The sequence below is a fragment of the Hibiscus syriacus genome, unplaced genomic scaffold, assembly GCF_006381635.1.
Source record: "Hibiscus syriacus cultivar Baekdansim isolate YM2019G1 unplaced genomic scaffold, ASM638163v2 tig00112501_pilon, whole genome shotgun sequence".
In the NCBI taxonomy this organism is placed as follows: Eukaryota; Viridiplantae; Streptophyta; class Magnoliopsida; order Malvales; family Malvaceae; genus Hibiscus; species Hibiscus syriacus.
This window is the reverse complement of record NW_024063348.1, coordinates 588,269-732,447: the sequence shown is the minus strand read 5'-3', so window position 1 is coordinate 732,447 and position 144,179 is coordinate 588,269. Positions and strand designations below refer to the sequence as shown.

The window sequence follows — 144,179 nt, the reverse complement described above, 5'->3', positions numbered from 1 at the left end:
TTTTGTTTAATTGTATATATAAAATTTTAATTTAAATACACACATTTAAAAAAGTAAATGTGTTCATTTATAATAAAATCATCTTTTTACATTTTGGTAGAAGTAAAATGGTTCATCTATTAAAATGTTCATATGCTTATTTAGTTAAATGTTGATGTAAAATTTTAATATATTTTTAGATAATTTATGTAAAATTTATTACTAATTAAAATTAAAATAATACATGATTTATTTACTCTTTTATTCTATCCATTTATCTTTTAAATTTTATAAAAAAATTATATATAAATTTTATTAAAAAGTATAAATATTAAAAATAATAAAGTATTATATTCTCGATGAATTTTATATAAATGTATTCATTTAAATATTTAGAATTTCATTTGTTAAAAAATATAGAACAAAGACAATTTCGTAAAATATACATTTCAGTAATCTTTTATTCCTTCAACCAAACACTATAATCTTACATTCCTACCAAACAAACCAAACACAGTAATGTAACATTCCCAGTAATGTGTTAGGTAATGTTACATTCCGGTAATACTATTCTCAAAGGTAATTTTACATTCCGTGAATCAAACGCACTCTAAATATATCAATTAAAAAATCCAAGCAGTAGGAAGCCCACTAAAGCTATAGTAGAAGGTGGAAGCAAAATACAGAGATATATTGAAGGTTTTAAAAGTATATGTACCACATAAAAGATTTCGTTGAAGTATAGGAGGGGCAACAATATCATTATCCCATTCTAAAAGGTAACTTTCTTTAATAGTAAAACTGTCTTTCGGGTCGACCAAAGTCTAACCCCAACTTTATCTTTGAACAGTATGTCTATAATGAACATTGGTGGGGGAAATGTCTTTTTGTATGTTGTATTCCTCTTTCATCATTTTGTTCCTCTTTAGATAATGCTGTCTTATGCTTAAAGAATAAGCTTGTTACTTTGAATGTCAACATGGAAAGGAATGCTTAATGAATTCAAATGGGCAATGTTCAATGATCCTAATCATTATATCTCATTTTACACCATCATTTAATTAGGGAACCATCCCTTTTTACATGTTGGATTCTTGTTGGAGTAGAAATTTGCGAATATTTAGTTTTTTTAATATATAACTTTTTCTTTCTTTTTCTTTTATATATATTATTGACAATATCAACTTGAAAGCGATCTGTTGAAATTGTTGTTGTTTTTTTTTGTATTTCTTTAATTTTCCATATTTTTATAGAAAAAAAGTATTCATATTATCATGGGATTTATGAAATTTTTCACACATTAACATAAATAATTATTTTGTTATTGCTTTTTATAATAAAAAAGAGAGTAAAGGAATAATTTCGAGGTCATATCAGATTTTCTAGAGGATAAATTCAGGCTCAGTTCGATTTTAGGGTAAAAAATACTCGATTCGACCTAAAAATTATAATTATACCTTATATTTAGGAATAATTACAATAACATTCATCTTCATATTATTATTTTTTCCAATTAACTCCATATTTTATTGAATAAAATTAATAATTTTATCTTATTTCGGGTCGGGTTGGCTGAAAACCTAATCCAACCCGACCCATATCCATCCCTAATTAAATTATTTTAATTTAAATTATTATAAAACAATCGCTTGAGTTTTCGAAAGTTACAAAATGATTATTACTAATTAAAGTTTATACAGTTATAAATAGGTCTGTAAACGAACCAAACGAAAACGAATGGGGTATGTTCATGTTCGTTCGTTTAACTTTAACCGAACAAATGAACGAACACGAACATAAACGAACAAAAAATTTCTTGTTCGTGTTCATTCATTTAAATGATAAATGAACATAAATGAACAGATGTAAACGAACATAAACGAACACAATAAATGAATGTAAAAGAACACAAACGAACGAACGTAAACGAACACAATAAATGAACATAAACAAACGTAAACGAACATAAATAAAAATATATATTTTTATTTCCTAACAATTTTTAGGATTATATTATATTTAATTGTTTGGGCTTTTTTTATTTGTATTTAAATTTAATTGAATTTTAAAATATTTATGAGTATCAGATTAAAATATATTGGGCTTTAATATTTTAAATAGGTCTAGAGAGATTGGGCTAAACATAAATGAACACACATAAACGAACGAACATAAATGAACGAACATAAATTTACATAAATGAACGAACATAAGTTTACATAAATGAACGAACATAAATTTACATAAATGAACGAACATATTATCAAACGTTCACGAACGTAAATGAATGAACAAGCCCTCTGTTCATGTTCGTTCATTTAATTAAATGAACACAAAATCGTGTTCATTTTTGTTTAATAAATAAACAAACATAAACGAATTTTCCGCTGAACGATTCACTGAACGTTCGATTCATTTATAGGCGTAGTTATAAATTTTAAAAATATTCATAGTCATCATCAACTCTTGTTTCTCTCTTTTTCTTCTTTTCCTTTTCTCTGTCTCCCCTTGCTCTTTTTCTTTTCCTTCGTTGTTTGATGTTACCTACAACAAAAAATACTTAAAAATAATAATACCTAACCATTAAGCTTAAAAAAATTAGAAAAATTAATAGTTCATACATGATTGATGGATTTTGTCCAAAATGTTTTGGAGTTTTGTCCTAATTAGTTTAGATTAACTCATGTCGTACATTTGATTTTAACATATGAACTTTTTGATAAAAATTTTATACACACAATAACTCAAATTCAAAACATGCTTAAATGATACCAAATTATTTATCACCTTAACCACCCTTATCTATCAAAACTTTTTGCTTTTAATCATATATAAACATAAAAGAAAAATCCTTACCAAAGCAAATGCACTACAAAAAGAAACAAAATATAAAAGAAGACCGCCCAATGATCATCATCAATGTAAATGATCTGTCATCATCGGGAACAAAGTAATGAGTAATGACGGACAATAAGACAACGACCATTAATTAATTAGGTAAGTATAGATTAAATTATAAATATTTTATTGTTAGAAGTTATTTTTTAAAAAGTAGGATTAAATTAGAGTAATGTATAAATGTTGAAGACTAATTTTTTTATTATGCTAGTTTTATTAATGTTTATTTCAACTTTCGTTTAAATTTGATGCTTGGTAATTATTTTTGTAACATTGGATAACTCAAGTGATCAGTTTATATTATTTTAAACTCCGGTAACATAACCATAAACATACTAATAGATGAGTGACTATGTAAGTAATTTACCCTGATATTTTTTTATATGTACACGCGTGTTCTTAATGTACTTTTAACTTCTTCTTTTTAATTACAGTTGGCGATCAAATTCAATAAATTTTCGGTATTGTTAGTTCGAAATGTTGTTGGGATGACTTTTTTTTGTACCGAAAAGTTTAGTTAAGGGATAATTTTTTCAGTCTAGGGTCAGGGCTATTTAAGGTCCAATTGAGATTTATATAAGAATTTATAGATTGCTTAGCAAGAGTAACGATAGTAGAATTCGAATTTAACCTTACAAATTTAAATTTTTAAATATCAATTATTAGTACCAACACTCGTGGGCGAAGACACATAAATATTATATTATATTATATTATATTAGTAGTGTCGATTCTGTTGAACGTTTAAAAAGTAAGATAGAGAGCTCAGGGGTATTGTCATTTAGTAACATAAAAGAAGAGATGAGAGAATAGGAATAATGTTGCTTCTTATGTGCATAAAACCATGAGAAAAAGTTAAAAATCCAATGGAAATATTATATGTATAACAGAGCCTGGATAAAGTCAAAGGAAATAACTGGGAAAGGGAAAGCCTGCAAACCAAAGGGAGCTTGCTTTCATTTGCTAATTTTAGCTACTGTTTTTATATATAAATTTATAAGAATTACTGTTTATTTTTAAAATATGTATTTTAGTTTTTATAGAATTTAAAACATGTATGTATATGACTTGTGTACCTGCCACTAAATATTATTCATATTAAAAATAGAAAAAAGTAATGGTATTTAATTACTGAGTGAAAAATGAATTTTGAGAGCGTGGGAATCCTTGTGTCAGTTCAGCTTCTTCCTTTTGGAGACATTTCCTTTGTTTCTTTCTCTCTATACATTCTCTGTTCTGTTTTCTTCTTGGGTTTCCCAAGCGCACTCATATTTCTTCTCTCTTTTCTAATTTAAAAAATTTAATAAAAAAAATTATTCAAATTATATAGTAAATTAACTTTAGATATTTAAAGTTTTTATTAAAAGTATGTGCATAAAGTTTTCAAATGACATTTTAGGTGTTTGAACATTAATAGTTGTTAAATTTGATCGTTAAGTGGCGTGTATCAATTTTATAAAATTTTAAAAATTTTATTTTTAAATATAAAAATTAAAATTAAATTTATTTTTAAAAACATAATTTTTTAAAATAAAAAACTTAAACTTAAATTCGCCCGCCGAACACTCCATTTAACCGGATTCCAAAGCAGGGCGAGAGGAATCGTTGCTTGAATCATCATAATCGTTGCATGTTGTTGAAATTATATAACCACTACAATCACCAATTTTATGTTGCAATCATCGCGTAAAGAATGTGGGTTTGGACGGTGGAGGTTTGGGTAGTCGCAAGCCATTAGAGTTTCGATCGATTGTCGATATTGATGGCGGCCGATGGTGATAAGGGATTGAAATTAATGTTTTTTTTTTCTTCAGATTCTTAGGGATTATTTTTAAAAATAACAATTTAAAGCATTTTTCAAATACTATTCTATACGTCTTACACATGTCACTTAACATTAGGAACCTAAACGATTGTAATGTTAGGAACCTAAAGTATAATATTAGAAACATTAGATACATGTTTTTAACAAAAAAAAATGTTTAGACACCTAAAGTTAACTTTGAATATAATTTGAGAATTTATTTTTATATTAAGCTAATTTAAAATGTAAATATTTGTTTAAGTAATACTCAAATATTCATCCATTAAATTAAGGATTGTTTGTTTATTATTTTTTGGGATTAATTATAAAACAAGTACTTAGATTAATTTTTTAACTGATTTTAGGTATTTATATTTTGGGTAAACTATGTCTTTAGTTAGTCCACCTGTTATTATGATTCTATTTTGATCACTCAACTATTTATTTTTCAAAATCATATCTAAATTACGTTTTAATTTGGTAAAAAAACTTGCGATGATTTTAATAACTATAGAAACTCAATAAAAACAGGAACGTGAATAGAAGATTAAAATTTAAGAATAAAAAACAAAAATATAAAAAAAATACATACTTTTCGATTGGTAGAGATAATGAATTAAAATTTAGAAGAAAAGAAGAAGAAGAAGAAGAAGAAAGAAAACGTTTAGATCTAATGAAGGAGATGGTGCGTTTTACATTTAAAAAGGGGAAAAGAAATAGATAATTAATTTGTATCGTTGTTTTGTTTATAGGTTATAAATTTTATTAAATTGAACTCATTTATCATTTTATATAATGTGAGTGCAAGAAATTGGGTAGCAAAATAACATGGAATATAATTCCAAAAACCTAAAAAGAAAAACATAGTGTCAAATGAGGATCTCAGTTCATGGACCAGCAAATAGCAATATAGAAAACTGATGCCATTAAAGGTATAATAATTATATTTTTATTAAAAGAATAAAAAGATGATAAATTATTTTATATGTTTTGCTTTTCCTTTTCAAATTTTAATTTAATAAAAAGGAGAGAGAAAGAGAGGAATCCAAGTATTTCCAACAACTTTAAGACAAAATGAGGCTCAGAATTGAAAAGCAACCTTTGCTTTAAGACCTTGAAAAAGGAGATTTAGCTTAGGAATTTGCTTACCCACCATTCCTCTTTTTAATCCCCCCCTTTTTTTTTATCTTTTCAACATTATCATATCAAGATTTAAATTACTATCTATCTTTTAATAGACTTATAATTTTACAAGCTGCGTAGCTTTTTCTTAGAATACCTTGATTTAGAATTAACATAATATGAAGAGTCCCTCCCTCTTTGCTTTTGGTGTCTATATTTAGGGGGCAAAGGTTGGGGAGGGTTCATCTTCAACCCCAAATCTTCCTTCTTTCCCTCCCTAAAGGAAAAAGAAGGGTAACCCACAAATTTTAGGTCACCCCCTCCCCTTTGCCCTAGCTTTTCAGCCACCTTTTCTTCATTGTTTTATGCCAATTCAAAGGATTTTATTTGAAAATATTTGAAGGGAAAAAAAAAAGAAAAGAAAACCCACCATTTCTTTCCCTGCTATTTGATAATTACATTGAACCACGTTTTTTGGCTTGAGATTTCCCCATAAATACCTCCATTCACTTATTCACCAACGCAATATTTGTGGCCTTTGGGTTAAAGAGTGAAGAAGAAGAAGAAGATGGTGATGCTCGGCATCGTCATCCAAAATCTTTACCCTCTTCATGCGGTTTTTTTTTCATTCATAATACCATGACATGCAACCATGCATATGTACATACACATATATATGCTTCTTCATCATCAGCATGACATCCATGTATGTATGTGCCTGGCTCCCTGTATGCCATTTGCAGAGCCCATTGAACTTCGATAGCCTCCGTGAATGGCGTATGAGGAGCCATGCATGTACTCCATGTATTTCACATCTCTGTGTGCATATATATATATATATATCCATGAATATTCTTCTATTGCAGGCTTTTCTCTTCTTCTTCACTTGCTTTCCAGGCTCAAGGACCCCCTATTTTCCAGGTTTTTTTATCACTTTTTTTATTCCCAACAAAAGGTAACTCTTCTTCTTCTCTGATCATTTATATCAGCTTCTAGGGTTTTTTTTCTTTCTCACATTTTCCCGAAATTTTGGCAGAGAATAAAAATATTACCAAGTTCCCGTGTAAGTTTTATGAGCTGGTAATCTGTAGCTTAAAATTACAGTCTCATTATAAAAAAAAAATCTTAACTGTTCCTGACACCATGGAAGTTATATAAAACATTACATAAGGTGTCTTATCATTCTTGTAAATTGTAATTTAGTACTCTACTCTTGTCCGAAGTATCTGTCATTTGACCAATGGTAATAACGTCATTATTTTAGTTATTTAAAAAAAATCAAATAGTAACATGTTAGTCGATATATATTCATTTTTATGAATATCACCTTGAGAGATACATTTTCTCCTTAAGCGTACCTAAATATAATTATACAAACGTTAGAAGGGAAAATAATATACAGTTTTAAAGATAAAAGATAGTTTATTAGTTTCATTCATATTCCTCTATTTTTTTCCTTTGAGTTTTTGTTATTTAAACTAATTCTACTTTTATATATGAATTTCTAGCAGGGCGTTTATTATAAGTATTTCTTGTTGGTGTTTATATCTACTAGCCTCTTGCCTAGATTACCCTTTGGGTTTTATTAATAAATTTATTTTGACTGAGTAATATTTGATCGAATATTAATATTGTGAATTTAAAATAATATGAAAAATTATAAAAAAATAAATCCTTTACCAAAATGTTTATGATTCACTTTTTATAAACTATTGGTTTTTTCCAGTGCCTAAAGATGGAAAAAGTCTAAAAAGAGAAACAACGGTTTATTTGTTATATTTATATAATGAGATTGATTTGGAAAATAAAATGGATTTGAAAGTAAATGTGTTACTTTTCAAACAATAAATGTTGAAGAGAAAGTAATTATTTACTTTTTGATTTTAATAATAAACAGGGTGTTTAATGTCTGACCAGCCATGAACAAAATAATGGACTTTCCTTTTAAAAACAAATAATTCACGTTCTAGGGTTTGGCAAAAGTTAAAGTTTTATTTAGCAAGTGCGTAGCATTATCGTTATGATTATCGGTAGTCGCAAAAGGAATTGTAAAAATAAAATAAAAACGACCAACCCCTTATTACTAATATTGTTTTTAAATAATATATATATATATATATATTTATAATTATATAATGTGAATGCATCAAATTAGTGGTGAGCGTTTGATTGAGTCGAGTTGAGCAAAATTTTGAATTATTCGTATTGACGAGTCTTATTTTATAACTTAGAGTCGACTTAAATTTTTTCGAGTTGAGCCAAGTTAAAATTCCTAGTTTCTATTTAAATTTAATTGTAAATATTTACAATAATATGATATTATTTTATTTTAATTTAAATATTATTTTATAATCATATACAATACATATATTTTTTATATTTTTCATATGTAATTTACATGTACCATACAAAGTTGAGGGACTCGACTCATATTTCGACTCAAACTTAAAAATCAATATATTAATTATTAAAAAATTTGAGTTATTCTTGAACTTGAATTTTTTTTTAATTCGAGTCGAGTTTATGAAATTACAATTCAAAGTCAATTCGAGTCGAAATGAATCGAAAAAAATGAACATCTAGAAATAAATCAAATTTTGCTCACCCCTACATCAAATATTATGACCTTTCCCATACTGATGCCCGCAGTATAGGAAAGTTTTAGTGCAATTACCATTATCGATATCTTCGTAGGCATTAATCAACATGTACAATTTCGTTCAACAACCCACCCGTATTATTTGAGTAATTTATTAAAAAATAAACAAGGTGGATAAGATTTAACAACCGGTTTCAATACCGGAATAAATACGTGTATTTATTTTATAACAATGTGTATTTAATTTATTAGTTCAAATTAGATATTATATTTCTTTTGAAGTCATGAATTAGGTATTGTATACATTCAATTTAGGGGCGTTTTTCTCTACTTAGTTGCTCTATTTATAAATGATATAATTTGAATCTCTAACATTATTTAAGGAATATAGTATTTTATCTTATTAAATTAATTAATTATTAGTTAGTAAATACGTGTATTTAAATAGCACTTACATGACTACAAAGCATATATAATAGCGAATAATATGTAGCTCCATCCCAAGCCGTTTGATGTACTTTTCAATTTTTAACGTTAAGGGTGTAACTATGAGAAATCGAGGAACATGCTAAAACAAGACAACAAAAGAAAAATAAGGTTGCTTTTGTTTCTAGTACATCTGACGTGTTCAAAAATTCAAAAAATGATATCGAAAATTTTAGTATTTTATTTTTTAGAAACGAAATTTATTTATTTATTTTTAACATATTAAGTTATATTTAATAATTTTTTTAAAATAATAGGTATGCAATTACTGCCTTCCGAGACTTAGTATAAACCGTTTGAATTAGGAAGAAATCTCCAAACAACAAAATGCGTATACGAACAAAATAGTGAGAAAATTATAGGTCCTTATTTTTATTATGATTAAAATGTTACCTTATTTAAAATTAGTGACCTAAAGTGATCAAAAACGAACATGTGACCATAGTTTACCCTTTTAATTATTATACAAAACACATTCATATTTTTTTTGAGGCTATTCAAAAGTGTTTGATATGTGATTGGTGAATAGAGAATAAAGCTACACTGTGAAAGTGAGTCAAAAAGGAGTATTGGGTCAGACATGATCTAAGGGGAATCATGTTAAACATATCATATTTTATTCTTTCATAATCTTTTTTTTAATAATTAATTTAAAGTATAGTTTACTTTTTTGAAGAATGGCAGCACAGTTATATAATTGCCTGTCATTTCAATAATTGGCTAACTCAGCATGAATAGGTCAAAAAGCATTCTTTTCAAAGAAATAATTTTGTGAAGCTCTTCATCCTCTTTTATGTATTTATTACTGCCATTATTTGCTCATATGCTGGTAATGTTTATCTTATCTTAAACAGCAAAAGGCATGGAATCTCAGAATGCACGTTATTATAGTTTTCATTTTCTTCTCTGATAATAAAAATATTTTACACCAGTCTAAGATTCTTAATATAGATCTATTTTGATGTGATGAGTTGACTTCATATATAAAGTGCATGTCATCTATTATAGTTTACATACTGTATCCAACATTCGTAAGAAATCTAAACAACCTATATGAAATATATCCTCAATGTAATAAAGTGTTTCTCGATTATCGTATGGCATAATTAACAATTATGTTAATGAATCTTAAATACTTGAGTTTTTTTTTTTGAAAGATAAATATTTAGAGTTTTTTTAACATATGATTGATTTCACTCAGACAAAATCTTTTATATAAACAACAAAAAGCAAAAATAATTGTAAATTAATTTTGAACTATAGAATCAAATTCAATAAAAATAATAAAAAAATTGGTCTGAGGAATGAAACTTGGTGATGTGGAATTTTCCTCGGTGCGGCAATATGTTTGTTGCTTAAGTTTTAGAGATCAATTGCATGTTTTATATTACGTACCTAACATCTAAATTTTATTTTATTTTTGGAGTTAATGTTGATGACTAACATTCGGGGGTGTCTTTGTCGTAGGCATATACTGCATTTTATCTAACTTTAACTTAAAGTTTTAAATTATCATCATAACAATTGACAAGATAACATCTTCAATGTGGATTGAACACATATAAAATTTAGATTTAAAACCTACGAAATTTCAAAAGAAAAATTTATCATTGAATCAAAACCTCGTCAACTTAATCATACATTTTCTGAGTTTATGTGAAACCAATAATAAATACATCGTACATCGACGGTCTATATTTTAAGCTCTACTAGTAAATTAAAGCACCACGGTGTCTTCCTTTTTATTATTTAACTTACTTGAAATTAAAAATTAATCAACGAACCTAATAATAATCCTTCAAACCATTCATTTGCCATGTCAAATTCATATATCCTATTTGCTTTTTTTTTTTTTTTGTTTGAGCAAACCAGACAATACTCAAAGCAAACAAATTAAATAAATCAAAACCTTCTAACTAGTTCCAACGTATGAAATCTTTCGCTGTATAAATCTAAAGATCCATGACAGGCTACATTAAAGAGTTCCTTGGGAACAACATATATAATAGACCTAAACATAGAATCAAAACAAGCACAATGCCATGATGATTTTATATATTTTTTACATCATTTAGCCATCATATTCCCCTTGTGCAAACTTGTTTTCCGGATAGTAGACCGCAATGACTTGATTTCCACCGAACTTCCTACCATTCATTGCAGCTTGAGCTTCTTTGGAACCTTCAACATCTGAGTACTCCAGAAATACCTAATCACACCACAGAGTTACAGTCAGTAACACCAGGGGGTAATACTTTGGAACAACTTAGTAGAAATAACTATGATACTTGGCCTTGGATGTGAATGTTAAATACAATTACGAGTCCAACACGGCTATGTACAATTTTTTTTAAAGCTTTTACATGTATTAGGAGGGGTTTTGGATGGTCATATCCCATTAACTGTGACCAAGTATTAAACGGGATTAAGAAAAAAGAATAGGCAGAACAGCATTGAAGAAAATGTAAAAAAGCATCAAAACTGACCTTCCCGACACCCGGAGAGGGTTCTCCATGCGGATTTGGGCGTGGAATGACAACATTCACCAATGCACCTGCATATTTCGTGTAAACATTTCGATTCCACAGAGGAGAAAAAAAGACGAGTTTCTTCCAAATAATAAAATTAGAGAAAGCAGTATCAAATATATATAGGTAGAGGGTTAGCAAGTCTTCTGTCTGAGTATGTTAGGCTTGATTCTTTATAGCAGAATGAAGAACAAGAATGTGCTGTAAAACAGAAATATAAACACAAAAGAAAACAAAAAAATTAATAATAAAAAAAAAGACATCGCATCACATGTTAAAATAGAGGCATCAGATTATTTAAGAGCGGATCTGACCATATTTTCCACCCTCTTGTCTCATATCATCCACAATGTCTCCGTACTCATCATCATCTCTGAGATCGTCGACATTAAGTGCTTGAGTCAAACACACAACCTTTGTTGGCATGCCTTGTGGTTGCAAAATAAGCCTCTGAAAAACAAAAAGAATAAGCAAATTAGCCAACACACCATACCTAATAACACCAGAAATTGCAAGAGGCACGATGGTATATGAGGCTTAGTATGCCATTTGATACTCCAGTTTGCCGCTTCACAAATGTGATACCTATATTTGTTGAACATTACACATCTGGTACCTGAATTTTTTACTTCTACAAATATGGTACCTTTGTTTTCTTTTTTACCAATTTGGTACCTATAAATTTCAGACATTCCACGTGGAGCCAATCATTTTGGTAATGTTTGACAAATACACGTACCAAACGTGTATTGTCTGAAACATAATAAGTACAAAATTGGTAAAAAAAAGAACAGTTACCACATTTGTAGAAGTGCCAAATTGAGGTATCAAATTGGTTTAAAAAACAAGTACCACATTTATAAAAAGTGGACAAATTATAAAAGAATTCTAATCTTAACCTGCAAAGCAATTTGCTGCTGTGCATGCTGGAGTATACTTTCTTGCTCGGGTTTAGGCTGGGTGGCACCCTGGTTTGCTCGCCTAACAGTGAGAGTTTTATCACCCATTTTAATTCCATTTAGAGCAGCACAAGCTATATCTGTAACTGATAGATCTTGATAAACACAAAATGCATAGCCTTTAGAGTTTCCGGTTTCTCTATCTTTTACTAGATCAAAGCCTCTAAGAGGCCCAAAAGATTCCAAAAGCTCCCTGATCTGTGCTTCTGTGAAGTAATAGGGAAGTCCACCAACAAATATTCGGTCAGGGCCCTCAAGCCCACCAGCAGAACCCGGAGTTAGACCCACAGCAGCTAGATTAAGATTGGGATTCGGCTGGCTTGGACCAAGAGTTGCAGCAAGCGACGGATTATAATCACTAGGCCTTCTCACCTTCACTGGAGCTCCCTGAAATCAAACAAGTCAACACAATTTACAGCAATTAAAATAATCTGACATCAGGTCCAAAATAAAATGAAGATAAAAATACCTCAAAGATAATCCCATCTAAAGCCATTGCATTACTAGCCTCCTCAACAGATCTCATCTCTACAAAAGCAAACTTCTTTTCGTGGTTTATGTACACATTAACAACAGCATCCCCTGAATATATAACAAAATAACGGTGAGCAGCTATATAAGAAAAATAAGGCAGGTAACTCAGTCAAGTAATACATGGAAAAAACCCAAGGATACCTGGACCGGCAGTGTTTCCACCAATTGCAGCCATGACATGGCTGAAAAAAGTTGCAACTGACTGTAATAATCATTAAGGGTCAGTATTGGTTTTATTTAATCATAGCTTGGTACAACAGTTTCAGGTAGAACCTGTTCATTAGCAGTAGGAGAAAGCCCTCCAACATAGACCCGACGTGCATGCCTAGTTGCCTGAAATCAAAAGATAAAATCAAAAATTTCTGTAATGTAAGAAAATATTTTCTAAAGAGAGGTACACCTGACATATCATGCATAGTCCATCAAACCTGCTGAGTCATTGCCTGAACTGGCATAACAGGGAGAGCGCCAAATGGCTGCAGCAAACCAAAATTAAACAAAGTTACAGCACATAAAGCAGCTCGCAATATCAGGAGCATGAGAGCAATATATACCTGTCCGGTTGTAAGAGGAAACATGTTCAGAAACACGCCAGGTAAGGTTGGGTTAGTAGTCACAGGAACCTGGCCTGAAAGGAAATTCAGATTTCATATGAGGATATAGTAATAAATTAAAGTCACAATTCTAAAGGCAGTGGGTTTGGCATAGGACTTCTGCGCCTCATTTCCATATCATATGCAAACCTCTCATAAATTTGGAGATTGAAAAAAGAATCCATTGCAAGCTAAAGGTGGGGGAAATATTTAGCAAGACTACCAAAACAGGCAATAGTTGCCAGTTGAAGACGTACAATACCATCAAAACGGGTGCATTGATTCCTCCTTGTACATAAAAGCTACAGAAATCAGCTCACACCATTGCCTTCTTAAAAGCAAAGACAAACATAGAAACAAAACAAACAAACACCAAACAGAAGAAAAAACCAAAACCCTCAGTTCCAGAATTATTTACCAAGAACAATAAAATTTAAAAAAAATATTATATCATTCCAAAGGTCACTGCTTAAAAGGTAATATATACAAAACAGAAGAAAAAATACTGCTTACCAAAACCAGACCAGTATTTCGATACGAACTTTCCACACTAGATCATCCAAAAACAAAAATAACAGTTAACAAGGTACAGCAATCTTAATTTTCATGAACAGAGATATACCTGCAGCAGCAGCTGTCACAGCACCAGCAGCTAACATTGCTGAAGCTGGAGGGGCCATGTCAAAACCACTAATCCTTTTGCTGCAAAAGAATGAAGTTCAGAACCAATAAGTCAGGGATGAGAATATACAACTATATATATTTTTTTACTAATAATCATGTTCTCTATGAACTACCTCTTTGAGCGTGAGCGTGAGCAAGAACGAGATCTTGACTTTGATCTGTGCACAGATCTACTCCTTGAGTGGGATCCGGACCGGCGCCTATGCCTATCCTCCCTGTCTCTATCATAGTCCCTTCTTCTGCAAAATAAAGTTTCAGCAAAAACACTCATTAACCAATAAAGACAATTAACAAGAAGGATAAAAATGATTCATATTAGAGCTAACATTACCTGTCATAATCTCGACTGCGGTAATAATCATCATCATCCCTATCTCTTCCTCGATCCCTTCTATCACTGTGTTCCCTACTACGATCCCTATGACGTTCTCTGTGATGGCGTTCACGATCGCGATCCTTTTCTCGGTCCCTATCCCTATCCTTGTCCCTATGACGATCACGGTCCTTGTCAAGCACTCTTTCTCTCTGCTTTTCCCTGCTTCTAGAGGACTCTCTCTCAAAATCCTGGGACCCATACTTTAAATATTTAAGATTGCATTTAATTATATCAATAAGACCCAAAGTAAAATTGCATGTAATTCATAACACTAAAAGCCCAAATGTAGAACAGGCATAAAATTTTATTGAAAATACTACTTGTCAAACTAGACAAATTTTTTGAGGAACATAGAATTGAAAATCTAATTATATGTACATACTAAAGGTATAAAATAAGAAAAAAAACCTGCAAAACATAGTTGATGGAGATATAAACATTTAGGCTTGCCCAACCCAAATAACCGGGTTATAATTACTCCTATCTCCACAATCATATGGGATAAAATCAGGAAAGATAAAACTGAAGCACCATCTTACTTTAGTTCTGAGAAACTCATGTTTTGAAAACCTGGTCTGTATAAAAAATAAAATCTCTCATTTTCTGATGTTTATGTTATTGGACGTAATAGATATCGCTCAGTCAAACTACCAAAATTTCAATATACACATACACCCTAAATTCAAAGAAAGCCTTGAAAACCTCATTTAAAGCAAAAAATTATATATATACAAACACTCGATTGCTCCAATTGCCAACTTTCTGCAAATATTTTCTATTTCCTATTTACACCTTAAGAAGTTCACTGAAAAGGAAAGGGAAATGATACACAGTATAATCACGATTGACTAAAAAAAAGAGACTAAGATACAACACTAATTATGCAGTAGTAGTTCAATTGAGAAATAAAATCATATTACATATTATACATTTGATTTTCTTATCCATTCACGATTTTCCCATTTTTGGGCTAAAAATAACAGCAATAAATTCAAAATTTTCAGTGAAAATTTTCCAACAAAAACCTATAAATTCCTTCAAACATGAATCTAAAAAACGATTAAACATATGAGGAGGTGAAATTAAGCTAAATTCATCGCGATCTAACCTGATGATTAAAATCGTTCTGATTATCAGAACGAGACTTAGGAGAAGAACCTCCGCCATGACTGTTTTCGATGTTATCTCCGTTTCCTTGATACCGCGCTTCTTCATAATCAGTCATTTTTTCTTCCGATGCTTTGGTCGGAAATCCGTTAAGTTCGAAACCCAATTGCGAATTCCCGGAATCCCAACTCGCTTTGTCGGCTGGACGTAGGAGGAGGAGCTAGCAAGTAAGCAAAATAGGGCTTTGTTTTCCCTTTTATTTAAATTCCGGAATTGGGGATTGTAAACTTGGGGGGTTTTCTATATAAAAATACACCTGGGTTTAATAAATAGTTCTGTGATAGTACGGCCCATAAAAAGGGGAGTATGACTTGGGCTTTCTCTTATCATCGTTTTGGGCCCTTCCCTTTAAATAAATACTCAATCTCTATTCTTGTTAGGGTGTAATTCATAGGGATGAAAAAATAATTAAATTCCATGGATTCCAACCTAATTCGATAATATAATATTAACTCAAATTTATAATTTACTTGTTAAATCAAAGAAGAAGATTTGTCAAATCAGTTTTAGGTCAAACGTTTTATAATTTACTTGTTAAATCAAAGAAGAAGATTCATCAATAAGTGTGGCATGATTGCTGGTGTGATATTATTTCTTTTCCTTTCAATTCCCAACTTTTTAATTCTAAATGGCATTATTAAAAATAAGTGTAATCATTTAGTTACGGGAGATTCTAATTTCATAATCAATCTTTTAGTTTTATCAATTAAACTACTTCATAGTTTAAATGATGTTAATCAAGTCATCCTTTATTAACATTTGATAGAGGAGTTGATATGACAATTAATAAAATTGATATAATTATACATGTGATCCTCATTAATTACACATTTTACCATTTTGGTCTTAATTTTAATTTGATGTAATAAATTTAATTTCTTCAATTAGATGGTTACATATACCACTAAAATAAACTGGTAAAGAATGGTTTTAAGGGGCTCAAACTTGAGAGTTTGGGGAGAATAAGGCATGCTCTAACCACTAGGTCAAATCTCACATTTGACTTATAAATTATAATAATATATGGGATAAGATCATGTTGCATAATGTGAAACTATTTTAGTTTTATATAAATTTAGGGTCATTGGATGAGTAAAAATAGATGGTTAAATGAGAATATATTTACTGGGGGGAAAACAAAGAGTTAATATCAACCATCTATTTTCACTCATCCAACGATCCTAAATCTATGTAAAACTGAAGAGTTTTACATTGCGTAAGTGGATCCTAACCCATAATATACATATATTTGATAACTAATACTCACCATAAATATAGGTACTCAAATCCGAAACATATAAGAAAAATAACATTTTCTTTTTATTACCAAATCCGCTCAATAAGTTAATAATATATAATACTCTTATCAATAAATAATTGAATAAATTGTTTTAAACCAAGATTGAATAAAAAAATCATTAAAAGCTAACTCGGAACTTCCTAGAGGGAGCAAAAGCCAATGAGTTCAATAAAGTCATACTTATGTTATTATTATTTTAACAAAATCGATAAAAAATTACCTAAAATATTATATTTATATCTAAAATATTAATATTTTTTTAACATTTTTGATAAAGTGCCTAATAATAACAAAATAAGCAGAAAAATAAAAAAATCGGTAGCGTTTTACCAGATATGTTAACAAAACCGGTAAAGCGTCCAATAATAACAAAACGGGTAGAAATAATATTGTTTTCAATAATTTTTTACTGATTTTGTTAAAAAAAATAATAACAAAACCGATAGTACATTTCTTTAACCGTATATTAAATCTGCCGCACGTGAGAATTTCCCTAAAAGTATACATTTACCCTTATCCTAAAAGTATACATTTACCCTTATTGCTTTCTTCATTATTTGATAACACCCCAATCTTCTATATGTACTTGCACGTGATACTATACATACATGCTCACGGGCCGGGTTGATTTAACCACAATTTTAAATATTTAAATGTATATGTTTTATAATTAAAATTAAATATACTTTGTTATTAAATAACACTTTAAATCAAATCAAACTAAACCAAATGAAATAAGCCCTGGAATATATATATATATATACCATAATTAAAGTCTTTAGAGTCCATAAGTAGGATTCAAAGAGTGGCTCATATTCTTGTTAAAAAAGTAATTATTTTAAAATTATTTGTGAAGTTTGGAAAACAATATAAGCAGTGTCTCAAATAATATATACAGGAGAGATTTATTATTAAAGTATAAAATAATATAAGTACATAAACTTATCAATTGGAAATAGTGATCAAAAGAAATGTTATTTCTCCTAGAGGTTTTTACTTCAAACAGTTATATCTATAAAGTGTATGCGTTATCAATAAATTAAAAAATTATAAATAAATATTACTTCTTATAATCACTTTAAACTATTAAGAAAATATAAACGCATATGCATCGATTTGGATGTCAAAGGTTTAATGGATGAGAAAGCATTAAGTCAGTTTTTAAAATTTGCAAATAAATGCACAAGCTAGAAAACCAACTTTACATTACACACATTGTTTAAGCTTCACATATAGGCTGTAGAAACCGACATATGTAAATTTTAATTTATAAAAATATTTTTATTTATATTTGAACAGTTGTATATGGAAGAACAATTCCAAGACTAAAGGCCGACCATATTGCTCATCCAAGATACTCGTTTCAGCAAAAAAATATAAAACTTGTTTAAACAAAGTAACTAATAATATTGCGATTTGAGCTTATTCAAAAAAAAGTTTATGAACTAAATATTAAATTTAAACATAATAAAAAAAATCAAAACTAAAATTATACCAAAAGGTTGAATAGTAAATTGGTTTGTTTTTTCAAAGCTGTTGTGGGGGTAGAACCGTGGGAGACATGTCCATAACAAATGACTATCTATAATGTTGCTAAGCCTTATCGTGTCTAATGAATTTGATACCCATCACGTCCCAATCTCTTTTAATTTCTTTTTGAATTTTGAACCCATTAATAATAAAAGAGAATTTTAATTTCCTTAGAAAATTCATTGAGTAATTGTGTATGCAGGATGTATATATATTGTCGATGACAAAAACAAATTCTAAACAAATACTATCTTTAATCACCCGAATTATTAAAAAATTTATTGAAGTTTGAACATTACATTTAGTTCACGACAAATGGACCACAATTAATATTAGGTAGATGAACTAGGAATAAAGGGACAAAACACACAGATGTGGCAATTTGATTACTGCACTATACTTTTAAATGGACGGCAAGGTCTGAATTGGGAAGATATCATGAGAGGATGGAAATTGACAACAATTATACACCGGCTAAATTGTAGGGGGTGGGGGGGGGGGTGGGGGAATGCAACAAGCTTTCCTAAAATGGTAAGTAAATATTCTTTAATTTTTTTGGTATAATTCTTTAATTAATTTTTGGATGGGGGTAGGAGATTATTTTTTTTTCCATAAAATGTATATTTATCGTTTCGTAAAGCAAACTATACGATTAATTAACTTTTAAGATTATCAAAAGATCTTTTTTGTTGCTTCTATATTAAAGTCATCAAAATATATGTTAAAAATGGTCTTTAAATTTAAATTTTCTCAAATTCAAGTTATTTTATCTATTGAATAGTGAGTAAAAATAGTGTACGGCGAGAAGCATGTGGAGAGAGGCGATGGGAGTTCCTGTGTACGGCGAGGTGATCGGAAAAATAGTGTTTGAAAGTCGGACTGAGATCACCGATGACAGAAAAAAATGAACAGCAGCCAAAAGCGGACGGGTGTGTTTTTTAAATGAAAAGCATATTAAAAAAATTAAAATATTTATCCCTAAACTACTTTGAATTTATAAAATATAGAAATTAAAATAACAATTAAATTTTTTACTTACATGTCACGTTTTCATAATAACGACATTAAGCGTTTCAATGACCAAATTTAATAAAATGATAAAAGTAACGGAAATTTAATGTTTATGTTAAAATTATTAGAATTTTATATAATTACTTATATATAATCCATAAATTTAGTTTTTTAATCTAATTTATAATTTTAAAATTTTATATTTGTATAAACATATTTCAATATATCTAATTGAAATATATTTGATTTAAAAAATAAAAATAAAAATATTATATATATATATATATATATATATATATATAAGTATGTTTGTAATATATTTGATTTAAAAAATAAAAATAAAAATATTATATATATATATATATATATATAAGTATGTTTGTGTGCATATATAATTTTTATGCAAATAGAAGCCACTAGTTTTATTAAAAAAAGAGATGATATCTAACATTACAATGAACATATAATTAAGACATATCCATATAATCATTAACATAAGAAACTAGCCACTTGAGGATCTCATAAGGACCATGCAAAGAAAAGGTTAAAAAGTCTTCCAAAAACCTCGAACAAAAGATAGATATGAACAGATATAACTACATCGGTAAATGAACCACAATAGGGGATTAAAGTATTGAACGTCCACCGACATTCGAAAATCAAAGTTAGGCATAGTGAGAACACTATATCTGAACGTAAATCGTGTATTCAAATTCATTATTAGGGTTTAAAGCAGGAAGATCAACAAGATAACAAATAAGCTCCAATTTGATCAGTCAATGCGTCTTCAAATCAAACTCTGGAAAAATTAAACAAAAATGATCAAACGACCAAAAACGTACCAAAATGTTGAGAAAAATGTGTCATAGAGATAGACGAAAGTGTGTCAAAGAGACAGAGTTAATGAAAATTAAAATTTTAGAAAGAAGAAGATGAAATATAAGAAAATAAATAAATAAAACAAGGAATATAAATAATCAACGACCAACACAAAGACTAGTGTCATTGATTGTCAAATAAAGAAGAAAAAAGCACAAGAAGAAAGCCGCTAGAAAAAAAGTTTACAAATATAAAGTTTTAAAAGTATTAATTAGGTTAAAAACTATACATGCATATATAATCACATGTCATTATGTGTTTGGTTTAAATTTTATATGAAAATCATATATTTATAAAATATATAAACATAGAATGAAGTTATATTGATTACAATTCTAATTATTTATAAAAATTAAATTAAATCAAAATTAATGTATTAGACCACATATATAATGAGAAAATGGAACAGAAATAGAAAGACATACCGGGTTCATTCAAATTGATACATTTTTTCAGTCTGAATTACATAAGAAAAACTATAAATCAAAACCGGATATAGAGAGATAAAAATTCAAGAATTTAACTCGAAATTTTGGAATTGCAGAAGCGGAAAGCCACCAAACAAGGAAGCTCAAGCTGATTTAAAATTCGCAAAAACCTTGAAATAAAAACACTTTTAGCTTCTCAAATTCTCAATGATTTTGGAGAGTGCTGAGTATGTTCCAAAGAGTGATGAAACGACTCCCACTGCAATAACTATAACACAAAGAGTTGCCTATACAAAACAAGAAAGGAAATTTTTATTAGAATAGGCTGCAGTAAAATAGATAATAAAAGGCAAAAGATAAATTTTAAATGCAGTGAGTATTAGATACGAGTATCTGTTATAAGATACGATCGTACCTGCATTCGGGTTACTTTACCCCTCAAGATGCTTAAATAACAAGCTGGAGGAAGTATCAAGGTCTGTCATTCAAGAAATCATCAAAAATGAATTAATCTTCTGTTCTATGTCAAGTAGCAATGTACACAAATTCAATGGTGATTGTTAAATGATAAATATTCGTTTTTGTCTAAAGTTGTTTTCATTTATTTGGATGATCACATTTTTAATATCCACATATATTTTAAATTGAAGTGTTTGACACATAACTTAAGAATAATAAATAATTTGAATAATGAAATCGAGGAACATGTAAAGGTAAACTTACCACAAGCATTGTGAGCAAAGATCCTATTAATGACATGACCAATCCTGCAACAAGTGAAAAAATTTCAATATACATATAACTCCGCGGGTCGGTTTCGGTAAACATATTTATGTCAGACACATAACTTGTATCTAACACTCGCATATGAATCCGCAATTTAAACATCTTGTAAACGAATAAAACAGAGAAGAGGCGTACCAAAGAAGGGGATGGTGAGACCGACAATCAAGGTGGAGATCACAAGCGATGTTCTAATTAAGATGGCGTAGATGTGAGACTTAAGATGGCTTGATGGAATCAACTCTTCGAGACTCATTGCCACAGGTGACATTGTCAACGCATATGTTCGGTCTAAATTAAGGCAAAACACTGATTTTCTTATGAATGCATGAAAAGTTGTCTTAAAAGAAGTCTGGAATCTAAATCTGATTAATATAAATATAAAAAGAAAGGATATTTGGTAAATGGGTTGACAACCTGCAAAAAGAAAATAATTGAAGTTAACAGATGGGATATGATATGAAGGGAAAGTGAGTATATAATTATAATGGAAAGTGACAGGGAAAACTTACCGTAGTCCACACTGCAATCTTTGAAGCAATGAGATCTTTAGGCATATTAAGCGTAAACTGCGATTCCGTTGCTTCCCCAAACATCATGTAACCCATAACTGCAGTTCCAGCATACAACAATGAACAGATTGCAAAACTGCAAGGAAATAAATGAAAGAAAGATCGATAAGAACTAACATATTTATATGACTTTATGCAGGAATACATGTCAAAAAGGAGTATTAGACAAGGATATTTAAGAGAATAAAGAGTTCAAGTAATACTATTTCAGAAAAGTTACGGAATTGAAGTCATGTAAATAAATCCAAGGAACTTGATTTTACCAGGCCATAAGGACGGAAGGGAATTGATTAGGCTTTGCCATTGACGTATAGATGTTGGGGAAAACAGCATGTCCTGAATAGCAGTAACCATAGAGCCCAACAGCAACGGGAAGAGTAGCCATATTCAAGGGTTTTCCTTTGTTATGGAACCCAACATTGTCGAACAAACCAACCCAAAACAAGCAAAGTACTACCATGATTGATGCCACCACTCCACCAGCTATAAAACAATACGCTAAAACCATGTCACAAAATGTTGCTGAATGAACATTAACCAATAAATCGAACCATTACTCCTCCAGTAAATCTCTGTCTATGTCTGAATAGGTATCGGATATAAATACTTTGAGAAAAAAGTCGAATCCATGAATATATTAATGGAAGTATAGGTTTTCAGTTTGGAAACGTTATAGATCAATCTGTCTTACCGGAGATATAACTTAGAACACTGAGGTCTCTGAGCCAAACAGTGGGAAGAACAGCAAGGGTCGTTATCAAAGCAAACAGACGTTGCGGGCTTAACTCCAATCCACCCCAACTAATATATGCATTTGGGAATAATGATGCCAAGTTATCACCCTCTAAAATTATATACTCAACACAGCAAGCCTGCACATTTTTACGACTGTGTTAAGAAAGAATTCCTAACACAGACAGTTCAAGAACATCTACATCCAATACTCTTGTTTAAATCCGAGTAACAAAAAATAAATCCTTCAGCAGTGAACATGTGCATTAGAGAAAGAAGTTAAAGAAAGCGGAACAAAAAGCCAAAAAAGTAGGACCCCTGTTAGGAATCATTGCTTCTATTTTGTGTCCCCAGTGTGACTAGACAACTATTGGATTAATCAACGAAAATACAAAACATTCTTTCAGAAAAAGCTAGATGTACTTACATATAGCTCCGCGTATAAAATTATCTGCACCATAAATAAAAAAAGGAAATTGGCATCAGTGATCATTCAGTTTTTGTAAACTAGTGCTTACTTTGTTAGTTTCCCAGTTTTCTTCTTATTAAAAGGCAAACTTAAAGTCAATCAAAATATTGAATAAAAATATCAAACTGAACGACTCAATCAATGTAATCAACAAAAGGAAGAGACAGACTTACAGAGAGGGCGATTCTACCAGCAGTACCGAAAGCAGCTTGACCGATATCGGGGTAAGTTTCGAGACCAGGTTGACTGTCAAGGCATTGGCGCAAGAGCAGGCCAGTGTAAAATGAGAGCAGTGCAAATGTGAATAATATTATAAGCCCTAACCATCCCCCTTCTTTTGCTGCATAGGGGGTTGATAGGATCCCCACTCCACATAGCACATTAATCCCTGCATCCAACCCACATTAACAGAAAAATATAAACTAAGCAAACAAAACAAAATGCCAAACAGTTCACGTGACGATGGAGACAATAGGAATCAGCCTAGTTCAGTTTAAATTGAATTGATGTGACGCCAGAATTAGCCTAACTTGCTAGGTTTTTGTGGTCCACTATTGAAACGTCGGCACCAAGATTAAGGTTGGGAAGCTGTAGCAATCCTGGCATGGCATCTGGCCTTTTGATAGGCTCAGATCCGTGTTTTGAATAATCAAGTCGCTATAAAACCACAAAATCAAAGTTCAACTAAAATCATGTAAAATGGAAATAATAAAAACTGAAATCAAAATCAAGTCAAACATTGACGATTTTTTTGGGTAAATTACATGTTTGGCAGCTGAACTTTACTCTCTCTTATTTCATTCATTGTACTTTCAATTTTTTTTTAATTTGCTCATTGAACTTTATAGTTTATAGATTGAATTTTTTTGTCATCCCGCCATTAAATAATTAAACGGCGTTATGATATGAAGACCTACATCAAAAAGACGTCGTTTTGAATTCTTTAAAAAAAATCAAATTTTAGACTAAAACGAAGTCGTTTTGATTTAAATACGACCATGCCAAAACGCCGTTAATTTTTTAACATTAGAGTGATAAAAAAAATTCGAGTTATAAAGTTCAGTGAGTAAATTAAAAAAAATCAAAAGTACAATGAATGAAATAAGAGAGAAAATAAAGTTAAGTTATCAAAAGTGTAGTTTACCCTTGTTTTTTTCCCTAAACAATTTGATCTAATCCATAAACAATAGTTTCCATTAGTTGAATTTAGACATGACAGGTCGTATTTGTATTATAATACTAATATTTGAGATATTTATTGGTTGCGTTATCTTTTATATATAGAATCGCGTCAAGTTGAAACTAAATGGCAGATAATTGTTAAAAAGTTGGGGAATTGAAGGAGTTAAAACTAACCATTGAGAACAGCTTGACCATAAGAGCACTGTCGAGGGAGTGGAATTTCATGCGAGACTTTGGATGTTTTATCGTCTAGTCTTACAGATTGCCTTCTCGACGGGATAGGAGGCAGCAAGGTGTGAGAGCTTCGTCTATGAGGCTGTATTTGATCATCAACGGTAGGCAGTAATGGCTTCGTCGCTGCGGATAACGATTCTGGAGTGTGTCGTCTGGTTAACGACGATGAAAGATATGAACTGCTTAATCTTGAAAGAGTCGGAGTGCCTAAGAACCCGATGCTCGGCGATGGTACACTGCTGTATAAATCAATGGATTGCCTGTCAAGGAAATTTAACAGAAGCCGTTAGCACTTGACACTAGATGGTTTGAAGAAATGTTTCAAAGAAGTAACTCGACACTTAACAAAAGTATTATATTTTAATATATTAGTGCGTTATTAATGATTAGAAAATATAATTGTAATACCCAAAAATTTAGATAATGACCAAATTGTAAATTTTGAAAGTTCGATGGTCAAAGTAGAAAATTGAGAAAAAATTTAGGGAATTAAGTGATAAATTTCCTAAAAAGAATTTTATTCCATAAATAGATAGTTTACTCTTGAGAGTGGGGTTTTATAGAAATCATATTTTTGGATTTGAAATTTTAGTAAATAAAAATTAGAAATGGTTAAAGTCCGATAAGGAATCGATAATTTCGGTTCGAATTGGAACTTTAAAAAAATTTGAAGGGTGTTATAAAATGGTTGGAAATATTATTTTAATATTTTGGATCAGAGAAATTTGGTTTGGAATTGTGCAATTTTTCAGATTTAATCGAAACAGTGGAATTTAGTGACTAAAACGCAATTTTTTAAAATTCAAGGGGAATTTCGGAAATGAAAGAAATTAACTCATATTTGAATTTTTAATATGATAAGGATCAGATGGCTTGGTTATGTGGTGAATATGAAGATCCATTAAGGGTGATTTGGTCTTATCTCAACTAAATGAATATTATATTCATTTAAAGTGGAATGAAATGTAAATTAAGATGAGATGTTTCCCACATTTCATCCAAATTTGTGCATCTTCTTCTTCAATCAGACGTGGGCTTCTTCAAAGATCATGATTGATTTCTGATTGAAGCAGGTCAAGTATAAAAATGGTATATTGTGGACAATAGTAAGACACATATTTTGAAAGATATAAAGTGTCAAGGTGAGTGCAATACATGCATGACATTATACATGGATGTCTTATATATCATCAGAAAGACTTGCGATAAGTCGACCTTGTTTATCTTGACATGATATTTATGTCATTTATCATATATTTGACATATTCTAAAAATGTCAAAGGTTGAATATAAAATGCATGGATCACTGATTTTTGCATATGATGTTATTATGAACATATATGATTTTTATCATGAATGATATTTCGAGTATGAACTACCCAACGTTAAATGGTATTGATATACTTTGCCATGGATGGATCAAATAAAATTGACTATATGCCCAAGTATGTTATTGAGGTTCGATGGTATTAATGACATGCCATAGAGTATAGCAGCTGCAATATTAGGTAGCACTAGAGTGTCTAGAGAAGGCACATAGTGCATGCCTTAGTGTCTAGTGAAGACACGGTACAAACACTACGGTGTATTAGGTGTGTAAATCCCGACCTCAGCACTACGGTGCATTATTAGGTGAGCAAAGCTTGACCTCAGCACTTCGGTGCAATATTTGACTCCTATACTAGGTTCCTCATACTAGGTTCCTCATACTAGGTTCCTCATACAGTTAGACTATGGGCTATGATTTATGGTTTATTGGTAAAATAAGCTTACGAGCTTATGGAATAATGGCAAGTATATTGGTAAAATAAGCTTACGAGCTTATGGTATTAAATGGTAAGTATATTGATAAAATAAGCTTACGAGCTTATGGAATAAATGGTAAGTATATTGGTAAAATAAGCTTACAAGCTTATGAAATAAATGGTAAGTACATTGGTAAAATAAGCTTACGAACTTATGGATTAAATGGTAAGTATATTGATGAAATAAACTTACGAGCTTATGGTATAAATGGTAAGTATATTGGTAAAATATGCTTACGAGATTATGGGATAAATGGAAAATAAATGATAAGTAATTTTATATCATTTTTATCATTGTAAAATATTGGATATGCAAATAACATGATTTTATGGCATATTGAATTTTACATTGAAATTCATGCATGAATTGTATTGCACTGTTTACTGTTTTACATTGTCTCACTAAGTTTATACTTAGCGTGTGATGATTTTTACGCGTAGGTAAAAAGTCAGTATTGGAATAAAGAGTTCAAAGTGACATGAAGCATCGAATAGTATATTTCAATATCAGTAAGACATCCTATGAGGGAATTTGACTTAGATAGTGACATGTAATTTGATAATGTTCAATTTGTTTTGTTGAATTAATTTGGAAACAAATTGGTAAATTGATAGTAATGAAAGGTTAATTTGTATGAGTTTTATATGTAATTTTCGGAAGTTACTATAGCAGATAATGTAACAATGAACAGTAATGAACAGTACCCATGTTTGTTAAAATTTTCCAGTATATTAAAGGGGTACCGATTCCCCTGCTACAGGAATCGATTCTCCCACTATTCACTATTCATAAAAAAAATATTTTGTTTTAAATTTGTTATAACGAAACATAATTCATATAATTTGATATTTTATAATATCATTTACCATTTTAAGAAAATAAATTTAAAAATCTTTTGAATTGGAAATGGTTTTCGAAATTCGAATAACATCTATAATCTGTATAGATATAATTATACGGGTTATGGGTGTTACATTTATAAACAAATAATATCTTTACCAATGAATTTTGACACAAATAGTTGGAATTCAAGAATTTGAGCTTGTAAAGTTAAGTTCGAATCCTATCATCATCATTTTTAGTTGGTAATCTGTAAATTTCTATGTAAATCTTAATTGGATCCTAAGAATACCCTGATCCTGAATTGAAAAGTCATCTCTTACCTAAACTTTTAGGAAAAAAATAATAACAATATTATCGTTTAATCAGATATATAAAAAAATATATAAATAATATTAAATGAATATTATATGACATATGGTGTAATAAGCCCCATAGAGGAGGATTCACGTTACAACATGAACAGCGCCCAATTCAATAATTGCATATGCAATTGTTGGCCAACTGTTTCAAAACATTCACCTTTCGTCTCAATCATCATTTAGTACTTGAAGATCCCACTTAACACGAGTCATCTCATGAGACTCAAACATGACAGGTTGGACCTGACCCAATCGAGTCTAGTTTTTTTTTTAATTCGGATTTAGGTATGGTCAAATCGAGTTTTTTTTAAAGTGTTGTTCGGGTCAGATTCGGATTTAGAGTGAAAAATATTAGATCCGACCTAAAAAAATAATTTTACCTTATATATATATATAATTACAATGATAACCCTCTATATATTATTTTTTTCAATTAAATCACTATTTTTATTGAATAAAAAATAATATTTTTTATTATTTCGGGTTGGGTCGGATTGGATTCGGATTTTATCTCAAAAAATCGATTTGGATTCGATTCGGGTGAATGATATATATTTTTCGGGTTAGGTCGGGTCGGCCAACCTGACCCAAACCCATCCCTAAGTGTAGCCCGTGCTCTTGCTTTGATAGTTTCTTAGGATAATCATCTAATATAGTTACTTATTTTTATTATTATATCATAACTAAATAATTTATACAATTTACAATTTAATTAACAGATTGCAAATATACTTTATATTAAACTTTAAATGGATCACAACAATTACAAAAAATGATCTTATTAATATTTGCAGAAGATATTCATACCCCAAGTTGTATCTAAGAAGAAAGTAGTATATAGTGAGAGAGAAAGGGAAATGACCTGTAACTTTGAGGCCATGAAGTGTTGTAAGAGCTGGGTTTATTTTGCTGCTGATTTTCGGCCGATGAATCTGAAGCATCTGATTCATTTCCATCAACTCCTTCACCGTTGAATACCTTCTCTTCATCTTCTTCCTCTTCGCTCTCAATGTAAAAACTATTTTCCGACACTGATTTCTTCATTTTCTTCCCAAGTTTCTTGGGAAAATCGAAAGAAATCCGATTAAGAAAAAAATTCTACGAAACAAAAAAGGAAAAGAAAAACCCAGTTTTGCTTACCTTAAATTGAGGTATTCAATAATGTTCTTTGTCCGGTGATTTGGCTGTTTTGGAATGTTGTTTTCCACCTACAAAATGTTCATTAAGCTGCATGAGAAAATGAGAGGGAATTTGTAAAGATTGTGTTCTTGATATTAAAATACTGAAAACGGCAGTCAAAATGGTTTGCAAATTGTAAAGAATGTGAAGCGTAGGAATTAATTAAGAATAAGAGTTTGTATGTTCTGTTTGGTTTGTGCAAGACAGAAAACTCGGCTGAAGTGACAAAAAAAAAACTTCTCTTCAAGACATTTATTTTTTTCCTTCAGCTCAGTTTCTCAGGAATCAAACAGGATCATAAACAAACTCTAAAAATAAGTAGCAAAAAGAATAGAAAGCATAATTTTCCCAGCAACACTAAACAGAAACCATTTTCCGTGTACCTACAAAGATTTAAACTACAAACTGAAACTGAAACAGAAAGAGTTCAAGATCTGTATGAAGAAGAAGAAACAATATGGAAAACCAATCACACCTTAAGAGACTGCTAGAAACAGAGAGAAAAAGTTGTCTGTTGATTTGATTTGCTTGAATTGTTTCTCTCAAATATATAAATAAATCAATCAATCAATAAAGTATTTTTTTTCTCAAATTGAATTATTCATATGAGCGTCACGAAGATAAAAACCCTAATAATTTATTATTTATTTCTTTAAAGAAATATACGAAGCTGTAAATGTATGTCCAATGGATTTTTCCTGCAAAACTTGGTGCCACTCACTACCCGACAACTATTTCTAAAATTCCTAATATACGTATGATATTTGATTATTATAAATTCATATTTTTAAGATTTTAAATTTTATAAAATTAATTGTTTGATTTGGGAAAAAATCCAATGCAATATTTTAATTAAATTAATTATGACTAGTCAATTTTAAATAACTAACATTCTTTATTAGTATTAGAATAACCTTAAATAACTCGAATTGAATTTAATTACCGATTAAATTAATGGACACGATTAAATTAACCCTCTTCTTCCTATCTCAGAATAATTACTTTATTTAAATATGAAAATTTGAATTGCACCACTTATATAGTAAGTAATATATGAACAATAAATATCCGGTAATTACGCCATAAATGGTAGCATTTATTTCATAGAAAAAGTTAGAAAGAATCACAAGATGTGATTTATGAAGTTGATTCTTATATTATGTTTGATTATTGTTGCCATTTTTACTCTGAATTTACAGCTTATTACTAAATCTTGCATGATACAAGAACAAACAATAACTCACTTTTGCAAGTATTTAACTAATTCATAAAAAACATATTTCATTTTTAGAATTATTTGTATTTAAAAATAATATAAAATAAATCCATTGAGTGGTCTAAGTAGTAAAAAAATAATATTTTCTCCCTGGATGACCTAAGTTTGAGCTGTTGCGTTTGCAGAGTATATGCAAGTTGCAATTATTGGGAAAACTTTTAAACAAATACTATCTTGTAATCACCTTAAACTATTAGAAATAATATAAAATGAAATTATATTTTCAAATATAATTTAATTCATCTATATGAATATATGATATTAATTTTTGAGGTTCTTGTTCACTCGTGCATATAGTGATAAGTCATTCATATGTATATCAAAGTGTAAGGTTATTTAAGAAAAACATAAATTAATATTATATTTTTGTTAAGTAGAAAGATATTATATTTTTAAGGTAAATATTTCCTTTAACCATATATATATATAACTATAGTATTACATAAGAAACATTTAAAAGTATTATATAGTCTATGCTTAAATCATAAAACAGACGACATCTGTAGTTCATGAAAAAATCTGTATTTCATACAAAAAAAGGGTGAAAATATATGAGATATAAAAAATATATAAATATATAATAAACATTGACATTATAAATTTAATTTGTACAAAAGTACTACATTTATAAATAAAGTGACAAATACAAATATCAAATAGTATATTAAAAACCCATCTTTTATTTTTGTTGTAAATATAAATTTTAATTTTTGTTGTGATTATAAATTATGCAACAGTAATTGGTTTTATGATATTTTAACAAATACATGCGATGGAGAAAAGAAATTTAAAATATTATTCAAATAATAATTTGTTTCAAATTTAAATAATGTATTTAAAGGTTTCTTAAAGAATAAAGATTCAATTCAAACATTTACTGAAAAAATTATAACTATTGTGACCACTAACCTTTTTCATTAACTTTAAATGATTACTTAAAGGATGTAATCCATCTATTTTCTATTCATTAGAAAAACTATATTAGTTTCATTTTTATTTATTTATTCACAAATTGAATTATAATTCATAATAAATCATTATTGATTCCACAGGAACATGATATTCCTTTGTCCAAATCTCATTCATATTACCGTCTTGCTTGCGTTGTTGATTTTCCACTTCTCAAATTTATGTACATGTGCTTCTAATTATCCTTTACAAAACGACAAATCCAGCCAAATTATTTGACACTGGTTGGATGTAAACTATATTTAATAAATTATATGGTGAATTTATTAAATTATTTTATTTAAAATTAATAATTACCGTTATCTAGAAGGATTTAATGAAAAAATCATTAAAATATTTTTTTATTAATTTAGGATGTTTACAATTAGAGTATCTGTTCTAAAGACTATTAACTATCTGACAAGGAATATTTAAAGTCTCTATGCAGTCTCTGGTGCTCGAACCTTGGATCTCTAAGAATAACAACCATTCATTTAACCACTGAGATAACTTGATTCGTACAAAATCATAAAAATATAAAACAAAAGAAACATATATGAAAAAATTAATTCATCTCAAATACAAAGTTAATGTACATATTTTAAATTAAAATTATGTTCAACATATTTAACATGCATTAGCATGAAAATTTATTAAAATAAAAGACAAATCATAGCACAAAAATATATTTATAAATTTAACTTAGAAGAATTGGAACAGGTAGTCAAATTAACTAAGTATTTTAGATTGGTTAACTCTTTCTTTTAATAGTTTGATGTGATAATGATATAATATATTTCTAGATATTTTTTAAATTTATTGACAATGTACACACATCTTGCAGACAAAATTACTTAAACCCAAAACCTCTAAAGAAAATAACACTATCATTTTCCCTTAAAATCATTAAATCATTAATAAAGTACATTTCATCATATCAATATTTTGATAGGACCAGCTGAATCAACACTCTTATATAATGATATATATATATATTTTATTTAGAATATGTATATATATAAATGAAAGTGAGATACACAACATGATATATATTATTCCACTATTAATAATAATATTTTTCTTACAAATTACTTTTTAACTGTGAAAGCTTCTAAAACCAAAAATATTACGTAAGAGTCTACCAACTTGACCAATTGGTTCAAGTTATCAAGTTGTTGGTTGACCATGATATATATGAACCGTACATCTATATTCCAATATCAGATTTAAGAGATATTATTTGTAGGATATAAAATTAAATATTATTAACAGAACGAAGAAGGGAAAAATAATGATTTGCATGTAATGTACATCACTGTAGATCCAGTCTGGGTTCAAAGGACAATGTAAAAGATGTTAATTTTTTTTCAGTCTTAAAATAAAAAATCCAAATCTATGCACATGGACCATTTCGTGATTGTCTGCTGAATGGATCAGAATGCAAGTCTATAATCTATTGGAAATCAACTTCAATCATAAAAAATGCATATATAAATATAATAATTCAATCTCACTCAAAATCATAATAACAACAATAATTAATATAATAAAGTTTAATTGCATATAAATTTATTTTACCCAGTTAGATATTTGAATTATTTTTTGGGTCAAATTATATATTTTTTATTAGTTTACTTTTTTTAAATCAATGTAGATGTTCGAACCAGAAATCTCTAAAAAGAACAAAACTCATTTTTACTCTAAGTGTACTAATCAAACTAAATATTTAAATCATCATTAATAATCACTTTTTAACGAAAAATGACGAGTTTGAAATATATGAATAGTTGGATGACCATTATTGTAATTTTTAATAATCTATTGGACTTAACAAAGAAACATCTTATGGTTAGAGGATCATTTTATAACTTTTAATAGTCGGGGGACTCAACAAAATAACACCCTATAGACAGGGATCATTTGTGTACTTTACCCTTAAATAATTAATGACGTTATGATATGATACATGAAACAAAAATAATGTTATTTTGAAAAATCAAATTTAGACTAAAACGGCCCTATAAAATCACTTTTCCTTTTTTTTTTCCTTTAATTTTATCTCACTCTTTCAAGATTTTGATCATTACCCATCGAGTATAGCCACTGTATCAACCATCGTTGTGTGTCGTTAATGACGATCGATGAGTCTCAAAATTTTTCATTAAACTCATTTTTCTCTCTTGAGCGAGAATTTAATGTTTGTTTTAACTAAAAATACATCGAACTCCGCAAACTTAATTTTGAACATTTTAATTTTAATTTCTTATTCTTCGATCTTCGTCATTCGTTATTGGATAGAGTCTAAACAGAAATATATTACTCCCCGCACCAAAAAAGATAATATGATCATTGGAAAAAGTGAGGTGAATTCATTGATGAATTTAATAATTAAATTAAATTCATATAATTTCTTAATATTAATATGATATATCTTTTTGATTATTTCATATTTTTTTATCTGTTAAAAGATATTATCTCTTTAAATTTCAATATTAATGAGATAACTATCTTTAGTAAATCTTTTATAAGAATTCCACAAAAATATTGTGCTAACCTTTTAGGTTAAACACAATTCATAATTCAAGAATTTGGAAACAACTTAATTATTTTTCTCTTCCTTTAGTTTTTAGTTGATAGATGAAGACAAGGGATATTCGTGATCTTTATAGTTGTGTTATTGTATGTTGATCATTTAGTTGTTGTATGATGAGAGACAGACGACCAACAATTTCGAGCACCAAATGATTAATTGAAAATATATTTAAACAAACTATTTAGCGACATGGCTTAACTAGTATCCAATAGGTTGATTTATCGGATAGAGTATTTATTACAATGTCGATTTTTTTATTACTTAAGAAGTTTAATTTCGTTTGTTTCATTATCTCGGGTATGATTATCGTATCAGATTGTTATCCTTCTAATAATCTTAAGACAAAATTTAATTATTTCTTCTATCATTCTTTAATCCGAGATGATTCAAAAATTGTGGTAAAATCGAGATATCAAATAATTTTTTTGGGATTTATCTTGTCATTTAAAGGATAGTGGACAAATTTGTTTAACATAAATTATCATTTAAATAACAATGATTATTCATTTTTTTTAGAATGTTGATTATATCTAATAACAAAATAAAAAATAAGAAATAATTAATTTTTTATTTATTAAAATTATCGCTAATTCCAATTTTGTTATTTTTATCTTATTTTTTCTTTTTCTTTTTCAATTTTTATCGCCTCATATTATTATACCTCTATCAATAACTTCTCTTTACATTTATAGGCCGATCAGCTTGGTTTGATATAAAACGGGGACTTGGACAAGAGTGCACGTTATCCCTCTTTTAGTCATGAATTCCCTTAGGTGACGTTTGGTTCGTTGAAGGAATTGGAATTTGTAGGAATTAGAATCCAATTCCATATACTGTTTGGTTGACAGGAAATGGAATTGGAATCCAATTCCATATTATGTTTGTTTCGTAGACATGTCAGATGAATTTGGTATCAGTACTGTAAAATGACAGAATTACCCTTCTTATTTTTTTGCTTTATTTTAGGTTATTTTACAACTTACATGTAGTAATATATTATAAAAAATTAAAAAATATTAAATTTTCATTTTATTGATTAATTATTCATTTCAATAAATTATAAAAATCATGCTAATAAACATTATAAGTTAAAATCATCGCAATCAAAATATGTTAATAAGTTACCAAAAGATAGAACAATATTTCGATACATTCCAATCGGAGTATGTTAATTAGTTACAAAAAAATATACCAAAAATTATTTTTATTTAATATATGAATTAGAAACTCGACCCGACACGACTCAAAATAATAAAAAAATTATTTTTATTCAATAAAAACATTGACTTAATTGAAAAAAATTATATATAGAAGGGTATTATTGTAATTATTCCTAAATATATAAGGTAAAATTATATATATTTTTCGGGTCGGTCCGATTTTTTTCACCCTAAACCCGAACCCGACCCGACCCGAATATCACACTTAAAAAACATGACCCGAACAAAATAAAGTTTCATCCGACCCGACCCGAATATATGAATTAGAAATCCGACCCGAAATAATAAAAAAAATTATTTTTATTTAATAAAAACAATGACTTAATCCAACCCGACCCGAATTATATATATTTTTGGGTCGGTCCCATTTTTTACCCTAAACCTGAACCCGACCCGAATATCACACTTAAAAAACCCCGACCGACTCGACCCGAATATCACACTTAAAAAACCCGACCCGAACAAAATAAAGTTTCATCCGTCCCGACCCGAATATATGAATTAGAAATCCAACCAGACCCGACCCGAAATAATAAAAAAATATTTTTATTTAATAAAAACAGTGACTTAATCCGACCCGACCCGAATTATATATATTTTCGGGTCGGTCCCCTTTTTTCACCCTAAACCCGAACTCAACCTGAATATCACACTTAAAAAAACCCGATCCGACCCGACCAAAATAAAGTTTCACCCGACCCGACCCAAATATATGAATTAGAAACCTGACCTGACCCGAAATAATAAAAAAATATTTTTATTCAATATATGAATAAGTTACCAAAAGATTGATTAGGGTAGTATGGTCAAATTTCAATTCCCTCCAACAAGAGAATTGAATTTTATCAGGGATTTCAATTCCCTTAAAAAACTTGAACCAAACATGGAAAAGTGGTAGAATTGAATTACAATTCTCACTAATTTCAAGGGATTCCATCTAATCAAACGCCACCTTAGTTTGTTATTGGGAAAGCTTGTGAGATGCCTCTTAGTGGGTTGTGATTGGTGATGAGCACCTACGCGGTTATAATTAAAATTAAAAGAAAAATTTACGTTGGCACCTACGCGGCCCAAATTTTATAAAAAATAAAAATCAAGTCAACACTATGTTAGGGAAATAAACAATTGGTGATCAAAATAAGAATAATTTAAAAGTTTAATAATTAAATTAAAAAGATTTAAGTTTTATCGAGTAAAATAGAAATAAGAGTAAAGTTAATCGATTTTTTAAAATATTTTATAATATATATTCTTCTATTTTTAAATATTTTTCTTATAAATTTGGTAATTTGCTTTACACTAAATTAAACTTTTAATATCAAACAAAATAATCAATTATGTTGTTAAATTGTTCCATAATAAATCTAAAAACTATGATCAATTACTTTGAAAAATTTTAATCAATGTGATAACCGTGAACACGATGCTTTTTGTTAGATTCTCCATTGTTTTAATTTCTGAGGAATAACATTTTGTTTCGTAGGGACGCATTTCAAATAATTCATAGCGATTTTTTTGTATTTTTTTATTTTAATCAACTCTGCTATAATTATAATTATACTGATTCATAAAATAAAATGTATTCTTATCCACACGTCACACTGCATGATCTTGACACCTCGTAAACAATTCGCATCTCTACTACTGTTTCCCTAAAATAAAAATTATTAAATTACATAAAATACAATTTTAAAGGGTTTCTCAGTTCTCATTGCCATGACCCCTTTTTTTTTATGATTTCTTACTCTTATCTTTTTTCTTTCTTTCAGATTTCTTACTTTTTCCTGCTAAATCTATCGGTAATTTTTTGAATTTCATTGATAATTTATGAGGAAATTTGTTTTAGTATTGTTATTCCGCGTTTGTATAAGAGAAAAATTAACTCAATAAATATGGGTTTGTTAGAAATTAATTGAAACTTTGTTTTCTATTGTACTAAAAAAATTAAAATAAAATAAAAACATTTCAAATTTTCAATATTTCATAAATGATGCTATTTTGAGGTCTAAACAGTCCTTTCAAAATTACATCATTTCAAGATTTTAAATACTCTTTTAAAATTTATGTGTATAAATATCCAAGAATAATTATAATATATAGTATTCGAAACGTTAATAACAAATTTCTTTCTATAAATAATTCTAATTTATCATCAAAATAGGTTATTATCACTAAATCAAATATAATATATATACGGCGGCTAGTAATTATCCTTTAAAGCTAAGAAGACATTTCATATATGTGCTCTGAGGATGATGTATACGACTAAGACTCTTTTTTGATGATGTATGTACTCAACTAAAAGTTGTCCACCAGCCATATTAAGTACCTTACCAAATATATTTATATACATAGCTATTTGTTTTTTTTAACTAAGTTTTGACGGCCTCAACTTGTAAAATTCAAAGAAGAGCCTAACAAAGCAGACAAAAAGTGACTGCAAAAACAAATTTTATTAGTTTTCTATGGCATTAGTGGGGGGAAAAGAGCAAAAGGTATCTACAGATTCAACCACTGGAATCTACCCTGATTCCACTTGATTTATTATATCCAAGATTCTACTCTGATTCTTTTGTGTGCCCTATGGATTTCCCCCTTCATAATATCATCCTTCGATAGATGTGATTATTAGTAATAAAATTGAGTACTGGGTTTTGCATGTGGGCGTATTTGAGTCATGGGTTTGGATTGGGTATTGGGTTTGGGTTTGGGTTGAGTACAGGGTGACGTAGGGTAAATGTTAAATATAAAAATCAAGAATAATCAAAAGTTAGATAAATTTAAATTTATTTATTTATAAATTAACTGAATATTACTATTAAAATTTAATCTAAATATTAATTTTTATTAAATATCTAAAAATTTAAACTAAATATTATTATCAACACGCAAATAAAGTATCAAAATGTTTTGCCACGCATACAATGCACAATCACAGTTTAATATTTCAAACAAAAATCAAATATTTGTGTTTAAGTAAAATATTTTTTATTTACTTCTACTCTCCATCAACTTTTAAAAAATGCTTTTACAGTAAATTAATGGAACCTTAGAAACAATCGAAGACAAATATGAGAAATATCGAAATAAACTAAGGGTTTATTTTTTAAAGTAGATCATTTTTGAAATTATAATTAAACCTAAATCAGCAATGGTGGATCCATGAATTAAAAAATGGGAGTCCAAAATAAATATTATAATATTCACTGGTTTAGACTCAAACAAGAAATTGACAGTTGAGTAGAGTGGGGTTTGGGTCTGTGTGAATTTGAACTAAAACACAAAACAGAAGCTTTAGTTATAGGTGAAATGAATGGTTAAAAATGATATATATTATTTTAATCAATAGTTTTTAATTTAAAATATGAAATAAAAGGTTGACACATGTTTTTAACTTTCTACTCACGTCATTTGAGCATAATTTTTTTTTAAAAAAGTCAGCAGAAAAGTAAAAAAAAAAATTGTGCAGAATTTTTAAGTTTTGATATAATATATTAAGTGTTGATATTTTTTTTTATGAAAAATGGGTATGCAATTGCTACTCCTGCGCCACTGCCTAAATGATTCTGTACACTCGAGGGTTCTACGGTAAACTTACGCCATTTCTTTCGAAGGTTTTTATTGTCTTTGCATGGAAGCACGTTCTAAAAGTCAAACTTCGAATTCAATTTGCCACGTCAACAAAGAAGATTTTAGATTTGAAACCTGTGAATGCAACAATCTGCCACGTCAATCTGTACAGCTTTGATCCAGGGATCTTCAAAATCAAGCTTTGTTGGAAGTGGTTGAGATCTTGCATGCTGGCCAAGCCCAATCTTTCACCTTTCAATATTTTCTCCAGATTTATATACACGTGGCTTATTATTAAGGCAGACAGATGACGGAGATGACGTGTAAAGGTTTTTCACGGTAGTTAAAACGAAGGCTGGCTAAATTGGGTACGCTACTACTTCCACGTGCTCCAATCATAACTCTCCACGTTTATGATATTCAGAACGTTGACTTCTTTTCCTAGTCGATTATATATATCTTTATTTCCCCAAACTGCACATCGTCATGGGGACAATGTTTGACTCATTCTTTTATCTCTTTTTTATTTATTTTTTTTACAAGAAAATAAATTCGAATTAATGTAAATTTATCAAGATTAATATATCTTAAATTTGGTAAATTATAACACATCAATATACATATATAAGTTCCTGTATATATATATATGTTATTGTTTATGAAATATAAACTCAGAGATTACATATAAGTATTAGATACAATAATAACATATAACAAGTTTTAACTTCATGTCAAATAAATACTAATTGCTTAACAAATACATGGGAAAATTATAACGATAAACTGTATAAGTAAGGAATTAATGCAATAGAAAAGTAGTTGACTTTTGACGAGATAATGATTAGAACGAAAAGATATAGATAAAGTAGTTATCTATTTGAAAATTTTAAATTATTGTATATATATATATTTTATTAATAATCTATTTTTACCTCATAAAATTTTATAAATTCGTACTCATAATATAAAATCCTATGTATACGTCTACTAATTGCTATTAAAGCCTATGATGATAGCGAGTTATGGAATGCACGAGCTTCATCACTTTGCATTGTTCAAAAGGAAAACTATCCCATTGTTCACCGGACCAAGTTGTACTATGACCAGCTAGCATTTTGCTTAGCTAGCACACATTTGAGTCGGTCTCACTACCCTATTTAAAGCCACCCCTCCAATTCCCCATCCAAAACTATCGTCCCACAAGGCCACAAACCAACAATGTCTACCACTCTTTTCTTCATGTTTTTACTCTACTTCTTCCTTCTTTTATCTCCTCTGTCTCAGGTAATCAGATCGAGTTCTACGGTAATCATTGCTAGTGCCACAAGACCATTGGCGTCAAAGGATCAAGATTTAATCACATTCAATCCCAAAAAAGATATGAAACATGGTTTTCATAAACAAGATACGAAGGGTTGCTTACCTAAAGGATTTCATCATACATCGGCACCTAGTCGGTACATAAATGATCATACTTTCGATTTGAAAATCTGTTCAACAACTTCAGATATCTCAACCAAACCATAAGAAATTTCATCAAACTTAGATGAAAGATAAAGAATACAAGCATTGTTCGTGTTATATATACAGTGTCCTTCAAACTATATATGTAAGTAGTTGATGAGTTATAGAAGATAAAGGAAGAAGAAATTAAAGAAAATGTAAGTGTGTATATATATAAAATAATGAATATTTGATGGATGATAGAATCACAAGAATTGAAGGTGTTGTTTGATAAACTGAAAATTTAAGGGATGAAAAATATTGAAAAATTAAACACGGAAAAATTAAACATTAAATTTTCTTTGATATTTTATTTGAAATTACATTGATTTTGAGATTTAATATCAATCTAGATCAAAGTGATGTTCTTTGTTAGTATATTACAAACTCGGTATTTGAGTAGATATTAATTATTCATTAAAATATTTTAATAAAATTGAATATAAAATTAAATAAAGCATAAACTACGTCATACACCACTAAACTTTATTCGCTCACTCGTTTATACCACTGAACTTTCAACTTTGTCAATTATAACACTGAACTTTAGTTTAACATTCAATTATGCCACGTTGTCGTTAAGTCAATAATAAGACGATGACATAACTAACAGTTACTGACGTGCCATGCCACACTAAAACGACATGTTTTGATGCAGCTATTCTAATGCTTAAAATGTCGTCCTATTAGACACTAAACTTTTGGTGTGTGTCAATTTTATCACTGAACTTTTAAACACTTTTCTTTTTTACCACTACACGTTTTCGATTGTTTGGCCGTTATTTTCGTTTTTTTCAAGGTTAGATTTGACATCGCCACGACTGATCAAGATGACGCTTATTTGTTATCATGTGATATTCCTTACTTTGGACCATCAGATTGAATTTGTATACGCGATTTACGTTTGTTGATAATATTTTTACATTGCTCGATTCTGATTTACAGTTTGTCGGTGATCTTTCAATATTTTCATCTCATTTTGTTGTTCGTTTACCGGTGTAGTCAAATCTGTTCGTATTTATCTTTTGTTCGAGTTTATTTTATTAATTGTTTAACCTTTTTCCTTGTATGATCATTGTGTGATCTTAAGTGACTAGTTTTTTATCTTTAAGAAAATATCTTTATTATGTGTTTGCTTTATGATTTTAATTATAAATCTTCAATATAATTTGAATATTTTATATTTTCAATAAAATTAGCGGTTTCTAATAAAAATATTCGATCTCTCAAAGCATTTTGCAAGAAGCAACACTGACATTGATGGCCACAAGTTCGAATCCGACCCAGCACACCTATCCTTTTTTTCCCCTTCATTAAGGTATTGACACATGCACTACTTTATTGGAGAAATTTTTGTTAAATTAAATAAATTAAAATTAGTAAAATATCTTCTAATCATGTAATGATATCTTGAAAAATTAGACCTCTAATTCAAAAAATTAAAAAATATATAATATAAAACTTTAATTAGAATTTTTGAGAAATGAAACTATTTATTATTATTAATATAAAACTTAATAATTACAATTAACACTTTAACAAATTTATAGCCCCATTATTTTATTTTATAGATTTTTTATAAAAAATATTATTTTATTTTACAATTATTTTCTAAATTTCTTATAAAAACAAAAATATATTATACTAATAATATTTTTTAAATTCTGCTCTGGATGGTGTCCTTTTTGTCCTGGCCCAAGGCCGGCCTGAATGACACGTGTTAGTATTTAATAAGATATTAAATTTATTTAGTTGAATTAAAATAAAGATTAAATTGACATAAGATGTCAATATCATGAACAATATATATAGTTATATCATTTTTAATAACCAGTTAATTTTTTTTATAAATTATGACCAATAACTTGATTATAACATTTCACTAATTAAATGATTTGATTAATAAAATTTTAAAATTGATAATTAAAGTGAAAAAAGAAATAATCAAGTGATGAAAATTTATATATATTTATGATAAATATTATAGCGATTTTTGGTATGAACACTCAAAATTTCATTCTACGTTGACCATCATCAATGGCCTGTTGAGAACGTTACCCACATCGTGACTTTAAAGTTCAAACATGAATGAAGTGATTCATATTTCATTCAAAGTGAAGCGAAAGTGAATAATTATTCAAGAACCAAGACACTATTAACTGTTCCTTTTCTTTAATCTATTCCCCTCAAATCCTACCTTCGTAAACGAAGACATGGCAGAGCCCTTGGTTGGTGGGGCATTTCTCTCTGCATCACTTCAAGTTCTGTTCGATAGGATGGCCTCTCGAGAACTCCTGGATTTCATTAGAGGAAAGAAACTGGAAAAGGGGTTGGTGAAGAAATTGAAGCCGATGCTGATGTCTGTTAAATAAGTGTTGGATGATGCTGAAGACAAGCAGATAACGAACCCAAATGTCAAAGATTGGGTTTCTGAGCTTAAAGATGCTGTTTATGACGCAGAAGACCTGTTCGATGAAATTGCAGCTGAAGCACTCCGAATCAGGTTGGAATCCCAGGATCAAATTGCTTCAACGAAGGTAAGTCGAATTATTTCCTCTTTCAATCCTTTCAATAGAGGCATGGATTCTAAGCTAGAAGACGTTCTTGAGAGATTAGAATCTCTTGTCTACCAAAAGGATACTCTGGGTTTGAAAGAATATTATAGAGGGGAGAAGGTATTTCAAAGACCTGCTGCAACTTCTTTAGTGGATGAATCCAGTGTTTATGGTAGAGACAATGAAAAAGAAGCAATAATGAAGTTGTTGTGCTTGGAAAATGCAAGTGGAAATCAGTTAGATGTGATTCCAATTGTGGGTATGGGAGGGGTTGGTAAAACCACCCTTGCACAATTGGTCTTCAATGACAAGAGAGTGGATGAGTGGTTTGACATCAAAGCGTGGGTGTGTGTTTCGGAAGAATTTGATGCTTTGAGAGTAACCAAAACCTTACTTGAAGAGATCACTTCTTGCTGTATTGCGAGTCACAATCTAAACCAGCTTCAACTTAAACTAAAAGAGGAGCTGTTGGGAAAGAAGTTTCTATTCATTTTGGATGATGTTTGGAACGAGAAGTATGTTGATTGGGAAGAGTTGAGAAGTCCTTTCAGTTTTGGGGCGAGAAACAGCAAGATTGTTGTAACTACTCGCAGTGAAAACGTTGCATCCATTATGAGTACGGTTCCTACTTATCCTCTTAATATCTTATCCGATAAGGATTGCTGGGAGTTATTTGCAAAACATGCATTTGTTGATACAAGCCCGAGCATGCATCCGAATTTGAAGGTAGTTGGTGAAGCCATTGCTAGAAGATGCAAAGGCCTCCCTCTAGCGGCAAAAGCACTTGGAGGTCTTCTACGGTGTAATCTGGATGTTGATGAATGGAATAAAATATCAAACAACAACTTGTGGGACATAACAGATGGTATCCTTCCAGCTCTGAGATTAAGTTATTATTATCTTCCTTCACATTTGAAGCGTTGCTTTGCATATTGTTCACTTTTTTCGAAAGACTATGAGTTCAAGAAAGAAGAACTTGTCCGACTGTGGATGGCTGAAGATCTTTTGCTGCATTTCAATTCAAAAGAAGAGATGGAAGAACAAGGTAAAGAGTACTTCAAAGATTTAGCATCGAGATCTTTTTTTCACCAATTAAGGGCAGATAAACCTTGTTTTGTCATGCACGACCTAATCAGTGATTTAGCTAAATCTGTAGCTGGGGAGTTCTTTTGGAGATTGGAAGGTTGTGATAGTTTATGTGCAATAAATCGAAAGGCACGTCATTTATCCAATGTCCAAGAACATTATGATGTGAGAAAGAAATTTGAGACTTTACCTAAAGCCAAAGGCTTGCGTACATTCCTGAGCATAAAGTCATTACCTGGGAATTTTTATGTTACCAATGACATAATGCATGATTTGATCGCCAAATCGAGGTTACGGGTACTTTCTTTGGCCAACTATTGCAATATCAATGAAATACCAAAAGAAATTGGTAAGTTGAAGCATCTGCGAAGTTTGAACCTCTCAGGAACTTCAATTAAAAGTTTGCCAAATTCTTTTAGTACATTGTATAATTTGCAAATGTTGACCTTGTTTCGTTGTAGTAAGCTTGTTGAGCAACCTAAAGACATGGGGAGACTGATTAATATGTATTATCTCAATATCAGTGGAACAGTATTAGCAGGGATGCCAAAAGGAATGGGTCAGTTGAAAGATCTTCGAACATTAACAGATTTTGTTATAGGCGAGCAAAATGGTTCAAGTATTAATGAGCTGGGAAAGCTAAAGAATCTACATGGAAGACTTGCCATTTCAGGTTTAAAAAATGTTGCATTCGCAAGGGATGCCAAAAATGTCAATTTGAAAGATAAAATGAATCTTAAGGAGTTGGAATTTCTATGGAAGAAGCATACTTATGATAGTGAAGCACTTGGGCAATTTGAGAATGATAAAGAAGTGCTTCAACAACTGGAGCCTCATACAAACTTGGAGAATCTTCTAATTGGGTTTTATAGAGGTACGACATTTCCAGAATGGGTGGGACATTCTTCATTCTTAAATATAGTATCTGTGCACTTAAGGGGTTGCAAATTTTGCTTCTCCTTGCCACCGCTTGGGCAATTGCCATCTTTGAAATCTCTCTCTATTTCTGGATTTAGTAAAGTAGTTACAGTCAGTGATGAGTTCTACGGGAGTGATCAGTCTTTGACTAAACCATTTGGATCTCTTGAAATTCTAAGATTTGAGGATATGCCGATGTGGAAAGAGTGGTCTTGTTTAAAAGTCAAAGCATTCTGCCTTCTGCAAGAGCTAAGCATAACAGATTGTCCCATGCTAACGAAGAATCTACCAGAACACCTCCCATCTTTAACGAAACTGGAGCTAAGAAATTGTGAGAAGCTTCGAAGCTTGCTTCCAAGGACAACTAGCATTTGCCAACTTAATTTACGGAGATGTGATGCACTACAATTGGAGCCCTTGCCTTGTGGGCTTCGAATGTTGCAAATTCAAGATTTGAATATTGATGATTCCATGTTGGAGAAGATGGTGCAACACTGCAGTCGTCTTGAAAAGTTAGCTATGTTGGGTTGTTCTAATCTCAGAACCCTTCCTGAAGGTAAGCTACCTGTTACTCTTAAAGAATTGAACATTGAAAGGTGTTCTGTTTTGGATTGTTCGAAAACCCTCCTGTATGCATCCCTTGAATCCTTGGTCATAGAAGGCTGGTGTCATAAACTGGAGTCTTTTCCATTGGGCTCAATTCCTATGCTAAATCGTGTTTCTATTTGGGAATGTGAAAGCTTGAAGTCAATTCGTGCATTAAAGGATTCTCACCAGCATCTCGCGTGTCTCAATTATTTGGATATCTACCATTGCACTAATTTTATATCTTTTCAAATTGAAGAGGGATTATTTTTCACCAATTTGACTTCACTTACACTTTGGAATTGCATGGCTTTAAAGTCATTGCCTGAGCAAATGCGCTCCCTCTTCCCATCCCTTCAGCATTTGTCGATACGGTACTGTCCAGAAATAGAGTCATTTCCTGAAGAAGGTTTATCCTCCAAATTAAAAACTTTTGAAATTGGAAGATCCGACGAGTTAATTGCAAGCATGATGAGGAGAGCATGGGGTTTGCAAGGACTCCCTTCACTTACAGGTTTTGAACTCTCAGGTGCAGAAGTAGAGATAGAGTGTTTTCCAGATGAACATATGTTGCCCTCTTCTCTTACATCTCTCACCATCTCTGATCTCCCGAACCTTAAGTTTTTGGACAATAAGGCCTTTCAACACCTCACCTCTCTTCGTGAATTGATTATTGACAGCTGTCCGGAGCTCCAATCCATGCCGGAAAAGAGTCTCCTTACCTCTCTTTCTCATTTGTCCATTAACAATTGCCCCTTGCTGAGAAAACGTTGCAAAAAGGAGAAAGGCAAAGATTGGTCCAACATTTCCCACATCTCTGTCATTCACAATCATGGAGAACTCACTATGTAGCAAGACTCCGAAGCCATGTGACTTAAATGTTTCAATTTGCCATTATTAAAGCAGTCTAATTCAGGTACTCCATTCGTTTTCATTCCATTTCACTACTTATTTTAGTTATTAATTTATTTATTGTCTTTTCAAAAAAACATTTGAGAGTTGTATATTGTGTACTCATCCTTGTTACATTTTTGCTTCTGTTACAGTATTAATATGAATTGTTTGTACTGTTTAGTTTTGCATTTCTTTTATTTTTGTCCCACAGATTTTGTTGTCAATATTACAATAGTTCAAATATATTAAAAAACATTTGAAATAGGTTGAGGGTACCTTTGTCTTAGCTTTGCTAGGACACCCCATCATGGCACCCTTCCATCCACAGTAAATTTAATGGCTCCATAAGGTGAAGCAGTCCATTTCCGAACCAGTCTAGCACCCTTAGCTTGTTTTATGGGACAAAAAGCGTTCGGTATCCTTAATTTGTGATCAGCAGCCTTTTTACTGTCATGTCACCTAGCCTTGACCCACCACATGCGCCTACACTTGGTTTTCACAGCCCGGCTATCTTCCAGGTTTTATTGCATCGGTTGGTCGGACACGCATGTTGCTGAACTCTTTGAGCAGATTGTACAATTTGCAAAACTTAACATCAATAGATTTTGTTTCATATCTTCAGATGGGGAATACGCAGTATCTAGATATTAGGGGAACAATGTTATGTAGGAGACCAAAAGGAGTGGGCAAGTTAAAAGTCTTTTTACATTAATAGATTTTGTTTTAGGCAACCAAACTAGTTCAAGCATTATAGATGCTACCAAGACTTTTGAGGCATGCCTCGTCACTCGTTTTTAGAGGTATTTATGGCCGGGATCAGAGGTCGTAATTAATTTTTTACTATACTTGGGATCAAAGATACTTAAGAAGATGAATTTTTAGGTATTTTTACTATATAGTAAAAATGAATAATCTGATGTTTCTAATAATCAAAGTTACTTAAGAATATGAATTTATGGGTATTTTTTTCTAATAAACATTTTATTACTCCAGAATTGTATTCAAAATATTTTATATTTGTAAATTTGAATATTTAATAATTTTTAGTACCGATAGTTTAAGATATTTGTATATTTATTCCAGCCACCTATCGTTTTATATATTATGGTGATTTTAATTGCTTTTGTGTAGACTATTCGTGTTAAGTTTAATGACTTATTAATTCGAGTCGACTCAAATTATTCGACTCTAATAACTCAAAATTAAAAATGTATATATTTTGAGTTGAACCATACCCCAACTAAACATTACAATTTTATATTCATATCAAATAAATCAAATAAGATAATATAATATTTCATGAAATAATATTATATTTTAAAAATTTTATTCTCGGAAGTAATATTGTATTTTGTAGGTCAAATATATCCTTAATTACGAACACACTATTTATAATATTATATTACTTTTCCAAAAATAACATTTCTTCGTTCAAATATTTTTTGATTAATTTGATATAAGTACAAGATAATATATTTTTAAAAAAATTTAATCATTTGATATTGAATGCATATCCCTAATATACATAATATTTAAATCTAAAACCTCAAAGAATAATAACAATTCCTTAACGACTTAGTTCGTGTCTCCGTTCAACATTACATGAGTGTAAAGTACAAGATTATCAGGCCACAATATAAGATTTAGGCAACTAAATGCCTAGCAGAAGTTAATAAAGGGGCTTTTGTACAACAAAAGCAGAAAAAGGAAAAGCCCAATGCGCAGCATAAATAGTTTAAGGGTAAAGTATAGTTTTCATTTAGGTCCCAAAACTTTTAAAACTTTCAATATAGTCCCCTAATATTTAATCTGTTTACAATATGGTCCCCTAATATTTAATCTGTTTGCAATATGGTCTACAACCGTTTGATGCCGTTAAAACGTTTGTAATATGGTCATTAAACTTTTCATGCGCTAGCATTTAGGTCTCCCAACTTTTAAAATTTGCAACACAGTCCTAAATTTCATTATAATATTAAGTAATACTAATTTGTTGAGATATAATATTAAGTAAATTGTTTTAACTGATTATGATTGGAAATTTATTTATTTTAAATGAACGCTAAGAAAGCATTTAAAAATATATATATAATATTAAGTAATACTAATTTGTTGAGATATAAAAAGGATGTCAAGTAAGATTCTTAAGTCAAATGATTAAATTAAACTTTATAATTTATATGAAAGTTAGAGCAAATTTAATTATCTATAATGTAAATTACCCAAAATCAAACGTAATTTCAGTTTTACACAAAAAAAAAACAAGGGAAGAAAGTGGGCAATTCTATCATGAGAAAAATTACAATAAATCTCAACCAACCTACGCTTTCATCTTCTCACACCCGACGGCTTGGTCAGCAGGTGCACAGTCAATAAAATTAGAGATTGCTTCAGTGTTCATCGTGATCATCATCCTCTTCAGTCGCCCCACCCGCTGGGGCTCCACCAGATCTTTGGTATACAGCTGTGATGATGGGGTTGCATACAGCCTCAACCTCTTTGAGCTTCTCCTCCTAGTCTTCCTTCTCGGCAGTCTGGTTATCGTCAAGCCATTCGAGAGCCTCCTTTAAGGCAGTTTCAACTTTCTCTTTCTCATCGGCTTCGAGCTTGTCAGCAAGCTTATCCTCGTCATTAATCTGGTTTTTCATGATGTACACATAGGTCTCCAGGCTGTTACGAGCATCAATCCGTTCCTTCACCTTTTTGTCCTCCTCGGCAAATTCTTCTGCCTCGCGGACCATTCTTTCAATCTCCTCCTGGCTTAGACGACCTTTGTCTAAGATACTGTGCCCTTATCTTCTGCCTTAACGTTTAAGCTACTGTTTGCATCAACTTCAAATGTAACTTCAATTTGAGGGGCTCCCCTGTGCAAATGAGGGATAAAAAAAAGTCAAGTCAGTTAACGGAGGTGAGATGCACAGAAAACAAAGAAGAGAACTGATGGAGGAGAAAGAGAACCTTGGAGCTAGAGGAATCCCAGTAAGATCAAATTTCCCAAGCAACCTGCAATCCTTTGTGAGACTCCTTTCACCTTCATATACCTGACATCAAACACAGCAATTAAAATAAAGTACAAAACATTCCGGTTCTTAACTGGGAAAATAAAATCCAATTTTCAAGCAAGCATTTCCAAGTTTTAACGATAAGCCTGTAAAATTTACTTGAATAGAGACGGTGGTCTGCTGATCCTGGTAAGTGGTAAAAACTTGTGACTTCTTGGTTGGGATAACAGTGTTCCTGGGAATAAACTTGGTCATTACACCGCCAACGGTCTCAATTCCAAGCGTCAGAGGAGCCATATCAAGGAGAAGAATATCTGTACAATAAAGCATTACATACAAATATCAGCATGGGCTGGATTCAATTAGGGCAATTTTATCAGCTATTGGCATGCACAGTTGTAACAGACAAAGTAACGGGAGATGAAAATGTACCTTTGGTCTCATCACCACCCTCTCCACTTAAGATGCCACCTTGTACAGCAGCACCATAAGCAACTGCTTCATCTGGGTTAACACCCTTGTTGGGCTCTTTTCCATCAAAGTAGTCCTTAAGGAGCTGTTGAACCTTTGGAATTCGTGTGCTTCCACCAACAAGAATAATCTTGTCAATTTGGGGTTTATAATGAAATTTAAGACTGTGTTGCAAATTTTAAAAGTTGGAAGATCTAAATGCAAGCGCTTGAAAAGTTCAGTGACCATATTACAAACGTACTAACGGCAGTGTAACGGTGTCAAACGGTCGGGGACCATATTGCAAACAGATTAAATGTTGGGACCATGTTGCAAACAGACTAAATATTGAGAGACTGTATTGCAAAATTTAAAAGTTGGGGGACTTAAATGAAATATTTAGAAAAGTTTAGTGACCATTACTATACTTTACCCATAGTTTAATTCAGTGCTTATTTGATCATCAAAAAAAAATCCTGAAACAGAGGTTTAAACTTCTAAATCATCACACACACAAAAAATAACTTTTCCTTTCGTCCAATGACTTCTCAATCCTTCCACTTACGCTTCTCTCCATCCCCCAAAACCTTGATTAATTCCAATTTTCCTGGAGACAACTCATCTTGTTTTTCAGCACCCTTTTTGAAAATCCCATCTTCAAGCTTTGGTGGGTTTTCTTTGAAGAGAAAAACACTGGGTTTTGATGGGAAAATTAATGGGTTTGAGGGGAAATTTGGAATCGTTGGTGCTTGGAGAGAAGAAGGGAATTTGGAAGAGTTGGATGATGCGCCATTGACGGTTGAATTGCAGCAAATTTGCAGTGAGAGTCAATTTGATCGAGTCATTGCTGAAGCTCAACAACTTGAGGAGTCTTTGATTATACTTTGGTTTGTATATATTTCTGGGTAGTTTATATGAATTTGTCTACTTCCTTTTTCTGTTTGTTGAATCCGAGAAATCGAGTTAATTTTTCAAGTCAACGCTTGAAAGGCTTTGTTGAGAATCGGATTTTTTTTGTATCAATTCTTATTCACGTTTAATGTTTTCTTTCATATTTAGATATACGTTGAGCATTAGGATAATCTTTTTCCCTTCCCATAAACTTCATACGCCATTCCCAAGATTTAAACTTGAAACATCTTTCTGTTTCCATCTAATGAGATCAATGAACATTACGTGGGTTTTCTTAACAAAGATAGTGAAAGGAAAACGTTGCTCCGACTCTTCGATTCTGAGGTATCCATGTTCGATGCATATCCGAATGTTCGTAGGGGGGTATGGCCGTTCAAATACATAGATAAACTTTTTCGACATTAAACATTCTCATATCGGACACAAAGCCTTATTCGACATTCTCACCCGAGTCCGAGAAACAAGTAGAGCTTTTCGGTCGTTTGTAATCTATTCCTTTTTGCCTGGAGAATTCGATTTTATGTTCAATCTTAAGTTCTCATTAATGATGTTGTTGAAACTTAGATGAAGACTATGTTATACGAGCTCTGGTGTAACTGTTACATTTGGATATTTGTTCAATATAGGCATGTTCTCTTTTTTATAAGATTTTTCTTGTTTGAAGGAATTCTTTAAACACTCATATCCCATATACACTTTCATATATGTTTCGGATATGGGTGTCAAACGCGAGTGTGTTGAGAAAATTTAGAGTCCGAAATAACGTAGGAGGAAGATATTATTGCTGCAAGTTTAATTTATCATCTTTAAAACAACCAATACAGTTAATTCTGTTGAAATTAATGTAAAAGAAGATTCTCTCTTTGCAGAATGTAAATCAACATGTTTGAGCACTTCATTTTCTTACCAGTATTCCGAGTTTGATTGTAAAACAAAGTTATTTGAACTTGTAGGATGGCAAGCTGGTGCAGAAAATGTATATATTTGAAACCAAAATTGGAAAAGTTGGCAGCTGATTACTATCCAAGGTAGCTTTCTTGTTGTTTCTCAAATCTTCAACACTATTAATCCGGCCAATCACAACAAATCTAGGGTAGCTTTCTTGTTGTTTCTCAAATCATTCTGGTTTATGTTGCTTGAATTCTTTTTCTTCTTGAAAAACCCGTGTCCAATTCAAATACCGGTATGTAGATTTGACTTTCCAAAGATTTGAAGTCAGTTGGGGGATATGAATTTTTTCCTACCATTCATTCAGACCAGGACCACTCTTGACTACTGTAAAAAAGTTGGTTTTTGATCATTACGCGGATATAGAAAACTAAAAGTGTCTAGTTTACAGCTAGTTTGGAGGAATTCAGCATCTAATGATGTTCATATTGTTCGGCTCCTTACTACAAATCCTTGTTACCACGAATGATAGATTATGGAGTCGATCAACCACTTTTCTGAACTCATACGAGTTCTTTCATTTTAAAATAAGGGTTTGGTCAGGGAGATTTTGATTTATTTAAGTACATCCTTCCATTGTTTCCTTCATCTTATGCAATAAATAAAATCCGACTATGAACCAATTCTCTTCCTCCTCAGATAGCCCCCAAAATTTTGCAATTAGACCTTTCATTGTGTTACATTGTGTTATCTTTCTAGTTGGCTGATAAATTCGAAGATGTCTTTCCCATTAAAGCACGAGGAGCTGAGTGAGAATCTTGTAGTACCTAAATTCGATGTTCAGGCTTTTGCATGCCTATACAAATTTGTTGTCGCCTTTGACTTTTGCAGTATTTCCTAGGCTACTGAAATGCTTCAATTCATCAATTCCTACACCTTTTCTTTCGGTTTTCCTTTTATCCGCTGCTTCTGCATCCCCAGATAATCCAATGGCTAAAATGTGTGTCCAAATTCTGCAATCATGATGCATATGTATCGAAAATAGTTTGTATCATGTAGGGTACGTTTCTTGCCTGAAGTTATTTGTGAATTATATCAAACAAGCTGGCTTGATTACTGTGATGATTAATCTTCTCTGGAATGATTTGTTCAGATTGCGGTTTTATTGTATAGATGTAAACACCGTTCCGCACAACCTTGTCGCTCGTGCTGGAGTCACGGTAAGTGCCCCATAACTTTGACAAACCGTTGCTTCACCAATCTGTCAGTCTATACATCTTTGTTTTCGGTAGTTAAACTCTGCTACATGATTTGATTGTTTGATTTGCATAATGTAAACATAGAATAGCAATCGCCTATGATCTTGAAAAACGGTTGCCAAACTTATTTTAATTTACTTAAGGTTCAATAACGTTAGATTCTGAAGTCGTATATCAGGCACATTCTTCTCGAAATATTTGTGTTCAAGGCATTTTTGGGTCTAGATACGAGGATATGATCCTCCAAGGACATTTAAAACATATGAAAAAGCTTAGAAGAAATTGTACACATGTATCAGACACATTCCTGTATCCCATACTCTTGAACAGAGAAAGAAGAGCATCTAACATACATGATCTCTTCTAAGACATGCATGATCTGCTGTATAAACATAGTTATGAAATTATGATTGACTGAACTGATTATTCCTTTATGCATGTCTCGATTCAACAACTCTCCAGAAAATGCCAACGATACAGGTTAGTACCATTTCTTTGAACTTTTTTTTCTTTTAAAAATATCCATGTCCAACGCATATTCGTCGTATCTGATAATGGTGCACTTGGATAGTTTGATTTGCTTACAGCACTTGCTTATTGTTACAGTTATGGAGAGATAGCAAGAAACGGGCTGAGATGATTGGTGGCCACAAAGCATATTTGGTTGTTAATGAAGTTCGCCAAATGATAGAAAATGAATGTACGTCGTGACGGATAAGAACATCTTTTTTAAAAGAAAAATTGAGCATACTTGTCTCCTTAGGCATCCTTTTCTTTTATACTCATCTCCGAATTCGAGCAACATAATCAAATTTTTTTTTACCATAAAAAAAATGGCTGTCCCTTGTTCCCATATAATAGGGTAAGGGGAGGTAAGATAGTATGCTGCCCCAACACCAGGTTGAGAGCAGCTTCCGTAGAAGACCTCCGAATAAACTTGGATTTATTTCTCTTTAATGTCTTCAGTTATAATGGCTATGAACTGATTTTCATAATGAGAAAGCAATGCCACCGATCCCTTCTGTTGTTGAGAAAGTTGAAATCCGATTTGTCAGAGAATTTTGGGTATTTTATTTTAGGCATAGAGAGTAATTTTGTTCTCGTAATTGTCTTAAATTAGTAATGTTGTCTATTGTTTTTAGTTGTATTAATTTAATTTTTGAACTTTTTGAATTACTGAATGTTGCCTTCTGATCAGTCAAAATCATTGTTAATCTTTACGGTATTAACGTGATAATTAAATGGGTTAACATGGTAGTTTACGGTGTTAATATAATAGTTTATGTGAATGATAATGTTATAAAAAGTTTAATTGATTTTTGTAGAAAATTTGAGGATTTATCTAATTTTTAAAAATTAATAAAAATATTAAAAGTTGATAAAATAAAAAAAAATTAATTTTATAAAATTAAAAATATCATAGATTATAAATTAGTAGTAAAATAAAAATATAAAATCATTTTGAATATTAAGTAGGATCTTAGTCTATTGTAAAGAAACTTAGATTGATATTTTATCGTATCATTTATATTGGGAATTAAAATTTAAGATTTAAAATAAGACCCGCGAATATTATTTTAGTATGAATTTTACCTTATTATTTTAAACTACACAATTTTATAAGTTACTGTTATTCTAATATAAAATCGATTCTACTGTAAGATTGTTATTATTAAGTTTGACTCAATGATGAAGCACCCAATAGATTTGGGTTCAAATCTCTCCAATTTCACTTTTGTTCCCTTTAATTTTCACTAACAAGATATATATTACCAAACATTAACATAAGATTTAAATTAATGGTTAGTGCTCTTAAGCCCCCTTTTCTAGGTTTGATACTCTTTGTCCCCCCTTTGATTCCCAATTTTTCCTCTGATAAGATTAAGATACGTGTAAGCAATTTATTAAATTAAAATTAAGATTAAATTGATAAAGTACATAAATAACGAGTACCAAATGTATGCAAATCTAGCTGTGGACTTTGACACATTTAGTTGGTCAAATTGGGGATTCATTTATATCTAACTAGTCCAGGATCAACCCCAAAACTAACTCAAACAAAAATTGGGGATTGATTTCTGCAACAATTCCGGTGAAGACTAAAAGATGTGGCAAACATGGAATCATACAACTACGTTACAAATATAGTCTCGGGTGTAAACGACAGCATTGTATCCAAGTCTCGGAATGATCCAAACCTTTCTTTCTTGCTGGCCAAGAAACAACAAAAGTGTAACCTTACAACTGTTTCACTTCATCACGAGACGGACATCTTGGTAAGTTAATGACTGGAGTGGTTCGACATGTCTTCGAGTTCGATATCGTGTTCTAATCTTCAATGGCATTTCCTCCATCAGACTGTTTTTCTTCTTCTTGTTCTTGCTGCTCTGCAAAACACAATAATTGACACCAATCAAACAGATTTTGAAATGAAGTAAGCAATCGGTTCATTACAGGATAGCACACGATCCCGGAAATTCAACTACTCGAGTATAAAATAAAGGTCTAAGTCCATGGCGTCTGGGGAATGTCCCTATGTACGCAGCTATATTGTTCTAAGTTTCTAACTCTTTATTCCTGAGGTACATCACATACAATCTCCAAGGATCCTCCAAATATATGGAAAAATAGAAAAATCTAACATTATCTGTATCAGATACATATCCATATCTGGTACTTACACCCGACTAAATTAGACACACAGCCTTCCCGCTGCTTGCAAAAGAGGATGTTTCCAGGGTTTAACCCCATGATTAAGCGTATAGCGGCACTAGACCATTACACCGTTTAAACATATAACATAGAGGTATTTTATATAACTAGATGTGAAAACTAAAAATCTAAATAAATAAATAAACACCAACTTTCCTCTTGTGTGTGTGTGTGTGTGTGTATATATGCATTTTTACACAGTACACTGATCTTTAACCTGCAGTAAGCTATATTACTCGGATTCAGCTGTGAGGGTTAGAACACGAGTATTTTACTGACATGGGTATCTTCAATTTTCCCCCAAAGTTTTACATGTAATTGGAGGGTCATATCCCCATACCCATGTCCAAAAATGTGTCCAATGTGTCAGCTGATATACAATGAATCTAATCAAACGGGATAGTTCATCTGACTTTAAAGCAAATTTGGAGAATGAAATTCATTATTATCGCTAAAATCTAAGGTTCCCATGAAAACTGAATCTAGTTTGAATATTCCATATATGTAGAAGAAATCGGTTGATCTGCTCACCCATAAGTTTGAATATTGCCTTTTGTGTGCGCCTTTCAAGCTTATCCAGCTTCTTCTGCACATCCCTTCGAAGATCCCAGTTTGGTTTCTTGGGAGCAATGTTGACAAATGGATCCTACACCATTTGATCCATGATTAGAACAAACAGAAGGAAACGCTGCTTTTTGTTAAACATGATATTGAAGATAAACAAGCACCTCTTTTTCTTCGGATGCTGGAGGTGCTGCTGCAACAGGGCCTTCAAACTTTGGCAGCACCGGGGGAGCAACCTTACCCTCCTGAAGCTCTTTATCATGAGGCACATAATTTCGAAACTTCATGCTAGGGTTACTGTGGAACAAAAAAGACAATGCATACAGGTTAATGATCAAAATTGTCGGTGAAAGAGAACAAAGCAGACAACCATGTAAACAGACATTCTATAACTTCATGCTGAAAACTCCATGTTACAAAAAAAGACCAGCAGCGAAGTAGTACATTTTGATGATTGAAATATTGAGTTCTGGGACAGTAAACAGGTAACCCTCTTTTATAAATTCTGTGATTCATCTCAGTACAAGTTGTAAACTAGAAATACCTAAAATTTATTTAGATCTATGGGGAGGTTTGAAAGTGAAGAGAATTAAGGAAGAATGGTGCTTTTCATTGTTTCAAGAATTTTTCAGGAACGCAATGAATAACAAGGGTTACCTGTCCCAAGATACCCTACAATCTGCATTCATTCAGCTTGCAAAAAATCGAGATGATACAAAGGGATAGGATGGATGATTACCCTCATCCTTAATTTTCCTTTCAACTTTGGCAATTGACAAAAATTCATAAGGATATAAAAGTTTTCTCCAGAACTTTGTGTTAAAACAACTTCATTCCTACCACACTAGCATGCATAGCCATTGAAATTTTTCCCCCAGATCTGCCCAACTTATCATCCTTCTTAACAAGCAAAGCCTCTTAGAAACAGACTCGATCCCAGGTCCTTTCCACCACACAACCAAAAGCCTTCCTTAACTTCCTCGTTCTCCAAAGTCCAAATTATCCATAAAAGGGAAACCTTAGCCTCTTCTTTCTCTTCTAGTTTACAAAAGAACACCCAAAACCATAGAGCAATTATTAGATATGGAAATATTTTTTCTCAGTCCTATTTGGTGCTGTAAGCAAGTCAAGCAATCCAACAATCTGAACCCCGGTATCTTAATACTTGGATCAAGCAGCTCCTAAGCTTGATTAAGTTTTTCAATTTCTTAAGATTATAAGTATATTTTATTTAATAGTCCAACGTGTTCGTGTGTATAAAATAAAATTTAGAAACGACGACAGCAACAACAACACAACAAAATCAAGATCAAAGAAGTGGAAATCAAAAGAACCGTTGAGGATCGAGCTTCTGCATACTGTTTCTACTAAGCTCTAGTTATTTAAACCCTAGGTATATCAGTCAATTTCAACAATGGATCGTGATATTCCTATACCCTTGGACCAAAACAGCCATATTTTCACAAGATAAACAAAACCCATCATGAAAACCAATTATTAAAAAATAGTTCACATTCAATTTATGCTAAAATAGAAACGAGGGGGAATCCGCGTTGGAATTGAAAATATGTAAGCTTTTTCATGCCATCTCTATACCCATGGTTCAAAACAGACATTCACAAGATAAACAAAACCCATTGTTAAGCCAATTATTAAAACATAATGCTTATTAATTTTATGCTAATAAACAAAGAAAATAGAAAATTAAGAAAATAAATAACGTATGTAAGCCTCTTAGCTTACTCCTCTTCATTGGTTTCATCCCTTTGATTTTCAGCAGCTTGAGCAGAATCTTCATCTGGGGCATTCAAAAGCTCCTGAGCTGCTTTAAGAGCCATAAGCCTCTCTCGACGTGACGCGGCCGCTTGTTCTATCGATTCCTCTTCGGTAGCCATATCTCGCCGGTTTCAATTGAGTCGAGTTGGGGTTTCTCTGATTAAAATAGGATTACTAGGTTTTAGGATAAAATACACCTTAGGTCACCAATAATGTGTTTGATAACAAATGTGTAACTTTTTTTGTAAAAGTTATAAATAGATAATTCAATTGAAATATTAGGATAGACTACATAAATGGTCAACAAAATTTTAGGGTGCTTGCATTTTGGTCATCTAACTTTTAAAACTTGTAATATAATCATTGAATTTTTAGTTCGTTTTCAACAATGTCCATGACGTAACTTCCTGTGTAACCCCTAGACCCAACATATGCGTTTCGACTAAGCCTAACAGATTACATTAATGATTCTTAAAGACATTTTTCTAAAAATATTATTCGATAATTTAAATCATATTACAAATTGGCATTTATAAAAAAATATAATAATACAATAAAGCCCAACTCGTGAATAAAACTAAAAAGTAACAAATTAATTTAAAACATGTCATAAAATCTGAATCATGATAAACCGAATATCAGTAGCAAAAGCAGTAGCCGTTATAAAATCAAATACTTCAAAATAAAGGATCATGCTTTAATAATAAAGTCAACTTGCAAGATAAAAACATTACAATCAGATGGACTATACGAAATGTGTCGATCCTCCAAGTGCTTGATCCCTGAGTAACTAACCAAAAGTATCTGAAAGGGGAAAAACATTTTGAAAAGTAAGTTAGGCTTAGTGAGTCCCAACAATACGATAAAATCATGATAGGTACATTAAACAAGTAATAGTTTAGTAAAATCTCATAAATCATAATGTAGTTTAGCTTTTTAAACTCGTAGTTTAAACCCATTGTATAAAGAGCTAACCTAAGAGAACATCTTAGGGCTTGAGAACCTACCCAAGAAAGTTCTCGAGGCCACGAGGCCTACCTAAGAAAAATCATAGGGCCGCAGGGCCTACCCAAGAATGATCTCAGGGCCGCAGAGCCTACCCAAGAGTCTCATTAGGTCCGTCAGAATTTACCAGCTTGATCAGAGCTGTAATTTATAATTCAGCATCTCAAAAATACAATTTATACAATAACATAATTTTCATAAATTGTAACACCCCTCAACCCATACCCAACCTGGATACGAATCCGAGGTGTCACACTGACATATCAAATCATTTACTTGCATAAAATAGTGAGTAATTTAAAAACTTTTATAACATATAATTGACCAATTTACATAAAATACATTTTCATTATTGCAAAACCGATCAGAGCGTGCATAATTCACTTATTCATTTACATATAACTTATTCAAAGCGTGTACAAAATTATTCAGAGATTATACAACATATTCTTTTGAATACATGCCAACATGAACTTATATAAATACTAACATACATATTGTTTATTTATTTTTTTCTGATCTGACCTTCAGTAAGGAGAACTGACCTGTCTTGCACCCCAACTATCCATAAGCTTGTAAGAACCTGCGTGTGAAACACTCACACGCTAAGTCTATGACTTAGTGAGACAATAAACATATAATGTAAACATTATCTAATAATCATACATAAACAATTACTACCATCATTCCATACAATTCATATACTTTTACATGTAACAAATACATATATACACACATATATATATCATTATTATTCATATCTCTTATCACTATCATTGACTCCTTTTATCGTATGATCTTATAATTACCCTTGTACAATCATATATCACATATAACATTTCATAAGGAAACAAGTATATCATCATATCAAGTTTTTAATATTATCTCTTTATTAGCCCATGGTATATATGTGAGAACTGTAGATACGTGAGTCTATTGAGGTTGTGTACCACTATGCTGTCACCACAGCTCGTATAATTGCACCGAAGTGCCACGTAGAATTACACCGGAGTGCCGCGTAGAATTGCACCGTAGTGCCATATAATAATGTCCATAAGGACCACATATCATTCCTTAAGAATCATATACATATACTAGGGATCAAGTATGTGTCTCACAAGACTTCACATATGTTCCAAAGAATATATATATATATATACATCCCGAAGGACCGCGTAGACCCTCGACTCTTGGCATGCCAACTATACCCCTAGCTCTCGTATAACATAACATGTGCATTATTATTATGTTATCACACTTTTACATATTCACATGTACATGTCACTTTCATATGATTCATATTCATATGTCATTTAACTTGTAACACTTCTCATGTTCATATAACATGAATATTACTAGTATCTCTTGTTATCAGATGCTTCACATATATTATATATATCACATTCATCTTTCCATTTATTTACATAAGCCACATAACATTTACAAGAACATATCCACACATATAATCAAACATACATGCATTTTCATGTCATTCGTTTCACTCTCTATATCCTTATCACATAGCTTATTTGATCTCTCATGTTCTTATGTAAGCACATATATATATCACACAACACATAGAACATGTTAAACATATCACATACAATAACATTTTAAGAGTTACTTCTTATTATAGTAACTCCGTCAATGGCTTATCGCAAGCCAATGTTCGTTCTATAAGTACAATTTAAATTACACTCACTGTAACACCCTTAACTCATATCCGACCCGAATACAAGTCTGAGGTGTCACATTGACTTTTCAAAACCTTGACTCTTATAGAAAATCCCGGGAATTTTTAAAACTTTCATTAAAACGAAATACTTTAATTTACATAAGACCATAAAATACAAAATCGATCAGAGTATTCGTAATTAACACTTATTACATGCCAACACTCTATACATAACCAAGTACATACTTTGTCAATTACTTCTGATCTGCTCTCTTAGTAGTATTGTTTTCCGTGCTACTTCTATTTCCACTTTTCCTGATTCTTGGTACCTACGTGTAAATCACTTACATGCTAAGTCATAGACTTAGTGAGGCAATAAATGAATATGCAACAATAAACTTATGAATGTTAATACTTACAATTGGATCATGACATTTCAATATGCATGTATCTATCGCACGATAACATATAATGCACATACGAAACTTACCTTCTTGTATCACTTTCACTGTAAATCGGTATTTCAATTGCATAGGCCATGTATATTATTGAGATTAGAGGTATGTGAGTGCATTGAGGTTGTGCACTAATGCTGTCACCACATCTCGTATCTATTCCCTCATGGGGCACCGAACCTTAGTTCAGTATTCATCCCGTAGGACTCCTACATCCCGAAGGACTACGTCCCGAAGGACTATTATACCCTCGACTCTTGGCATGCCAATTACACCTATAATTCTCATATCGTATACTGTAGGCATTATTCTTATATTTCATATGTTCATGTACTCATATCATTTCTCTTGTGATCATGTAGCTCATGTCATTTCTCTTGTGATCATGTAGCTCATGTCACTTCATATCATGTTCTCATATCACAGGTCATATCACATATCATATCACATGAACATATATATATCTTATGCATGTATCACAATAATTATCATGTATGCATGTTCACAACTACTGTATTATAAAAATCAACATAGGGGTTAGACTTATCAAAAGTCTTATTCCATTATAATATACATATAGTATGCACTTACCTTAGCTTTGCTTTGATTCGATTCTAATCCTTTGATCATTCCGGAATAAGCTTACTTTTAGTATCTACATAATCACACATGGATCTATATCAGTATTATAACTAATATACTCTAATGGTTCACTCTTTAGACTAAGAGAAAAGTCAATTTCATCTTTTAATGAAGGTATGCATCGATGCACTACTGATGCATCGGTGCATAAAAGGTATTCGATATAGTATTATTGCTGGGATGCATCGATGCACTCCTTATGCATCGATGCACCGATTGCATTCGATGTTTCACTATTAATAGGATGCATCGATGCACTACCTATGCATCGATGCACAAATTGCATTCGATGTCTTTATTTTAAAAGAGTGCATCGATGCACTACCAATGCATCGGTGCACATTCAAACAATTTCTGGGTTTTAACCTTAATGCATCGATGCACTCTGCCCATAACCTCTTTTTGAACCCGAAAATCCATTCATTTTGGATTAAATCCTTCATGTTTAATCTCCTCTTTCACTCTTAACTCTATTACACATCCTTAAACCAATTTATACTCATTTATTTCATCTTAAACCTTCAAATCCTATCCTTCATATGTAATTCAAGAATTACATTAATAAATCAACATGTTTGAATTCCGTTTTTAACACTTCGTATATCTTAACTAGATTGATGACAAGTCAAATTTAACTTTCAATTCTAGTTATTAACTCTATTCCAAGATTTCATTTAAGAACTTCAAATCTTAAGTATCTCCTAACTCAATCATCCTTTGATGTTAAGATAACTTAAGCTTTCCTTAAGCTTAGTTATCATCTAATAATCAAAACCCAATATTAAATTTAACAAGAAACTCAATAATCAGAAATCTTACCTTTGCTTTGGTTCACACGTACAAGGAAGAAAGAAGAAGAAGATAACTCTGGAAGGCTTTGGTGTTCTCTTCTTTTCATTCCACTTGTACTCATATATATCCTTATCCCTTCTTTAATTAATTTTCCTTGCAAATGACTCTTTTGCCCTTCCATTCCTTTTTCCTTTCAATTCAATCCTACACAATCATTTACATATAAATCTTTATACTATTCATTCATTCTATTTTAATCACCAAAATCTGACACTTTCCAATTTAGTCACTAACCCGGTATTGAAGATGTTACAACTCTCCCCCTTAAGAAAATTCGTCCTCGAATTTTCATTATGCAAAAAGGTAGGGGTACTTAATCCTCATATCCTCTTCACGTTCCCATGTTGCTTCCTCTACTTTGTGATTCCTCCACAAGACCTTAACCAATGGAATAGTCTTGTTCCTTAGTTGTTTAACTTCGTGAGCTAATATTTGAACAGGTTCTTCCTCATAAGTTAAATCTGGTCGGACTTCAATTTCTTCAGGAGTCACAATGTGAGATGGATCAGATCTATATTTCCTAAGCATTGAGACATGAAAAACATTGTGTATCTTTTCCATTTTAGGTGGCAAAAATAAATGATATGCTACTGATCCTATCCTCTTAGTAATCTCATAAGGTCCAATGAACCGATGACTCAACTTTCCTTTACGTCCAAACCTCAATACTTTCTTCCACGGAGACACTTTCAAGAACACTTTATCTCCGACTTGAAATTCAATTTCTTTCCTTTTTAAATCAGCATACGATTTCTGTCTATCAGCTGCAGCTTTCAGATTATTTTGAATTACTTGAACTTTCTCTTCTGTATTCTGAATCAACTCAGGACCAATAACTTCTCGATCCTTAAGTTCATACCAGTTCAAGGGCGTACGACATCTTCTTCTGTATAGAGCTTAATAGGGAGCCATTTTGATGCTTGACTGATAACTATTGTTGTACGCAAATTCAACAAGTGGTAAATACCTTTCCCACAATCCTTTGAATTAAATGACACAAGCTCTTAGCATATCCTCCAGAATTTGAATAGTTCGCTCGGATTGACCATCAGTTTGAGGATGAAACATTGTACTGAAGTTTAACCGAGTTCCCAATGCTCTATGTAATGACTTCCAAAACCGTGATGTGAATCTAGGATCTCGATCAGAAATTATGGAAATAGGTACACCATGCAAACGTATAATCTCTCTAATATACAGTTCCGCATACTTATCCATGGAGAAATCAGTTCGTACCGGAATAAAATGGGCTGATTTAGTCAATCTATCTACAATCACCCAGATTGAATCCTTTTTGTTCGGAGTTAAAGGCAACCCCGTGACAAAATCCATCGTTATGTTTTCCCATTTCCATTGAGGAATTGAAATCGGTTGTAACAATCCTAACGGAACTTGATGTTCAGCTTTGACTTGTTGATAAGTCAAACACTTCGATACAAATTCCGAAATATCTTTCTTCATTCCCGGCCACCAATATCGACTCTTAAGATCCATATACATTTTGTTCCCTCCCGGATGTATTGTCAATGGACTACAATGAGCTTCCGTTAACAAATCATTCTTTAATTCATCATCATCCGGAATTACTAATCTTTCTTGATAATACAAGTTCTCCTCAGACTTAATCTCATAATCCGTACCCTCTCCATTCTTTATCTGTTGTATCCTATTTAAACCCTTTTCATCTTTAACTTGCAATTCTTTAATTCGATTTAGCCATACTGGCTTGATAGTCAGTTCTGCACAGATTGCACCATCTTCTCTTAACGATAATCTAGCATCAAGAGTTCGCAAAGCTACAAACGTCTTTCGACTCAAGGCATCAGCTACCACATTTGCCTTTCCAGGATGGAAATCAATCACCACATCATAATCCTTGAGAAATTCCACCCATCTTCTTTATCTTAAATTCAACTATTTCTGAGTCATCAAGTATTTTAAGCTCTTATGATCCGTATACAAGTAACACTTTTCACCATACAAGTAGTGACGCCAGATTTTTAAAGCAAACACTACTGCCGCCATCTCTAGGTCGTGTGTTGGATAATTTTTCTCGTGCGGTTTTAGTTGTCTCGAAGCATAGGCTACCACTTTGCCTTCTTGCATTAATACCCATCCCATACCACTATGAGACGTATCACTATACACTATAAAGTTCTTTCCAGACTCGGGTTGAACTAACACTGGAGCTTCTGTAAGAATCTTCTTTAACTTTTCAAAACTCTCTTGACATTCTTGAGTCCAAACAAATTTTATTTCCTTTTTCAATAGTTTAGTCAGGTGTAATGCTATAATCGAAAAGTTTTTAACAAACCTTCGATAATAACCAGCTAACCCCAGAAAACTTCTAACTTCTGATACATTATTTGGAACTTTCCACTCCAGAATAAATTTAATCTTTTGGGGATCCACTCGAACTCCTTCTGCAGAAATTACATGTCCAAGGAATGCCACTTCATTCAACCAGAATTCACATTTAGAAAATTTAGCATAAAGCTTCCTGTCTCGTAAAGTCTGTAAAACAATCTGTAAGTGTGAACTATGCTCTTCTTCTGACTTTGAATATATTAAAATATCATCAATAAACACCACAGCAAACTGATCCAAATACAGTTGGAAAATTCTGTTCATTAAATCCATAAAAGCAGCTGGTGCATTCGTAACTCCAAACGGCATCACGATAAATTCATAATGACCATATCTTGTTCTAAACGCCGTTTTCGAAATGTCTTTTTCTTGAATCTTTAATTGATGATAACCCGAACGTAGATCAATTTTTGAGAACACTGAAGCTTCCTTTAATTGATCAAATAAATCGTCGATTCGGGGAAGTGGATGCTTGTTCTTAATGGTCACTTTATTGAGTTGTCTGTAATCGATACAAAGACGCATTGATCCATCTTTCTTCTTAACAAATAGAACTAGAGCTCCCAAAGGTGATACACTTGGTCTAATAAACCCTTTGTCCAATAACTCCTTTAATTGAATCTTTAATTCTTGTAATTCTTTTGGAGCCATTTTGTATGGTGCCATTGTAATGGGCGCTGTTCCTGGTATTATCTCAATCTGGAATTCTACCTCTCTGTCAGGAGGTAAACCTGACAACTCTGCAGGAAATACATCGAGAAACTCTCTGACTATAGGAATCTCTTCAATCCTTTTCTCCTTGGTTCTAATATCCAGTACATTAGCAATAAACCCTTGACATCCCTGTAGCAGTAACTTCTTTGCAGTCATCACTGAAATCACACTTGCTAATGGATTCCATCTTTCACTAAATACAATAACTTCTATTCCTTCAGAACTACTCAATGTCACTCTTTTCAATCTACAATCAACATTAGCGTAATAACGATATAACCAATCCATCCCCATTATCACTTCGAATTCGTCAAAAGGTAATTCCTTCAGATTAGCAAGAAATTCAATTCCCTGAATCCGTATGGGACACCCTCGGCTCACCATATTTACCTGAGCACTGTGCCCTAGTGGATTCGTCACTATTACTTCATTACTAGTAGTTTCTAAAGGAATGTTCAATTCTCTTACTAACGTACTAGTAATATATGAATATGTAGATCTCGGATCAATCAATACAATAACACCTTTGTCAAACAATAGAAAGGTACCTGTTATAATATCTGGGTCATCACAATCCTCATTGGTCTTGAGGTTGTACACTCGAGCAGTGGAGTGTATCTCCTATTGAGTAGAGGACTCTGACTGACCTCTTCCTCTACCTCTACCTCTTCCCCTATGGGCTACAGAAACAGACCTCTCTGGCTGTATAGATTCACTGGTTGACATTGGACAATCTCGAACGAAATGTTTGACGTCCCCACATCTAAAGCAGACTCCAAAAATCATCCGGTATATCCCTGAATGATTCTTTCCATAATGAGGGCATTGTCTGGCTTGACTCTGATTAGTTCTCCCAGCTCCAGATCCCACTGACTGAGTTTGTCTATCCCTCACTTGATTTGATCCTTTAGCGGAGGATGCCACTGATTCTGATCTAACCTGGGGTCGAACACTAGCATCTTTTCCCCTTTTTGATGGTGCGGAACTCGAAGAAGCACCCAATCTTTTGATTGTCTGAGCTCTCGAATTTTCAAATCTCTCGTTCTGAGCTCTTTCCAGAGCCTTGGCACGGTTAACTACTTCTTGAAATGATGATAAATTCAAGATAATCAACATTTCCTTTAACCGAGGACGTAAACCCTCTACAAACCACTCACAAGCATCCTTTTCAGTAGGAACTAGCTCGGCAGCAAAGCGGCTCAATTTATTGAATTCACACTCATACTCATATACAGTGTGATTCAATTGCTTCAAATTCATGAACTTTTGCTTCATTTGACGAACAAATTGATCTCCAATGTACTTATGCTTGAATTCTTCTAAAAATAATGATCAAGTTACTTGGGCATTAGATATCTTCAATGTAACATTGGTCCACCAGATCCTTGCTTGTCCTCTCAACAAGGAAATTACTCCATCCAGCTTCTCAGCATCGGAACAATGAAGTCTCGTAAGCATGACTTTCATGTCATTAAGCCAAAGGTCCGCAGTAACAGGACCTTCATTGGCTTCCCCTTTAAACTCTGGAGCTCTTAATCCCTTTAACTCTTTCGCAACATTCATTTTTGGAGTTGAAGTAACAGGAGGTTGGAAACGCGTCAATACCGCGTCTAACGTTCTAAAGAATATATCTTGATCATTGACAGGCATTTCAGATGATGTTTGTTCTTCACTCTGCCTGGACAGGGCAGGTGAATTACTGCTTTCAGCGGGTCTATCATCTCCCACTTTATTTCTAGATCTACTTTGTCCGGACATCTATAAAAATACAACCATATAGTTCTATTAGCAAAACAGCATACTTACTATTCCATCAGATCAGAAGTTTTCACTATTTTGTTGGCACGTATACCTTATAAGACACTCTAGAATTCGGTTTATGCTGAGAATCGACTAAACCGTAGCTCTGATACCATTAAATGTAATACCCTTAACTCATATCCGACCCGAATACAAGTCTGAGGTGTCACATTGACTTTTCAAAACCTTGACTCTTATAGAAAATCCCGAGAATTTTTAAAACTTTCATTAAAACGAAATACTTTAATTTACATAAGACCATAAAATACAAAATCGATCAGAGTATTCGTAATTAACACTTATTACATGCCAACACTCTATACATAACCAAGTACATACTTTGTCAATTACTTCTGATCTGATCTCTTAGTAGTATTGTTGTCCGTGCTACTTCTATTTCCACTTTTCCTGATTCTTGGTACCTACGTGTAAATCACTTACACGCTAAGTCATAGACTTAGTGAGGCAATAAATGAATATGCAACAATAAACTTATGAATGTTCATACTTACAATTGGATCATGACATTTTAATATGCATGTATCTATCGCACGATAATATATAATGCACATACGAAACTTACCTTCTTGTATCACTTTCACTGTAAATTGGTATTTCAATTGCATAGGCCATGTATATTATTAAGATTAGAGGTATGTGAGTGCATTGAGGTTGTGCACTAATGTTGTCACCACAGCTCGTATCTATTCCCTCATGGGGCACCGAACCTTAGTTCAATATTCGTCCCGTAGGACTCCTACATCCCGAAGGACTACGTCCCGAAGGGCTATTATACCCTCGACTCTTGGCATGCCAATTACACCTATAATTCTCATATCGTATACTATGGGCATTATTCTTATATTTTACATGTTCATATACTCATATCATTTCTCTTGTGATCATGTAGCTCATGTCATTTCTCTTGTGATCATGTAGCTCATGTCACTTCATATCATGTTCTCATATCACAGGTCATATCACATATCATATCACATGAACATATATATATCTTATGCATGTATCACAATAATTATCATGTATGCATGTTCACAACTACTGTATTATAAAAATCAACATAGGGATTAGACTTATCACAAGTCTTATTCCATTATAATATATATATAGTATGCACTTACGTTAGCTTTGCTTTGATTCGATTCTAATCCTTTGATCGTTCCGGAATAAGCTTACTTTTAGTATCTACATAATCACACATGAATCTATATCAGTATTATAACTAATATACTCTAATGGTTCACTCTTTAGACTAAGAGAAAAGTCAATTTCATCTTTTAATGAAGGTATGCATCGATGCACTACTGATGCATTGGTGCATAAAAGGTATTCGATGTAGTATTATTGTTGGGATGCATCGATGCACTCCTTATGCATCGATGCACCGATTGCATTCGATGTTTCACTATTAATGGGATGCATCGATGCATTACTTATGCATCGATGCACGAATTGCATTCGATGTCTTTATTTTAAAAGAGTGCATCGATGCACTACCAATGCATCGGTGCACATTCAAACAATTTCTGGGTTTTAACCTTGATGCATCGATGCACTATGAATGTGCATCGATGCACTCTGCCCAGAACCTCTTTTTGAACCCGAAAATCCATTCATTTTGGATTAAATCCTTCATGTTTAATCCCCTCTTTCACTCTTAACTCTATTACACATCTTTAAACCAATTTATACTCATTTATTTCATCTTAAACCTTCAAATCCTATCCTTCATATGTAATTCAAGAATTACATTAATAAATCAACATGTTTGAATTCTGTTTTTAACACTTCGTATATCTTAACTAGATCGATGACAAGTCAAATTTAACTTTCAATTCTAGTTATGAACTCTATTCCAAGATTTCATTTAAGAACTTCAAATCTTAAGTATCTCCTAACTCAATCATCATTTGATGTTAAGATAACTTAAGCTTTCCTTAAGCTTAGTTATCATCTAATAATCAAAACCCAATATTAAATTTAACAAGAAACTCAATAATCAGAAATCTTGCCTTTGCTTTGGTTCACACGTACAAGGAAGAAAGAAGAAGAAGATAACTCTGGAAGGCTTTGGTGTTCTCTTCTTTTCATTCCACTTGTACTCATATATATCCTTATCCCTTCTTTAATTAATTTTCCTTGCAAATGACTCTTTTGCCCTTCCATTCCTTTTTCCTTTCAATTCAATCCTACACAATCATTTACATATAAATCTTTATACTATTCATTCATTCTATTTTAATCACCAAGGGGGTACCGATTCCTCAGAGGGAACTGATTCCCCCCAAGGGGGTACCGATTCCCCCCTGAATGGTTTGGCTTCGAGAATTCTAGTATGCTCGGAGGGAACCAATTTCCCCCTAGGGGGTACCGATTCCCCCCTTGTATAACGGTCGAAATATTTGAATTTTACACTTAGGGAACCGATTCCCCATAGGGGGTACCGATTCCCCCACGCTCCAAGTTGTTTTATTAATTGTTTTCACACTAAAACGACTATATGATCTTCACTAATCATCCCTAACATTCAGAAGTGATTCAAGGTGTATTTAAACAAGTTCTGAAGCCCTTGATCAACAAGAAATTATAGAGAAACAAGAGAGAAAGCATCAAACACCAAGTTTGTGCAAATCAAACCAATTTTCCTTTCAATATTCATTTTGCTTTCAAAGAACACCATTTGTGCTCATTTGTAATTATTTGTGAGTGTTATTTTCTTGTTCTAGAATTGTGCAAACATCTTACCTTGTGAGGTTTTCCTTGTAAGTTTGCAAATTTGTGTATTTCTCTTTGAAAAAGAGTGTGCTCAAGAATTTAGGGTATAATTCTTGAGGGAGCTGTAAGGTTACTCTTTGTCCTCAAAAGAAAGAACAAATTAGTGAATTTGTTGGAAAATCCTTAGTGTGGATAGCTAAGGTAGTGGACGTAGACTTTGGTTGATAAAGTCGAACCACTCTAAATCGCTGTGCAATTATTTTCAATTTTCTGCAAAAGCTTCCACCAAAATTTTAATTGCCAATTCGCCCCCCTCTTGGCCATATTCGTCAATCGATTAACTCAACAATTGGCATCAGAGCCTAACTCATTTGAAGGTTTAATCGCCTCTTGAGTCGATCCAGGAAGAGTTAAATCGATAAAGATGGCGTCTACTTCCGGTTCATTCTTAATGGAAGAATTCAGACCTATTGACGTGCCTCCATACTTTAATGGAACAAATTATCGTCATTGGAAGAGGTGTATGATGATATTCATCAAAGCATTTGATATGGAAGCTTGGATGATAATCAAGAAAGGATATTCCTCTCCTACTAAGAAGGCAAAGAAGTGGAGTGTTAAAGAACGGAAGGAAGCTCAACAAAACTCAAAGGCTATGCACATGTTGTGTTGTGCAATTGATCCTAATGTATATAAAGGAGTTTCTTCTTGTTCAAGTGCTAAGGAAATTTGGGATAAGCTTGAGGATATCTATAGATACAAGGAAGAAGAAGAACCAATAAAAGTGGTGTCTCTATTAGCTCTCACAGAGCCAAAGGTATCTTCTAACTCAAATATATCAAATTCAAAATCTTTTAATGAGTTACAAGATGCTTATGATAAATTATTTTCGGAGTTTGAGACCATGAACTCCAAATACAATAAATTGATTTCTAAATTTATTGATAAAAATGATCTTCTTTTGAAAGCTAAAACAGACTTGGAAAATTAAAATGAAATATTGAGAAAAGAGTTAGAGCTTTCAAAAATAAAATCTGAAAACTTTGAAAAAGAAAATTTCAAATTAAACAAACTTCTTCTAGAAATGAAAATAGATTTTGAAAATCAAAATGAAATCTTGAAGAAGGATTTAAAACTCTCAAAAATGAAATTTGAAAGTATCGAAAAAGAAAATTTCAATTTGAAAGATAAGTTTGAATGTTTAACAAGAGAAAAAAGAGATCATTCTATATAATTCATCTAGTTCAATAATGACAATATGTTCACATTGTCATTATCATGGTCACAAGGAACATACTTGTCCTTTAAAGAAAGGAAAACGATTTAAAATTAGACAAGTATGGGTTCCAAAAAGAACAAGAGACATTGAAACTAATGTTCAAGGATCCAAAGCAATTTGGATACCAAAATCTACTTAAATGTCTCTTGTAGGTGTGTGAGAGCAATGGTGATAAAGATGATGATATTCAAGATGCTCTAGCCACACATGAAAAAAGAATGGGTAACCTCTAAACTTAATGTTTTTTTTTGTTGCTCATTTAGTTTATGCATGCATGAGGTTTTAAATGTTAAATAATTTTAAATGATTATGTTTTGTCTCATGTATGTTGAAAAATATTGTATGATGAACATAATAATTTTTGGTAATGTCTTATAAACTCTAGTTCATCATATTTTTTTTGTCAAAATTGTTTTTAAAATGTAATTGATATCGATTTTTCAAGAACTTTGGTTTTGCAAAATTTTGACCTGAATTTTTTCTTAATGTTTATGCATAGATTTTTGTTTAAATATTATAAAGTTTTAATGCATAACATTTTCAAAAACTTTATGCATGTGCTCTTAATCTCTATAATCAACATTGCATAATGTTTTATATGTGAATGGGTTAAAAGCATAATCTTTTGAAAAATAAATTTGATAAAAGATACAATGTTTTATTTTAAATGATTGCAAAATTGATTGACATTGCATCTATTTTAGATTATGCTTGTTGGTCATAAAATAGGGATATATACATGGTGCATTTAGATTCTTTTGATATGACTAATTTATGCCTAGTTGCTAAGGATGAACATGATAGTTGGTTATGGCATAGGAGACTAGGACATGCTAGTATGAGTGTTTTGCAACGGTTAATTCAAGGAGACCTAGTAAGAGGGTTGCCTAAGCTTAAATTTGATAATGATAAAATCTGTGATGCTTGTGCTAAAGGAAAACAAAAGCGAGTTTCTTTTAAATCCATTAATGATGTATCAACTAGTAGAGTTTTACAATTGATCTATTTAGATCTTTTTGGGCCAACTAGAACTACTAGCTTGGGTGGAAAACAATATGCATTTGTCTTGGTAGATGACTATTCTAGATATACTTGAGTTCTATTTTTAAGTGCTAAAGATGAAGCATTAGAACAATTCATCACGTTTTCAAAAGTAATCCAAAATGAAAAAGGTTACTCTATAACTAGTGTTAGGAGTGATCATGGAACTGAATTTGAAAATCTTGGATTTACTGAATTTTGTAACTCTAACGGTATTAGCCATAATTTTTCAGCACCTAGAACCCCTCAACAAAATGGAGTTGTTGAGAGGAAAAATCGAACTTTAGAAGAAATGGCTAGAACCATGCTTTGTGAAAATAATTTGCCAAAATATTTTTGGGCGGAAGCCACAAATACCGCTTGTTATGTTGTAAATCGAGTAATGATTAGGCCAATTTTAAAGAAAACTCCATATGAAATTTTCAAAAATAAAAAGCCTAACATTAGTTATTTTCATCCTTTTGGATGTAAATGTTTTGTTTTAAACAACGGTAAAGAAAACCTTGGCAAATTTGATGCTAAAAGTGATGAAGGAATTTTTATGGGTTATTCCTTAAATTCTAAAGCCTATCGTGTATTTAATAAAAGAACTTTAGTTGTAAAAGAGTCTATACATGTTGTTTTCGATGATAATCCCCTTCCGATGAAGGATTCTTGTGTGAATGATGATGTAAGTGTTATAAATACAAATGACGTTAGACATGACGTTGGAGAACCATCATCAAAGGAAGAAACGAAAAATGAGAAAACTCATGATTCCCTTGAGAATCCAACCATTGAAGAAAGGGAAGTATCTTATCCAAGAGAGTACAACTATGTCAAGGATGGTGAAATTATAGGTGATCCATCCAAAGGGGTAACAACTCGATCTTCTCTTAGAAATATTTGTAATTATGTTGCATTTATCTCATGCATAGAGCCTAAGAATATTAAAGAAGCATTAAATGATGAACATTGGATTATGGCTATGCAAGAAGAGTTAAATCAATTTGAGAGAAGTAAAGTATGGACATTAGTTGAAAGGCCTAGTAATAAATCTACTGTAGGTACTAGATGGGTATTTAGGAATAAGCTTGATGAGAGTGGTAATATAGTGAGAAACAAGGCTAGACTTGTTGCTCAAGGGTATACTCAAGAAGAGGGCATAGACTATGATGAAACATACGCTCCCGTAGCTAGGATGGAAGCAATTAGAATGTTATTAGCATTTGCATGTTTCAATGAATTTAAATTATATCAAATGGATGTTAAAAGTGCATTTTTTAAATGGTTTTATAAAAGAAGAAGTGTATGTGGAATAACCTCCAGGTTTTGAAGATTCAAATTTTCCGGATCATGTTTTAAAATTGACAAAAGCTCTTTATGGTTTAAAGCAAGCTCCTAGAGCTTGGTATGAAAGATTGTCAAATTTTTTTAATTGAAAAAGATTTTTCAAAAGGGAAGGTTGACACTACATTGTTTTTTGAAGCATAAAGGTAAAGATTTATTAGTAGTTCAAATTTATGTTGATGATATAATATTTGGTTCTACTAATAATGTTCTTTGCCAAGAATTTTCTAAGCTAATGCAAAGTGAGTTTGAGATGAGCATGATGGGGGAGCTCTCATTTTTCTTGGGACTCCAAATCAAGCAAAGAAAAGATGGCATCTTCATCAATCAAGCTAAGTACGTCAAAGATATGCTCAAGAAGTTTGGACTGGAAAATGGGAAACCTCGTGACACTCCAATGAGCTCTTCAACAAAGCTTGACTTAGATGAAGGAGGTAAATGTGTAGATGTTAAATTATATAGGTCAATGATTGGATCTCTACTTTATCTAACTGCAAGTAGACCAGATATTATGTTTAGTGTTTGCTTATGTGCTAGATTTCAATCATGTCCTAAGGAATCACATTTACTAGCTGTTAAGAGAATCTTTAGATACCTTAAAGACACTCCTAGTTTAGGACTTTGGTATCCTAGAGACTCTAGCTTTAGCTTGCATGCTTTTTCTAATTCGGATTATGGAGGATGCAAATTAGATAAGAAAAGCACCTCCGGTACTTGCCAATTCCTTGGAAATATGCTAATTTCTTGGTTTTCAAAGAAACAAAATTGTGTTGCATTATCTACCACTGAAGCCGAATACATTTCAGCTGGTAGTTGTTGTGCACAAGTTTTATGGATGAAACAACAACTTTTTTATTATGGAATTGAAGTAGGTACCATTCCTATCAAGTGTGACAATACTAGTGTTATTTGTCTCACTAAAAATCCCATCCAACACCCTAGAACTAAGCACATTGAAATAAGACATCACTTCATTAGAGACCATGTCACTAAGGAAGATGTAGTTCTAGAATTTGTTGATACTTTGCACCAATTAGCGGATATCTTTACAAAACCTTTAGACAAGGAACGATTTTGGACACTTAGGTGAGAATTAGGTTTGACCAATCTATCTTCAATGAGTGTTTAAAATAATTTTAGCACTGTTAATAATAAATGAAAAATGCTTATAATAGTAATTTTTGATTGCATTCATTGCTATTAGTTAGGGGGAGTTTATGATTCTTGATGAAAAATTAATTTTATGTTCAAATATCATTTAAAGATTAATTGAATTGTTTGAACATGATTAATTTTCAATATATGAGTTGCCAATACCACTAGAGGAAATTAATTTAGCATTTTGGGTGTTTAAAATCAGATTTTAGCATTTTGGTGCAGAGGGAATCGATCCCCCCTTGAGGGAACTGATTCCCCCTTTGAAGGGGAACCGATTCCCCCCACAGGGGAATCGATACCCCCTGGGGTTCTGGTTAAACACGGGCAGAACCCTTATTTTTGTTCAAAACCCTCTATTTTCTTCCTTCCGCCGTTTCTCTCCCTCTAAGCACTCAAATCTCCATTTTTGCCTCAAATCAACATTTTTAATCGGAATTCACTTCAAATATCATCCTCTAAACCTGTTGGAATCATCAAAAACGTGCAAACTTCATCTAATCTCACTCAAATCCGAAATCATTCAAGGTATTTTTCCAAAACTTCTATTTTATCAATTTATGAACATATAACTAGTTTTAATTAGTTCTAGGTTGAATTTTAGATCAGGCATTGATTATTTAGTGATTAGAAACTATATATTACAACTAATTTCATCAAAAACACAAGAATTTTCCAAAATTTTCTAAATTTTCGAAATAAAAAAAATAATTAATTTTCAAATTATTGTGTTTTGATTAAATTATGTTATGAAAACTATACATATATTGTTTCTCAAAACCATATTTTTCAAAAGTTTTTCAAAAACTTTGCCCATTAGGATTGATTTAGAGAACCTTGAAATATTGAGGACTCAATTGAGTTTTGGGATTGATTGAATTGCATACATGTGTTATCTAAATTGCAGGTTATCAATTATATTCCGATTTCCTAAACCATGTCCAATCCTAAACGTGCTAGGTCATCATCTAGTCGCTCACACCGTCAACCAAATCCTCCTCCTATTCCAATTTCTAATCTTAATCCCATTGATCCTAATTTGACTATCCAAAATTCGTGTTTCAATCATTCTGGTCTTAGAAATCATCGTTTTTGGTATTATCAATATTTCGACTCTTACAAAATCCGGGAAGAACGTATTCCTTCTCGTCAAGCTATGTTAGCTATTAATTTTAAATATCTTCCTGTTTTACCATAGGAATTCATTCCTACCTCCTAGGACAATTCTTATATATTGACTCGGCTTACATAGCCAATATATTCGGACTAGATAATGATGGTATTTCAAATGAAAAACAGGTTTTAGGATCTCGTTATAAAAGAAGGGATAGTGCAAGTGTCTTAGACCTTCATGAACGTTTTCTTCATCTAATGATTTCTTGGTGGTTTCGACCATCCGGAGGTCGTTATTCTACTCTTAGAGCCTTAGATCTTTGGTGGTTACATTGTTTCGAAAACAATATTAAAATTAACCTACCTCAGATTATTTTTGCTGAAATTGTTGAAATCGTAAATCTTGTTCCTAACAAGAAACTATGTTCATCTCTTGTTTACAATTGTATTTTGAGTAATCTGTTTTCCAAAGTTGGGCTTAGAGTCGGTCTAGATGTTGTTTTTCCCCTTAAGAAACAAATTAACCTTCTTTCCTTAACGAGAGCGGGATGAATTAAGGATAAGGAAACCAGTGAATGGGTTCGATCTTCTGCAAATACTCCGGGAGCTAGTTCTTCAAAAGCTCCACCTGAAGCTGACGAAGATCTCAAGCTTGAGCAATTAATGCGAGACATCGATGAAGCCGAAGATGAGCCTGAGCAACCCGAAGAGCAAGCACAACAAACGGATCAAATGCCTCCATATTTTCAATCCTTTATGGAGACATTCGATTTTCGATACGCTACCATGGATTCACGCTTTTCTTCTATAGAGTCCCACTTATCCACAATGGGAGCTCAACAATTAGAAATTCTTCGGGAAATGCGTGCAAACAATGAAGTAACCAACGCGCGTATTAATGACCTCACTAACGAAATGGCCGCTATGCGAGCTCGTTTTCCTCCTCCTGATCCTGATATGTGATTCTATGTTTTGCTTTGAACTCCAAACTTATTGTTTTAACATTTTGAATATTTTGGAATGTTTGAATTTGTGGATTGATTGACTTTGAATTTGTTTGGATTTATGAATGGTTAGAAATTATCTATTTGGTGTGATTAAATTTATTCATTATTGCATCATTTACTTCATGATTAGATATATGACCAATTTTGCCATTTCACATTAATTATGAATATTGATTATGAAACTAATGGCTAACGTTTCTCTTGCTTGTGATCTTAGCAGCTTATATTATATATAATCAATTGGCTAAATGATTTCAAAACCTTGTTTAAATTCTTTAAAATGTCTTTTTAATTTAACAAAAAGGGTGAGAAGTGTTTTAAAATGTGTTTTTAAATGATAAATGGGAGAAGCGTTAAAGTAAGGGGTAGTAATTTCAAAATTTGATTTCAAAATCTTAAAATTACTAAAATGTTTTGTTATATCAAAAAGGGGGATATTATTGAAAACATTTTGATATTTCGATATAACAAATTAAGTTAAATGAATTTTAAGATTTTCCAAATGATTTTCTAAGTATATTCGATAGTATTATTCGAATATCAAAACATTACTCCAAATCTTTCAAAGATCATTCTTAATCCTTACTCAAAGTGTAAAATTAAGTTTTAAACTTAAAACAATTTCAAAATAATTTTACAAAGTTTTCGAACCATTTCAAAGCCAAAAATTCCATATTGCTCAGAGGGAATCGATTCTCCCCAAGGGGGTATCGATTCCCCTTAAATGGTTTGGCTCCGAGAATTCCAATATGCTCAAAGGGAACCGATTCCCCCCAGGGGGTACCGATTCCCCCCTTGTATAACGGTCAAAATATTTGAATTTTACACTTAGGGAACTGATTCCCCATAGGGGGTACCGATTCCCCCACGCTCCAAGCTGTTTCATTAATTGTTTTCACACTAAAACGGCTATATGATCTTCACTAATCATCCCCAACATTCAGAAATGATTCAAGGTGTATTTAAACAAGTTCTGAAGCCCATGATCAACAAGAAATTATAGAGAAACAAGAGAGAAAGCATCAAACACCAAGTTTGTGCAAATCAAGCCAATTTTCCTTTCAATATTCATTTTGCTTTCAAAGAACACCATTTGTGCTCATTTGTAATTATTTGTGAGTGTTCTTTTCTTGTTCTAGAATTGTGCAAACATCTTACCTTGTGATGTTTTCCTTGTAAGTTTGCAAATTTGTGTATTTCTCTTTGAAAAAGAGTGTGCTCGAGAATTTGGGGTATAATTCTTGAGGGAGCTGTAAGGTTACTCTTTGTCCTCAAAAGAAAGAACAAATTAGTGAATTTGTTGGAAAATCCTTAGTGTGGATAGCTAAGGTAGTGGACGTAGACTTTGGTTGATAAAGTCGAACCACTCTAAATCGCTGTGCAATTATTTTCAATTTTCTGCAAAAGCTTCCACCAAAATTTTAATTGCCAATTCACCCCCCTCTTGGCCATATTCGTCAATCGATTAACTCAACAAAAACAAATAAAACAATTAAGTAATATATAGGGAAATACCTCGATAATAAGGTTAAATTGTAGATCTATTGAGTATCGGCCTTTCCACGCTTTGCTATAGTTTTCGAACCTAATTCATAATAACACTACATTACTAGTGGGTAACATAATTAATTTATTAAATAGTAAGATTTACGGGTCATACGAGTGAATACTGACACACGTGGTCTAACAAATTTAGAGGAGCTGGGTCGAGCGATCAGGAGAGTCTCTTGTACATTCATATAACAATAACTAATCAGCCTCAAGTATTAATTTAATATTTCAAAGCTAAAACTCTTAAATATATATGCATGTTCGGGTTTGAATGATAATTTGGAGACTTTCGATTTCGAATTTGGTAAAACAAACTTCGGATTCAGGACGTAGAAAAACATAAAATATGACTTTTCGAAAATTTTGACTTTTTGGTCAAAGTCAATGATCAATGGTCAACGATCAACGGTCAATGGGTTAGGTCGGGCAGTCGGGTCGGACCGGGTCGAGTCGATCAAACTGGGTCGGGTCAAACCGGTTCAAGCTGTCTACCACGCGTTGACCTTCCTCACGCGTAAGGGCAGCGCGTGCGGTGGCCTGGGAGCCCCGAAAAATTCCCAAAAAAATTCTAAAATTATTTAATGGGATTTTGAGACACTTACCAAGCTCAGTTCAAAGTTTTGAATGGTGGAGAGCTAGATTTCAAAACGTCAGAAACTTTAAGTTCCTCATCTCCCTCACGCGCTGGCGACGACGGAGACAAGAAGGGCACCGGTGGACTCGGAACGATACAAGGAACACGATGGTGCGGGAGGTGTCGAAAACAGAGCAACGATCGACGATGAATTGACTATTTTCACGGCGGTGGTGTTAAAAAAATGAAACTTTGAATCGAAATTCACGGCATTAGACAACGTTTCGCTACGAGCGGTTTACTGGGTTTTGTTCACCGGTCAATGACAAACCAAAGGGGAGTGGTGGTGTACGCTAGAACGACCGGACGACGACGGAATCGGCTTTTGAAGGAGGGGTACGAGGGAGGAAAGGTTTTGTGAATCTGGTTTCTGATTTTAGCTAACAGGAACCAATTCACGCATATTTGAAAAAGTGTCTGTCGACACTAAATGGGAAAATTCAAGGTTAGATTCATGAATTTCCTTCAACTTCTAAAACAACCTACAAGTTCTGAAAACTTTTAATTTAACCCTCAAATTTCACCAATTTGCTTAAGTATAAATTTTTTTTCGGGGTTGTTACATCCTGTTAGTTTTATCTGACATGGTATGTTACTATTATTTTCAGCTTAATAAAATTAAAAAAATATTCCCAAACGACGTCATATAAAATTTTGGAAAAGTTAAAAAAATATTCCCAAACGACGTAATATTAAATATGGGAAATGTTAAAAGGGTTTAAAACTCTTTCACCGATCAAATGATTTAGATAAATTAAGTTTAATTTGAATTTTCTGGTTTAGGTTTCTTTTTCTAGATTATCAACCGTTGATGGATGAAAATGAGGGAAAGAATAACTCAACTGAAGGTTTGTTCAAGTGTGGCAACAATAAATTGTTATTTTTGATGTATTTGGAAAATTTATTTTTGATTTGATTCATGTGTTACTCAATTGTCTGAAGTTTGTTTAACTCTTTTGGAATTTGAAATTGAGAGACTTTTCATATTCTGGAGTTATTATTTTCCATATTCAATGTGATTTTTGTCCCAGTAGGGCACCCAAAAATATATATTGAGTTGTAATTGATTTTAAATTTTAGTCATAATTTGATTTTTAGGGTTTTCAATTAATTTTAACATAAGAAAATTTTATACTAAGCTGAAATGGGTTAAAAGAACTATATTATTAAATTAAAAAAATAACAGTAACGTGTCACATTAAATAAAATTAACAGGAGGTCAGAGATCATATTGAAAACAAACTAAAAGTTTAGTAATTATATTACAAATTTTAAAAGTTGGTGATTAAAATGCAAACACCCTAAAAATGTAGTTTACCCAAATTATTGTTATAAATAAATTATTAATCGTTTAATATCAGACGAAATAATAACATGATTTAATATAATAATAACTTTATTCATAAAAAATTATGATTTATAAATTTAATATTAATTCAAAAAATTAAACCAAAACCAAAAATTTAATATTAATTCAAAAAAATAAACCAAACCCTAAACCAAAAAATTAAACAAATCCATTGAACACTAAGCAGTGGCAAAATTTTCGTAGCGAAGAAATCCTGCAGTCACGGAAGAAGAAATTGAAATTTGAAATACTTCTTCCAAGTATAAACCAACGTTTCGATAATAGACAACACTGCAAATCTAACATCGAACAATACACGCCTAAACAGAGGAACATGTAGGTTTCCCCTTTTGTTTCCTACCACCACCTCCATCGCCGTCACAACCGCCCCGAACAACTAGTTCCCACCTGATAGTGATAATCCCCCGCAGTTCTTTGCAAAAACCCAATCTTTCTTTTTGAAAAACAAGAAAAAGTTTTCATTTTTCTTTCCTAATGTGTAGATCAAAAAAGAGCACAGATGTAGTCCGACAAAGATCATCGAATTTATCCCGAGTACCCAAAACCTCAAAATCCTCGAAATCTTCATCTTATTTGTCTGAACCATCTTCCAGTGCCACTTCCATGACCAACAATTCAGTTCTTTCTTCAAGCTACTTCGATAACAACTCTTCAAATTACTCATTTTCAACCCAGACCTCCAAAAATATCTCATCGATCAGAGATTCTCTCCCTGAAAATCCCCACATCTATGATTTCTCAGAAATCTGCTCGGCCACCAATAACTTCAGGTCGAAACGCTTTTCATCGTCTTCGGCATCATCTTCATGGCTCTGTAACCTTCAAGGTAAACAAGTTGTCATTTTCCAAAGGAAAATGAGACGTTCAATCGAGTTAGCTGACTTGGTTCACACGTTGTCAGTGATTTGTAAGAGTCACCATAGTAGTTTAATCAAGCTTTTGGGTGTTTCGTTGTCAGGGAATTATATTTATCTTGTTTATGAATATGTGCAAGGAGTTAACCTTGGAGATTGTTTAAGGAATCCCAAGAACCCAAGTTTTACCATACTTTCTTCTTGGATTTCTCGTATTTAAATTGCTACTGATATTGCTCATGGATTGGATTATATTCACCATTGTTCGGGTCTCGAAACTAGCTTCATTCATAACCACATAAAGATCACAAGTATTTTAGTAGCCGAAGGTTCGTTAATGGCTAAACTTTGTCATTTTGGCACTGCTGGATTATGTGGGGAAGTGCCTAAACACGAGGGATCATCGAAAACTCTTGGAAGATCAAAAAGTAAAGTTGTGAAAATTGAAGGAACAAGGGGTTATATGGCACCTGAGCTTCAATTTACTGGTTTGGTGACTCAAAAATGTGATGTTTATGCATTTGGGGTAGTGATTTTGGAGCTTTTGAGTGGAGAGGAGGCTTTGAAATTCTTGGTGGATGAAGAGACTGGAGGGTACGAAAGAGTGAGTGTTATAGACACCGCTAAGGAGGCAGCGGCCATTGGCAGTGCAGGGGTGAGAAGATGGATAGATAGGAGGTTGAAGGACTCTTTTCCGGTGGAAGCGGGTGAGAAGATGGTGTTGGTGGCATTGGAATGTTGTGAGGAAGATCCAGAGAAGAGGCCTGATATGAACAAAGTTGCAGGGCAGGTTTCAAAGTTGTATTTGGAGTCTAAGAATTGGGCTGACAATATTGGTTTACCTACTGATATCTCAGTCTCAATTGCTCCAAGGTGAATAAGAGCATATTTTACTCAGTTTTGACGATGAGCCTCGGATTTGTGTCGGCATTGCCACGGTCAAGAGTATGTTCAAGTTTTTTCTTTTATCTGGAGGTTTTTGTAAGATCATACTCGGATTCAAATACTTGCAGAAAGATGGAGCAACATAGAAGTAAGCCATTATGATGCCTTTAAGCAATTGATATTTGTACACATTGTGAATATTATACAGATTTGAGATCATTTTGTGGTAGAGATGTTTTCCATATAAGACGGATCGTAAATATTGAAATTTGAACTTTGAGGTAATTTTTTGCAGAGCTTTTGATACATAATCGTTTCAAATTAAGTTCCTACTTATTCTTTATTTTGTTGTACTAACAGATATACACTTATATTTGGTACTCACAGTCGAGTTTTAGAGAGGTTTTCCCTTGTACATTAATGTATTGTTATAGTCAGAACTCTTGGTTGTCAGGATCTTTCCCAACTTATGTTCTGCAATGAAAACTCAGTGTCTGTGTTTTGTGTATCTTGAAACTTATGGATAGATATAGGAGTGCAGCAGATCCTAGGAATTCATGAAATATTTCTCTTTTCAGTCATAACCAAAGACCATCTATATCGGACATTTATTGTATTCAATATTTACTTTTGATTTGAATAATTTATCATAACTTCAAATGTGAGAAATTCGTGTCTCGCACTAAATCAAATGAAATATATAGTTCGGTCTATTTAGAGTTCATGATAAATTATTTATAGATAAAATTAATTATAGAATAATTTATTGAATAATCTTGATTAAAAGGAGTGTTATATTTTTTTAGGTCGTAAATTTGAATATATACGTTTGTGTGGTGTATGTACATTGTCAATTATTAAAAATAAATATAAATAAATATTATTTTATAATCACTTAAATTATAAATTTAATTTAACATGTCTATCATTTATTTTTTAAAATCGTGGGCATTTCAATTTATCCTTTTTAACGGTCTAGACAAAATGTAATTGTGTCAAGAAAAATATATCTATTAGTTTGATTATCTTCGCCAGATAAAAATGATGAAAACTATATATTAAGAAAAAATAAGGGTATATGAATGAATGTTAAATATTTAAGGAATTAGAGATGTCTGAATAGTACGCAATAAAATTGTAATGTCTATGATAAAAGTCGTCATCTTTTGTAGGCGATTTTTAATGTTTGTATCTTTTATTTTAATTTGAAAGTTGTCATGTGTCCGAGAAGTTTTTGATGTAAAGTCGTCTTTTGATGTTGACTTTTTTTATTTCTTTTCAATTGAAAGTCTTCTTCTTATGACGATGATTTTTTTGACAGATATCTCAAACAATTACTACGATAATTAATGAATGACATATTTCAAATTATCCTATCAATTTTTTTAAAAAAAATATGACAAGTCATCCACAAGATACGACAACTCCCATCGGACAACAACCTATAACTTCAAAATATACTATTCAAACATTTCTAATTCTTTAAATATTTAACCTTTATGAACTCATCAAGTAGTCTTAGTAGTAAAAGAGAATATTATTCTCTCTAAGGATCTTGGATCCGAGCAGTTATGTCTGCATGGTGTGTACACATTATTAATAGTTGAGAAAATTATAAACATATATTACTTTATAATCACTCCAAACTATTAGAACATAGATGTAAGAAAATTGTAAGAACGTGTTAGAAGATTTGACACTACATATTGCTTTTGCAATTGTATAATGTCATTTATTCTATTTTTTATATAAGTAAACTGTAATTTTCAATTTTCATATGATTTTATATTTAAATTTGAGCTTATTAAGATTAATTTCTACGATTAATCTAGGATCTCAAAATTATTTAATTCAAAATCTTAAAATTTTAATACTCGAATCAAGCCCAAATTTTGATTGATCTTAATTCAATTTAAAACGATCCTAAATATATATTATCTTATAATCGTTCAGTCTATTATAAAAAATAATATAAAAATAATGAGTCATTAAAGAGTTAAAAAAAAGGCATACATGAATTATTACAACTACAAAAATGACAGTTAGATGAATTATTGAAGTAAAATATCTACGAAAATTATCTCGAATTATTTAAAAAGTAAATATTTGTGAAGCCCATTTAATATATTTTGACAATATCTTATAATGAATCCCAGCATGACTAAACACACTGTAGATAAATATTCATGCAAGAAAACTTACCTTAACTACATGCCAATAAGCATCTACAAAATCTTTCGATTTATGAGTAGAATTTAATCATCCATAGCTAAGCTAAGACCATTATTTATTTGTTTTGTTAAATTTAGATTCATTATAACGTCATTTTTTGTTACATGATTTCAAGTTAATGTTTTCTTTATGTTAAAATATTATATCAATTAATGTAACAGAGTATTATTATTTTATTATTATTATTATTCAAATATTTTATTAATTTAATTTTCATTATAAAAATTTAATTAGATATAAAAAGAATTTAGAGACTTTTTTTTAGACTTTGTAGGGTTTTTACACCTCTAAAAGCTCATTTCAATAAAACCCTGATTCCAAATTCGGATTCGTCGGGTTCAAACCGTTCTCTCGCGTCTTTCGGCTAAAGATGCCTCAGTTTCGGCGGCTTCTTTCTCTTCTTGCTCGAAATCAGCCTCAAACCTCTCTTTTCAAAGGTGAATTCTTATTTATTTACATTAGTTTTATCTTTCTCTGTTTCTCTTACTAGGGTTTTATTTATATGAGCTGAAACTGTGGTGTGGTTTAATGTAACTCTACAAATTGGGGCCTTGGGGGTTGCTTTGGCTTTGTGTCAGCACTTCCAATCAATAGAAAATTTGGGTTTGTATTATTTCTAAAGATAAACTTTTGGTTTTCCCCGTCTTGCATTTTTTAGCATGTTTTGAAATGAAAGGCATTGAAATAGATTGAAAATCTTGATCTTTTCTTGTGCTGTGAATTTTTTTCCTGATACGATGTTTTCAAAACAGTATGGTAAGATAGAACAGTTAGCAGCTATATTATTCGAATTCGGGTGTGAGTTTTGGACATAGGTACTAGTCCGGTATATGCATGCTCAATTTTTACTAGTTTTCCCATGTATTTAGAGAGGTTCCTTAGAGCTAGAGGGTCATTTATGTATCAAGTACATGGGTGACACGGGTATTTCAGTGGGAAGCATGTCTTGTTATATGATAGCATAGCAGGATAGAGGATATAAAACTAAAGGTTTGAGTAGTTTAATGCCAGGGAATTGTGAATACAGGTGTGATTGTGATGAATCTAAGTTCGATTTATGCAAATGTTAGCTTATACGTTATGAAGGAAATAATTCAAACCAATTACTAGTTCTGAATTGTATAGATGCAGGTGTTGTACATAGACACTTCTTTACAGCTAGGGGCCTAAATGGTTCATTGTATTTAGCTCATTGGCTGGTTTCACCAATCAAAATTCAAATCTTTGCTTATGCAAATAAAGTAGGAATCTGTTATTTAGAAAATTTCACCGGGACTTTCATTCAAAGATCTAGTGCTAACGATTTTGATGAGAACTAGCTGTTCAGAGTTTAAGGTTTAGTTCTTCTGCGTTAGAATATTTTCGGGGAGTTGAGATGGTAATAATTATTTTAGTGTAACAGACTGATGTTTTCTTTGGAAGGATGTTTTCTAGCTGAATTAAAGGGGTTTCCATGGTTTTGTCAATCCTACGCATTTAGTAGATTCCCTTGAGGAATGACAGCTGAAAATCAAAACAAGTTAATGATTTAGTAGTGGATAATGAAGTGATTATGTATGTTCGTTGTCATGTTTAAACTTTAAAGTCTTCTGATCGATGAGAATTTAGGCCTTCTTTTCTTTTGTCATTAGTTATGCCAAGAAAGTTATACACATTGGCCATAGCCTATAACCTATGTTACTCTTCCTTTTTCTTGATGTACCAATGTTTGACACTTATAGTTGATGCACGGAGTCTCCAAATATATAAATCTTCAAAACAATGAATGTACCCATTTCGGATGAGTGTTTGACACTCACACTCGGGTCTGAGTAACATAAGCTTATACCCCCTCCCTTCCCATTTTTGCCCACAATGTATGAAAAAAATATTGGAATATAAATTTGAGTTCATACATGTACATATATATGTGCGTATATATATTACTTCGATGCTTGTGCAAAGATTGAAGGTCTGTAAAATTTCAGAGATGGTGAGATCTAACTTGATTTGTGACTGGCTGCCAACTTGCATGACTTTCCATTTTGTGATAGTGAACTAGGCACAAACTCATTGCATTAGCAGTTGCACATGTCGGTCCTGGTACCATACAATCTATGTTACTCAAACATGGGGGTGAGTGCCGGATACGGATATATGTCTGACACGGATGTGTTCAGTTGTTTAAGTTTTTCCATATAAAAAGAGGCTCTTTAGGGGTGGTCACATCCCAGTACTCTTGTCCTAAAATGTGTTGGACTTGGGTACTTATAAGAGAAATGAAGATTCGGAGACCATAGGTTGCAATTCTTTTTGCCTTTCTAGTTCTGAGTGTCGACTCTTTGCTGACAGAACCTCCTTCACCAGCACCATCCTCTGCAAGTGTATCCTTGGGCACTAGGTATGACTTTTTTAGAAGATGGCTCCAGAATCAACCCGATCCTTCCGGCCAGGCTAATGATAACACCGAGATTCGAGAAGCTGACAGTGTAAATCCTGCTTCTTGCTTGGCTAATGTACCTTCTGAGACGAACGGTTCTGCCGTGAAGCATACTGCCATATCTAACTTGAAAACATCGGTAAGGCACGATCTTGCGATGATATTTACGTGCAAAGTCTGTGAAACACGATCTGTTAAGACAGCTTGCCGTGAATCGTATGAGAAAGGTGTGGTGGTGGCAAGATGTGGAGGGTGTAATAATTTACATCTGATCGCCGATCGGCTTGGGTGGTTTGGTGAACCCGGAAGCATAGAGGATTATCTAGCTGCTCGTGGCGAAGAAGTGAAGAAAGGCTCTGTTGATACCCTGAATCTAACTCTCGATGATTTAGCTGGAAAGGGAGCCATTTAAAAAGGGAAATATAAAAGTGATGAGATTTCTGAGTCTTGTTTATTAAAGGAACACCAAACTTGAACAATGTATTTTAGATCATTTACATCTGAACTAGAAATATATTTGTTTAATGTAACAAAAATGTCATTTGATTTTTAGTTAAATTATAACCTACCACGTTTCTTTGATTATCTATGAACTAGAAATATGAAGAGAAAAAAAATTCAAAATCTTACACCGAAAGATTGCTATTGCCAACCTGATGTGATTTGTAGAGCATTTTGCGCAAGATTGTCCAGTAAAACAACAAATCATTTCACAATTGGAGGTAATTTCTCTCTCTTAAGAAAAAAGGTTGGAAAAATCTTGCCATTCGGTGCATCTATTGCTCTTAACTCATCCTAATAGAATGTGTTATAACGAAATTTTTTAAATAAATGTCTTATTTGTCATTGTTTTTATAAAATAAAAAATCATTAAATTATATTTGAATAATTTTTCAAATACCAAATTTTCAAAAATTGCATACGATATTAAATTTTAAATTTATTACGAAGACACGACATCAACGGAAATACAAAACCGCTACATTGAAAAAGGTAAATTATACCTATGACAATTTTTATCAATCAAATCATCTAATTATTTAATTGTAATCAATTAAGTCATTTGACGTTAACATTTAACGGAGAATGTGACATGCTAGTTAAAAAAATTTGGTATAACTATACATTTGGTTACTGTTATTTACATATTCTATCAATTTGATCTTCATTTTAATAAAAAATAAAATAAGTTTAATCCTTAAATCAAATGGTACCACGTGTTACTGATGTCAAATGTAAAGCCACGTGTCACCATTTGATTAGAGGATTAAATCTATTCTTATTTTAATACATTCTATCAATTTATTTTAATTTATTCGACAATTGGAAGCAGTGATCTATGATACCATATGATTTGAGGGTTAAATTTATTTTAATTTATTAAAATTATGACTAAATTGATCTAATATGTAAGTAATAATGACCAAATATGTAATTATATCAAGTTTTTAACTCCTACGTCACATTCTATGTTAAATGTTAATGTCAAGTAGCTTGATTAATAACAATTAAATAATTAGATAATATAATCGACAAAATTAAAAGATAGATGATCAAAGTGAAAAGAGATGATAATTAAGTGGTCATAGGTATCGTTTACCCATAAAAAAAACCTCGACGGTTCATAGGTCAACCTCGGTTCCAATGAAAAGCTGAAATTTGCTGGAAATTTATTTTTTCTCTTTTCTTTCATAATTTATTATAGGTTACATTACTTATTTAGTATTCCACTTATTCTCTCATTTTCATTTTGGTAATCAAACTATTTGTTTTATCAAAATAATGCTTAGTATTATGTTTTAATTCTGCTTTGATCACTTTTCATTAAATAAATAAATAATACTATTGACATGATAAATTTTTAATGATGATGTGCCATTATGTTGTGGTAACACATCAATACGGTGAGTGATTAAAATGAAATTAAGACATAACGTTAGGTATGGTTTTGAAAAAATTAGTTTAATGACCAAAACGAAACGGTGAAATAGGTGGGTGACTAAATATGTAGTTTACTGTTATTATAATTCTGTTAACGTTTTTAAGTTTTTTTATTTTTATTTAAAATATGTTGTGACAAATACCCTTTTTGTTTCACTAAAATTACATATTCATCACAAAACCCACCGCTTACAAATTCCTTCCCTAAAATCCCCACATCGCACGCTCTAGAGCCCTCCAAAATTTTCACTTCTCTTTTCACTCACGAACACCTCCGAATCCAATGGCAGCCGCAGCTCCACCGCCGCCATCATCCGATGTCCCGGACCCATCCATGGCTCCCTCGGGAACGACCCCGATAGGCCGCCCTGTGTTCACTAGGATCCGCCTAGCCACCCCTTTAGACGTCCCTTTCATCCACAAACTAATCCACCAAATGGCCGTCTTTGAAAAGCTGACCCACCTCTTCAACGCCACGGAATCCTCCCTCTCTTCCACCCTTTTCAACTCCCCTGCTTTCCAGTCCTTCACAATTTTCCTCCTCGAACTTTCCTTTTCCCCTTCCCCCTCTTTCGCCCCCATAGAGAAAACTTTCTACTTCGACCTCCCCTTAGACGACCCTGAAAAAGATGCTTTTGCGGGTCATTATGGAAATGATCAAGTTACAATCGTTGGGTTCGTTGTTTTTCCCAAACTACTCGACATTTCTGGGGAAACCAGGTTTTTATATTGATGACTTGTTCGTCAGGGAATGCTATCGGAGGAAAGGGTTTGGGAAAACGTTGCTGTCGGCGGTGGCGAAGCAGGCGGTGAAAATGGGGTACGGGAGAGTTGAATGGATGGTTTAGGATTGGAATGTAAATGCCATTAAGTTTTATGAACAAATGGGTGTTCAAGTCTTGCCTGAATGTAGGATTTGCAGGCTTACCGGTATTCATCTTCAAGCTTATCAGAATGCCAATGTTTAGCTGTTATATGTGAGTGAAATAAATGGCGGAGTTTCTGTGTGTGTTTAGTTGGATTCTCAGTTAATCAAAGACAGAAAGATAATCTTCAGAAGGTTTTTTTTTTTTGGTTTTAATGTTTCAGCTTATATTTGTATTTGCTTGTTTCAGAAGTTTGTGTGTAGATTTACTGTGATCTTTTGCCCATCTGCTTTTTAAATGAAAAATGGATTTAATTCAGAGTTTTATTTTTTATCGGACTGAACTTTTATCATTAGCAAATTAATTTCATGAAATTTTCATTATTAATAAATTAAATTGCTTATAAAACTAACTCAAAACTAATTAATGAACAATCAGTTGAATATTCTTTTGGAGGATCATAATCTTACATAATTTACATCTGAATTATGTGTTGAAAAAAATGAAAAATCGGGGAGTAATTAATTTCTACCAGAAAGTATTGTCATAACACAAATGACAGGAAACAGAAGCGGAGAAGGATCTTCCACTCTTAATAGCATTCAAATGTTTGGAGAATGCCAATCTACAAAAGGATCAGTTTAGTCCTAACCTATGCCTAATCAGAATCTTCGAGTTTGGTAGACCTGTTACGGCCCCAGAACTCATGCCCTGGTGCATTACAGATGAAGCCTAACCATAATGGCAAACTTTCAGGGTGACAAGTCCACAGAATGCCCGGTTTTTCGTCTATGCCGGCTAAAATCAGACACAAACCTGAAAGAAAGGCCACAGCCTTCAACCTTGCACTTGTATGGGCGTTCTCCGGTGCTCCCGTATATGCTCAGTCCTAGCCCATGCCCACTTGAATGACATGGAACAACCTTTCCATGGGCACTCGAGGGGCCTATCATCATCATGGACTCGTAGATGAAGGATTGCATATTTGTGGGAACGGAATTTCTTTCCACAGCCATCGTACGGACACCGATTCCGTTTGTGCAACCTCAACTCGTCCTTTGTCTCGAAACTCATATGGCAGCCTTTCAGGTCACATCCATGAGACCCTTTTCTTATTGTTTTCTTACCCTAGGAATGAACTGAGGTAGCGTTTGATTCGCTGAAATGTGTATGAGAGAATTAAAATCTGTAAAGGAATTGAAATCTGTACGAATTAGAATCCAATTCCATATTCTATTTGATTGACAGGAAATGAAATTGGAATCCAATTTCATATTATGTTTAGTTCGCAGACATGTCAGATAAATTTGATTTCAGTAATGTAAAATAACAAAATTACCATTCTTTTTTTTTACTTTATTTTAGTTTATTTTACAACTTACATGTAGTAATATATTATAAAAAATTAAAAAAATATTAAATTTTCATTTTATTGATTAATTATTCATTTCAATAAATTATAAAAATAATACTAATAAACATTATAAGTTAAAATCATCGTAATCAAAATATGTTAATAAGTTACTAAAAGATAGAGCAATATTTCGATACATTCCAATCGGAGTATGTTAATTAGTTACAAAAAAATATACCAAAAACTATTTTTATTCAATATATGAATTAGAAACTCGACCCGACACAACTCAAAATAATAAAAAAATTATTTTTATTCAATAAAAACATTGACTTAATTGAAAACAAATTATATATAGAGGGGTATTATTGTAATTATTCATAAATATATAAGGTAAAATTATATATTTTTTTCGGGTCGGTCCGATTTTTTTACCCTAAATCCGAACCCGACCAGACCCGAATATCAAATTTTAAAAAATCCGACCCAACTCAACTCGAATATCACACTTAAAAAAATCCGACCCGACTCAACCCGAATATCACTTAAAAAACCGACCCGAACAAAATAAAATTTCATCCGACCCGACCCAAATATATGAATTAAAAATCCAACCCGACTCGACCCGAAATAATAAAAATATATTTTTATTTAATAAAAAAAGTGACTTAATCCGATCCGACCTGAATTATATATATTTTCGGGTCGGCCCGGTTTTTTCACCCTAAACTCGAACCCGACCCGAATATCACACTTAAAAAAATCCGATCCGATCCGACCCGATCTGAATATATAAATTAGAAACCGACCCGACCGAAATAATAAAAAAATATTTTTATTCAATATATGAATAAGTTACCAAAGGATTGATGAGATTAGTATGCTCAAATTTCAATTCTCTCTAACAAGGAAATTAAATTCCATCTATTTTTGGATGGAATTCACTTTCCCTCATTTGTTGGAATTGAATTCCATCAGGGATTCCAATTTCATTGAAAAACTTGAACCAAACATGAGAAAGTGATAGAATTAGATTCCAATTCTCACCAATTTCAAGGGATTTCATCTAACCAAACGCCACCTGAGGATTTCCTCATCTCTTTTGTTGGCATCCCCTCAGAAGATGATTTACATGCATCAAGACTGCTGGTTGCATCTTTCCGATCCCTCGGCCTCAACCCTTCACATGGACTTCTAATAAAGCCACCACCACCAACTTTTTCAAGTGTTCCTTCCAGTTCTCTTTTCCTCTTTCTTCCATAGATGGCACTTGGCTTGCAATCTGCCATAACAGACTCGTGATCTTCGTTCTCTGAAGATGAACAACCTTCCCCGCCATCATTTGCATTCCCGGTAGTATGAATCTCTCTATTTGTTCTTGAGTAGTTTTTGGGTTGCGATTATAGTCTGATTTATAGGACTATGACAGCAAGAAACAATTTCTTCATCTGCTGTTGCAGCATCACACAGCTTCTCCCGAGAATTGCTATCTTGGTGAACCTCAGAGCAAGCTTCTATCACCAAGTGAGTAGGCTGCTTTTCTTGTATTGGCAAATTGGAACCAGTTATAACTTCATCCTCAGCGGTTCTTTTTGTAGCTCGAGTTTCATGCAATACTTCAACATCTAAGGTCACATTAGTATGCCAATCTTCTTTGGCACAAGGATTCTTGGAAATTGTGGAATATTCAACAGATAGATTAGCAGACCGATCAATTCCCCTAGGCATGACAGAACCAGATAGAAGCCCTTCCTTGCTTGCATTAATCTGGATTTCCTGCTCCTGTTCTCTATTCTCAGAAATTGTATTGTCACAAGAATCTTCTGCAGCAAAGGGCTCCTTCGGATATTCAGATCTTAACATTGCCCTGCAGTTATTTCTGCTGGTAGCTTCAGTTTCTTGCTGCACTTCATTCTCAGACGTCATACATGAGTTTATGGAAATTTTTGGAGCAGTTATGTCCTCCAATCCTTGATCAAATCTTCCACCCCATCGCCGAGCAAAATGAGAACTTGCCGAGTTACCAAGATTTATCAAACCATAACCAGAAGCCAGTGCCTCACTCTGTCCTTCAGAAAGTGGATTGCAAACCTCAGTAGCAATGGCAGGGTTCTCCACATATCTTTCATCATCTGCAAAAATGCAGCATTTTGAACCATTGTCGGCTGGAGAAATCTCATCACTCTTACTGTTACTCTCCATAAGCTTGATAACGCTTTTCTTTTGAGAACTAGCACGAGCTATCAAGCTCCGAGTTTGATCATCCAGATTCAAGTCCTCCAAAATTTTGTTTTGGTCCTTTTCTACCACTGAGGTAGTCAGGATCTCAAGTTGTCTCCGAATTGACTCACTTCTGGTATTTATCTTGGATTTATTTCCACCATGTTCATCAGGAAGTTTACTTGAAGCAGCCAAATCTTCTCTTGGCAAGTCATTCTTCAACATTTCACTGCCCCCACCAGCTCCGGTTGAATAATCCGGTTTTCCTTTTTTCCTTCTTGAATACAGAATAATTTTCTGCCCATAATTAGAAATGTTGCTATCGAGCTTTTCTACCAATATTTCATCTACTTTCATTTTGACACTTCTATGCCGTTTGGATGGTGATGGATGGTTTAACTTGCCTTTTGAACGGGATTTTCACAACTTCCATTTTACGTTTAATAAATCCAAACTGATGTATTTATCAGAAAAAAGACCACTCAATGGTAGTGCATGCTGAACCTGCTTAAATGGAGAATTTTTTCGGACTTTGAGACAGTACCGCAAGTTAACACCAAGTTCGGAGGTCCAGTCTTCCCAAATTTCATCATGTTCATCATCAACTGCAAAATTGATCAAATTTAGATCCTCCTCGGATGGAGCAGCATCTAGCGGAACATCATTGTAATTGAAAGGAATGTCCGCAATCGGTATTGCATGTGCCTTTATTTTCTGATAATCTGACAGATAAGAAAAAAGATGTAAAGAACTATTTCAAAACTACAACAAAGAAGAAAATATATGAAATGGTTGAATAGCAGATAGAAGCAAATATTACAATTACAGAACTATGTTATGTTGACAAAACCTGACAGATTTTTTGACCCGGTTTTTAAGAAGACATAACCCTAAAAAATCTGGCAATGGATTAAGGAATAATTTCCTAGTTTATGTTAATATTCCAAAATAGTTGAACACTCTTGTAGGCTATAAAAGACTGTATTTGATTGTCAATGAAACACAAGTGAAAATTACAGTTCTTTTCTAGTTCTTCTATTTCCATTGTTATCTAATTTTAACATGTTAACGCAGACTTGGGTGATTCAGCTACGGGTATGAGTCTAACAGGGATGGGTTCAAGTTTTTTTAAACAAATTTTCATGTATTTGGAGGATCATTAGAAGATCATATGAATATCTCCACATTTGTGTCCATGTCTGATGCAGAAACGGATGTCAGGAATGGGTACTCACCCCATGGGTTTGCTTTTCTTTTCTAGTTTTTGACCTGTTGCTGATAACGACAAGAATGTAGCCTAAATGTAGATTTGATGTTCAGAATAATGGGGCAGACAGATCTAAAGTCAATCTTACCTGAATGGCAAATTACCAGCATTTTTGCTCCACCATGCAAAAGCTCATCAACTTGAACAGCATGCTCCAGGCAGAAAATACGAGGTCTCAAATATTTATTACACGTGTTCCATCCTTTGGAAAACTTAGTTATTGATGGTAATGGTGAATCCTTTGAAGGAATGATAGATCTGCAACATGACTGAGATTGTCTGCAGAATAAAGTAATAGATTTACTTTTATAATCATTTGAGAAGCCTGAAAAGATAGTGAAACAAACTTCTCTGGTTCAAATAAATGCCTTCATTTTTTTATGTGAAAACAACTATAGCCTCAATCAAAAACATTCAACCCTCTTCCATAAACCTGAATATTAGAAAATCAATGCACATCCAACCTATGTTACTACTGGAGTTGGGTGTGAGTGTAGGACATAAGTATGTATCCAGCATATCATATCCAAGTCCATATATAAGTACTTTAAGAAAAATTAAGATATAGGTTCTAACCTCCAAGTTTAGGGCAACAGATATTTAACTCACGGGAAAATAATCAGACCATATATGCGACAATTTGAGTGATGGACAGCATTAAGTCAGAAATGAACTGTTGATAAACTTGAGAAACAAAAATTTATGAGAAAGGGATCCCATACCCAAAACTGAGCCCTTAACACGGCAAGAATTACTTTCCAAGACTGTTGGACCTTGACTTGAAACATGATTCGCAGATGGTTCATCATTGCTCCCTCAGATGGTTGTACTACAGACATAAATGGATAACCTAGAATTCCGCAAGCCACACAAGCCAATGTCTCCGAATCAACTTGTAAATCACATGTCAAATCGTCATCATTAGAATATAAATAGTTTATATTTTCCATGTAGAAGCTCATCTCATCTAAGAGATTCTTTTGATCAGATTTGTCTTCAATGTGAATGTCAGCAATATTTTCTTGCAGCATCATAGAATCTGTAGCAGTTCCACTGGGCAATTCGGAATCTTTGCTCGTATAACGAAGTAACAAAGGGTCCCACATTATTGCACGATAAGTCGATTCTCCTTTTAGAAGAAGAGATAACAATTTATTTTCGGTTAACAAATCTTCTATAAATGCCTTCTTTATTAACACCTCTCGTTCTTCCTTCAAGCGATCTCTCAGACGAGAACTGCAAGCACCAGGAAGCAAGGATCTTGGTATCCTGGAATGGAAACAAATTAAGTGAAACAGACTTGAGAAACGAGACAGCTCAATAGATATTATTACAACCAGATTCAGAAAAATAATGCAAAGAACTACAAAGATTTATGCTCATTAAGCTTGATATTAAAAAAAATGGCATAATTAGTGAGTTATGGATTAACTGCAGTTGATTAAAGGTAAAAAATAATGCCATAATTTTGGTTACAGATTGTTCTAAATACACAATTCATTTTGTGTCTAAAATTGTTATAAAAAAATAAAACAATTAAAAAAAACAAGATGGCATAATTGGTGAGTTATTAGGGATTAACTGCAGTTGATTAAACCGTATAAACAAAATCAATACCATAATTTTTCATACAGATTGTCCTGACAACTTAACACATAGGTTTCAAACACAAGTACTCAACTACTATAAAGAGTTGGAGCAACATAGCATATTGCTATACAGAGCCTTAAATTTATTAACTTTAAATTAGAAACAGAAACAGCTGCCTGTAGGCCCACTGTTTCAAATCTTGACATGATGTTTGCATCAGGTAGCCCTCATCCATTGAGCAAAGAAATATCAATAATATAGATCTTCATAGTGCCAGATTTCCGAACTAACAGATATGGCATAACTTCAGTCCATGCTTTGCTTAGATAAGTACAAACTGACCTTGACACAAAAGACATGGTCAAAAGCTATAACAGCTGCTGATGAGAAAGCATTGGAAGATGGTTCATAGCCGCTCTACGCACAGAAGCTTCTTTACCGACTTGAAGCCACTGTGGAGTTCGAAAGTTTGCAGCTTCCCCGCAATTAAAACCTGTTTAGTATAACAGTTGACCACGGCAAACGATGAGAATTAGAAAGAGATAACAAAATCCACAGTAAATGTATGCTCAATTTTTTTCACAGATTTCAATGTGTTTGGATGGTCCAGGGAGGATCATATCTCCATAAATATGTGTGGATATGCATTGGACATTGGGACTTCAAAAACAATGAAGAAGCGAAGCAACATAGTCTGAGACAATATTCAGATGTAGGTTTATGATGACCACACTAAAAAGGCCCTTCCGCTTTGTGGTGGTTTATGAAACATTGGTACACACAGATAACTTCTAGTTGGTCCTAATTCTAGTTCCATGGTAAAATCACATACATCATAAGGATCTTTTCACATATGAAGTCCACCATCAGAACTCATTTTAAATACCTTTAAACGTGATCATTAACGATAAATAGATAGCCTTTTAAAATGAGTCATTAATGAGATCATCATCAGCAAGACCTTGCTCACTAATGATAAATAGATAGCCTCATCCCCCACCCAACCTAGACCAAAATGCATTGACAATGAAATTCTTCCCCGTCCCCTCCCTTTTAGTTCTTGTCCAGAAGGAAGAAAATTTAGAAGGGAAAAAGAGAACTATTTTTCTCATAATTACTAGTCATTAATTTCCAAAACTGACAAAGGAAGTGAAACTTATCAATCCCATTTGGAGCCTCAAAATTTCCCAAATATAAACACATTTGTTACGCCATGCCTAGAATTTTCAGATAATTTACCCCTATTAGAACCTCTCTATCCATTCTTACAAGATGTTAAGCTAAAATGTGTGCCTATTAAAAGAAACAGTTTTCTTGAATAAGGCATGTTTATTTAATATTTGCACAGTTGATGAAATTCTCATAAAGGAGAAAATCAACTATAAAGAAATTACCATGGCTGAATCCTATGTGGTAGGCTCTCGGAAAAGTCACAACAAATTCACCAGGATTCTGTACTAACCTGAAGAAACAACATAATAAAGTAGAACTTCAAAATTTCAGAAGAAAACACCAAATCGCAGACTCTGCAGTACAAAGCAGCCCTCAAAAGTTTTCCAAGAATGGGATGTTAACATCCTCACATCTGCAAGTTCAATATCATTAGGGGATCAGGGGAGACTAAGGAAACAATTATTCTAACAAATAAAATCATCTTACCTACAACAAGGAATGCCAGATGTGACAATCAACTCAGGTGATAGAAGAGTTGTCTTCTCACCCAGTAATGACAGAGCAGCTGTCAATAAAGGATACTGAAACTGAGTTACAAGAAAGATATAAAAGTTGCAATAATCAATTACATCCGATAGATGTCAAACGTTCCTAATGTATGATGAAATGAAATCATGGCAACAAAATATCTACTATAATCCATAAACCATGAAATGAAATCATGCAATACATTCTTGAATCCCACCCGGATGTAATGCTCAACGACCTAATATAAGATGACAAAAAAGTGACATACCTAAGCAGTCGATGTTACCACCATAACCCTCGGTGCGGACAACTTCCTCAAAAGCAAATGCATGATCTCCAGGAACGGCATACCAAGTCTTTGAAGAGCCAGTATGAAGAAAATTCATGCTATGAAGCTCATGATCTTCAACATGCCATGCAAACCAGCTAAACAACATACCAATATAAACCATGGGAGAAGTAACACCAGGAATATCAGCAGGCATAAAACGTGTAGGTGAGCCAGCTGAGCGAGTAATCACTTGAAGATTCCAAGGACTATTTGATAGCTTCCAACCAGCGGTACCTTCAATATCATTGCCAGCATTTCCATTCTTTCTTTCAGAATGAGAACTTCCATCTAATGCCATGGTTGACAATGTAATTGATGAATTGGGTGTTTCTACACATTTATCTAAGTCACTTTTAGTAGAAGTATTTTTAATCTCATCCCTGTGTGAATTATTTACAGTATCGATCTCGTCTTTCTTGAATTCAGAGTTTTCCCTCCTATGTGACATCCTCTTCCTCCTCCTCCTCCTCATATGAAAATACTGAAATTGATCGTCTGGTTCCCCAAAACCTGATCCAGGGACATCATTAGCATATTCCACATATATAGACTTCTCTGAAGCCAACTTCCAAAATAACCCCTCGATATGCAACGGTGATACCTCCTTAAGCACACCCAGTAAACTCTTTGCCAATGTCTTAGACTTGGATTCAAATTGCTCTAACGTATAAATCGCCCCACTTTGCCACACTTGCTTCTGAGCACCACAAAGTGGACTATTAGCAACCCCTTTCATTCTCTTCCCACTCTGTCCTAGCTTCTGATGTCGAGTCGTAAACACCGCCCTTCTTTCCCCTTCATCACCACCACTATCGCCAAAACTCGAAACAGAATCAACATTCACATCACTTCCTAATTCCGGACAATTGGATAGCGACCTATTCAAATTGTTAAAAACGTACTTTTTCGACAGTTTTGGAAATGGTGGGATAATCTTACATATACCATAAGAACCAGCTTCTTTCTCAATCTTTGATATATATGCAATGGGGTCAGCAAACTCCGTATCAGTCGGCCGGAATTCAGGTGCCAATGGCAACCGTTTAAGCCACTTTGGTATTTCAACATTTTCCATTTACAACAAAGATTCTAAACAACGAAGAACACAACATAAACCAATCAAATCATTAACCCTTAACGAACATTGCTCATGAGTTTTTCAAAGTGAGGCATGAAAATTAATAAAAACCCAATTCTCTAAATCACTAGATTCCATTGTTCTAACACGTTTCCAAACATGGATTTCTCTTGTTTCTTGGTTTTCTTCAATCGAAACTAAATAAAACCCCAAAGTTCTAGGGCGAAGATTCCAAATTCATTGCTTTAAAAATCTATCAAATAAATTGGGGGAAATAAAATAAAAAAGAATTGAAACCTGTAGAACCACCTGAAGCCGCTTGAAAATCTTGACAATAGTCTTCACAAAGCGGGAAACAACAGGGAGAGGAAGCTAGGTTTTGATCAAGCCAGATGGTGCAAGTTAGCAGGGGACGCTGGAAAATGGCTAACGCGCAGGGGGATGATGATGCACTTGTGTGGATCGTACGATATTCGGTGAGATGATGAGGTAAGATTGGATGTATTATATTGGGCCACTTACATTAATATATATATATATATAAAAGAAAATGATGAAAATAACATCTACGGTGTTAGAAATGGATTTGGACATTAATCCTGATTCTGTTGTTCAGCACTTTCGACATGCTTTGTGACAGGATTAACGAGGTATCGAAGCTCGGAGCAGTCCGAAGCCATTGGCCTTTGAAACCATAATTCAAGCTCTGTTTTGGACTCGCGGAAATATTCGAATACAAACACCATTGTTGTAATAGTCAATAAGACTCGGAAAATAGAGTAAGTATGAAGCAGCTGATGACAGTGGATCCCTTACAAGCCCCATGGAAAGATGTATATTACAGTAACAAGGCCCAATGGAGTTGACCCAACCAACCATTTCTTATTTCTACTTTCTTGGTCCTAGAAGACCTTGCCCCAAAATCGAAGCCAGTGTTTAACTCTCTCGTCCCGTCAACTACAATGGAGGCTCCGATCAGGGCTGCACAATTCCTGGGGTTCACTGTCTTCTTTCTTCTATTTTGCGTCTGCAGATCCTCTCCTTTACATAATCTCTTGATCTCCAACGCCGAGCGTAGAGTAAGCATCAAACCTCTCTCTCTCTCTCTCTCTCATTTCTATCTTTCCACTTTTTAATCTTGGATTTATTCCAAATTGTCAAAATTATGATGTGCGGTTAAAAAATTTATTTAAAGAACTCATTTTAGGTAAGGAATTATATATGGATTTATATTTTAAATGCTCCAATCATTAAAGAAAATGTAAGATGTTCGATCATAATACTCTTTACTTTGTTCTGGTTAATTTGGTTTCTTTTTCTTCTTCTTTTTTCTGGCTAATTTGGCTTCTTTTGTTAAATTGTGATATACACTTCAAAAGTTTTTTTATTTAGAAAAAAGAACTGATTTTAGATAAGATGATATATGAGTTTTGGATCATAAAAGCTCCAATTGTTAAAAACAAATATTGCAAGATACTTTTTTTTATAAGAATTGCAAGCCTCTTTAAAAATCCTCATCTTGATTAAAGGAAGCTCCCTAATCAGTGGAAGGCCTTAAAATTTTATTCATAACTGAAATTACATAAGAAACAGCCATACAAACACTCCCTCAAAAACAAAAAAACATAAAACACCCCCAAACCACCAAAAACACCAACACTGGCTTTGGGTAAAACCAATTTAGAGACTGCAACAGCCTCCGATTGGTTTACCCTTTACAATAATATTACAAAGAATCAACCACCACAAAGCCTATCAAAAAAGCACAAGACATGCAAGAATTCTGTTACAATTAACCAATCCCCTGCTTAGCTAGCTGTCAGCCTCCAAATTACAGCCCCTAGGAATCCATCTAAGGACGACCCCCTTGGCCTTAATAATGGCTTCAATTTCCTCCACCAGATCACTAAAAAAAGAAGGGGCAGATTGCAGATTTAAAATCCAGTCCACTGCACATTTGCAGTCGCTCTCAATAATAAGTCTTCCCTTGTTGGCCCAATTTGAGGAATAGAAAAAATTCAAACCTTCCTTGATAGCTTTCAGTTCAGTCAAACTAGGCAAACCAGGCCCTACTGCAGAAGAGAAGGAAGCTAGAGACCCGCTGGAAGAGTCTCTCAAAACACCACCAATACCCCCTTGTATTCCATCTCCAGTCACTGCTCCATCAACATTGAGTTTAAACATATCTGCTGGAGGAGGAGACCAACCAATAACCTTCTTAGGACCAGTAGAAATGAGAAAAGAATATGCCCTCGTAGGATCCCCTACTAAAAGGTCTGTCTGAATCCTAACCGACGGATGTTTTGCTAAAAACCATTTCGCCAACCTAAATCTAGAGATAAAATACAGAACTGAACTATCACATTTTCCATTTTCAAAGACAACTAGATTTCTTACTTTCCAAATTGACCAGAAAATAACAGCCGGAACGAACCTCCAAATAATGGAATTATGCCTAAGATTGGACCATGAGCAGAGAAAGGAGGAAGGATCTTGATGTAGAGCAGTAGAAATATCCCATAACCTTAAAAATTGACTCCACAAACCCGAAGCAGCAGAACACGTGAGGAACAGATGGGATATAGTTTCATCCTGGGAATTACATAGTGGACACAGTACATCCGTTAGAGGGATCCCTCTTTTCTTCAATTCCACTCTAACTGCTAGTTTCTGATGGCAAATCTGCCATAAGAATGTTTGAACTCTAGGCGGAGCCAAACCATCCCAAACCCACTTCTTCCACTCAAAACTCCCTTCAGAACTATCATACAAAGACAGTCTACAAACTTTGACCGAGAACATGCCATCCCCCTTACCCGACCACCCTAGGAAATCATCGACAGAACATGACAGCTTAATCTTGTCAACCAACAACATTAGATCGATCCACTGGTCTAATTCCCAATCACACAAATTCCTTCTAAGTTGAATATTCCAAACCCAAACATTATCTACATATCCACCAAACTCAGAGACCTTCCCCCGTTTATTTGTAGACAAAGCAAAAATTCTAGGAAATTGATGAGATAAAGGCAGATTAGTGATCCAAACATCAGTCCAGAATGCAATCGACTGACCATTTCCCACTTGTATTTTTGAATTGTCTCTCAAACAGTCACCAATCTGATCATTCTTCGAAAAGTTATTAAGGATGCCTCTCCAAATCCAAGAATCAAAAGGAGAAGCTGCATCTAAAATAGTAAGGGACAGAACATCAACATTGTTTTTGCAGCAGATCACCTCCTTCCACAAACTTCTTTTTTCATTTGCAAATTTCCAAATCCATTTCCCAAGAAGGACTCTATTCATCACCCTTAAATCAAGTATTCCTAAGCCACCTTCTTCAATAGGTTGGCAAACTAACTTCCAACTCACCCAATGCATTCGTTTCTTATCAAGGTCTTCACCCCAAAGGAAGTTTGCCATCAGAGAATTCAACTTCTTAGTCACTTTGATGAGAATCTTGAAAATAGATAGAAAAAATATTGGCAAGGATGATAACACAGATTTAACTAGAACAATTCTACCCGCCAATGACAATGTTTTTGCTTTCCAACCTGCTAGTCTTCTATTAAAATTCTGGAAAACTGGATCCCACATACTCTCTGAATTCTTCCTAGTGCCAATCGGTAGACCAAGATAAGCCATAGGAAAAGACCCCACTCCACAGTTCACTTTCGTAGCCCACTCTTTAACCATGTCAACATCCATATTAACTCCATATAACGAACTCTTAGACAAATTTAAATGTAACCCAGACATAACCCCAAAAATCCTCAATACTCTTCTAATATTTAAAATCTGCATTGGAGAATCTCTGCAAAAAAGGATTAAATCATCTGCGAATTGTAAATGTGTCAAATTAAAAGAGTTGCCAACTCTACCAATGCTGAACCCTTGAAAGAGACCTAAATCGGCAGCCTTAATCAGCATAAGATGTAACATTTCCCCCACTAAATTGAACAGGAGAGGTGATAGACTGCATCCTTGTCTCAACCCTTTATTAATGCGAAATTCATCAGTAGGACAGCCATTAACTAACACCGAGATAGAGGCTGAAGAAACACAACATTTAATCCATGAGATCCATTTTTCCCAAAACCCATAGCCTTCAAAATTCTAAATAGTAAAGGCCACTCAACCGAATCATATGCCCTACTAAAATCAGCTTTGAAAACAACACCTTTTCTCCCTAGCTTTCTCCAATAGTCAATGCCTTCATTTGCCAAAAGCGCACAATCAATCAATTGTCTACCCGGAATAAAAGCGAATTGTGAGGGGCTTACCAAGCTATTGACAACAGAGACAAGCCTTTTCGATAGCACCTTAGAAATGATCTTATAAAGGCTGCCAACTAGACTAATGGGCCTGAAATCTTCAATTCCCTCAGGATTCGCTTTCTTAGGGATTAAAGTAATAAAGGAATGATTCACTCCCTTTTCCCATTCTTTGCCTCTATGAAAATCTTGGACAAATTGCATGATATGCTCCTTCAAAATGGACCAGAATTTTTTAAAAAAACCCATAGAAAACCCATCCGGACCAGGTGCCTTAGCACTATCCGAATGAAAGACAGCTTCCCACACTTCTTGTTCAGAAAAGTCCACCTCTAAACCAGCCTTATGTTCCTCTGTCAATTTGTTAAAATTCAAATTACAGTCATCCACTTCCAGAGCTGCATTCGAGTTGTAATTGGCTTTAAAAAAACTCAGAAATAGCTGATCTAATCTGATTAGGATTAACAATATCTACCCCATCCACTTTCAAAGATGAAATGGCATTCACTCGACTCCTATTAAGAGCACATAAATGATAAAATCTGGTATTTCTGTCCCCATCCTTGATCCATTTAAGTCTTGATTTTTGAAACCAAATGCTCTCATCCTTCCTATGCAAACCCCACAATTCATTCCTCCACGTCAATAGTTGACCCTAATCTTGTGCCGAAACCCCCCCTGACACCTCAATTCCAACTCATTTATCCTATTCTCCAAATTTGAAATCTGTTCGGAAAACCCCGTATTATTACTATTGGGCCACTTTTTAATCACTTTCTTAGTTCCTTGAAGAATACTCAACATACCCCTACGAGCATTTTCCCTCTTTAAATCATACACAGCATTCTTAACCACCCCATCAAACCCATCCTCCTCTAGTAAATAATTAAAAAACCGGAAAGGTTTATGACCCCAGTTTTTTAAATCGTCCTCAAGTACTATAGGGTTATGATCAGAAATAGATTTCGGCAACAGTTTCTGAATAACTTTTGGAAATACCTGAAAAAAAGCACCACTTAATAGAAACCGATCTAATCTAATCCACGTGGAAGCTTCTCTATTATTGCACCATGTAAATCTCCCTCCAACTAGTGGTAGATCCATAAGATTTAAATTTAAGACAAAGTTAGAGAATAAGTCCACCGAATGCCAATTTTGAGCCATTCCAATTTTCTCCTCGGGATCTAGATAAGCATTGAAGTCCCCCCCTATGCATACAGGCAAATCAAGATTCTGCAAAAAACTCATCAATTCTCCAGAGAAATCCTCTTTTTCAGCCTCAACCGACAGACCATACACATTCACAACAACACATTCAAAGTTAACCAACTTAAACTTTCCTGTTAACGCAATAAATCTATTACGTTTAAGTTCCCTACTAACTTCAAACAAATTTTCATCCCACAAGCATATTAACCCTCCTGCCGAACCAGTAGCTGGCTGAAAGCTAATTCATTTCAAGCAATTACCCCCCAACCTCCTCAGTAAACCCTTTCGACATTTATTCAGTTTAGATTCTTGAATAAACATAATAACAGGTTTGTGTTTTGATACTAATCTTGCAACTGCTCTTACTTTTTCCATCTTTCCAAGCCCCCTAACATTCCATGAAATCAATCTGATTTGTGACATAATTCTCAAAATCTGCAAAACCTGACCATCCCGAAAACAGCAACTCAAGAACTCCTAATAGGACCATTCAGCTCCATCTTCATGATCTCCTCTTCCAATACATGATTGCCCCCTTTGAAAGAGATCCCCAACATATCACAGACTTCCCTAGTAACAGCAGCTTCCAATCTTGCATCCATATATTTGTTTGGTGACTCAGAAGTAGCACTGTTTTGATCCAGAGGAACCCTGACCCTACCTCTATCTACCCTTTCATACACTCGCTCATGGAAACTAATGGGAGCTTCACCCTCCGAACCATCACTGCCAGACCATGTAGGAACAATCCTAAATTTCCTGTGCTTTAGAAAGCCTCTTCTTAAACCAAGAGAGAGAGACTCTTTATTTGTTTCCCTCCCCTGGTAATCACCCAATAGCACTGGCGATCCTTCCCTTTCTCTACCATGTCATCCTTTGAAAACTGAGTCTGAATTCTGATATTGGATCCTTCAACTCTTAAATTTGAATTAGAATCTGGCAAAGCTCTAGCCAAATCCTGCAGACTTGATTCCACCATCATATTTTGCTTTAAAGCTTCCTGATCCTCCATCCAAGCTTCCTTTTGTTTGCCATAACCCACTCTAATTAAATTAACTTCTGGCCCAGCTGTTGAGAATCTGATGGGCTCACTCAAGTCCTCTAAATGGGCTTTATTACTTTCGTTAGAAAAAATACTTCTGTTCCCCATACCCTGAAAGTTCCCTCTAAAATTCAAACTCACTTCTGGATTTTCTGACACCTTTGCTCCACTAGTTTGACCTTCTCCATCCTTCCACATTAAAACCTGACCTCCTTTGCCGACTGCCACAGCTGTACCAACATCTCCTTCCAACCACCTGTCTACACTGTCCCTAGTATCGCCAGCTATTAAGATTTTTCTCCCAACCCCGTCTGAGCACCGACCTTCTTCCTCCTCCGAAAGATTATCGCCTTTGGATACTCCCTTTCCGGCCACCGTTGATTTTCCTACTGAAAAACTTTCCTGTTTTATATAGACCGACCCCACAGTAATTTTAACCTTAAAAGATCTCCCATACGAACCCAAAATAACAGAATCCTGAATATCAAAAGGACTGGCCACCCTCAACAAAGCCCTTGCCACCGCCATGTCCTTTCTTCTTGCCGTTGATTCATGTAAACAGACAAACTTCCCCCACCTTGAAACAAGCTTTTCCAGAAATGAAACATTCCAACATAATAATGGAATTCCAACAAGGTCAACCGAACCAAATGCCATCGGAATACCTTCATCATTCAAAAGCTGGTCAATCCAGTCAAACCAAAAGGACAATTTCTCCAGTCTGCTCGACCACGCTTCCTTAAATTCTTCCACCGAGTCAAAGGTTAGGATACACGAGTTCCATGTAAATCCCCACTTAGCTCCCTTAACCTTAAACCCGTCACTAGCCAGCCCCTTCAGTACTAGTTCCAGATCAAACTGGGTTTTAATAATCCCAGTCAATGATCTTTTCACCCAGTCCCATTCATCTGAGGGTAAATGCATCTCCCACAGATTTCTCATTCCAACATCCTTACTAAGGTGCCCCTCCTTTCTATTTTTACTCGCCGTATCTTCCCTCAACCCATTAGAAGAGGCTAATGCTTCCTTATATGATCTATCATCCCTCATACGGTTGAAAGACTCTGATCCAACACTTCTTTTCCATTTCGCTCTCTTCAATACCTTATCATCATCTTTTTTGGGATTTCTGCTTACAAAATGCCTATATCTCTGCCTCCGATATCTAGCTGCACCTACCGAAACTTTCTTCCCATCTATTGAGATACCATTGACATTCGCTATCGCCTTCTTCATTCCTTCCTCCTTCGCAAACTGAACGAACGCAAACGTATGGTCTCTATAATTTGGCTTGTTATAATTATTCTGGATGTAAACTCGCATAACACTACCTTGCTGACGAAAAATATCCCTTAATGTTCTCCAAGTGACTCTTGCTAAGATTGTCTACAAACACTGTCCAATCCTCACCAGAGGACTGTCCCCCTAAGACATTATCTCTCAAAGCCATTGATGATTCAGAAGAAGAAAATAAAAATAAAAAACAAAGACGCTTAAATTTTTTAATATTGCAAGATACTTGATTTGATATTTTTATTTCATTTTTTTATTTGGCTTCTTTTGAGCTTATTTATTTATATATTTTCTAAATATTGTTTTTGGTTGATGCAGATTGACTTGACCTCCCACATTGTCAAAGTTTACTTGACTTTGAAGGTAATTTCTCTCCAAATACTACAAGTTTATTTAATTTAATTAATATATATATATATTTATTTATATGTATGTGTATGCATATATCATATATGAATTATTTTCTAAATCGTTTTAGTATAGAGGGGTCGAGGTTTTATATTTCAGTTTTGAATTGGGTGCCTAAAATTTTCCTGTGAATGTAAGTTTCTGCTAGTTTTTCCTATATCGGGTACTCGTTTTTTAATGCTTTTATCATTTTATTTTGTGCTTGCCATTTTTTGTGTCTGTGTCTGTGTTCTAATACATATATTTTTTGAAGAATTAACATTTTGGAAAAAGAAATTTAAACTATTTTTAATAGGGAAATGCATAATTTACTCGTTTTATGAAGCAATTATGTTTCGGTGAACTATTTTTTAGGTAATTATGTGCTTTTTTAATCAAAAAGGATTTTTCCTTTTAGCAACTTCTGATGTAGTAGATTTTATATAGCAAAACAATCGTAACTTAACAATGGAGTCTATAATTTCTTACTGGTATATACAGTTGAACTAATTCGAGGCATGTTTTAAGTATTAACATCAATGGTATGAGTAATATATTATTAATATATAGTATTCTAAGATTTTCATGTCCTTTACTATGAATAATTGTATATAAATATATGTGCATTTGTATCTCTTTTAGGTCGAGAATGCCGGTAGTACGCCAACTTCAGAAATTCTTCTTGCTTTCCCACCCACTCAAGTTGATCATCTAGCAACAGTTGAAGTATTAGTAACTAAAGGGAAGAGAAAGAAGACTACTTTAGTCCGTCTTGATGTTAAACCGACTGAACTGCCTGATGCACCTAATGGCACTAAATATTTTACTATTTATTTGGCTAATCCCTTAAATTCCGGTGAAAGTATGACACTAGAAGTGTTGTACTTGTTTACACACTCCCTAGAACCTTTTCCAGCAGAGATAGGCCAATCAGAATCTCAATTAGTATATTATCGTGATAGTGCGTTAATATTGTCGCCATATCATATTAAGCAACAAGCAACTTTCGTTAAGACACCAAGTACTAAGGTGGAATCGTTCACAAGGGTGGAACCCACGAACCGTGCAGGCACTGAAATGAAGTATGGGCCATATGAGGATCGTCCACCATACTCTTTTTCTCCTATTCTTATACATTTTGAGAATAATAGCCCATTTCCCGTGGTTGAGGAGCTTGTTCGTGAAGTTGAGATATCTCATTGGGGCAACCTTCAGGTCACAGAGCAATACACATTGGTTCATGGTGGTGCTCGGCACAAAGGTGTATTTTCAAGGTAGAGTAGATACTGCCTACCTGGATTCAGCTTGAAAGATCGAGAAATGCACATTTTTATGATTGATTTTATAGTCACTTTCTGGTGCATACTATTTTCAGGGTTGAGTACCAATCCAGGCCAACTTTGAGTGGTACGTCCTCATTGCGATACCTTCTGGCAAGACTACCTCCTAGGGTTCATTCTGTCTACTACCGGGATGAAATAGGAAACATCTCATCATCACACCTGCGTACGGATTCCCGTAAGGTATTCAAATGTGTTTCTCTTCCATTCTGTCTCTCCTTCGCTCCCTTGCAGCATTTTTTTAACTACCACATTATTTACCTAGTCAGCTTTGTAATTGTCGTGATTTATGAGTTATTCCTAAAAACAAATATCCCAGTTTCCTGGTTGTCTGACCATGTAGACATTTAAAACCCTTGTATTTATAATTCTCCTTGATGGCATGTAAGATTCTATTTGAAATTACTCAGGAAAGTGTTTTTTGGAACGATGGGTTTTATTCCACTTCCACATTAATTCCTAGTACAATAGTATGCATTTATAATGGAAACTGGAAAAAGGTCACTTGCATCTTGCTTTTTAAAAGCAAGTTTTGATTTTTCTGGCTTAGTTATATTTTGTTACTATTGTACAACAAGGTTTTCCCAGTCTTTTAATCATGCATTTATTTCTTACTGCATCATTTTCCATGTTCCAATTAAGCAAAAGTCAGCATAATATTAAAGGTTTTTTTTAATCTTCTTATATTGTTCTATTGCTGCTGTTTTCTCTTCGGTATGTTGATTGTCGACTAAGATTGTTCTCTTACAGTCTGAACTGGAAATTGAACCACGGTATCCTTTATTTGGAGGTTGGAAAACAACTTTTGTCATCGGTTATGGCCTACCATTACAAGACTTCCTTTTTGAGTCATCTGATGACAGACGTTACCTCAACTTTACCTTTGGATGCCCTCTTCTTGAGACTGTGGTTGACAAGTTAACCGTCAAAGTAGGCTCTTAGTTGTTTTTTCATTTGTCCAAAATTGAAAATATGAATTTACTATGATGGGAACTAATATGCTATGCTTCAGGTTGTGTTACCTGAGGGATCAAAAGACCCATCGGCTGTAGTTGCCTTTCCTGTGGAGCAGCATCTTGAGGTAATTATTCCCAATTCAATGATCTCTTTTGAGTTTTCAAATCGGATGCACAATGCATGCATGGATGTATATATGTTATGGTCAAGACTTTGTCTTCTGTCATATGTGTCAAACCGAGATGTGTTCCATTTGAATCTTGCAGACCAAATATTCTTACCTTGATGTTGTGGGAAGGACTGTGGTGGTCATGGAAAAGAAGAATCTTGTTCCCTCGCACAACTCTCATTTCCAGGTAATTTATCACCTCTTCCATTTGCATTATACGTTTTTTAATTGGTATGAATTTTGTTGTTGTCCATGATGAATCCATCTCCTCGTGATATTTCAATTTGCTGCTTAGATCACCGTGGTAACTGAAACCTTAAAACGATGAAAGATTGAAACACATAAGTACTGTTCTGGAGGCTTGTTCGAATGAATCTAGGTAGTCTTTGTATTACAGTCAAGTTCAATTTTGTCCTTGTAGTATAAAACTAGGTAGTATCAAAATGATGGTATAGACTTCTTGTTTGTAGGTTCGGCGCCAATATCAGATTTACAAATTAAATTACTCAATTCTATATCACAAAGATTAAATCGCAATTTCGACTATAACAGAGACACTGCCTCGATCTTTTAGCCTCAAAAAGCATGCCCGTTAATGTTAGCAGAACTGGATTCTCTTCACTGTCGTGTTTTTTTGTGGACCCCTCTTTGTAGGTTCACTACACCTTCAAGCCAATCTTCATGCTTGCAGAGCCTCTGATGCTGGCGTCTGCGTTCTTCTTGTTTTTCGTGGCTTGTGTAGCTTACCTGCACATTGATCTTTCCATCCGTAAGTGAAACACAGCGGTTCACTATCGGAAAATTAGAAAATAGTTCTAAATCGTAACTCTTTAGATTGCAGTGATGCCAGATTCCCTCAGGTGAGAGAATACACCAACTCTAGGATTAGGGCGTTGTCTTGTGTGCTAAAATTACAAAACCTGAGAATTTTTTTGGGACGAATAATAGTTTCCTATTATAATAATTCGTTTTTACAATGCAATTGTTTCAAGTTTTGGGCGAATATCAGATATGGGTTTTGCAAAGATCATTCATCAGTACCTATATCCAAAGCCTCCCGCCAATCTGATTCTAATGGTGATCGTAAATGGTCTAAGTTTTCATCTGCCCATAGTATTTTTTAATCTAATATTCTTTTTTCAATAGATTATTTTTTTAATATTTTAAATGATTTCTTAATTTTTTGGAAAAAAAATACTAAATAAGGTTAAGACATTTTAAAAAATTAATTAAACTAACAAACTTTCAAAAAGAATCAATTAAGTTTATCTATTACATCATTTATACATGATCATAATGTTAACATTTTAAAACGTTATTTAGGCACAGTTACTATTGGAGGCAGTTTCTGTTGGTCAAAAGACTAAATTAATTAATTTTAGGGTAAAGTATATAAATAGTCCCTGATTATAGAGTGTTATTTTGTTTAGTCTATCGATTATTAAAAGTTATAAAGAGGTCACTTGGTTATTCTTATGTTTTAAACTCATCATTTTTTGCTAAAAAAATTGACGATAGTTTGAGCTAGACGTTAACTTACTGATTGTAATGTGATAAAATGTAATCTCAAAATATTAAATGATTATCATATCTTAGTCAATAAACTAACATTCATCCCAGACTGTCATTAATTTTTTAACGAAAAATAATGAGTTTGTAATATATGAATAGTCATATGATCATTTTATAACTTGTAATAATCGAGGGATTTAACAAAGCAAAGTTATACAGTTGGGGATTATTTTATAACTTTTTTATTAATTGGTGACTCAATAAACACTCTATAATCATGGGACCATATGCGTACGTTACCCTTAATTTTATGAGTTTAAAGAATTAAATATATTTTAAAAGTTTTCAAGGGGTCGATAACTCTTTTTCAAAAGTTCAAGGGCCTTATAAATCATTAAACCTTAATAAATCAACCAACTTAGACAGTTGACATAACTTTTACTCTTGCATTAACGGCTACTTTAGTAATTTAACACGTGGAGACCATGAAATCATGTTCTGTTTACAAAATTTAGAAGATAAAAGAAAAAGGAAAGGGTTCACTGTGAACTTAAAAAGCACGATGGTTTCCCGTTAATTTGATTCTTTGATTCCCTTAGTTGGGATCAGAAAATAACTTTTCCCCTTAAAATCTCAATTAAAATCCAAAAAGAAAAAAAAAAGTCATCATCATGCGATAGATTTTTATCATTAAGGTTGAGGAATACTTGTTCGAGTTAGACAAATTAAAGATTAAAGATATAACAATAAAATTATGACTACAATACAATTTAATTTAATTGGTCGAATACCTATTAACACTTTAATGAAAATCAAAATTTTAGTCACCAACAATCTTATTTGGTCTATAACACAACAAATTAATATAAATGAACCAATTGCATGAATCAACTTTCCACATAAAATAACAGCTTATTTAGGCAAAAAGATTAAGAATTTATTTACAGGTAAAAGTATAAGATGTTTATTTTTAATATTTTAATTTATAAAGGTTATTAAAAAATAAAATCTAAGATACTGGTATATATAAAAAACTTACAAATTTCAACGGTAGAAAACTCAGAGAACTAACGGAAAACCCGTTACGAAGACGGTGTTTTCACGAGAGAGACAGTTAGAATCCCACACCGACACGTTAAAATTATCGCCTTAATTATCGTGCATGAATTTCCGGGTAAATCATGATTGTTTCCCTGTTTTTCTTTTTGGACTTTCTGTATCCGGTTACACAACCGAGTACCGATCTCTATGACCTGCTACATCCAGTCACTCTGTCGGTGCTTGAAGTGTCGGCACCGACACGCCAGATTTATTGCCGGTAAATTTAATGGTTTTTTTTTTGAAGACTAATAAAAGAATTGATTGGAGGGGGTTCATTAGATGTTTTGTGGTGCATGGTGGGGACCGTGGAATTTGGAAAGAGTTTATTGGTTGAATGGAAGTGAGATCCACGTGGAGTGCATCCATTTCCGTATTGGAGTATTCATAAAGCCTGCACATGATTTGCAACCCAATGAATCGGGACTTGCTTTGCACCCAACAATTATCTTGACCCATAAAATTAAGAAACTCTATAGGTTAAATTATCTTAAGATAATTAAATTATAGATCAATTTTATTTTGATTATTAAAAATAATTATTATTTAATTGATTAAAATATAAAATTAGTTTAAATCAAGTAATTACTCGTTCATTGTTAAATAAATTGTTGACATAATAATTATGTAAATTATATAATAACATATTTGATTTTCATAACGTATATTTTATATTAATTTGATCTTAATTTTAGTTATAAATAATTTATTTTACGTAATATATTGAGTGATTCTAGTTGTAATTATACTTATGACTGTATTAATTGTAATTGTAAATAAAAACAATACATATATGAATAACTATCATAAGAATTAGTCATTATAAAGCACCATAAAACGAAAAATTATAATATACATGTATAAGATCCACAGGTGATAACCATAATAAATTTTAACTGAAAAAACATGCATAGGAAGTTCTCCAACAACATAAGATATGAATAGTACCGTTCTCTCGATACTCAATTTACTTTATTGAATTATATATCAATCTGTGTACATTCTAGGCACAGATAACAAGTCAAACATTAGTGCACATATGCTCAATATCAATTAGGGAATAAGACCAATATTAATACTACAAGAAGGAGTATTGATAAATAATCGATTAAAAGTATTAAATCTATAAATAATTATCTTAAGGAAATTTTAAAAGGAAAACCATAATTTTTAACTTAAAAAATAAAATAAAAATTTTACAAATTCATCTCTTCTCCACCGACATGATCTAAGGAATATCAAATGATTTTAAGAAATAAAATAAAATATTTGTGGATACTTTCGTCTAAGCAATGACAGCGTGGCAGAATATAATCAGTCCAGGTAGACAAAAAGTAATCCACGGCCCAAGCCAATATCACGTGCCATCCGACCACACATCACGTGCTTGCTACTCTTTTCACTTGAAACTTCTAACTGCACCGAACTTGGTTGGTTGGAGATGTGCGAGCTAGGGATGGTAAACGGGCAGGTCGGGTGCCCACCTAATAATTTTCAATCCACCACCCGTCCACCACTCATGATGGGTATAAATTTTCAAATTCACACCCACCCACGCGGGTACATTTTCAAATCCATCCCTACACTCACTACCCACTAGCGACATACCCATCTAGACCCGCCTGACAGCAAACTAATGGGATGTTGGAGTTGGTTCCCAGACAGTTCGTGATGGGGTAGCAACGCATGCTTCAATTTGTCAGAGGAGTGGCTCTACGAATGTTATGGAGACAAATTGTAGGGAGCATGTAGTCGCAGAGCTGGATTGTTGAGTTGCTTTCGATGTTAATGCTCATAGTGCGCCTAATATGGGTTTTGAGGGGCTAAAGAACATGTAAACTTCTGCTTTTGATATTAATGCATATAGTACGACTAATTTTTGTTTGGATGGGCAGCATGGACTAAAGAATATGGAAAGTGATGTGGTTAGTGGGATTATGGGTTTAATCAAAGAGCCAAATATTTCTCTAATTAAAGACCAGATTAAAGACTAAATATCCTTAATATTTGGTTAAATTATATGTTATATATTATACAATATTAAAATTTATAAATTAGTCTCTACAATTACACCTAAATTCATAATGGTCAAAAATTTAATAGATATTTAGCTGGGCAGACGGATGTGGGGCGGGCAGATGCGGGGGCGGGTAATGTCTCAAACCCATTACCCGCCCACCACCCACGATGTGTACCACTTTATAAATCCACACCGCCCACTACCCGCTAAAATTATACACATCCCTACTCCAATTGGAGCAGATACGGTACGGAATCCACGAAACTGGACCCGTTTGCCAACCCTAGTACGAGCTATGATTCGCTGTTGTGGGTCCCATCGGCAACACGGTGAATCTGTGTTCTGCCACGTCTGAAAATAAAACGATTACGCGTGAAATGGGTTCCACATTTTAACATTGCATAATGTAAAAAATAAAAACTCTCAGCGTCTGTTTGAATAATTATTTTAATTTTATAATATGAGATCATAATTTGCTCCGCTATTTAGGCGGGTGCTGCCACCTCGAGGTTGACACTAATTGATGATTTTGCCCATGCCATGTTTATTAGTAAACAATATTACAAAGGACATATTAGTCATGAAATTATAAGGAGGTAACCGTGTCTGATGTCTTCATCAACTTCATGTGTATGTGACAACTAATTCCTAATTGAAAAGGATATATAATTCTAAGTGAGATGACCACTTCTTAAACATTATATATTTATTTTTATATAAAAAAATCAGAATTGTTGTCAATAGCATATCATGTGAGCACCAACTATCATCAAACCATTTGTTTTTCCACATAATTTTGTCAAACTTAAAAGAGTGTTGACTATGAAATAATTAAATGACTTTTGTGTACTATGTGTTTACAAATATCTAATCGGTGATGAAGATTGAAGTGTGGACAATTAGTTACTTAAAATATAAACCCAAATATTTAATTATATTATACTAAACCATCTTATAGACTAATCAAGCTTAGAAGATATATTTAATTTCTTTTAAGTTTTTTTTAATCTGATAATATTCTAGGGTCCTATCAATTGAAATTACGATTAAATTAAGTTTTAATTTTTTTTTTTAATTTTGAATTTATGTAATTTATCACTTTCAATATTTGACATTAACTCCGTCCTTACTCAAATATAAATATATTAAAAATTTATTTTACTTAAAATATCTAAACTTTAAAGGAAATTTGTTATTAATTAAAGTTTTTATTTATAACCATTGTTGAAGTGTCAACGAAATAAAAAAATTAAAGCTAGTTTAGTTTGTAATTAAATCAACGAATCAAAGCATCAGCATCATTTTAGGGCACAAAGCCATGTGAGAGTACACAACTTCAATTTTTTTTGTACACCAAAAACTTTGAACTTGGGCAACAAGATGATTTTTTAGTGAATAAGTTTCCACTACTTTCTTATATATAATAGATATTTGGGTAGGTGAAAATTTAGTTTAATTATTTTTTAAAAAAATAAAAAAAACTTAATTATGCATATATATATATATATATATTGTAATTATAATACACATCATTTCGTTTACATACGCCAAAGAATTGATGCACTATTACAAACACATGCCCCGATACATTTTACTAATTATAAGGTTTTTGTTGAGAAGATATAGACAAAACAAAACAGCTTTTATCTTCTTGTCTTTAAAGGGAAGGAATGGTATGCTTACAAGTCAGTCATCATTGTTTTATAACATATGCTATGTTAACTATTAATTGTACTACTCTCTCTAATGAAACATTTAATTGTACTAAAATGTGCCAACATCAGCAATTAATTGTAATATTTGCACAAAGTTTAAGAATTTAGGTTAATATTTTTAGTGAAATTGGTATTCATATTTGTGTTTGGTTTTTTGTCTTATTTATCATACTTTAATTTTTTGAATTACGATATTGTAATCTAAATTATTTTACTCCTCTCTTATGTATATAGATCATGTCATGTTTAATATCAATCTTAAGTAAGAAAGATACACGTTTATTTAATTTACATTTGCATCCTATGTACATTATTAAAAAAGATAAAACAAAAAACAAAAGAGAATTAAAATATTTTCCAGGCTGATTAATTAAACAACAAACTAGAAATTGCCTCCTGACAATATATTGAGGTAAAAATTTCGGTAAGCTTAACGAATAACGAGTTGAATCGAATCGAGTAATAAGTTTTTTTTAATGAACATGAATCGAATAAAATTTTATCTGGCTTATGGAGTACCGAATCGAGTCAAACAATTTTTGAGTTGAATCAAACATTACTCAACTCACGATCTACTCACTCGATAAAAGGCCCTACACATGGTGGCATGAGTGACTAAAATGTTAGAGTCATACAATTGAAATGACTAAATAAAAATATTTTTTTAATGACCAACATTAACGCCCTAAATATTTACTGATCATTTTAGTAGACGTTCTTAAATGTTAGGAACTACAATTGAAAACTTATAAAGAAAAATAAATAAATCAAAGGGTAAACTACGTATATAGCAATCCAACTATCACTTTAGTTTCGTTTTGTTCATTCAACTATTATAGTTTTTAAAATTATACTTAAAGTTACGTTTTGATTCTATGTTGATCCTTTACTGTAAAAAAATTTAATGGTAATGCTTACGTGTCATCAATGGAAAAAATAAAAAAATTATGTCAGTAGTTCTGTTTTATTTTTTAACGATAAATGATCAAAATAGAACAAAAACGTAATGTTATATATGATTTAAAAAAATATAGTTTAGTGAATAAAATAGAATAAAAGTGATAGTTGAATGACAAAATACTTAATTTACTCTAAATAAAAAGAGAGAAAGGGGAAACGGGGAGAAAGTGGGCTACAACATCAAGACAAGTAAAAGACAGCTAGCAATGAAGGAAGCTCACAAATCACCATTATTACCCCTCTCCTCTCCCTTTTAAGCCTTGCTTTCCTTACTCTTCACCTTCAAAACTTTCCCCATTTCCTCTCTTCTTCAAGGTATTTCTTTCACACTCCATTGCTTCTTCTTCATCTAACTCTCTGCTATTTTGGCTTCAAATTCCACTTCTACTTTCCACTCATCCAACACTAGAAAATTTATGAAGCTTTCTGCTGTAATTTTATTACATGAATGAGTTTCACTCTATATTTCAGCTATCAAAGCAATTTATACACTAAAAATTCAATTTCTTCAACTACTGTTTCAGGTTTCCCGAGAAAATTCTCTTCGTTTTCCTCCAAGTCATCTCTTGTTTCCGGAAAGTTTTGCTCATTGACGGGTGTCTAAGGTTTGCTTCAAAATCACTCTATATCTTCCTTTTGTTCATCAAATTTCGAAATATAGCTTTAAAAAACAGTGATAACTTAGTAAGGGCTACTTTAACTAAGAAATTGAAATGACGAAGTAATGATAATTTCTGTTTTTTTATTTTTTTTGCAGGTTTGTTTAAGTTTTTCGTATAAGTAAATATGGTTGGATCAACAGATTTCATTGATGAGATAGATTGTGGAAGCTTCTTCGACGACCTCATCGACTTCCCTAACGGAGATGTCGAACTCGACTCCTCCGCCGCGTTTCCTAGCATTTGGACAACTCAGCTCGAGTCATTACCTTGTTCCGACCCAGTTTTTTCCAACAACAGTGCTTCCGACCCCTCCGCTGAACTCTTTGTTCCGGTTAGTGTTGTGTTTACTTTTTAAAATATATATTTTTAGTGAAAGCAGTTTTTCTGCTTATTTTTGCTTATTAAAGTTGATTTTTATGTGTGTGAAATTTAGCTAATTTTAAAGGATTTCAATTTCAATTATATATTCTATACCATACAGATTAAATTTTGCAAACTGTTCCATATATTAGTTGGAATATGCAACTAAAATGAGATTTGAATCTGGTGATTTGGTTTTTGCAGTATGAAGATATTGTTCAATTGGAATGGATGTCAAACTTTGTTGAAGATTCTCACAGTGGAGAAAGCTTGACAATTAAGAAAGAAGAGTCATCTTCCATCAGTATGGTAAGACCTAATAGTCCATATGTCTTGTTGTGTCATGGATCATGAGTACTTCGAGTTATATAAATTTTTGCATATTCATGTATTTGTGTTGTGTTTAACCAAAATTTCCAGGCATCCCATCATCAATTCCAGACTTGCAGTCCGATTTCAGTTCTTGAAAGTAGCAGCTCCTACTCAGGAGCGAAACCATTGACGTGCAGTCCTGAGACAGCTGCTCCTGGGAAGCGCAGATGTGCACGCAGCAAATGTCCTCGTCCGGCCATGTTCAATAGTTTTCCAGGAGTTCCACTGATCTCCCCAACTTCATCCGTCAATGAGAGCGACATTCCTCAGCCCTTTGCATTTCCGAATGTGCTGTCGGATTCTGAGAACTATGCCGAGTCCCGGCTTCTGATCAAATTACCGAAACAAGTTAATGCGGAACATAAGAAGAAGAAGAAGAAGATCAAGCTATCACTTTCAGCTCCAGCAGGCATTGCTGATGATAGTCAAAATCCAACTGCACAAGGTGTTGGGAAATGTATGCATTGCGAGATAACAAAGACGCCACAATGGAGGGCAGGGCCAATGGGTCCGAAAACCCTTTGCAATGCTTGCGGAGTCCGATACAAGTCCGGCAGGCTCTTCCCAGAGTACCGGCCTGCTGCGAGTCCGACGTTTGTTCCGTCATTACACTCAAATTCTCACAAGAAAGTACTGGAGATGAGAACCAAAAGTTGTGCACTAGCACCTACCACAACAATGATCGACAACAATTCACCAGAGCTGATTCCCACTAAAAGCAACCCTACATTGGATTATATATGAAGGTCCGAGCCAACACATCCGATCATGGGTATGGTTATATACCTCGAAAGATCATTCAAATACATGAAAAGTGTTGGAAAAATTGAACTTCACCACAACAAACACACACCTTTATTCGATTTATACCCAAGTCTGAGTACCATAGCTTTCCTTATTTTATTTCTTTGATCTTTATTTTTTCCTGCACAGGGTTGAAATAGAGAAAATAGGAGCATTAGATGGCTAATATTTAAATGAGAGAGAGATTGTAGTGAGAACTTTGAGGCAAAAAGGGTAGAGAAAATGGAAGCTTGAGAGTTAGCAAAGTTGTAGGTTTTAGAAACGATTAGGTCCTTGAAATGCCATTAGCCCATTAGTTATTGGGGTCTATGTATCTTTTTGGTGAGAATTCTTAATTTTTGCAGTTCATTTTAGTATAAATCAAAAGAATGAGACGAGTAATGAAATTTGAGAATTTATTTTCTATTGAAAATGTCTTTGATTTGTTCAATCAATCGGTAATCTAAAATCTCCTCCAATGGTTCTGGCAATGCCATCTTACATAAACTAGTTCACTGATATTCCTGTATGGTACCACCTTCTGCATATCTTTGCAATTACTGAGTGTCAATGGAGGATGGAACTCCACAAGATAAGCGGTTCAAAGAGAGGTCAAATTGTCCAAGATTCTGAAGTTTGCCTGTAAGCAAGTGTCCTCTGATACGAACATTCATGAGCCTGAAAAGATTACATACTCCTCCAGGAACATCCATGAGCAATCCCCAAGTTCCATAAGGATGTTACCTTGGAGATTACTCTGGCTTAAGTTCAGAACGAAGCGATCTCAACTGGCAACTGCCCAGTTTCACAGGGGATATTGCCATGCAAGCTGCTATTGGAAAGGTCGGTCACTCTCAAGAAGCTAAAATTCCAGATCGATGGAGCCACCGAGTTTCATGCCTAAAACTGATGACACTTTGATGCTGCCGACTGCATCGAACGCCTTGTCACTTGCACAAATGGAGTGAAGCATTCCATGAAAGTAGACCACCGCCAAGCTGATTCTTCAAAGCCATCAAATCTAGGGTCTGTTTGTTTCCCGTAATTGGAATTACGGAATTGGTTTTCCCCGAATTCCCGTGTTTGTTTCACGTAATTCGTTTTCCGGAAAATGTTTTCCCGTGTTTGTTTCACGTAATTCGTTTTCCGGAAAACGTTTTCCCGTGTTTGTTTCACGTAATTCGTTTTCCGGAATGTAATTCATTTTCCTAGTAACATAATTTCCTTTGTGTTTTCTGTAAAATGACTTACGGATTCATTTTCCGTAAGTCATTTTCCGAACTTTTCACTTCAAAGCAAAAATACTCAAAATAATTTTATTTTATGAATTTAATATTAATAAAATATTTTAATATCATTTTCATCAAAATATTAATTATTAAAATATTTAAAATATATTTATTAATATTTATAATAATATAATATTATATTTTTAATATTATATAAAATAATCAATTATATTATAATAATATAAGATATTATATTTTTATTTTAATAATATATAATAATTTTTTTTATATATTTAATAATAAATAATATTATTTATATATTTCAATAATATTTTAGTAAAGATATTAAAATATACTAATTAATATTTTTAAAATATAATATAGTACTATTACTTTAATAAATAATTAATATAATTTATAAAATTTTATTTCACTAAAATATACCGAAAAAATGTTTAAATAACATCTTCCAAACATCATAAAACGTTTTCCAGATGTTTTCCAGAAATGTAATTCATTTTACAGAAATGTAGTTCATTTTCCAGAATTCAAATTCCAGTAATTCATTTTTCAGTAATTCAAATTCCAGTAATTCAAATTTCAGTAATTCATTTTCTGGAAAACCAATTACAGCTAAACAAACAGACCCCTAGTCTCTGTTCGTTTACCAAGGCCATGCCAAGTTTGAAGGACGTAAAGACGAGGGTGATAACGGCAACAATGTAGAGCAAGAACCCAATATCAACAGTACAATTGATTTCTTCATTATCAGCTAGGAATAAGACAGTTGATTCCATGAGGTAAATTAAGAATGGTTTATTCGAGTTAATAGATTAATTCAGGTTTATTTTATTAATTCTGATTAATAAAATAGACGGTGAGAAAAAATATAAAATCAAAAAGTAAATATTTCAAATACTTAATTAGGTGATTTTTCAAAAAATATCATAATATGATTTATTTAACACCCCCTATAAAATAGAAAACTTATATCTCAATAATATCATTTTTATTTAATTATAATATATTTTTAACTTAAAAAATTATAATATATATTTTTTAATTTACAATAATAACAAGGTAAGAATTTGTTCAAAATCTTTATCAACCATTGACAAATCACATTGTGTAACACAACTGTTTAAAGTCGGATCCTCTAAAGAGAACAATACTCTCTTTTACCACATAAATCACTCAATAGATTCGAATACTCTAACTTTAAAATAATGCTTTCTATTTCTAAATGCTAGCATTTTATAAATCTCCAAAATTGTAATATCGTTCTTCCAAAAACACCTTAAAATATCATATCTTGTATATTTGACCAAATATGTCAAAAAAACACAAATGTAAAACATAAATACAACGAAGAAAAAAACATTTATTAATGTTATAAGTTGTTTACAAGATAGGAAAATAAATCCAACAATAGTCAATCATGAAATTACAAAAGAAAACCACATACCAAATAAAGAAAATCAAAATAGATATGTCAATGGGGTATGACCAGAACATTCTCATTCATAACACTTGGTACCATGAAAATTTTGAGGCTATGACAATGGAGATCTTGTAGTGACTTTGCTACCATTAAAGTTCAGATATTTTGCTTGTACCAAAAAAAAAGTTTACATATTTGCCTGCTCAAACTTTGGGAGATTAAAGCTCAAGGGTTCCTGTAATTCGGGGTTGATCGGGAACAAGTTACACTGTCCATGTTGTGCCATCAGCTGGTCCACGAGAACCATGGCTACCATGGCTTCAACCATCGGCACCGCTGTTTCGTCCAAATCAAAACCAAAGACAACCCGAAACGATAATGAGAAATATTGTTTGGAAGTGAAGGATATGAAGATAAGAGATAAATGGTTGAAGATGAAATTATCATAGTTCTATCTGTCTTTGAAGAAGGGCAACCACAAAGGATCACAGATAGAGAGATGGTGGAAAGAATTAAGAAAAGGGGCGATATAAACTCATTTGAGAAAGATGACAACGAAGCAAAGGAAAATTATCATCCAAAGAAATACCTCGAGGGACAACACAAGGATCATGACGACCACGAGCTAACAGTTCGATCTCTTGTTTCTCTCGAGTCACAGTCTGCTGCTTCTTCTGCAGAAAGTATCACAAATTGACACCAATTTTAACCGAATATGCCAAAACTTCGTGAATATGCCAACATAGTTATTAAAACAGAACTATTTAATTAAGAGTTTATTATGACCTTAACATTAATTATCTTCCGTTTTCTTTTCCAATGAAAACTATGAATGTTAACAAAATTTGATTAAATTGATATTAACATTTCTAATAAAAAATATATTTTTAAAATGTTTATTTTGGTAAAAGAATTTGTTCCCGAAGTGCCGGAAAATTTATCATAAAATATTAAATGATGTGATGATATATAAATCAAATCATAATAGCCACAGAGCATAGGAAACAAATAAGAAGGCAAAAAGAGATCAAACTTACACTGATAGTAGCTGTTGGCTTGAAAGCTACTCTCATGTTTATAATTTCCCCATTGGATATTCCACCCTGTAGGAGAACATTATAAGTAATATCATAATTCTCAGGTTGAACACATGAACTTAGCCCCAATGTTACTCGGATTCAGATGAAGGTATCAGATATAAATACGAGTCCAACATGAGTATATTCAATATTTTAAAGTTTTTCCATGCATTTGGAGGGTCATATCTTCATATATATATATATATATATATATCATAATATGATTTGGGCATGGATACTTAAAGAAAAACACAAAGTTTACCCAACAATCAAGAACTTGGGGACTACAAATAAACCAGCTAGTATGTGGTGCATTGGAGACAAAAGCCACTCGCAGAGCTAAGTTATCTAGACTCTTCATTCCTGAAAATACTCATACCCAACACGTGTTTCCGACACATTTGGACATGGATATTGCACAATGTTCAAATATATTAAAAGAATTTTCAAAAAATTGAAAATAACCATATCAGACATATTATGTACCCGTATCCATCTCTCACTTGATTCTGAATAACATATAAGTATTGCTAGGCAGACAGACACAGAGTAACAGAAAAATAACTACCTGTATCCCACCAGAGCGGTTTGTTCTAGTCCTTATTCTTCCATGTTCATCAGTATAGAACTCATCATTATGTTCACTGCCAGTTAGAAAAGTACCTGCAAGGATTTTACTAAGAACAACTTGCAACACAACCAAAAACAAATCTCGCAAGTAATAGCATTAGTGTATGTTCTACCCACTGGAAAAATCAATTCAGGATAACTTTATGAAATGCAACAGTAGCACCAAAATAAAATTCTCTTAACCTGAAAATCCACTGCCAAATTCAAATCCTTTGGTCGCAGGTAAGGACATTACAGCCTTAGCAAGCTCTGCCTCAAGCTTATCAAAAACTGGTGAACCAAGCCCCTGACACAAAAATATAGACTTTCAATACCATAGAAAGCTTCTATTTGACTTTGGCTTATACAAGTTAAAGCATTTCTGTCATTTTAAGGTCAAAAGCAACCAAAATTTTCAAAATAAATAAATGAAACAACACAGGCAATGCACATGAAACACAAGTGTGAGAGAGAGAAACAGAGAGGGTTCATACACGTGGGGCATTCCTCACTATGCACGTGACAACACCACCAATAGAATCTCCTCTTGTCCGAACGGCATCAATAGCAGCTATCATTTTCTCAGCATATTCAGGATTTGGGCACCTTACAATATTACTCTCTATCTGGCAATATTTAGTTGAAAATAGTTAAATAATGGCTACAATAAATTGGTCTGTAATCGAAGGGGAATCAATAATCTAGAGGAGTACAAGAGCGAAAGTAGATGAAATGCATGATATATATATATCATACAAGGAATGCTTTTTCAGAACTACCAAAACAAATCAGAGGAAATTGGGGGGGGGGGGAATAAACTTCAGTTAACCTGGTCAAGAGTTACAGTGTCATGGTCAACTGAACCATCTGGAAGCACAACCTGATGAACTTGTGAGACATAGGCAAGAACCTGAAGAAAAAGTGACCATTAGGATGAAACCGGAAAAAGATAACAGACAAATATGATTCAATAATAGAAGTAGAGTCTGCACTTGTATGAACTGAATCCTGAAAATGTAGTTAAAGCTATGCTATAGTGATTCTAAGCACTAATTTACGCAAGGCAGATGTTTGCAACATGGAATACAGAGGTCAGGGTCTGAGTTTTCTTTTATTATTATTATTGTACTTTTTCCTCGTTTAGTTTATGACTTGTTAGTAAAGTCAGGCATGAATCAATTTGCAAGTGCAAACAACTTAATCAAATATACTGCACTAGTTCACTGAGTACAAGTATTATCATTGATTCAGTGAATAGATGCAGCAAATTATAATCACAAGGAACAAGAAGAAAAATAGAGATCAATCTCACCAGCTTGAAACATACCTCAGTTCGCGAGAACTGCTTCAGAATTTTCTTAGCAATAGCTCCAGGGGCCACTCTTCCAATGGTTTCTCTGGCAGAAGATCTACCACCACCCTTCAGTTACAAGTCGGAATCAGATAAATTGGTCCAAACAAATCTGCACCTCTTAAAAAGTCGGCTGAATCCTCAATACTATGATGATACCAAAAGGCTTTACCTGCACTGCTCTGACACCATATTTCATGTCATAAGTGGCATCAGCATGAGAAGGCCTATAAGCTATTGACATTTCCTTGTAATCCTGAAAGCAAAATGACATCATTAAAGAATCCTTATAGACGCCAAAATAACAAACAATTAAGTCAAAATCGATAACGTCCCTAACATACAAATATCCTTAAATTAGCTCACATGTCAAAGTCATGGTCCTAAACTGAAATTGTTTACTACAATTCACTCAAAGTAGTAAACCTGACTGGCTCTAAATGATGACTACCGTTTATATAGTTACATCATCGGATTAATTAATAAGGTCTCATTCACTGTCCGGAAGCACTATCAGCTCAAGAATTGCTCAATGAGCCTTGAGAATGCAAAATAGATTAATTTCTAAAGATAATTCAAAATAGACTGCAACCATTAAAATTATATACCACGCTATAAAAATCAAACAAAGGATTGTTCAACTTTGGTTTACTTTTCCCATTTTAGAACCCCAATAACATATAAGTAGATGCTTACATGTCCTCGCTGATCAGTATTTGGAACAAAAACATGGATTGGTGTTCCAGTAGTCACTCCTGCAGATTGTCATGAAATGTACATCTAAATAACAAGAAATCAGATACAAAACAGCAACAGTGATGGCCAAAGATAACATTAAAAATTTGGAAGATCCAGGGTTAAAAGAACATATATATTTGACCTTCAGAAACTCCAGAAAATATTTGACAAGTGTCAGTCTCTTTCCTAGGGGTAGTAATTCGGCTCTGACCTGGCCTCCTGAAAACAACTATTGACTGTTAATCAAAAATGATGAAGAAATTTGCATCAAAAGAGGCAAAATGCTATAAAAGGAAGTTATGCATTTGTGTTCTATCATTCATAGGAAAACCCTGTTTCCATAACTACCACTTGATGGATATGTAATAAAAATGTAGCAGACAAGGATGTACAAATCTTTATCTAAAGGCAAGTATTATAATTCAAGCGATAATGCTAGGTTTCCATAATCAAGTACCTTCGGTCAAGATCAACTTGCAAATCAGCTTCTGAGAGAGGAATCCTAGGAGGGCATCCATCAACTATACAACCAACACCACCTCCATGAGACTCTCCAAATGTTGTAACACGGAAATAATTTCCAAATGTGCTTCCAGCTGCCTGTATCTCTGTTAGGCAACACATTTTGTCAGACTTCATAAGCTCGACTTAATCCCAATGTTCTTTTTGTAAAAATTCTTTCTCATAATATTAAAATATTCAGAAAGACACAATCACAATCTACAATGTCTAGTACAATTTAAGCTTCTATCAGAGCCTTAAAAGAACCACATCCTAAATTATTGGTTTTCAATGGTAGCAAACTGGTATGTCCTACGCGTCACACAAAGTCAATGCAAGCACAGAAAATTTTCACAGTTTAAGAGGAAGTCACCCAGTTATGTTCACACAATGGAGATATATCTGATGCTATTTAGAGACACCCAAAGATGTTTGTGGACCTAATGGCAACATGTTACTATCAATTTTAATGATGAAAACTCTAAAATTAAATCAATTCACTGCCATGTAATATTATAGATTCCTGTATGTCTCTTAGCCTATAGTGTTTATTTGATCTTAAAAATCTCATTGATTAGGACAGTATATTCCTATATCAAAACACATGAACATAAGCTCTATAGCTATTACAACTCTACAAGCGTCTGAACCTAATATCAACTTTAGCCGTTATGTCAGATAAACAGATCAATGCTGACACAAAATATTGCATAAAGTCGACCATTTGTGACCGTTATCTGTAAATAAGACTATAAAAGTACATCATTGTAAAATTATACACAAATTCATGATGATTGTCTTTTAGCATGATGACCATAAAGTTTTTCTAACAAAATATAAAATGACACCAAACATTATATAAACCCGATGGCAATGCTCTATCAGTGATTGCTCAAAAGTCAAAACCGTATTTAACTTGAGTCCTATGTTCAAAATACACAGAAAAATTGAAGTTTATGATTGCTAAGAAAATTCAAATTTAAATTCAACATCAGAATAAAAATTTCTATTTACAATCCTCACATCGCAATAAACTACTAAATTCAAAAGAGAAAACTAAAAAAAATCCAATATGGCCACAAAGACAAACAAAATTAAAAGCAATAAAAAACCAAAGTCAAAATCAAACCTTTAACCAAAAAATGTAATTTTTTTTTTAAATACAGAAACCAAATTGAATTGAAACTGAAAGAAGAAAACCTACGAAGCTTTTTGAGGGTTGTCGGTTTGATTGAGATATGAGTAGGGGCAAACGAGGGTCTTTGAAGATCAGAAGAAAGAGAAGAATTGGGTTTAGTAGCTCCAAGGAAAGGCTTGGATATAATGGAAGAAGCCATAACAGCTTTAAAAATTAAATTGAAAAGAGAAAAGAAACAAAAATGAAAATAGAGATTGAAAGAAATAAAGAAGATATTTGAGCTAATAAAAATGGAAGATTTGGTAGGAATGGAAGGTGGCTGTTCGAAAGGGAGGGAAGAGTGGGGTTGGTAGGTTTTGCTTGTTGGGTTATTGTGCTCAACTACCCTCGATATTTCTTTTAACAACTTTTTTTTTTTTGAAATAGTTCTTTTAACAACTTTAATAAGGTAAACTACACATATAGTCCCTAATTATAACAAATCATAAAATATCACTTAACTAATTATAAGTTCAAAATATATATAATTTATAAATTTATTATTCATTTCTTTTCATTAGAAAATAGGTTATCGCCTAAATTAGATATTAGTTTGATTATTAGGATTGGATGAAGTTGTTTTTTTTATTACACCTAACCGTTGGTTTAAATTTCATAACTGTGAGTACATATGTATAATATATAATAGTATCATGAATTATGAAATAAAATCAAATGATTAATTATGTTATATGTGTTATAGGTATTAAAGTGTTGTGCAATTAAATTATAGATATCATAAGTTGTATTTATAATTTAATAAATGACATAATTATAAATACTTAATAGATTAACCTAATATTCAATATATATAAAGAGGTAGTGATACCAATAAATATGTTAACTTTTATTACTCTTACATGTTGGAGAGTCATAAAACCTATCTTCCTGAAATATCACAATCAATAAAGATTCAAAGATTTCAACCTATTAATTAATTCAAGTATGTTTCCACATCTAGTATTTTATTATTGATAATTTAACATGATTAGATCTGATTAATTTTAGTATTCATTATGATTTAGTTCTAACACTAACATCCAAGTCATGTTTAAGCAAAAATAATAATAAAAATAAATAAATTTACCTTCAATTTCTAAAAGCCTCAATTTTTATCTTCTTCCTCCTCAAAGAAAAGCTACCGAAGCATTTAAAGAAATAAAGAACCACAAGAAGGAAATAAAAAAGAAAACCGGAGGATGAAAACATAAAGAATTTTTTTTTGAAATATGATTATAGAGTCGCCACTCGTATCATAACAACATTATCTAACGAATAACTTATAAAATAGGGATGTGGTGAAAGAGAATTTAACCTATTTATTTAAACACACGAACCCCCTAGTGAGTCTCGGGTTAACACGTAACATCATTTTGGCCTCATGCTGATGCCCCCAAAATAATATCGTTTTGGACATGTATTTAAATGTAATTTCCCATTATTTCTTTCATTTTCTTTCTTTATTCATAGGACGATCATGTCTGTTGTGTAGGTTGTCCACCGATCGATGTACACCATTGTCGGACACAATATTCGTTTTTGTTGTTGTAGCCAAGGTCGGATCCATCCAAAAACAAGGTTGATCAATAAATAATGCGGGGATATAATTTATAAAAAAGATGGAAGGACAAAACAATCAAACAAAAGAGGATAACTAAAACCACTCCCTCCATTTCCTCGACTATTAGTTTTAAACATTTAATTTATTTATTTTCTTTGAATTATCCGCCACCGAAAAAATTGCAGCCAATTTTATAAACTGTTCGATGCAGTCATGAAGTCGACCGAAGTAAGACAAATTGTAGTCACTATTGAAGTAGTGGCTACTGAGTCTGAGTCTGAAACATGGGCTATATTCGAGATGGGTTTTTCACCATACATCGTGCTGGCAGCTACATCATCAGCTAAAGCAACTTCAGATTGTTCGTCCAAACCACGTAAAGTAGTACACCATTTACGTTTCTACCGAGTCATAAACCAAAACCTGAGGCCTATTCAAGACAGTTGAGGAAGAGTAGAGATCAGCAGATTGACAGAAGTGATAAGCAATGTCACTACGGCTATTCATTTTCTGCTCAGGTGCTACACATATACGGACATTTTCACAGCTTCACACCTCTCAACCCTCCTTTTTGTTATCCTCTTCCCTTCTGTTTTTAAATGATATCAATCTTTCTAACCCCCCTTACCCATCCCCATTCCTCACACCACGGTTCCCCCTTCCCTTTTCCCGATCTCTTGTGTATGAGACAGCGGCGGGAGATCCAAAGAATTCGAAAGTGGGCGAGAAGAATGGAAGTGAGGGATGGAGGACATTTAGAGATCAAGAAAAGGAAAAATGTAACCTCAACCAACATCCAAAAAAGGAATAGGAGAACTGAAACTGACACCAACGAAAACTGCATTCTCAACCAACATCAGTAAATGAGACCATTTTGAATCTGATTGTAGAGAATCGGAAAGACACAGGTTACAAAATTCTTGTTTTGCGGCTGAATGTATTTATTTATACATTGAGTACATGTGCATAATTTGATTCCCTCTCTATCCCACTTGCAGTTAACTAGGTAGGATATTGGTCATCTTGCCATTTCTCCACTCTGCAGCTTAGTCAAGTTTTTTCCAAGAATTCCCCCAACAAGAGCCTAAAGGGTATGATTCATAACTCTGTTTAACCTAGGCATGCTTCATATTTCCAGTATCAACTGCTAACAAGGGTTTCACATGATGACCCTTGTTCCTTTTCCGACCTCCAAACCTCCTCCCTCCCTCCCATCTACAGTCTTCTCACAGGCCATCAAACTCTCTGAAACCCACTCCTCCCACACCAACAATAGATAAGTAAACTAAGCCACTAAGGCAATAGCAACAACAGACGAAAGAAGTTAAAGGAAAGGGAAACACCAGGATCATTAGAAAAGAAATAGATGAACTGGCACTTTAAAATTGCATTCTCAAGCAAGCAAAGATCCAATAATGAGGCCATTTTGAATCTTATTGTAGAAGAAAGGACATATGACCAACACCAAAAGTGTTTGTTTCATCGCTTAACGTATATGTAAAAAAAATTGTAGTCAATATTCCGCTACCATTTATAATCCGATTCCCCATTGCCCTATTAACAGTTAACTAAGGAAAGTGTATCAGTTCTTTATCAAATTAGAGTTACATAGATGTGATATGTAGTATGAATGAAACAAATGTCTAACATGCCTGTAAAACAAAGCTAACAGAAGCATACCTTTTGCTCTCTCGATGCTGGAATTCTTGGATCATCTCATCAACCACACAGAAAATCTAAGCATGTTGGAAACCTGTATCCAATACTAAGTGCAAGGTGTCTCAAGTCGTCCTCAAATATTAGGGGAAACATTAATACTTGATAGCAGTGACCTAGGTTAAATTCATCTTTAGCTATTACATGTTAACTAAACATACCAATTGCATATAGTTTTTTAGAATCAAAACAATTCATCTTCTACATCAATACATATATGTGCGATAAAGGTAGAAAGTATACAAAACCGATATAGAGTTTCATCAAATTTGCTCATTACATCCATAATAAAGGGAATAAACCAATATCTCAAAGCAGAAATTAGGCGCTATTGCTTGGGCTGGGCCTGCAGCCATCCTTGGATGGATCGCTGTCGTTGGATGGATGTTAATGATGATCGTGACAGTCATCGTCGCTGTCGTCTTCATCAAAGGGCTTTTCTTTGTGGTAAATACAACAGATCTTGGAGCTCTTCTTGTTCATGAATTCGTTGTCAATGGTTCCTTCTTTCCACGTAACTTTCTTTTTCCTCGGACGGAGTTCGAGGACGAGGGCTTCTTGAGGTCGCGAGGAGGAAGAAGCGGAGGCCGAGCTGTTTTCGATCGTCAGGGTGGTGGTGACGGAGGATGTCGACGGTGATGCCCTGCTTGATGCGCTCGTTGCCATCGGTCGAGCCATTGCTAGAGAGATTACCGCCGTTGATATTTATTTTTATTTTATGAAATCGGCTTTAAATATCAGCTGCGATACTGCATTTGTTAATTTATTTTATCCACACGTGCGTACAACACGAGCGCAATATATGAGTCTGTCAAAATTTGCAGCTTATATATTAAAATCATATATTAATTAATTTCCATCGATGTTTTTTTTTTCTCATTCGAAAATTTGACCTGTCAAAGTGTCAATACACATGACTATGAAATATTTTGTAATTCCAGCCATCATTACTTACTATTCAAAATGTTATTTATTCGGATTTAATCATAAAAAATGTATATTTAATACAAATATTTTTATTTTAATGGTAAATAAAAAGTTAGAGTATATATACGACTGTGATCCATCCCATGGATAGATATAGATGTGTTATCTGATAACTCCGAATGATGAGTATAGTTTTAATAACCATTTTATGTTTGACTTGTAAAATTTATTTTACTTTTTACAAACATCGAATTCATATATTCATAATTAAAATTGTTTCATTTGGACATGAATAGTTCGAATATCTAAATATGTTATTTGTATTAATGTATAATTTATTATGAACAGCAACAAACAAATTCAGATTCAAAATTATATAACTTAGATATCAAACTTGATGCTATCCCTTACAAGAGAGGAAGAAGAAGTTCTTTGGTTCATATTTGTAGGTAATCTTTTTAAAAATACCAAGAAAACTAGGATTGCATTACACCCACATGCAAATATTTACAGGTATTGAAACTAGGCGCATGAATACATCTTAAACTATGTTTATTCCCATTGCAAAGGCTAACTACATCGGATTCGAGCACTGAAGTAATGGAGCTCACATCTCAGCAACCAGTTTATCCGAATCAACGGCATCAGATAGCGTACCCTTGATCCACCTTTTCAGCATCTCCAATGCTGCCTTGGGTTGGTCCATGGGAACCATATGACCCGCATCATGAACCTGTTCGATTATCACATAGTTATATCAGCCCCGTTGTGAAATTAATCGATATAACTATATATTAAAAATATGGATATGGTCGGTGGAGTGGTGACCTTGAGGAAACCGAGAGGTCCATGAGTTTTCAGGACTCCGGCCTCTGAGCCGTCAACTATAAAAGGAACCTCAGGAGATGCTACAAACTCCTTCTGACCAGACCATTGCATTGCGTGAACCCATCTTGAATTGCCTGTTAAAGTACAATAAATTGTGAAGATATAAATGACAAAGTAATTAGCCGGATAATTGATCCTCTCTTCATTTTTCTAGAAATAACTATATCCAACACAATTGTTGAATGTATAACGGGTAAGGGTAGGAGGATACGACCCTTCAAACAAATGAGCAAATAGAGAAAGAACATAACATTCATGGGTTGCACACATGCTCATATCCGATACTTGCAATCGGATCCAATAAAATGGATATGCTCCTATCCCTAGAATATGAAACAGAAAATACTAACCAAGCCAGTTGCAGATGAGATCATATTCCCCAGCATATACAAGAAGCTTGATTCCATCCTCAAGGAGAGCAGGAATACCAGCTTCCAGATTCCTCATCCAGTCGACCAGCATTGCCTGATAGACTGTAGGGCTGCAGGACACAAAATCTACATTCCCAACACCAAGGGAATCCCTAACAGATTTCTTGTTCAGAAATGTCTCCATTTTCGAGAAGTCATAGCAAAGGCTCCCTTCACATTTCTTTCTAACATCATAGTACTGCAGACAGGAAAGACCAGAGCATGATTACTCTTCTCAACAACTTATTTGCAACAAAGAGCTTCGTTATAGATACATTGTTTAACGAGAAAAAATATCGAGGAACCCTTTGCATATAAATTCGGAAAAAAAGAATACCAATGACATAAAGGTCATTTATCAGGTCCTACTCTACCATTAATAAACTGTTCTATTTACTCTTTCTTTAGACATTGATTATACAAACATTTCCCTAGACCTCTTATACAAAAGATAGTTCAACACTGCAAGAAAAAGAAGCCTGTTCTACTTTACAAGATATTGAGCAAAAATCATAAAAACGAAAAATAAAAACAAAAGAAGACTAACCACAAGCCCTTTATGCAAATAATTCAAAGTATGCTTCTAAGCATTAAAAGATGACTTTAATGCTTGAGCAAAGCAAATAACTGAATAAATAAAAAATGACTAGCAATTGTTCCGTGCCTCTCACAGAACAAGACACCATATCAAATTAAAAGAAAAAATCATGTCCCTTACATTAGTATCACCAGCAAGTTTCATGATGCCATTGAATATTGTATTGCAGACAAAATATGAAGCCATGCAAGAGATTGTACCATCAGTGCCTGAAAATTTGTATTTCCAAAAAAAGTGGAGATAAGCAGAGCAATGATTCAATCTGTGATATACCTTAATAAGGTAAGATGAAAAACTGAAGCAAAAAGAATAGCATTAACCACTATATTCAGGCTTTGAAGTTTGAAACAGTAGACCTAAAATATAGTGAATGCTCTTAGGAAAAAGGAAGCCTTTTCGGATGCAAAATTACCACAAAGCTTTATTGCCATCTCACAAATGGGAACCATCCTGTTGATACGATCATGGTCAGACTTCTTAATTACCCCCATGTCCAAAGCATAATCTGTGTAAGCTTTATACTGGATTCCAGGGTCAGTCAGGCCATTACCAATAGCAAATCCCTGTTAAAAACATTGTCATTGAAGCAAGCAAAAGGAATTAGATCCTGACAAATTGTAACTGTGAGAAATTAAAAAATAACAAGAAGAAGCTTTTACGCCACATAGTTAGTAATGCACCTTTAGGTTTATATGAATTCCTTCCTTGGCTTTGTTTCCTCGGTGAACTCGACCAGCAAAAGCTGGAATGTAGTGCCCAGCGTATGATTCTCCAGTTATAAAAAAGTCATTCTTTGCAAACTCAGGGTGCTCCGCAAAGAATGCCTAGCATAATAAAAGGAAAAAACCCAGTCAGAACAACTTATTTCTCCTTAACAACATCGTATAGACTATAAATAATTCAGTATTGAAATAAATATACGAAAACCATCTTCCAAGACAAACAGATACCTGTAAGAAATCATATAGGTCATTGCTAACTTCATCTTCATTATGACGAATGTCTTTTTGGTCAGAACTGTAACTAAAGCCTGTACCAATAGGTTGGTCCACATAAAGAAGGTTTGATGCCTACAAAGAAATAGAGAAAGGGAGAAATACGGGGAAAAAGTTCATCACTCATCAGTAGTCAGTATCCCAAAAGTTAAAACTTTTAAATATTACATTAGTATAAGAAAGATAGAAATTAAACATTAATTGTGCAAATACCAAATACTAAAGAAGGAAAAATAAGAAGAAGAAAAATACATTGTCCCAACCATACTGGTTCCAAACAAGAGACATGTTATCAGCAATGGTGAAGGGGCCATTTTCATAAAACACAGCCAATTCGCTGCTACAACCTGGTCCTCCAGTTAACCAGATCACAACAGGGTCCTTTTTGCTATTGCGTGATTCAAAGAAGAAGTAGAACATTCTGCCAAAAACAGCAAGACGTTAATCCACTACAAAGGTATTTCATTAATGATAAGGCTGGGAAGATGAATCTAAAGATTTTGATTTGGACTTCATTTTCCAAAAAAATTGCGAGAAAGATTCACACAATACGTATAAATTAGTTGAGATTTAAAATGATTACATATTTGAAAGGCATAAAAAAACTTGAATTTCAAATTGCCATATATCTATAAGAATTTCAAATTCACCGCTGATAAGAATCCAAAAACTCCCAGAATTAGAGAAATAATCATGGATGTTATGTTTATATGTGTTTTACCAAAGACTGTACACTATCTTTAAAGTCCAGGTCCATCTTTTGAAATCAAAGTTCACAAATGCTACTTAATATATCCTTTTCCGTTCATCCAGCAAAATAATAGAAAACCCAATAAAAAGGAAGCCATTGACTGTATAAACTGATGATGGAACATTAAATAAGGAATGATTGTATAGTTTTAAAGTTTAACTAATCTAGCAGCATCAGAAGGGAGCTGAAATCTGGAAAACATGCTATTGAGAAAGTTATTTTTAAATTATAAACCATTGTGATTATGCAATTCATCGGGTTTAACCATTAAATCCCTACAAATTCATATAAAACAGTCGATTAATCGCATCGTTCACTAATTAAGATACAAAAATAACTATAACTCAATGGCTTTCAAACCCCAGCACAAATGAAACAAAGAAACTGAAAAAAAGTCCCAGTTTAAAGAAGTGGTATTTCTTTTATTATTATTTACCTGGCATCATGAGAATTAGCAAGCTTGTAATAGCCGGCATGGTGACCCAAATCCTCAACGGAGACCCCACCAGGCAATTCCAAATTCAAGAAATTGAATCTCTTCTCCACCAGTTTCGGACCCTCCGACAACGAAACCCGGTGTTCATCAACGACGTTGATTTCCTCTTTAGGAAACAAATTCAACTCCCTAATCATCTGCTTTGCTTGCACGGACGGAAAATTCGACCCGGCGAGAAGTAGCTCGTCTACGACGGAGGAATCGGCGGCGGAGAAGGAAATGAGAGAGAGAAGGAAAAAGGAAAGTACACATAAAAGTTCGGATTTTGCCATTTTTCCCCCAGGGAGAGAGAAGTGAGGGGAAAGCAGATGAGAAATGAACATATATAGCATAGAGAGAGGCTAACTGACAGTCTGACGTGACGAGGAATGGTAGTTTTGATTATATATATATATATATATATATATATATATTATATCATATATTTGATATAATAACGTAATTAGGATTGAGTATTATAAAATTCTAATTGAGTTATTCGAGCTTTTACTTAAATTTAATTATACATATTTATAATATCATATTATTATTTAATATTAATATAAATATTTTTTTATAACTATATACAATATATATATATATTTATAATTTTTTATATTTTTCATATGTATATCATGAGTTGAGAATTCAACTCAAACTTAAATATTAATTTATTAATTATTAAATTTTTTGAGTTATTCAAATTTTATTTTATAATTCAACTTCAATTTAAAGTTTTTGTCGATTCGAATCGAATATGAGTCGAGTAGAGATTTTTTAACATCAAGTAAAAAAACCAAGAATAAAAAAATTATAGTACATATTATAAAAAAATAATAGGAAGAGATGATTAGAACATAATATAAGTCGAGTCGAGTTTATACAATTATGATTTGAGTTGAGTTTTGCTCACCCCTACACACAATAACCTAGCCAAGAATAATTATAGTAATTAGTATAAAAAATTAATACTATTAGGTGATTACAACGAAATATGAGTCGAGTCGAGTTTATATAATTATTATGAGTCGAGTCGAATTTTACTTATTCCTACACGCAACAACCTAGTCAAGAATAGTTATAGTACATAATATAAAAAAATTAATAATATGAGGTGATTACACCATAGCAAGAGTTCAAAATATCTTATAAATATATATTAGCTGAAACCTAACATTTTTAAAGAATAATAACATTTTTTTCTACTATTAAGATTATTTAATGAATTTACGTAATTAAAACTTTTAATTTATCTGAATTATTGATTATATATAATATTTTTGTTAATTCTTTTAATATAATATTTTTATTTAAATCCTTCAATTATGAATACAGGGGTGGCTTGATTTACGACTAGTTATATAATACGCAATTTTATATTTATAATAGTTAATACCTTTATTGTTATTATTATAAATTTTGTATCATAGTGGAATAAACGGAAACGAAAGGAAGAGAGATTACGTACAAATAGGTCCACCGTTGAGGAAAAGAATAACGCAAAGTGATATTCATTCCTTTTTCATGTCTTTTTCTTTCTTTATATTTTCTTCGAAAATAAAATTGTTATTCAATTAAAATTTACAAATATATAATTGATATTTCGGGTTAATTTCACTACAACATCGTTAACTTTAGTTTAAGAGTGAAACCAGAGACGAATACGATTTCTTATATTAATAAATAAATTTATAAAATTTTAAGAAAGTTAAGTTTATTAAATTTTAATCGAAAGGAAAATAAATTAAATAAAAAACATAATTTTTATATAAAATATATTAAAATAATTTTTTTTTTAAAGAAACGATAATCTCAACTAATCCTTTCGGTCTATTCTGAAACGAACATAGAAGATTGCTTCCTTAAAATGAGAATTCTGTTGAGAAATATTTTGAAAGTTAAAAAAATATGTGTAGATTGCTTGAACGTTTGGAAATTGTTACTTGATGGCAATGTGATGCGTTTTTGTCTCATATGTCATGAAATTAATCGTTTCTTGCACTGCTGCCCTTCTCCAGGACACTAATAAACTTTTTATAAAAATATTTTTAACAGATTTTTTAAAACATTCTTTTATAAAAATTAAAACATACTTTTATTATATATACTATTTTTAATATTAAAATTTTTATAATAAATGCTGTAGTTCCAATAAGCAATTTGAACATGTTTGCCTAGAGTAATTATGTTATGAACTGCTCAATCTTCAAAAATATACTTAGGGGTGTAAATGAATCAAACTTGAACGAATAAAGTTATTTTCATGTTCATTTATTTATTTTTTTATGGTGTTTAAGTTCGGTTCGTGTTCGTTTAAATTTTTAGTATCGTGTTCATGTTCGTTTATTTATTTTTGAATGTGTTCATGTTCTTTTATTTATTGTTCGAGAACGTGTTCGTTTATATGTTCACGAACATGTTCATTTAGCATTCACGAGCATGTTTGTTTATCGCTCATTTATATGTTCAATTGTAGTTTTATCATTTCATTTGCAAGTTACATAAACACGATAAAATAACATTATTAGTGTTTGAACTTTTAAATTTCATAGTTTAATTTGTAACTTATTTCATGTGTTCAATTTAGTCTCTATCTTCACCAGTATTTAAAATGTATTAAACAATAAACAAAAAAGGAGAACCATGTAAATGAGTTTGTTCATGAACATAAATGAATGAGTTGATAAATGAACTCATAAGTGAACTTGTTCATGAACATAAACGAACCGAACACACCTCTGTTCGTGTTCGTTCGTTTAGTAAATGAACATATAAATTTTTATTCATATGTTTATTTAGCTTAACAAACGAACATAAGCGAACGTTATAAAACAGTTCACAAATAGTTCACCGAACACTCTATACATTTACACCCCTAAATATACTCAACAACCACAAGACAGTTTGAACTCAAATCTATATTAATAAGAGAAAATAACCTCAGTGACAAAAAATGCTTTATAATATACGATTTTAACCAACTTTGTTTGGATTTGCCAAAATGATCAACTAAATCGCAATGCGATCGATAATTCGCAACGCGATATCCGGTATCGCAAATCAGTTTCCAGATTCGCAACGCAATTCTGACTATCGCATTGCGATTTTCCAAATTCGCGTTGCGATTTTCCTAAATCGCAATGCGAATATGTAAATCGCAACGCGAATCTGACTATCACAATGTGATTTACATAGCGCCATTCGTATCCAACGCGTATTTTTTTTTTCAAATTCCAAACACGAATATATTAATATATCGGAACACTAAACCGTCCACAGTATATCCCGTAATCGCAACTCATAACCTAAAACCCTAAATCACAACTCAGTCTTATCTCCATCTCTCACTCTCTAAGGCGACATCCGTCCCCATCTCCGACGAAATCAGTCCCCATCTCCGGCGATATCAGTCTCCATCTCCGGAGAAATCATTCACGGTCAGAAATGGAAAATCAACCAAATCAACCACCGAGGGTTAGTTTTTTTAATTATTTTTATTTTGAAATTTTTGCATTATTATTAGGTTTTTCATATTGAAATTGATGATAAGTTTACTGGTGTTTTCAATAATAGATTAACCATTTCACTTAGATTGCTTATTATATTCATTAGATTGCTTATTATATTCATTTGATTGCTGCCAATACTGCTAAACTATTTAGCTTTTAACCCTGTGAAGTTAGTATTTGTCTTTGTTTTGTCTTTTGGTTGAAGTAATGCAATCCATTCAAGTTTCTTTCAATTTTAGTATTTGAAACCGAGAATGACTATCGCAATGCGATTCTATCGTTGTGATTTTCATTTCGCGTTGCGATAGTCATTTTCGTGTTGCGATTTTCATTTTCGTGTTGCGATTTTAAGTTTCAGAAACTATTCTTATTCTGCAAATTGAAACTTGAATGAATTGAATTACTTCAACCAAAAAACAAAGACAAATACTAAATTCACAGTGTTGCAAATTTAAGTTTGAAGAATAAACTACTACTCTTTATGTTTATTGTTCTTGTTATATCTTCACAGTGTAGTTTTGTGTATATCTAAATTGGTATCTTTATTGTTTTTGCAGAACTTTTATTCGGCTCAATTGACCTTAAGAAATAAAGTAAGCCTGGCCAAAACAATTGCGTCGAAGCTTTCACCTGCACAAAGAAAAATATTTGAGGATACTTGCTTCGGGCCATGGCTGAAAGTACAACATCTGGATGGAGATGCTATGTTGACCCATATGTTTCTTCAAACCATGACTAGCGATCTACCAGAGACTATACAACATCGTGATGAAGAGATATGGTTTAATTTTCTACCGGCGTATACGTGTTTTGGGCGGGAGGAGTTTTGCTTAATCACCGGTCTACGCTTCGGACACGATGATGTAGATCGGTACACTAGACATATTACCCGCCTATCATGGTTTTCCTGGGTTTTTCCTGAGCTGTAAACGAGAAGTCGAATTTACACGTGGAAGACTTGACAAGATTATTGAATAAGAAAAATGGTTTTACTCGGATGGATGACGTCGATGTTGTCCGAGTATGCCTTCTAATACTTTTGCAAGCCAGCTTTGTAATATCCCGAAATTCAGGGTCAGTGACTAAATTACAAATTTTGAAAACTATGTGCTTGATTTCGAAATAAGTTAAAAGTTCATGGAATTAGTAGTAAAGTTGGAAAATAACAAGGGTGTTATGGTCTTTTCTAAGAGAAGATTTTTATTTTCCCTTTTTAGGGAAACTACGTGGGAAATGAGAGAATTATCCAGAGTCTTCTTCTCCAGCTTCTTCTTCTCCCCGTAAGCCTCATTTAAAGGTGAGTTTAATTTCAGCTGTTTAATTCTTGGATTTATAAGTTGATTTTGATTCTTGGAGTATTATATAAGCTTAAGGAAAGCTTATATAAGCTTTAAACATCAAGAATAGAGAATTAGAAAGGAAATGATATGAAGGGTGTAGAAATGAAATTTTGTTATAGAAAGGTTTTTGAAGTTCTAAAGATGGATTTGACTTGTCAAGGGTATAATTAAGAAGCTAGAAGCAATAGAATTGAATTTGGAACATGTTGAAAATTTAGTGTAATTCTTGAATTACATATGGAGAATAGGATTTTGATGTTAAAGAGGTGATTAATGAATAGGAATGAGTTTGAATATGAGTATGTAAGTTAAAAATAAGAAAGGGGATGATATATGAAGTATTAAGCTGAAAAGAGTGGATTTTCGGGCATAAAAGAGGATTTTGGGCAGAGTGCATCGATGCATCAATGTTAAAACCCAGAAATTGTTTGAAGGTGTATCGATGCATTGGTAATGCATCGATGCACTCTTTTAAAATAGAAACATCGAATGCAATTAGTGCATCGATGCATAAGTCATGCATCGATGCATCCCTATAATAATACAACATCGAATGCATTTTATGCACCGATGCATCAGTAGTGCATCGATGCATACCTTCATTAAAAGATGAAATTGGCTTTTCTCTGAGCCTAAGGAGTGATAGTTTCGAATATATTAATCAGTATACTAATAAGTATTAATGTATTATTATGTAGATATAGAATGAAAGCTTGTTCCGGAACAAACTAAGGATTAGGATTGATTCAAAACAACGAGGCCCAGGTGAGTGCATCTTATTGTATAAGATTATATGGAAATTGGACTTGTGATAAGTCTATTCTTATAGTAATAGCTCATTAAGTCTTGATTATAAGTATGTTAACGATATGAAGTGTATGTATGTTTGATTATATGAATTGATATGTTTTGTTTTGTATGTGCTATGTGATTTATGTAAAAATACGGTTAAGTGTTAATGAGAGAATATAAAATAAGTTATGAAATTATATGAATATAGAAGATAAGTCAAGAGATGTATGGAAATGAAAATAGATGTTTATAAAGAGTCATAGGAGAACAAATATAAGTAATATGATAATGAAATATAAGGCTATGTGAATACATGGTTATGAGATAAAATATGTAAGAATAGGAAAAGATGATGAGAGTGAGTTCATGATAAGTGATATGAACTAGGTAAACATGAGTTGGACAAGTACATAGTGGTATGATCCATTATGGGAATTAGTGTAATAGATCTTTTTGATTTAATGAGAGTTAAGGGAACTAAATAAGATTGAATTATAGAATGAAATGGGAATAGTATATCAATTAGGTAAATATATGAAATCATAACTATGAATTATGTGATGTGAAAGTAATCTATGTGATTATATGTTATATGAATACAAGAACATGAGATATGTGACATGTGAATTATATGGAAATGATCTACGTGTAAGTGAACTATGTGACTATGTGATAATATGAAAAGAAGCTATGTGATACGTGATATGTGAAAGTGAATTACATGTTTATGTGAATATTTGAAATGAAATAAATGATAATGCCCATGTTATGTGTCATGAGAGCTAGGGGTATAGTTGGCATGCCAAGAGTCGAGGGTCTACGCGGTCCTTCGGGACATATGTATATTCTTTGGAACATTTATGAGGTCTTTGAGGCACATACTTGGTCCTTAGTATATGTATATGATTCTTAAGGAATGATATGTGGTCCTTATGGACATTATTATATGGCACTACGGTGCAATTCTACGCGGTCCTTCGGGATATATATATATTCTGTGGAACATGTGTGAAGTCTTGTAAGACACATACTTGATCCCTAGTATATGTATATGATTCTTAAGGAATGATATGTGGTCCTTATGGACATTATTATATGGCACTACGGTGCAATTCTACGCAGTCCTTCGGGATATATATATATTCTGTGGAACATGTGTGAAGTCTTGTAAGACACATACTTGATCCCTAGTATATGTATATGATTCTTAAGGAATGATATGTGGTCCTTATGGACATTATTATATGGCACTACGGTGTAATTCTACGTGCACTTCGGTGCAATGATACGAGCTGTGGTGACAGCATTAGTGCACAACCTCTATAGACTCACATATCGATAGTTCTCACAAGTGTACCATGGGCTAATTAAAGAGATAACATAAATACAATATATATAATGTATATGCTTTTGGTGAAATGATATATGAGTGATATGATATACAAAAATGATAAGTACAAGATCATGTGATAAATAATTTGATGATAATGATAGAGATAATGATAATAATATATATGATAATGCTAAGAAAATAGATGATGATATATGTACATGAGTGTATTTGTTATATAAAAAGGTGTGTGATTTTGTATGAAATTGTTATATGATTTTGTATGATAAGTTAGTATTAAATGTTCATGTGTTTTGTTATATGGAATGTTTTATGATTTCTATTATATTTTTTATTTGCCTCACTAAGTCATCGACTTAGCGTGTGATTGTTTCACACGTAGGTTCGAGAAGAATATAGAGAGCAATGTGGAGCAAGACAGGTCAGTTACTTCTTACCGAAGATCAGATGAGAAAAGATGTTTTGAATTAGATGTATTCTGTACATTGAAAATGGTTGGCATGTAAATAAATGTCTGAATTGTATATGCACTGAATGGTGTTGCAAAAACATTTAAGCTCTAAATAGTTCTGGAAATCTTTTGAATAAGCTACATGTATAAAACTTTTAAATTTCTCACTATTTTATACAAGTAAATGTTTTGAAAAAGTCAATGTGACACCTCGGACTCGAATCCAGGTCGGGTACGGGTTGGGGGTGTTACAGGCTTTTTAGGCAGAGAGGCCCAACAACCTATTCCTAATGATCTAATTAAATTGGTAGAGGACCTAAATGCATGGAACATGTTTTCGTGGGGTTCGTATCTATGGAAAGCTACATGGAATAAGTTGTCGTCTACCTTTGATGATCGGAAAAGTTTGTGTGGCGATGGTTCCAAATACACTTTGTCAGGCTTTATTTGGGCCTTTAAGGTAATAATTTTTATATAATGTTTCCAAAATTATAATTAATTCTTTAACAATTACTAATGTTTGTTATTATATTGTTTGTAGATTTGGATATTTGAGGTCTTTCCCGCCATGCAGACGTATGTATTAAAAACTTCTAATGATATTCCTAGGGCTATTTCCTGGAAGAGGAAACGATCCTTGCAGCAATGGGAAGATTTACTACCGTATACTATAATAAAGAATGTAAGTTAACACAAATACTACCATATGTTTATAAACAAGTTATTACTAGTACACGTTTAACTTTGTTTGAGCTTTTATATTGTTAGGAGGCCAACACTCCATTACAGAGGCTGACACCCACGGAAGCTGAGCTTGCCACTGATTGGTGGCAAGCTATTAAGCGTTTTTTTGATGGCACGGATGATGAGCAACCACCACTTCGAGAGCCATCGCCTCACCCAGAGCCATCACCTGATCGACCCGAAT

At 32.8% G+C, this 144,179-nt stretch overlaps 11 protein-coding genes and 4 pseudogenes across 16 annotated transcripts; 7 read left to right on the top strand and 8 right to left on the bottom strand.

The window, feature by feature from the left end:
• Positions 1–10,959: 10,959 nt before the first annotated feature.
• On the bottom strand, positions 10,960–15,922 carry LOC120180793 (splicing factor U2af large subunit B-like). 4 transcript variants are annotated; one of them, XM_039186086.1, is made up of 13 exons: positions 15,671–15,922; positions 14,518–14,762; positions 14,300–14,425; positions 14,125–14,204; positions 13,464–13,537; positions 13,338–13,385; positions 13,183–13,242; positions 13,051–13,111; positions 12,845–12,957; positions 12,316–12,762; positions 11,731–11,866; positions 11,375–11,442; positions 10,960–11,097 (listed from the first exon to the last, which is right to left on the bottom strand). In XM_039186086.1, exons 1-13 carry the CDS (start codon positions 15,785–15,787, stop codon positions 10,960–10,962), a joined length of 1,713 nt encoding a protein of 570 aa, XP_039042017.1. In that variant the 5' UTR covers positions 15,788–15,922. The 4 variants fall into 4 exon arrangements, 3 of the variants coding, with proteins under 3 accessions (XP_039042017.1, XP_039042019.1, XP_039042018.1); XR_005521708.1 differs by having other exon boundaries at positions 11,066–11,097; positions 11,375–11,617; XM_039186088.1 differs by lacking the exons at positions 14,125–14,204; positions 14,300–14,425; positions 14,518–14,762; positions 15,671–15,922 and adding an exon at positions 14,016–14,045.
• A 5,037-nt stretch (positions 15,923–20,959) lies between these two features.
• LOC120180738 (amino acid transporter AVT1C-like) lies at positions 20,960–29,527 on the bottom strand. The gene is made up of 14 exons (XM_039186029.1): positions 29,512–29,527; positions 28,998–29,065; positions 28,720–28,916; positions 24,790–25,109; positions 23,607–23,821; positions 23,392–23,415; positions 22,924–23,104; positions 22,496–22,715; positions 22,173–22,308; positions 22,058–22,077; positions 21,799–21,944; positions 21,601–21,644; positions 21,293–21,355; positions 20,960–21,164 (listed from the first exon to the last, which is right to left on the bottom strand). The coding sequence occupies exons 3-14, from the start codon at positions 28,899–28,901 to the stop codon at positions 21,066–21,068; spliced, it is 1,650 nt and encodes a 549-aa protein (XP_039041960.1). The 5' UTR covers positions 28,902–28,916; positions 28,998–29,065; positions 29,512–29,527; the 3' UTR covers positions 20,960–21,065.
• A 10,698-nt stretch (positions 29,528–40,225) lies between these two features.
• LOC120180783 (coiled-coil domain-containing protein 12-like) lies at positions 40,226–57,921 on the bottom strand. Of its 2 annotated transcripts, XR_005521707.1 has the most exons (5): positions 57,715–57,921; positions 56,136–56,268; positions 55,939–56,053; positions 54,933–55,082; positions 40,226–40,237 (listed from the first exon to the last, which is right to left on the bottom strand). XR_005521707.1 is itself a non-coding variant. In XM_039186080.1 (4 exons), the coding sequence occupies exons 1-4, from the start codon at positions 57,864–57,866 to the stop codon at positions 55,024–55,026; spliced, it is 459 nt and encodes a 152-aa protein (XP_039042011.1). In that variant the 5' UTR covers positions 57,867–57,921; the 3' UTR covers positions 54,683–55,023. The 2 variants fall into 2 exon arrangements, 1 of the variants encoding a protein (XP_039042011.1); XM_039186080.1 differs by lacking the exon at positions 40,226–40,237 and having other exon boundaries at positions 54,683–55,082.
• LOC120180781 (putative disease resistance protein At3g14460) lies at positions 42,307–46,935 on the top strand. 2 transcript variants are annotated; one of them, XM_039186077.1, is made up of 2 exons: positions 42,307–46,206; positions 46,912–46,935. In XM_039186077.1, exon 1 carries the CDS (start codon positions 42,726–42,728, stop codon positions 46,140–46,142), a length of 3,417 nt encoding a protein of 1,138 aa, XP_039042008.1. In that variant the 5' UTR covers positions 42,307–42,725; the 3' UTR covers positions 46,143–46,206; positions 46,912–46,935. The 2 variants fall into 2 exon arrangements, with proteins under 2 accessions (XP_039042008.1, XP_039042009.1); XM_039186078.1 differs by having other exon boundaries at positions 46,900–46,921.
• On the bottom strand, positions 48,516–50,073 carry LOC120180753 (annotated as a pseudogene).
• On the top strand, positions 50,112–53,429 carry LOC120180782 (thioredoxin-like 3-2, chloroplastic). Its single transcript, XM_039186079.1, has 5 exons — positions 50,112–50,523; positions 51,502–51,576; positions 52,590–52,656; positions 53,158–53,175; positions 53,302–53,429. Exons 1-5 carry the CDS (start codon positions 50,177–50,179, stop codon positions 53,404–53,406), a joined length of 612 nt encoding a protein of 203 aa, XP_039042010.1. The 5' UTR covers positions 50,112–50,176; the 3' UTR covers positions 53,407–53,429.
• A 22,842-nt stretch (positions 57,922–80,763) lies between the features above and the next one.
• LOC120180787 lies at positions 80,764–82,469 on the top strand (annotated as a pseudogene).
• A 2,262-nt stretch (positions 82,470–84,731) lies between these two features.
• On the top strand, positions 84,732–87,299 carry LOC120180784. The gene is made up of 2 exons (XM_039186081.1): positions 84,732–84,876; positions 86,771–87,299. The coding sequence occupies exons 1-2, from the start codon at positions 84,810–84,812 to the stop codon at positions 87,268–87,270; spliced, it is 567 nt and encodes a 188-aa protein (XP_039042012.1). The 5' UTR covers positions 84,732–84,809; the 3' UTR covers positions 87,271–87,299.
• A 1,723-nt stretch (positions 87,300–89,022) lies between these two features.
• On the top strand, positions 89,023–89,887 carry LOC120180777 (annotated as a pseudogene).
• A 332-nt stretch (positions 89,888–90,219) lies between these two features.
• Positions 90,220–99,676, bottom strand: LOC120180792 (annotated as a pseudogene).
• A 421-nt stretch (positions 99,677–100,097) lies between these two features.
• On the top strand, positions 100,098–110,862 carry LOC120180791 (dolichyl-diphosphooligosaccharide--protein glycosyltransferase subunit 1B-like). The gene is made up of 8 exons (XM_039186085.1): positions 100,098–100,285; positions 107,346–107,390; positions 108,057–108,688; positions 108,790–108,937; positions 109,505–109,684; positions 109,767–109,835; positions 109,978–110,067; positions 110,535–110,862. Exons 1-8 carry the CDS (start codon positions 100,169–100,171, stop codon positions 110,655–110,657), a joined length of 1,404 nt encoding a protein of 467 aa, XP_039042016.1. The 5' UTR covers positions 100,098–100,168; the 3' UTR covers positions 110,658–110,862.
• Positions 110,863–117,939: 7,077 nt separating this feature from the next.
• On the top strand, positions 117,940–119,662 carry LOC120180803 (GATA transcription factor 8-like). Its single transcript, XM_039186096.1, has 3 exons — positions 117,940–118,178; positions 118,412–118,516; positions 118,628–119,662. The coding sequence occupies exons 1-3, from the start codon at positions 117,972–117,974 to the stop codon at positions 119,321–119,323; spliced, it is 1,008 nt and encodes a 335-aa protein (XP_039042027.1). The 5' UTR covers positions 117,940–117,971; the 3' UTR covers positions 119,324–119,662.
• A 2,290-nt stretch (positions 119,663–121,952) lies between these two features.
• LOC120180802 (chorismate synthase, chloroplastic-like) lies at positions 121,953–127,775 on the bottom strand. Its single transcript, XM_039186095.1, has 13 exons — positions 127,515–127,775; positions 126,267–126,417; positions 125,952–126,028; positions 125,768–125,826; positions 125,244–125,327; positions 125,048–125,140; positions 124,550–124,630; positions 124,215–124,346; positions 123,925–124,027; positions 123,680–123,774; positions 123,070–123,135; positions 122,622–122,706; positions 121,953–122,368 (listed from the first exon to the last, which is right to left on the bottom strand). The coding sequence occupies exons 1-13, from the start codon at positions 127,645–127,647 to the stop codon at positions 122,220–122,222; spliced, it is 1,308 nt and encodes a 435-aa protein (XP_039042026.1). The 5' UTR covers positions 127,648–127,775; the 3' UTR covers positions 121,953–122,219.
• Positions 127,776–131,006: 3,231 nt separating this feature from the next.
• LOC120180820 (protein phosphatase 1 regulatory subunit INH3-like) lies at positions 131,007–131,487 on the bottom strand. Its single transcript, XM_039186113.1, has one exon. The coding sequence runs from the start codon at positions 131,440–131,442 to the stop codon at positions 131,152–131,154; it is 291 nt and encodes a 96-aa protein (XP_039042044.1). The 5' UTR covers positions 131,443–131,487; the 3' UTR covers positions 131,007–131,151.
• Positions 131,488–132,160: 673 nt separating this feature from the next.
• LOC120180812 (serine carboxypeptidase-like) lies at positions 132,161–136,116 on the bottom strand. Its single transcript, XM_039186105.1, has 9 exons — positions 135,770–136,116; positions 134,835–135,003; positions 134,538–134,657; positions 134,268–134,411; positions 134,000–134,150; positions 133,708–133,796; positions 132,930–133,188; positions 132,520–132,653; positions 132,161–132,424 (listed from the first exon to the last, which is right to left on the bottom strand). Exons 1-9 carry the CDS (start codon positions 136,099–136,101, stop codon positions 132,299–132,301), a joined length of 1,524 nt encoding a protein of 507 aa, XP_039042036.1. The 5' UTR covers positions 136,102–136,116; the 3' UTR covers positions 132,161–132,298.
• Positions 136,117–144,179: the final 8,063 nt, after the last annotated feature.

Excerpts from the sequence above, each read along its gene's own strand:
- LOC120180793 (XM_039186086.1), bottom strand. The coding sequence starts at position 15,787 with ATGACTGATTATGAAGAAGCGCGGTATCAAGGAAACGGAGATAACATC. Across the intron at positions 12,763-12,844 it reads TAGATGGGATTATCTTTGAG|GGAGCTCCAGTGAAGGTGAG; the intron begins GTATTTTTATCT and ends GTTTGATTTCAG. Across the intron at positions 11,098-11,374 it reads CCTCTCCGGGTGTCGGGAAG|GTATTTCTGGAGTACTCAGA; the intron begins GTCAGTTTTGAT and ends TGGTGTGATTAG.
- LOC120180738 (XM_039186029.1), bottom strand. The coding sequence starts at position 28,901 with ATGAAGAAATCAGTGTCGGAAAATAGTTTTTACATTGAGAGCGAAGAG. Across the intron at positions 23,822-24,789 it reads TGGTCAAGCTGTTCTCAATG|GGATTAATGTGCTATGTGGA; the intron begins GTTAGTTTTAAC and ends GGTTGGATGCAG. Across the intron at positions 23,416-23,606 it reads CTGGTAGAATCGCCCTCTCT|ATAATTTTATACGCGGAGCT; the intron begins GTAAGTCTGTCT and ends TTTATGGTGCAG.
- LOC120180781 (XM_039186077.1), top strand. The coding sequence starts at position 42,726 with ATGGATTCTAAGCTAGAAGACGTTCTTGAGAGATTAGAATCTCTTGTC.
- LOC120180782 (XM_039186079.1), top strand. The coding sequence starts at position 50,177 with ATGACTTCTCAATCCTTCCACTTACGCTTCTCTCCATCCCCCAAAACC. Across the intron at positions 50,524-51,501 it reads GAGTCTTTGATTATACTTTG|GATGGCAAGCTGGTGCAGAA; the intron begins GTTTGTATATAT and ends TTGAACTTGTAG. Across the intron at positions 51,577-52,589 it reads GCAGCTGATTACTATCCAAG|ATTGCGGTTTTATTGTATAG; the intron begins GTAGCTTTCTTG and ends TGATTTGTTCAG.
- LOC120180783 (XM_039186080.1), bottom strand. The coding sequence starts at position 57,866 with ATGGCTACCGAAGAGGAATCGATAGAACAAGCGGCCGCGTCACGTCGA. Across the intron at positions 56,269-57,714 it reads GATGAAACCAATGAAGAGGA|TAACCCTAGCATGAAGTTTC; the intron begins GTAAGCTAAGAG and ends TTTGTTCCACAG. Across the intron at positions 56,054-56,135 it reads CAGCATCCGAAGAAAAAGAG|GATCCATTTGTCAACATTGC; the intron begins GTGCTTGTTTAT and ends CAAATGGTGTAG.
- LOC120180784 (XM_039186081.1), top strand. The coding sequence starts at position 84,810 with ATGCCTCAGTTTCGGCGGCTTCTTTCTCTTCTTGCTCGAAATCAGCCT. Across the intron at positions 84,877-86,770 it reads TCAAACCTCTCTTTTCAAAG|AACCTCCTTCACCAGCACCA; the intron begins GTGAATTCTTAT and ends CTTTGCTGACAG.
- LOC120180791 (XM_039186085.1), top strand. The coding sequence starts at position 100,169 with ATGGAGGCTCCGATCAGGGCTGCACAATTCCTGGGGTTCACTGTCTTC. Across the intron at positions 107,391-108,056 it reads AAGTTTACTTGACTTTGAAG|GTCGAGAATGCCGGTAGTAC; the intron begins GTAATTTCTCTC and ends TATCTCTTTTAG. Across the intron at positions 108,938-109,504 it reads TGCGTACGGATTCCCGTAAG|TCTGAACTGGAAATTGAACC; the intron begins GTATTCAAATGT and ends GTTCTCTTACAG.
- LOC120180803 (XM_039186096.1), top strand. The coding sequence starts at position 117,972 with ATGGTTGGATCAACAGATTTCATTGATGAGATAGATTGTGGAAGCTTC. Across the intron at positions 118,179-118,411 it reads CCGCTGAACTCTTTGTTCCG|TATGAAGATATTGTTCAATT; the intron begins GTTAGTGTTGTG and ends TGGTTTTTGCAG. Across the intron at positions 118,517-118,627 it reads AGTCATCTTCCATCAGTATG|GCATCCCATCATCAATTCCA; the intron begins GTAAGACCTAAT and ends CAAAATTTCCAG.
- LOC120180802 (XM_039186095.1), bottom strand. The coding sequence starts at position 127,647 with ATGGCTTCTTCCATTATATCCAAGCCTTTCCTTGGAGCTACTAAACCC. Across the intron at positions 124,028-124,214 it reads TAGTGAGGAATGCCCCACGT|GGGCTTGGTTCACCAGTTTT; the intron begins GTATGAACCCTC and ends TTTTTGTGTCAG. Across the intron at positions 123,775-123,924 it reads ATTTGGCAGTGGATTTTCAG|GTACTTTTCTAACTGGCAGT; the intron begins GTTAAGAGAATT and ends AAATCCTTGCAG.
- LOC120180820 (XM_039186113.1), bottom strand. The coding sequence starts at position 131,442 with ATGGCTCGACCGATGGCAACGAGCGCATCAAGCAGGGCATCACCGTCG.
- LOC120180812 (XM_039186105.1), bottom strand. The coding sequence starts at position 136,101 with ATGGCAAAATCCGAACTTTTATGTGTACTTTCCTTTTTCCTTCTCTCT. Across the intron at positions 135,004-135,769 it reads GCTAATTCTCATGATGCCAG|AATGTTCTACTTCTTCTTTG; the intron begins GTAAATAATAAT and ends TGTTTTTGGCAG. Across the intron at positions 133,797-133,999 it reads GATGGCAATAAAGCTTTGTG|GCACTGATGGTACAATCTCT; the intron begins GTAATTTTGCAT and ends ACAAATTTTCAG.